This window comes from Lycium ferocissimum, chromosome 3 (genome assembly GCF_029784015.1).
Source record: "Lycium ferocissimum isolate CSIRO_LF1 chromosome 3, AGI_CSIRO_Lferr_CH_V1, whole genome shotgun sequence".
Classification (NCBI taxonomy): Eukaryota; Viridiplantae; Streptophyta; class Magnoliopsida; order Solanales; family Solanaceae; genus Lycium; species Lycium ferocissimum.
This window is the reverse complement of record NC_081344.1, coordinates 1,047,944-1,191,352: the sequence shown is the minus strand read 5'-3', so window position 1 is coordinate 1,191,352 and position 143,409 is coordinate 1,047,944. Positions and strand designations below refer to the sequence as shown.

General features: G+C 33.9%; 13 protein-coding genes, 1 long non-coding RNA gene and 1 pseudogene across 19 annotated transcripts; 11 read left to right on the top strand and 4 right to left on the bottom strand.

The window, feature by feature from the left end:
* Window positions 1-1,376: 1,376 nt before the first annotated feature.
* Window positions 1,377-1,980, top strand: LOC132050809 (putative germin-like protein 2-3). Its single transcript, XM_059442165.1, has one exon. The coding sequence runs from the start codon at window positions 1,389-1,391 to the stop codon at window positions 1,860-1,862; it is 474 nt and encodes a 157-aa protein (XP_059298148.1). The 5' UTR covers window positions 1,377-1,388; the 3' UTR covers window positions 1,863-1,980.
* Window positions 1,981-6,296: 4,316 nt separating this feature from the next.
* Window positions 6,297-10,953, top strand: LOC132049156 (probable protein phosphatase 2C 43). The gene is made up of 4 exons (XM_059439853.1): window positions 6,297-6,716; window positions 8,828-9,195; window positions 9,763-9,999; window positions 10,105-10,953. Exons 1-4 carry the CDS (start codon window positions 6,410-6,412, stop codon window positions 10,372-10,374), a joined length of 1,182 nt encoding a protein of 393 aa, XP_059295836.1. The 5' UTR covers window positions 6,297-6,409; the 3' UTR covers window positions 10,375-10,953.
* Window positions 10,954-17,256: 6,303 nt separating this feature from the next.
* Window positions 17,257-21,192, bottom strand: LOC132049155 (uncharacterized). Of its 2 annotated transcripts, XM_059439852.1 has the most exons (3): window positions 21,166-21,192; window positions 20,033-20,269; window positions 17,257-19,178 (listed from the first exon to the last, which is right to left on the bottom strand). In XM_059439852.1, exons 2-3 carry the CDS (start codon window positions 20,263-20,265, stop codon window positions 17,504-17,506), a joined length of 1,908 nt encoding a protein of 635 aa, XP_059295835.1. In that variant the 5' UTR covers window positions 20,266-20,269; window positions 21,166-21,192; the 3' UTR covers window positions 17,257-17,503. The 2 variants fall into 2 exon arrangements, with proteins under 2 accessions (XP_059295835.1, XP_059295834.1); XM_059439851.1 differs by lacking the exon at window positions 21,166-21,192 and having other exon boundaries at window positions 20,033-20,360.
* A 5,990-nt stretch (window positions 21,193-27,182) lies between these two features.
* LOC132049154 (11 kDa late embryogenesis abundant protein-like) lies at window positions 27,183-28,998 on the top strand. The gene is made up of 2 exons (XM_059439850.1): window positions 27,183-27,363; window positions 28,241-28,998. The coding sequence occupies exons 1-2, from the start codon at window positions 27,277-27,279 to the stop codon at window positions 28,676-28,678; spliced, it is 525 nt and encodes a 174-aa protein (XP_059295833.1). The 5' UTR covers window positions 27,183-27,276; the 3' UTR covers window positions 28,679-28,998.
* Window positions 28,999-38,214: 9,216 nt separating this feature from the next.
* LOC132049153 (late embryogenesis abundant protein 46-like) lies at window positions 38,215-39,737 on the top strand. The gene is made up of 2 exons (XM_059439849.1): window positions 38,215-38,383; window positions 39,100-39,737. The coding sequence occupies exons 1-2, from the start codon at window positions 38,297-38,299 to the stop codon at window positions 39,481-39,483; spliced, it is 471 nt and encodes a 156-aa protein (XP_059295832.1). The 5' UTR covers window positions 38,215-38,296; the 3' UTR covers window positions 39,484-39,737.
* A 220-nt stretch (window positions 39,738-39,957) lies between these two features.
* On the bottom strand, window positions 39,958-44,827 carry LOC132049151 (zinc finger CCCH domain-containing protein 14-like). Its single transcript, XM_059439847.1, has 3 exons — window positions 44,556-44,827; window positions 42,680-42,740; window positions 39,958-40,972 (listed from the first exon to the last, which is right to left on the bottom strand). Exons 1-3 carry the CDS (start codon window positions 44,626-44,628, stop codon window positions 40,183-40,185), a joined length of 924 nt encoding a protein of 307 aa, XP_059295830.1. The 5' UTR covers window positions 44,629-44,827; the 3' UTR covers window positions 39,958-40,182.
* Window positions 41,524-42,113, bottom strand: LOC132049152 (uncharacterized). The gene is made up of 3 exons (XR_009413056.1): window positions 41,746-42,113; window positions 41,620-41,675; window positions 41,524-41,545 (listed from the first exon to the last, which is right to left on the bottom strand). It is a non-coding gene; the product is annotated as an uncharacterized LOC132049152 (long non-coding RNA).
* A 1,927-nt stretch (window positions 44,828-46,754) lies between the features above and the next one.
* LOC132049149 (enoyl-[acyl-carrier-protein] reductase [NADH] 2, chloroplastic-like) lies at window positions 46,755-53,655 on the top strand. Its single transcript, XM_059439845.1, has 13 exons — window positions 46,755-46,885; window positions 50,069-50,380; window positions 50,483-50,592; window positions 50,684-50,739; window positions 50,819-50,903; window positions 51,031-51,078; window positions 51,765-51,839; window positions 51,927-52,038; window positions 52,191-52,242; window positions 52,321-52,372; window positions 52,470-52,527; window positions 52,857-52,955; window positions 53,196-53,655. The coding sequence occupies exons 2-13, from the start codon at window positions 50,107-50,109 to the stop codon at window positions 53,351-53,353; spliced, it is 1,179 nt and encodes a 392-aa protein (XP_059295828.1). The 5' UTR covers window positions 46,755-46,885; window positions 50,069-50,106; the 3' UTR covers window positions 53,354-53,655.
* A 275-nt stretch (window positions 53,656-53,930) lies between these two features.
* Window positions 53,931-58,862, bottom strand: LOC132049150 (non-structural maintenance of chromosomes element 4 homolog A). Its single transcript, XM_059439846.1, has 7 exons — window positions 58,513-58,862; window positions 56,787-56,867; window positions 55,868-56,120; window positions 55,695-55,785; window positions 55,086-55,299; window positions 54,903-54,994; window positions 53,931-54,508 (listed from the first exon to the last, which is right to left on the bottom strand). Exons 1-7 carry the CDS (start codon window positions 58,652-58,654, stop codon window positions 54,251-54,253), a joined length of 1,131 nt encoding a protein of 376 aa, XP_059295829.1. The 5' UTR covers window positions 58,655-58,862; the 3' UTR covers window positions 53,931-54,250.
* Window positions 58,863-71,731: 12,869 nt separating this feature from the next.
* Window positions 71,732-75,643, top strand: LOC132049147 (myb family transcription factor PHL5-like; annotated as a pseudogene).
* Window positions 75,644-76,607: 964 nt separating this feature from the next.
* LOC132049148 (myb family transcription factor PHL5-like) lies at window positions 76,608-77,726 on the top strand. Its single transcript, XM_059439844.1, has 4 exons — window positions 76,608-76,945; window positions 77,185-77,239; window positions 77,321-77,393; window positions 77,547-77,726. Exons 1-4 carry the CDS (start codon window positions 76,936-76,938, stop codon window positions 77,640-77,642), a joined length of 234 nt encoding a protein of 77 aa, XP_059295827.1. The 5' UTR covers window positions 76,608-76,935; the 3' UTR covers window positions 77,643-77,726.
* A 2,531-nt stretch (window positions 77,727-80,257) lies between these two features.
* LOC132049146 (uncharacterized) lies at window positions 80,258-84,418 on the top strand. 5 transcript variants are annotated; one of them, XM_059439843.1, is made up of 3 exons: window positions 80,258-80,612; window positions 81,035-81,081; window positions 83,768-84,418. In XM_059439843.1, the coding sequence occupies exon 3, from the start codon at window positions 83,802-83,804 to the stop codon at window positions 84,189-84,191; it is 390 nt and encodes a 129-aa protein (XP_059295826.1). In that variant the 5' UTR covers window positions 80,258-80,612; window positions 81,035-81,081; window positions 83,768-83,801; the 3' UTR covers window positions 84,192-84,418. The 5 variants fall into 5 exon arrangements, with proteins under 5 accessions (XP_059295826.1, XP_059295823.1, XP_059295825.1 ...); XM_059439840.1 differs by having other exon boundaries at window positions 81,008-81,081; XM_059439842.1 differs by having other exon boundaries at window positions 81,008-81,081; window positions 83,758-84,418.
* A 23,326-nt stretch (window positions 84,419-107,744) lies between these two features.
* LOC132049145 (squamosa promoter-binding-like protein 9) lies at window positions 107,745-113,075 on the top strand. Its single transcript, XM_059439837.1, has 3 exons — window positions 107,745-108,645; window positions 111,781-111,920; window positions 112,363-113,075. The coding sequence occupies exons 1-3, from the start codon at window positions 108,284-108,286 to the stop codon at window positions 112,938-112,940; spliced, it is 1,080 nt and encodes a 359-aa protein (XP_059295820.1). The 5' UTR covers window positions 107,745-108,283; the 3' UTR covers window positions 112,941-113,075.
* Window positions 113,076-114,481: 1,406 nt separating this feature from the next.
* LOC132049144 (outer envelope pore protein 16-3, chloroplastic/mitochondrial) lies at window positions 114,482-118,102 on the top strand. Its single transcript, XM_059439836.1, has 3 exons — window positions 114,482-114,619; window positions 116,747-117,094; window positions 117,742-118,102. Exons 1-3 carry the CDS (start codon window positions 114,496-114,498, stop codon window positions 117,885-117,887), a joined length of 618 nt encoding a protein of 205 aa, XP_059295819.1. The 5' UTR covers window positions 114,482-114,495; the 3' UTR covers window positions 117,888-118,102.
* A 7,194-nt stretch (window positions 118,103-125,296) lies between these two features.
* On the top strand, window positions 125,297-128,906 carry LOC132049143 (FT-interacting protein 3). Its single transcript, XM_059439835.1, has 2 exons — window positions 125,297-125,626; window positions 126,076-128,906. The coding sequence occupies exon 2, from the start codon at window positions 126,381-126,383 to the stop codon at window positions 128,700-128,702; it is 2,322 nt and encodes a 773-aa protein (XP_059295818.1). The 5' UTR covers window positions 125,297-125,626; window positions 126,076-126,380; the 3' UTR covers window positions 128,703-128,906.
* The last annotated feature ends 14,503 nt before the right edge of the window (window positions 128,907-143,409 follow it).

Below are 143,409 nucleotides of genomic sequence, written 5' to 3'. Positions count from 1 at the left end.
GAAATGACCAAATGCATAATCTTGATGAGTTTGATTTTCACCTTATCATGGCAAGCAATTTCGAGACTTTGGTGTTGATACTACAAGCAATATGCTGAATCAACATATGTACCCAACCGACGCCTAACTTAATCCTTATCATTTTCACAATTTTCAAACAAACCTTATAAAATAAAGAAATGACCATTTAAATCTTACAATTCCTTAGTAGAATTATATTCACATTTATTAGGTAAGAGGTAGCACTTGTTATTAACCATATTTGTATGCTTCCTATAAGAATTATATGGTTCTTATATTTACAGAATCTTGAACAACATCACTGACAGTGACTAATTATATCTACATTTATTAGGTAAGAAAGGGGAAAAAATAGATACAGAGAGAAATCATATTTTATGGACTCTCCCATGTGAGTTCCTAGAAAATTCCTGTTTTAGATATATTCATCTATAGAAGTGTGTCATATGATGTACTCCAAGTGCAATTAAAAAGCTGGGAACATATTTTTTACTATATGATCTGTTTTCGTATTTCATGTCATTTTTAGATGGTTCTTATATTATAAGTTGCATCAACGTAATATTACTTTCCTTACTAGTCTTTTAAGTTTGTACCAGTTTCTTTTACTAGTTTTTCTTTACAAAATAAGTAATAATAACATTTCACCGGTAATAATATAACCAATATTATAGCAATCTATGATTAAAAAAAAAAAACAAATTAAACAATTATTTATATGCAAAAATCATAATGTAGAATGGAACTCTAGAAGTTAAGATTAAGCACTTTCATGGGTCAAGATTGGGCCTCATCATGGGTCAATTTGGGTTGATTTATGATGAATTGATTGAAATTTAAATCATTTCATCATCAAAATATATTGCTCAAACCCATTAAAACTGAGCCATTAAATATAGGTTTGAAATTTAGTTTTCACCTCTAGTTTTAACGGTGTATTTTAACTAATTATAGCAGGCTATTCACTGCATTTTCTGCTAAATTACAATTTACAGACAATTACAAGTTACTATAAGTCCTCTTAACTAAATTGCAATCTGCTACGCTACTTAACTATATAAATCTATTTGATTAGTACTATACATGAATAAAGAGATATATTCATCCATATATGCAAAGTTGAACTTTTTAAGAAAGAAATGCATGTGTTCTTACTCTAAAACCTTTGCATCTAACATATATAAAGGTACTGTTTAAATCGGTGCTTTCAGAATGAGTGACCGATATAACTATATGTACACATATTAAGTCTTTTTTATATAATTCGGGCTAAAAACAATGTGTTCATTGAACAAATAAAACCCGTTCTAGACTCGTCTCTAACTATTTGTTTCCCTGCTTAACTGTCAGCTTGGCTAAATGGTGTAATGTGCAAGAATCCTATGCTAGTAGAAGCCAATGATTTTTACTATGGTGGTTTGAATGTACCTAGCAACAAAACCACTCAATCTGGTATCAAGGTGACTCTTGTTAATGCAGCTCAAGTACCAGGACTCAACACTCTTGACATTTCAATGGCTCGCATCGACTACGCACCTAATGGAGTTAACCCTCCACACATTCACCCTAGAGCCTCCGAGATGCTCGTACTCCTTCAAGGCTCGTTACACGTTGGATTTGTCACTTCCAACCCTGAAAATCGGTTAATTTCGAGAGTCATACATATGGGGGATGTGTTTGTTTTTCCAGTAGGACTTGTTCACTTTCAGAGAAATGTGGGATATGGAAATGCTGTTGCACTTCTTTCAATGAGCAGCCAAAATCCGGGCTTAATAACCATTAAAGATGCAGAGCAGACTCTGCCAGAGCAAGTGAGGTTTATACCATGGCATTCTAAGTAGATGAAGATATATTGTTAACATGATTCAATATTCACTAATTATTGTAGTAACCTACTAGTATTATCATTATGTTACAAGTAAAAAATGTTGGTATTATCATTTGAAGAATTTAGAAGATCTTGTGATATTCATATATCAATTTTTTTTGTGTTTTTTTGCAAGATTTGTTTAATTCCTATGTTTTTCGTCTTCTAATCATGATAAGAAGCACAGACACCAGAACAATCCAAACATATAAGATTACAAATTTCTGACATTTGTCATATTCTTATCCAACTAATATATTAATCCACGTCAGATGTTGCTTTCATTTTCTTCTTTTCACTTTTCAACTAACATGAAAAAAGTCAACCTCAGAGTTTTGTTTGGATTTTTATTATATATTTTTTGTGAAAAATATGTTTCTGTCAGAGTCAGTAGGAGTCGTTTCTAGGCATGCAGCTCATAATTGTAGCACAAGCCTCTTCCCTTTTGTTTCTTTTTCTTGGATCAGATCAGGTAATGTAGGTGAAAATGCAAATTAAAAGCACTGTAGACTAAAGTTCTTCACGAGTCACTTGTGCTACCTTATTTGATGGGGAAAACAACATTGCCCTCCATCAACACTTAAAAGCACTCATCTAATGACACTAGTCAAATCCTTGTTTTTAGACTTTAATTTTGTACATACTCAGCTACTTTTTCTGTTGAACTCGTATATCCAAGCCTACATCTTCTCCTTGGCATGAAGGTACATTAACATGCTTAACTAGAATTTAAGTGTGAATCTATATATGTATTTACGAAAGTTTGGGAGATAGAAATTAAAGAAGAGGGGACTTGAATGCTGAAGTTAGGCGTTTAGACAATATTTAGTCGAAGTTGAATAATTGCAATTGAAAAGAAATGTTTGGAAAATATTGTACTTGTATTTAGACATGAATCTCATTTTGCACTTACATTTAAAAGTATCTTTTTAATATTTCATCAGTATTTTAAATATTAAAACTATTATTTGCAAATACTGATAGCCAAATCAATATTTGCAATATATCCTTCCCGATCTTTTCCCTTTTCGGATACCTCAATTACAAACCCTTAGCATTTTCTCGGGCGGAAGAAAAATTAATTTATGTACTCCCCCGTCTCAAATTATTTATCGATTTTTTTTGTTTTACACGCCCTTAAGAATATTAAGTAGGATGGATATTTGACTAACTTTATCCTTATTTATGTCTAAGTTATAATATCTCTCCATTAGATGTGTACTTTATCTATGTATTATCTCGATTAATAACAAACTTCTACTAAGGGTAAAATTGAAAAAATAATTAATTGGCTTGAACGTCAAGAACGACAAGTAATTTGAGATAACTATTTTTAGTAGGAACAACAAATAATTTGAGACGGAGGGAGTTCTCATTATTTAATTTATTGATCATTTTCCTGTAATTAAAGAAAGGCTCTACGTTGACCATATGCAACAAGTGACTTCTTGACTTCTTTGTGATAAACTTGAATTTACGTTTGGCATATGGCCTTAAAGCTGATTTCTGAATAAGTCAGTACTCAGTGCTCACTAAACAATTGTGTTGACTTAAACATGCAAACTCATACTCATGTTCATTGAATGGCACCAGCTACGCATCTTATGATTGTGATGTGCTTCTATTTAATGCAAAACTTTACTACATTTAAGTTTATTTAATCTTATCTTTGTTTAACAAATTGCATTTAAATGATCTTCTAATCAACGAATTTCTTAAGATGTACGGAAACGTTGACAGGCCATAATGAGCAAATTAAATTAGTCTTTTACACGTAACAACCCATAATTTTTATTATTTTATTTTAACTTTTTTGTAATTAAAAAAAAAAACATTTTTGTGATAAGGAAGAATTCATTAACCGTGGAGGAAGGAAGTAAAATGGTACTGACAGTATATTGAAGGAGATAATATCTCACATGGTCACTTAACTATGGTTAGTTCTCCCAGAGAGGCATTCAACTTTATTTTCTAACGAGATTGTACTTTCTCTGCGTTCTTGCTTATATGATTATTTGTAATTATTAGTTTTGGGTAATCATAATTGTGAGATTTAAAGATTTTCTCGAATTTTATTTGCTTTAAATTTACAAATTATTTACCCAATTATTTGATATTGGAATTTTGGAACTTTGATAGAAGTTGAAACAAATATGGGTGTTTGGTATAGGGTTTATTACTGGTTCGGGGGGATGATTCACCTGTAAAAATACATTTTTTCTTAGTATTTTGTGGTAATTGGTAGTTTAATTTTGAGTAAAAAAGGAGAATGTTATTGTATAAAGAAGAAATAAGTGTTAAATGTTTCAAGATTAGCTCAACTACCAAATGTCACTAAACAAGCAGCACCATTTAATAAAAGGAATGGTTAAAATGGGTACTTTTTATTTCTTATAATTTTGACTTTAAATTAAATTTTCATGTCAATAAAATTTAATTAAAAAATTACTTAATAGGTTGGGTGACATTATAGGTGAAACACAAATAGTTGAGTAATTTTCTGGTTAGAAAACAAAGTTGAGTGACTTTCTAAGTGAACTAGCCATAGTTGAGTGACTTTCTGGTTAGAAAACAAGGTTGAATGACTTTCTAAATAAACTAATCATAGTTGAGTGACCACTTGAGATATTATTTCTATATTGAAGCTTTCACGTTTAAATTTGTCATAGCATGCAATTTATCATTTATTAGAGATATCGACTATCGCCACTAAATGAAGTTATTTGTAAAACTTTTAAGTAACCTGATTGTGTAAATATTTTATTTTATGTTAGTATATAAAATTTAAACTCCTATTTATAATAGTGAGGTATCTTGATTCTTGTAACTATTGTAAAATCAATTATGCCCTTCGTTCTAGTTTATGCAATGCGCTTTCACCGACACAAAGTTTAAGAAAAAAAAACTTTTGTAATTTCTGGTTTAAAATAAAGCATAGATATATGTATGATTTTAAATCATCTCATTAAAAAAAAAATTAAAAAAAATCAGTTATATTGTTTATAAATCTATAAAGGATCATTTTTTTTTTTTTTTTTTGCAAACTAAAAAGAAAATGCATCATATAAATTGGATAGATGGAATATTGTGCTTATTTAATGTATTTCTTAAAACATACCAAATCTGAACCAAACCTAACTGTATATTCCCTTTTTCTTTAATTGTGGTGTCTATATCAGCATGCGCGCACATCGACTAACTCCACCAAGATTAAGACAGATGAAAACAAATCACATTCTATTATTTTACCTTTGTCGAAATTTGAATTTCAGACTTTATGATTCTCTACCTACTTCATTAGCCACTGATTCCGCCTTAATCCTATATTAACTATACAACAACAACATACCTAGTGTAATTCCATGTTGAGGTCTAAGGCGGATAGAGTGTATGCAATCGTTACAAAGTAGAGAGGCGATTTCCGATAGAGCCTCCGCTCAGGTCCTATGTTAACTATATTGTTTTTGTTATAAAAGAATATTAAAAAAGACCCCTTTAAGAATAAGATGTGTCATCAAAGACACTGCATGATGGATGCATTGGTTACTTAGGCAAGACATAACACAACTTTTGAGGTGTTAAATTCCTCTTTTCCTAATATTTAAGTAACAAAATTAATTACTATTTAACTTTATTCATTTTATAAAGTTAGGAAAAAAGGCCCTACAAAGAACAACTACCACCCCCTCTTGTCCGGGGAAGTGGAAGAACCTTTCCTCTCTACAAAAATCCCTTTTTTTCTGTTGCAATTCTCTCTTTTTTTTCCTCTCACAACAACAGTTACACACAACTCCAAGAAAACAAAAAACAAAAAAGATCTTTTATTCTTCTCCATTTTTCAATCTACATTTGATCAGTTCTTTAAAAAAGATACTTGTGTTGTGGTTTCTTTGAACCCTATATGGCATTGATGCAATAACAGAAGTGGGGTTATTGAATTTTCTGTTTTTGGGTATTTCTTGTTACTGGTCTTAGTGTTGATTTGATATTCTTTCTTGGGTTTATCTGATCAAGTTTAAATTTTTAGTGTTCTTTGTTAGAAATTCCAAGAAAACTGAATTTGGGTTTTTGTGGGTTTTTCCTGTACTGTTGAAATATTGGAGTTCTTGGGTGGCTATTTTGGAAAACTGAAATTTGGGTTTTTGTGGGGTTTTGTTATACTGTTGAAATATTGGAGTTGTTGTTGTGTAGTTTGTGACCTTACAATTTTACTTCAATAGTGGTGAAGTTTGAAATTCAAGAAAGCTCAATTTGGGTTTTTGTGGGGTTTTCTTGTACTGTTGAAATATTGGAGTTCTTGTGTAGTTTCTGACCTAACAATTTTGCTTCAATAGTGGTGAAGTTTGAAATTTAGGAAAACTGAAATTTGGGTTTTTGTGGGGTTTACCTATACTGTTGAAACGTTGGAGTTCTTGTGTATTGGTGAAGTTTTGGGTTCATTTTTACTTGTCTAGTTCAAATTCTTGATCAGCTGTTTAGCTGTACTTTTATAGTATTTTGAGTGTTAAAAGGAAATGAAGGATGTTTTCTTGGCTGGTAAGGAAAGTATCAGCATGTTGGAGACCATTGAGTCGATATGTACCTATGAGCAAGGATGAAGACGATGTTTATTTAGGAGGTGAGGATGATCCATTTCTATGGTGTAGAGACCTTGAGAAACATTCATGTGGGGAGTTTTCTTTTGCTGTAGTTCAAGCTAATCATGTACTTGAAGATCATAGTCAGGTTGATACCGGTCGTGAAGGTACTTTTGTTGGTGTTTATGATGGACATGGTGGCCCTGAGGCTTCAAGATTCGTCCGTGATCACCTTTTCCTGCATTTAATAAGTGAGATCACTTTCTTCATTTCTTTGCTTTGGTTTTTTTATGGTTATTGCACTCTTTGACAATGGAATTGATGGTTCTTTTTTTTTCATTGCAAAATTTACTGTTCTGTATCAGCTATTTATGAATTCAAGTTTTAGAAGAAGTGATATTCATGAGTATGTGAGAAATGATGAGTTGCATTTTTCTATTCTGTTTATGTATGCTCTTGCCCATGTTGTAGCAGTAATTAATGGTTATTGCAGTCTTTGACAATGGAATTTATGGTTTTTTTGCAATGCAAAATTTACTGCCCTATATCAGCTATTTATGAATTCGAGTTTTAGAAGAAGTGATATTCATGAGTATGTGAAAAATGATGAGTTGCATTTTTTTATTCTCTTTATGTATGCTCTTGCCCATGTTGTAGCAGTATTTAAGTGATTTTTGTTACAAGTTGGTATTTAAGTAAAATGTGAAGTAGAAGGCTTCAATTATTTTTCGAATAAGTGAGATCTTCCTTCATTTCTTTTTTCTTCAATGGTTGTTGCAATCTTTGGCAATGAGACTTTTTTTTTCTTGCATTAAAAAATTTACTGCCTTATAACAATTTATTATTTTGAATTTTGGAACAAGTGATATTCATAGTGATTTTCTTGAGTATGTGTCATACTGTCATGTGACAGAGTTGCAGCATTTTTCTATTCAGTTTATGTTTGCTTTAGTACTTGTTGTAGCAGTATTTAAGGGTGTGTTTGGTATGAAGGAAAATGGTTTCCATGGAAAAGGTTTTCTTGGAAAAGAAATGGATTTCTTACTTATTTTCTAGTGTTTAGTAAGTAAGCAAAAAAAAATATTATCTCAAAAGCATTTATATGTAAACTAGCAAAACACTATGGGGGTGGGATGGGGTGGGGAGTGGGGCGACGAGGGTGGGATGAACTTGGAATGTCACTTGAGGAACTTGTTTTGGCTACTTTCATTAGGGAAGTCATTTTCCTCAAATTTAAGGAACTTGTTTTCCTAGAGGAAATGTTTTCCCAAACATTTTGACCAACCAAACATGGGAAAATTGGGCAAAAATATTTTTTTTCCAAACCACACACACCCTTAGAAGAAATGATATTCATAGTGATTTTCTTGAGTATGTGAGAAATAATGAGTTGTGGCATTTTTCTATTCTGTTTATGTCTGCTCTAGTGCATGTTGTGGCAGTATTTAAGTGATTTTTGTATAAGTGGGTATATAAGTAAATGTAGTAGAAGGCTTCAATTGTTACTACTTGGAGGTTTTGCAAATCACTTGAGAAGTGTTTGTTTATCAAAAAAGAATAATCTGTGGACAAAAAAAAAACACTTCAATCTTCATACATTTTAAAGAATGTATTATCACAAATAATTGGTTGATGAAAATGCAATTACTCACTCTAAGTAAAATTAATCTTTTTAGTTAGTTATTTAACGAACTACTAACACACTGATTTTTTTAATTTTTTTTTTCATTGCTTTTCTTCTTCTTTTTTCTTAATTGTTGTTGCAGTCTTTATCAATGGAATTTGTGTTTTTTTTTTTCTTTGCATTGTAAATTTTACGGTCTTATAACAGCAATTTATGATTTAAAGTTTTGGAAAAAGTGACATTAATAGTGATTTTTCTCCTTTATGTGTTGCCTTTGACCAATTCCTTTTAGTTTATGGGAATTTTTCTTCAAAGCCACAAACAGTAACAATGAGAAACAGGATTCATCGTATTCTTGATGGTGGCAAGCAAACAAGTGTTTTAGTCTCTCGTGTTCTGAAATTCAAAGGAATGCCGTGTTTAGATGGAAAATATCGACTTTTTTTTAGTAGAATACAAAGCAAACACCTTTTAATCATCTCTGTTATCATTAATATCGGGGTATTCTCACTTCACGAAAGAGCTGGATGGTAACAATAATATCATCCGCTTACTTACCGTTCCATCTTTTCGGATTGGTTGTGTCGTGTTGACTAATTGTTTTTTTGATGAATGTATTGTTGACTTGTTCTTGTGGCTGAATAAGACCTCTTTTTTCCTATTTTCTTGTGTTGTTTCATATGCTACTTGAGAATTTTCGGGAGATGCAGCTAAACATGCACACTTTTTCTTTTACAGAGCTTGCTCGAGAAAATGGAACAATAGATGAAGAAGTCCTTAAAAGTGCCTTTGCTGCAACTGAAGACGGCTTTCTTTCTCTTGTGAGAAGGGCATTTGGTATTACACCATCAATTGCTTCAAAGGGGTGCTGCAGTCTGGTTGGTGTCATCTGGAAAGGGACATTATATGTTGCTAACCTGGGTGATTCTAGAGCAGTATTAGGTCATATAGTAGGGAGATCCAATAAGATTGTTGCTGAGCAGTTGACTAAGGATCATAATGCCAGTATCGAGGAGGTTAGGAAGGAACTGATGTCTTTGCACCCAGACGATTCAAACATTGTGCTTCATGTCAATGGAGCGTGGCGCGTTAAAGGCATTATACAGGTTTGCTTTTAGTGATATTGAACACAAACTTTTTATGTTGTGTGTCATTTTGAATTTTATATTCTGATATCTCATGACAGATGCTCATTCTTTTTTAATCAAAAGCAATCTATTTTTTCATCCTACTCCTTAATATTATCAAAAAGTTAGTGAGCTAAAACTAAATTTACGTAGGATTTATCTAGCTTATCTAGCTCTTTATTCAAGTTTCTTGTCCTATTCAGTGGCTTCTTCCAAGAACAAGACAGTTTTAACCTCATAATATGGTTTTGGACACCTCTGAAATTGACCCAAACAAAATTTGAACTGTGGACTTATTTGGGAAGTGAATCTACCATTATTTGAAGACCCTGATAAGCCTGTTAAGTACATCCAAATATACTGAACAGAACTATGCCTTTTAATATATATTTCTTTTGACTTTCATGATAGCTGCTGCATCAAGAGTCTCATTGACCTTTTGGCTTCTTAATTTCCTGTTTAATTTCATGTAATTCTGCAAATCCGTTGGACTTTTAGTTATTAGTTAGATTCATTTTCCTTTATGTTTGTGTCTGCATTTTTTAGGTGTCTAGATCAATTGGAGATGCATATCTGAAGAAGCCAGAGTTTGCTCTTGGTCCAGCTTACCCACGATTCCACCTTAAAGAACCACTTAGGCAGCCAGTGCTAAGAGCTGATCCATCTGTATGTTCTAGAAACTTACAACCAGGTGATAGATTTCTAATATTTGCTTCTGATGGGCTGTGGGAACTCTTAAGCAATCAAAAGGCTGTGGAAATTGTGCATAACAACCCTAGAGAGGTATCTCCTTTGTTTTCTCTTATTCCGCCACTGATGTACTCATTCACGTTTTTATATATGTCATGTTTGTATGGTTGAACTTATTTTGTTTTAATCCAATATCAGGGCATAGCTAGAAGACTTATTGTATCAGCCCTGGATGAGGCAGCGAGGAGACAAAAGTTGAAGTATGACGACGTTAAGAAGTATGAAAAGGGTGCCAGGAGGGTCTTTCATGATGATATAACAGTTGTTGTCATCTTTATAGATCATGAGATGCTGGAAGGAAAATTACCCGTGCCTGAACTGTCAGTTCGAGGATTTATAGACACTCATGGACCATCAGATTTCAATATCTTGCAAGAGGTTGCTGTGAAGACAAACTCTGTCAAGTGAAACATACCAAATAAGCTGTTGGCCCTTCTTCCTAGGGAAGCCCGGATATGGGAAGTTTCTGACCCCCCATTTTCACAATTGTTTTACCAATTTATGTTTGACATACAATCCAGATGAACAGCAAGACTATCAGGTTGCCTGAGGTCATCGGCAACCTGCTTACTTTCTCTAAAATTTTGATGTACACAAATTTTCTGTACAAAGACAAGTTGAGATAACTGCCTCCTATTGTTTACCACAATCTGTCAAAGGACATCAAAGTTGTAAGGCCAAAGAAGTTGGCGTTGAAATTGAAAATCTGGCAGTTGCAATACTCAAAAATGTGAACAAGTTGAAGCTCTAAACTCAATGTGTTTTTACCTTTGTTATACAAGTGCTTATTCGTTCCTGTTGCTTACCATCAAAGGGGTGTTTTGTTGTTTGGCATGCATGCAACCTTGACTTGTTGCACAGCATGCTTACGCTAGTTTTCATCTCAAATTGAATGTAATAAGAGTGAAAAATTAGGAAATTTTGTGCGAGGGATTCCCATTGTGATTGAAAAAGCAATACATGCTGTTTCAGATTCATCCACATCAACCTCAGATTTTTGTCATTCAACAATATCTTGTATAGATTTCCTGCTTGTTATAAAAATTGTTTGCAGCTAGACAGGAACTCGAGTTGCTGCTGCTGCATCACAACACCCCCACCCCCCACGCGCTCTCGCACACACGCACCCACCCCTTGGGAGTAATGGCGGAGCTAAGGGCCCACAAGTGAGTTCATCCGAACCTCATTTGCAGAAATTACATTGTAAATATAGTATGTTGAATACCTTTGACATCTTCATATATTTACTTCGGAGCTAATGAGGCCCACAAGTGATTTTTATCATTCTTCGACTCAACCTTTCATTTTGCTGTTTGGACTTGTGAGCTAAAATTACATTGTAAATATAGTATGTTGAATAGCACAAATTTTTGACATCTTCATATATTTACAAGCCATATATATTTATTATATCTAAGTGATTTTAATGAGGTGAGAATGCACGTTAATTTACTATGAGTAAGTGTTTAAAGTTTATGTGCATCCACGTCATGCATCGGCTTGGTGTAAATATTGCGTTTGGCTAAACTTTTATCCAACTACAACCAAGAGTTCCCACAAACCATAAATTCTCGTCCCCTTGTCTGTAACTCTGTAAAATTGAAATGAAATGCTTGCGATGGACACATCTCAACTCTTTCTATTATACACAAACATGCTGTTTGGACTTGTGAGCTAACAGCAATACAAGTTGCATACTAGAGGCCAACGATAGACAATATGAGCTATTCTACATATTTTCAATTTGATAAATATTCCATGATCATGAAACGATCTTTTCTTCTTAGATTAGTATTGCTTATAAGTAATATGATATTTATAATCCAACGGGATGGGTTTCATTTGATTCTCTTTGGGATGAAAAGAAGTGCACAAGCACAAATTTTAGGCGTTTACGACCCACCCTTAGTGATATTTATTTTTGGCCAGGTACTACGTTCATTTTGTTTTCATCACACAATTTCGATGAACAACAACAACAACAACAAAACAAAAAAAACAAACCATATATATTTATTATATCAATAAGTGATTTTAAAAATGAGGTGAGAATCAAACAACCTTTCTGATTAATGCCATTAAACTATTCTTGCATTTCAAAATGAACCAAAAGTGTTTAAAGTTGTATGTGCATCCACGTCATTGCTTTCAAGCTAATTGTATAAATATTACCCGTTTAAAGGATATAATCTTTAGAACAACAAAGAATCGCTTTATCCAACTATATAGAAGCACCACTTTGGTGCACAAAAAAAACCCACATATTATTAAACACAAATCAACTAATATTTAAAAAAAAAAAAAAAAGTCCCCATATTAAACACAAACCATAATATTAAAAAAATAAACAATGTCAAAAAAAAAAGTGTGATTTTGTATTCGTAGCAAACACACGTAATATAATAAAGTTTTAGATACAAAACATAAACTACAATTTAGTTGTGGGCCCAAACTTGAAATCAAATGCTTGCGATGGACACATCTCAAATTGAAGTACTATTGTCTAGCGTTGAGCGCTATCATAAATCTTTGTATCGGCTAATCACAATAAAGTTTTATATAAAAACTACAATGTTATATTAACATTAAAAAATGGAGATAAGCGGACTCGAATCTCCGACACGGGGAAAAAAAGTAGATCCTATATTAATAAAATCAAGCAATATAAAAAAAAAGTGAATCCCATATTAAAAAAAAACAATGTCAAAAAAACCATATGCAGACTTTGTCGGGTCGTAGAAACCCCCCGTTATACCGTGTTTTACCAGTGTGTGTGTATATATAGAGGCCAACGATAGACAATGGACCCCATATTAACAAAATCAAGCAATATCAAAAAAAAAAATAGAACCCCATATTAAAAAAAAAAATAATGTCAAAAAAAAAAAGGACTTTGTTTTCGTAGTAAACACTAATTTCCAAAGTATCTCCTTAGTGCTTGTGATACATATTTTACCATGTAGATAAATTCTTGTCAAGATAAATATTCCATGATCCAACATCAACAATCTTTGATTTATTTGATGTAAAATAAATATACTTTATTTATATTTTAAAATTATGTGAAAAGAGATTAATGTCGTAAAAAAAAAAATCAAATACATCAAATAATGAATGTAAATTAGTCAAATTATAATTCTAATCACGTTTTCTTAAAAAACCATGCAAAAGACAAAATGATAATAGAATATAATCAAAAATTAAAAAATAGTATTTCATCATTTAAATAGAAAATCAATTTCTATTTTGTTTCGTTTTAAACATGTAAAATTAATTTATTTGAATTATCCAAATCAAAATTTGATAAAAAATAATAAGTATTTTACACCTTTAAATTAATCGAATTAAAATTGAAAATATCAACCGATGCTTAAATATTGCTATTGTTTTATTTCAAAGAGGGGTATAAAACATTAATATAATAAAATTTTAGATACGGAGCACAAATTACAATGTTATATTAATTGTTTTGAACATAATATATAGTACTATATATATATAATCACTATTCAAAGACAATTTCAATAGATTTAAACTTGACAAGACGTCTAGTGTTATTAGATAATCACATATTACAACAGCATATAGCTTTCTGTTATGCCCTTTTGGCATTTGAAAGACTCTTTATGCTATCATTTAAGTAACACAAAACACAGTGAACAAAATTATGAAGTGTAAAAGAATGTCTTCTTTCTAGAGACGACTAGTCTGTTTTAATTGAAGTCAACTGACTCACATAATATTCACGTTGCCTCTCACTGAGCCAATTACTTGAACATCACTTTTCAAAGTCGACAAAGCAAAGGTTATTTCATCACATAAGTATACTGCCTCTCTAGGAACATTACACAAAAAATTTCCAAATCCATCAATTGCACCAAAATCTGTTACTTCAGCTTGACATCAGCTCTAGTTATCATTCAGCCAAATATGAGGTTGCTAGAGACAACAACAATTACATCTCAGTCTCAAACAAGTTGGGGTCGGGTTGCTTGACACCATACCTTTAATTTTTTTTAATAAGCAAAAAATAAAATTATTCAAAGTAGCACCAAGTGTGTACATGGGATTCAGGTCTTTTGAGAATTCAAGGGATCCATGATACAATCCAAATGCTGTCTGGCCTCTCTCCCCTACCAAATATACATCTTTTGTAAGCATTTAAACTTAACAAAAAAAAAGGATAAAGCCCTAAAACAGCTATGACTTGTACCAAAAGCACCTGTGATTTCTTTCTGACCAAACTGTCCAAAATATACATATAATGGTATGATCTTCCATATGTCCTGTTTTCCTCTCTTTTTTTTTTTTTCGTCTTCCTGCCAGCTGATAACTGCAGCTTCCAGATTTCCTGGCACCACCCACATACTCCAAACATATTAAGAAAACATGCACCAGATTGACTGATTCTGAGCTTTCTTCACAAAAATAGCACAAACTGGTTACTTCATGAACAGCTATCCATCCAAAGGCAGCCACTTTTGGGGAGGCTTTCATCTTCCATATCATTTTCCATGGCCACTGGGATGCCTCTCCATCTCTTTGATTTAGTAACCAGTCAAAACCTAAACTGAGAAAATTCCACATCTTTTGATGGTCCAGAGGAGAGTCTTGGTGTGCATCATTTAATCTCAAATCGACAAGTGTGCTGGTTAGTGCAAACACGTTTTCAAATTCCCGATCCTGAAAGTCTCTTCTTAAACTGTTGTCTCCATTAAAGCAGTCTGCCAAGATGCATTTTTTATCGTTCATCAGCTCATATAGATCAGGAGACGGCTCCTTAAGGGGTCTATTCTCTATCCGTTTATCCTGTCAGAGTCTTGCTTTCAACCCATTACCCACTTTACTTCAGACCATGACTGTAAAGTCTTCCCACAGGTTACTAAACTGTTTCCACACCACCAGACCACTTGAGGATACGATCTTCTTTGCGCACCAGTGATTTTTCATTCCGTACTTGGCTACTACTACTACTACAACTACAACAACAACTATGCCTCAGTCCCAAACAAGTTGGGCTCAGCTATATGAATCCTCACTATTCCGTTAAGCTATTCCATACCTAGCTCTCACTACCTTTTTCCGCAATTCCACTGTTCCTCCCTGTCATTATACCTATAACAATTTAAACATAAGACGCTTGTTATGTAGTCTTAAGTTCTTTAACCCTAATCCTCAATTCTTCCAAGACTTGGACACTTCTTCCCACTTGATCAAATGTATCCTCTTCTCTGCACAATTGACAGTTGACACCATCCCTTCTCTACTTAATTCCAAAAATAGCGATAAAGTATAAAACGATGTGGCATTTCAGCTCCAAAGAACAAACACATAACAATGATTTCTAGGGCAAGCAGTCCCTGTTCTGATTTATCGGTTGATATGGGTAGGAAGATGCAGTGATAGACAAGGAGGCAACAAAAATACCATTGCAGGACTTATTCGCCACACTATTTCCTTGATTAGAGATGCCCTAAAGATGGAGTTTCAGAACATTACGTAGCCTAATGACTGGAGTGGGATTATAAACTCCATTGACAAAGTACATCATAGCTACAAGATCGCTACAGTGAAATGGAAGAAGCCTGAACATCATTTTTTTGAAGATGAAAATGATGTAAGTAGCTATGGTAACCCTGGACAGTGTGGAGGTGGTTGCATAGTTATAGACTACAGTGGGAAGATGAAAATAGCTATGGACTTGTCTGGAATCAGAAACAGCAACTTTGCTGAATGTCATGACTCATGCCATTTGGAGCGGAATGTACATTTGTTTAGAAAAGCATTACATCAATATTATGGTGGAATCTGATTCTCAACAAAAAGTTTCATACATAAACAATGAAGTTCCCCCCCCCCCACCCCCCCCCCCCCCCCCCCACACACACACAGGGCAGAAGGAGCAACGCAGAGGGCCATCAAAGACTTTTCAACTAAATTCATGTGGATTAGATTTCTGTGAGAAGGATAAACTGCTAACTACCTAGCTAGACTTGCAGCACATGTGCATGATATGATCATTTTTACTAGTCAAGAGGAGCTAGCGATGGAACTTATATGCTTATAGCTTGTTTGGCCAAGCTTTTGAGAAGCCAAAAGTGCTTTCTTTTTTTTAAAAAAAAAATGTTTATTTTAGCGAGTTGAGGTGTTTGGCCAAGCTTTTAGGAAAAAATTAAGTGTTTTTGAGTAGTAGCAGAGGCTGAAAAAAGTAGCTTTTCCCAAAAACACAAATACTGCTCTATTATTGCACAAGTACTTTTTCAAAATTAATCAGCCAAACATAAACTGTACTCTCCAGAAGTACTTTTTCGAGAAACACTTCCGGTGAAAAACAATTTTCAAAATAACCAGATTTTGGATTTCGGAAGCTTGGCCAAACAAGCTATTAATCAGAATAAATACGTGGGGTTTTCTAGCGTTCAGAATTAAGACTAACAATATCTACATTTTGAATTCTTGAAAATATCTTATTATCACTTTTTTTTATGACTGAGAAATCCGTCTGGAGCTAACCCTTTGGGCCAGCTGCAGCCATCAGAACTGGGGGATGATGGGCCACCCTTTTACCCTTCTGCACTTAGTTCGCTTGGCACAGGATTCGAACTTGTGACCTAAGACACAAGTCCTAAAACCTTTGCCAATTGAGCTAACCCCATGGTACACACTCACTTAAAAAGGTAGGTACATGAGGAGTCCTTCCAAGTTTACTTTGTTTTATATGCCTTTGTACCTCGGAGGAGTCCTCCTAGCTAACCTAGATCTGACACTGTATACCACCATCCACGTTATAGTCTTTTGCTTATGATCAATTTAAAAAAGGTGAGCCTGTTCACCCTACAGTTAGGATCTGACTAAGATTTATGTCCTCTTCCTTGGGTACTTTATTGCTATATATAAAACATCCCACCCCCAAAAAAAAACAGATATAGCTGACTTTGTAGTCCAGATTCATATTTGGCACATCTGAGTTCATAGGATTTTAGTCTATACGAACTTGATGTTAGGAAAGAGCAACCCCAAAAGAAAAAAAGTAATATAAAATCTTCAAATTTATATTTATATCAAGACACTTCCATCTACAAAAAGGTAAAAAGGAAACAAAGGGAGGGAGAGATTGTGTACTGTGCATGTTTATATGTATGTGTTATGTGCTTATACACATGTATGCAAATTTAGAGATACATATTACTCTAAATGATGTTAGAGACAAGACTTGGGTCAAAGTAAATACAAAGACTAGCTTTTTAAGATAATATTACTCTAAATGATGTGTTAGATGTCAAGATCCAGTAAACAAAAAGACTTTTTTTAGACAAGATATATCAGATATCAAAATGTTTTGACCCATTACATAAAGAGAGAGACTCAGAAGATTTAAACAAAAGAATTCCTCAAAATTCAGATCATCGAGATTACATGCTAGTACATTCAAAGAAAGCTGCAAATACTTTGACATCTCACACCATGTTAAAAGATAGAACGCAGAAAGATACTCAATTTCAAACCACAAAAAAAAAAAAAAGAAAATCATTGATGCTTAATTGCATGTGTAAACTCCACTTGAATACCTGTGATCAACCTCATAGAAATCGGTCTTCCCCTCTAAAGCCGGCTGCAGAGAAATGCCAGACAAAGATCTAGTCCCTTGTGATGAAAACTTTACATAACCAACAAGCTCTAGCTCTACCGCATCATCATCATCATTAATATCTACAGGGAACCTCGCCTTCAATTTGCCAGGATGAGCCTTGGGTGGAATCTCATCAACATGCCATTTCAGTTCTTTCTCAGACCGGTTCAATACAGCTTTAGGTGAAACTTTCAATAATGTTGGGTCCACTGGTAATTTCAGGACAAAGGTCACATTGGTTAATGGAACCGGAATATCAGGATTTGCAACATACTGCAGCATTACAGAAAGTAATGTCCCACTAAGACGCTTAACAAGTCGAATCCTCAAAGGCAATGGAGTTAAACGTGGTAGCAAACTGTACTTAATAATCGGTATAGGCTCATTTGACGGTGATGTCTTCACATGAAATAGACCATTCCCAAGGCTGCTCACACGAGAATTTTGCATGACAAACCTCTTAACAGCAGCGGTGTCTTCAACCTTGAATGAAAACTCAGTTTCCTTATTATCATCAGAAGACTTTGGAGGCAGAGTTTTTAAGTAAACAATGCCCATCAAACCAACTCTAGCAAGCAACGATTCCCTGAACTCAGCACTGATCTCCTCAGTAATGAACATTTCTGGACCATTCATTTTCTTCATCAAAATATCCTCAAGATTCTTGCCAGCACCACCCTCAGCAGTAGCTCCAGCTGCAACTTTTGGTGGTTCACTGGTCTCGAGTAATTCAAGCCCACCGAGTCCCTGATCTTTCTTCACCTTTTTCGTTCCCACATACTCAGAAGCATCTAATCCACCACCCCAAGCATCATTAATCCCTTCAAAATCTTCTGGCAGTGTTGATCCTTCATGACTAAACTCTATCCCACCATAATCCCCTTCAAACCCTTCCACCCCGATGTGTGTTGACTGGCTAGCTGCAGCAGGCGGCAAAGTAGTCACGTCAAGCCCTGCCAATGCCTTTGTAACATCCGAACTATCCTTACCTTTATCCTTCTTAAAATCACCAACCAAAGACTCTGGCTGATTAATCTTATCGCTTGCTGCAAAGGGATCTTTCTCCACCTCAATCTCCTCGACTTTCTCCTCCTCTTTTTCTCCACCCGTAATAATCGCCAACGTGGCCGCCACCTCATCACCCGCCTCCAACGTCTCTTGAGGCAACTCAAACAAAAATTTCGAAAACGTCTCCAATCCGCCTTCTTGTTCCAACGAATGTGCCTCCACATTAACCCAACTATCACCTCCCCTAATCTTATTCTCCGTATGAATAGCCGAATGTACCATTTTCGCTATACTCTCCCCGTGCATAGACGCCAACATAGCCGCCAACCTAATATTACTAACCCCTCTCAACACAATATCCAACGCCATATAAATCTCCGCGTATTTCTTAGCTAACTTCTCCGGTGTCACATCTACACCACGACACGCAGTAACAACCACACTAACAGCTTGATTCACAATACTAATACACTCAAACACATTATTAACAACCATATCTTTATCATTATTATCATCAGCAGTGGTAATAGCAAGCACATAAATTGAGTTAACAAGGCGGTATACGACCCGATACCTGGATTCAACACCAAACAATAACTTATCATTATTATACTAATACACTCAAACAAATTATTAACAACCATATCTTTATCATTATTATCATCAGCAGTAGAACAGCAAGTACATAAACCAAATTAACAAGACGATACACGATCTGATACCTGGATTCAACACCAACAATAACTTATCATTATTCTACTAAGGACCCGTTTGGCCATGAGAATTATTCACTTTTTCCCGGAAATTTTTTCACTTTATTTTAAAATTAGCGTTTAGCCATTACAATTACAAATACAACTTGAATTTGGAATTTGAAAAACACCTAAAACCTTGTTTTCACTTTTTTCACTTATAGTACATTCAAACAACCAAATATTCTTTGCAAAAACTATAACCAAACACAACTCCAACTTCAAAAATTCCAAATAAAGTGAAAAATATTTAGTTTCTATGGCCAAACGCCTAATACATTGAAACACACTATTAACAACCATATTATCATTATTATCATCAGTAGTAATAGTAATAGCAAGGACATAAATCGAATTAACAAGACGATACACAACCCGGTACCTGGATTCAACATCAACAATAACTTATCATTATTATACTAACATTATTAACAACTACTCTCTCCATCTCAATTTATATGACACTCTTTCCTTTCTAGTCAGTCCCAAAAAAGAATGGTGTCTTTCTATTTTTAGAAACAATGTAACTTTAAAATATCCCATTTTACCCTTAACGAAATGATTTACACCCACACAAATATCTATTTCTCATTTTAGATCACACAAATATCTATTTCTCATTTATAATCGGAAGGACATAAATGGAATTAACAAGAAGATATACGACCCGATATACCTGGATTCAACACCAACAATAACTTGACCCGAACTAGCAGCAAGCGGGTCATCACCAAGTGACATAGAAGGATCCGAAGTTGAGTCAGATGTAGGTAATTTGGAAAATGAAAGGCGTGTTTGGCGAAAAGCTGAAAGTGCCATTAAGGCACGAGATGGTGGAAACCATTCACGGGTTTGGAGTAAAATGTCGGGTCCATTTGTGGGTTGAAGAGAAAGTGCCAAACAAGACATTTTTTAGGGGTTGATTTTGATCAGATCTTGGTGATTTTTTTATGTGTAAGTATTGTTTCAAACTAGATAATGCTTATAGGAGCTGTTTGGCTGAGAGATTTTTACTTACTTGAAAAGTGAAGAGAATTTTGGTAAGCTCCTTTCGATTGCAGAATCGGAAAGAGCAAAGGATGGTCGGTTTTGGAGAAATTGTTAATCGGCCGATCCAATGGGGTCATTTGAAATTTTGTCCCAATTTTGTGTTGGTTTTTAATTTAGTCCCTCCTGACGAATACTCGCTCTGTCTCATTTTATATGAATATGCCACAAAATACAAATTTTAAAAATACCCCTAAAATAAATTATTTTGTAGCTAAAAATCATATAAGTAAAAGATAAATTTAAAATTAAATTTTTACTAATTTAAAATTCTTTTTTTAAACCCATCAAGAAAGAAATGCGTATCTTAGATCAGTAACTTTTTCGGAGCATAAGTTTATATTTTTAAATTATAATATCTCACAAATTATGCCTAATCAAGTTATAATTATGAAGGACATAAATGGAATTAACAAGAAGATATACAATTTCTTCGATCCAATGTAGTAGGAAGAAATTACTCTCTCCATCCCAATTTGTACGACGCTCTTTTCTTTTTAGTCAGTCTAAAAAGAATGACATTTTTATACATCACCAAGTGACTCTAGAATTTTATCCTTAACAAATGATATGAGTCAAAGATGTAGGTAATTTGGAAAATCAAAAGGCGTGTTTCTTTCTTAATCTTCAAGCTGAAAGTGCTTATTAAGGCACGAGATGCAGATAGCTATTTTAAACCATTCATGTTTTGGAGTAAAATGTCGGGTCCATTTGTGGGTTGAAGAGAAAGTGCCAAACAAGACATTTTTAGGGGTTGATTTTGATCAGATCTTGGTGATTTTTTTATGTGTAAGTATTGTTTCAAACTAGATAATGCTTATAGGAGCTGTTTGGCTGAGAGATTTTTACTTACTTGAAAAGTGAAGAGAATTTTGGTAAGCTACTTTCGATTGCAGAGATCGGAAAGAGTATGACCAGAGCAAAGGATGGTCGGTTTTGGAGAAATTGTTAACGGGTCGGATTGTTGCGATCCAATGGGGGTCATTTGAAATTTTGTCCCAATTTTGTGTTGGTTTTTAATTTAGTCCCTCGTAACAAATACTCCCTCGTCCCATTTTATAAAATACTTGTTTAAACTCGATACAAATTTTATGAATGGGAAATAAAAGAATATACGACTCCTAAAATAAATTGCGTAACTTGTCTAGTCTATGAAACCTCTACCACGAGTTTGACTAAAAATTATTTCATTAGAAGTAAAAAGATAAATTTAAAATTAAATTTTTACTAATTATAAAAATGTGTCATTCTTTTTTAAACTGACTAAGAAGTAAAGAGTGTCATATAAATTGGGCAACCGAATGGATGGAGTAACTTTTTCGGAGCATAAGTTTATATTTTTAAATTATAATATGAATACATATATAATATAAAGCACGAGTAAATAATTTTTTTACAAAACTTATGTCACCACGTGGGTACGTCGAGTTCGATTACTAAAGGCAAAAATTAAAGAGGCGGTAACGTGCCTGATGGATCCATTTTGAAGGATAATTCATGCAATTTCTTCGATCCAATGTAGTAGGAAGAAATTACTCTCTCCATCCCAATTTGTACGACGCTTTTCATGATTTCACGAAATAACTTGTAAACATACGGTTTCATGAAAAGAATGACATTTTTATACATTTAGCAATAATTTAACTCTAAAATCCTCATTTTATCCTTAACAAATGATATCTAGCCACAAAAATTATTTTGGCTTGTTTTAAACTACAAAGATTCAAAAGTGTTATTTTCTTTCTTAATCTTCATGCCCAGCCAAATACCCTTATATAATTGGGACGAAGGGAGTAGCAGATAGCTATTTTATGAACCACTAATTATGTTTTAGCCCGCACTCCAAAGCTATGGATGGCATCCTTATATCTCCTCTCCTTATGACTTCCCTTCTTGTACCTACAGAACGAGCAAACAAAATTAGTAGTAAAGTTTCTCACATCACTCGTATTTGCACTCAAGCTTACCACTCAACCTAAAGCTTCTTCCAAAGTTGGTCAAGAACACCTTATCCAAATCAATTCACAAGGTTGTTAATCTTTATGGAAGAGTAGATTTTTGTTAATTGAAAGATGGACGACTCGATTAAACTAAAGGACTTGAGCCAAAGAAGTTTCAACGAGGTTAAAAGGAGAAAAGCTTGAAAATAAACTAGCACAAAAAGCACAAAAAGAAATGGTACTCAAGAACTAATCAACAACTAAGTAAGGTCAATTAATTATAGTGTTAAGTTATACGGCGTATAGAACCATATTTTATCATCAACGTCGAAGTGTATAAAATGAACAAATACCTAACGAAAACTTAGAATGTATGTCCCCTTGACCCCCATAATATGAAGGTAAAAGGGTTGAAGTTTTCCCAAAAAACTTGCAATGCTGGAAGTAAGATTTAAACTCACTTGCATACGCACCCACATTTAGGGTTGTGGCTTTGCTTGATAGTTTTCAAAACACTTCCTTTAATGGCATGTAATATGATCAAACCTTCGCAAGGTGTTACAAATACCGTTGCGGGCCTAAGTTGGAAGCATAAAATGCATTTGAGGAGTGCACTTTACGGTCCGTATTTTTTTTATCGTAAATTAGCAACAGTAGATAAGTTTTTGGGGTCAATTTGACGGCCCGTCTTTGATCTACAGTCCGTAAAATGGGACTCTAGAAGCAGAAGCATAAAATGCATTTGAGGAATGTATTTTAATGGTTTATATTTAGTGACCGCAAAACCGTAACAGTTGCTCAAATTTTGGGACCAATTCAAGCCTTAATTTACGGTCTGTAAAAATCCTTCAGTGATAACGTATTGTATTTCGTACCTCGATCTTTGGGCTAGATTTTTCTGAATATTTCTTGTATTTGAGGTGCCTTGTGCCTACGATATCATATGTTTTGCTAAATTTAGCCCAACAAACACTTTTTCACTTGTTGTCCTTGAAATTTTAGATCAAAAGGCTTCTTTGGGTATCTTCTTCCTTATGAATTTATGAAGATGCTCAAGAACACTAAGAACACCCAAAATTCAATGTACTCTAATTTCAACTCGAATTGGCTTCAAATTTCAGATCTAACCTCCTCTCGACTAGAAGAACAAAGCCCACTCCAAATTGAACTCGATTAAGCCTCCAATCAACCAACCCACTTTGTTTTCTTCAATGTTTGAAGGTTATTTAATGGTGATTTCTTCAAAATACCTTTTAACACTCTCAAATTCGAAATCTAGCTAGATTTGATATCAAGGAACTCAAATCTAACCTCAAAACCACACAAAACACAACACAACAACATTTTTTTTGAATTTCAAAAATTTCATTTTTTTTTTCAAATAAGAACCTAGGATTGAGGATTGTAGAAGCAACACTCTAACCTGGCTCTGATACCAAATGATATGGAATCGATTTGGGAGAAAGACTCAATACCTATAATGCGGAGTTAAAGGATAACAAAAAATTGAGATGAGAATTGAAGAATGTATTTAAGGTGCCTTGTGCTTACTATATCATATGTTTTGCTAAATTTAGCCCAACAAACACTTTTTCACTTGTTATACTTGAAATTTTGGATCAAAAGGCTTCTTTGGGTGTCTTCTTCCTTATGAATTTATGAAGATGCTCAAGAACACTAAGAACACCCAAATTTCAATGTACTCTAATTTCAACTCGAATTGGCTTCAAATTTCAAATCTAACCTCCTCTCGACTAGGAGAACAAAGCCCACTCCAAATTGAACTCGATTAAGCCTCCAATCAACTAACTCACTTGGTTTTCTTCAATGTTTGAAGGTTATTTAATGGTGATTTCTTCAAAATACCTCCAAACACTCTCAAATTCGAAATCTAGCTAGATTTGATATCGAGGAACTCAAATCTAACATCAAAACCACACAAAACACAACACAACAACAATTTTTTTGAATTTCAAAAATTTCATTTTTTTTTTCAAATAAGAAGAACCTAGGATTGAGGATTGTACCAAATGATATGGAATCGATTTTGGGGGAAAGACTCAATACCTAAAATGCGAAAGTAAAGGAAAACAAGAAATTGAGATGAGAATTGAAGAAAAGGGGATGAGAAAAGAAGGATAAATGCTAGACCCTAATGATAATGAATCTATGGACAAACCTAAATATATCAAACCTACACCATTTCAATTGGAAGAGAACCTATACTACTTGAAATCAAGGCAAGAGAAATTCAATTAAATCCACAAATGAACAATTCTTCATGAAATCAATGAAAATGAGGTTCATAAGCCAACAATGGAATCTATCATTGTCTATCACTAAAACTATAGCTACCTAGATAAACAAATTAAACTATTACTCAAAAAGAGTATTCATCTTCTCATAATGCATAAGCTAAGGAAGAAATGAAAGACTAAGAGCCTGTTTGGATGGGCTTAAAAAAAGCAGCTTATAAGCTGAAAATAGTTTATAAGCCAAAAAAATAAGTTGGGATAGCTCGACTTATTTTTTTTTTGGCTTATAAGTTGTTTTAAACTTATAAGCTGCTTTAGATAAGCTAAGTCAAATGACCAATTATTTTTGGGCTTATTTTAAGACAAAAATGACTTTTTTAGCCACCAAACACTCAAAAAGTGAAAACGACCTTTATGTTCATTTTCGCAACTTATAAGCCAATCCAAATGGGCTCAAGTGTCTTATTTATAGTAAAAGCTCTTACAACAAAGGCCCTAAAGTGGCTCTTTGCAAAAATAGCCCAACATGGGATCTTCATTTTCCAAACACCAACTGTCTTGCAATTGTAGCCCAAATTGCATCCCTAGCCTTGAATTTGGGATCTTGGCCATGATTTGCATCTTATAGCCACAATTTGCCCTTTTTCCACTTGGTGTAGAAGCCTCCACAATCTCTTCCCATGCTATCATCCAAACGTCCCACGTCCTTCTAGGCATTCTTGTGCCATTAGTGCCATTTAGGATCATATCATATACACTCTAAGAAAATCGTTCTTGAAGTTTCATCGGTTGATAAATGTTTGAACTCCATAAGTTATTCCTAAAGTTTAAAACTCCAGCTAATTGTGTTGTAGTTTTACTTGTCAAACCTTTGAACTCCAACACTTCATGTTTGAGTTGTTCCATCTTTTAGCTAGGGGTATTAAATTTTATTTTCGATTAAAAATGGTTACTTTTCAATACATTTGAAATCGTGACTAAATTTTGATTGTCGGCTCAAAGCTATTTTTCCCCCATATCACGCTCCAAAATTGGATGAGTCTTGAAGGACACTGGTTTCTTTTTTTTTTTTTTTAGTAACCAATGCAAATTATCATTAACAAAACAAACAGCTTATACCTAGAACTCTTAATCTCCTAATCAGCTTCCAGGAAGGGTATTAAGAGAAGTAAGCCTCCAACAACAGAAATCTAGTTACATGAAAAAGTCTAGACGGATACTTGAAACATAAAACTTGCATTGGCTGAACTTCTATAATGTATTTAGAGAAAATTACACTATATGTTAATTGGGGAAACAATGCTATCAAAATTGACCTATTTTTTTAATTCTTATAAAAAATGACCCAAACTTTTCTCTCTCTCACTCTCTCTCGCTTTCTCTATCTCTCTCTACCTTTGTATATGTTTGTATATGTTGATATATATTGATATAAGTGTCTGTATATGTTTGTAAATGTTTATATATTTTGGGTTATTTTTTGTAATGTAAGTTTTAGGCTATTTTTTTGCAACGTAAGTGACCAACTTGTATATTTCTGTAATTTTCCCATGTATCTACTATCCGATTCAATGACTATATGCAACAAAGTCATGTACGATTCATCTAATTAGCATTGGTATTAAATGATCACAATGAGATAAGTACCATTGACTTAAAGTGCGTAATCAAGCCTTTGCCATATTCTGCACAAAAGAACAAAGCTTCTCAACATAAAGTTTTTATAGCCCTAGGCCGTGCGTTAATTGCTCGCCTAGTAGCAATCTAGTCTATCCTTCCCAGTGCGATATATGTGCACGGAGCATGCTATCGCATGTGTTCGTGCTCAAGCAATTTTGATTTGAAACATTGTTATGTATATGGCCACACACGGCATCACACATTACAATTGTCACAGCAACCTACCATAAACTCGAACACAATTAAAAATAACCACCCTCTACATCAAACGCAAGTGATCGACTTAGTCATTTTAAGCAACCTATAAATTTTAAAACAACACTATAACGAATCAAGTGCAAATCATAAGCAATATATACAAATTAAAGACTAACTCGCCCGTTTCACCGCATAAAACATGATATTTGCTATATTTACGTTTAATTTAGCAAATAAAGAATCAACTAGCTATTAGCTAGTGCTTCCATGGATCATGTGATCTAATGACCAATTGAGCCAGTTTTCCCTTTAAAGACCATCTATTGTCCAAATTTTAATAAAAACAAAAAATATCATGCGATAAAGTTGCCCTAATTCAAATCTCAATGAAGATAAAATAACACTACGTATGAAATTTTTTCAAACTTGAGCTAAAATTATCTTCACGTCAGGCCAAATATAATATAATCTATAAAAAAAGTCAAGCTGAAGTTCTCATCTGCTACATTTTGACAATCAAATCTTCACAAATTTAATATCAAGGTTCAGTTCTTATCATTTTGACAAACCTTAACAAACGTACGTGTTGAAGTCTCATGCAGCCAACTCTTATATCATGCCACTCATAACTTTTTTATCCACGTGGCACCACCCCACGTCCTCATCCTCACTCTTCTTTTATTACCCCAAAGATCAATGAATATTTTATTTTGTTCTCTATATTCATAATCAAGAAACTAAGAAAAATTATAAACGTGGTAAAGTAAAGAGGGAAAAAAAAAAAAAAAAGAAATTTGAAGATGGAGGCAGCAAAGGAAACAGCAGCTAATGTTGCCGCCTCGGCCAACTCTGGCATGGAAAAGACCAAGGCAATTGTGGCAGAGAAGGTTTTTATTTTTCTCCATTTTTCGTTATATTTTTATTTTTTTCTTTCTCAAGATTATAATTTAGAGTTTAAAGTTCTGTGCAGTGCATGTATCAATCTTTTACTGCTTTATTGGATTAAGTTGATTTATACAGTAATAAATATTTCTTAATGGAAAGCACAATCAGATATATAGAGGCGGCTTCATAATTTAAGTTCTCTAGCTTTAACTTTTAAGATTCTTAAGATTAAATTTATCCTAAAGTTAATCAAGCTCCCTATAAAGACTTCGTTTGTCCTGCTTTTTGCCTATTATAGCGAAAATATTATAAATAACATCTAATATAACATTAACATTGACATAAAATATCATTTTAAAAGGAACTTGATCGTTTAGTGGAATATTGCTATAGAGGTTTATTTCATAGAGAGATTTACAGTATTTTAAAATTATGAGTTGTTATTTCAGTAGGTATTTGGCAGTTATACTGAAACATTATGTTGTTTCTGTATTATAAAATTATGAGTTTTTGTTTGTTATTTTAGTTGGTAAATTTGATCGTGCTAGTGAAATACTGTTGTTAACGAGGTTTGACTGTATTTTAATATTATGATATTCAATTGCAATTTTAGTACTAGGTTTTAATATATAATTTATGTTCCGCATAAAATATATTGAATTAGTACTGTAGGGGAGGGAATTTTTGGTGGAGCGGTGAAATGCGTAGAGGTCAGAAAGAACACCAACGGCGAAAGCACTCTGCTGGGCCGACAGACGAAAGCTAGGGAGCGGATGGGATTAGATACTCCATTAGTCCTAGTTTTAGATGAATTCGCTATTGCAACACTGCATACTTCTAGCTTGTTGTAGCCAATTAACTTGAAATTTTGTCGAATAGGCGGAGAAATTGACGACAAGTGATCCGGTGCAAAGACAAATGGCTACGGAGAAAAAGGAGGAGAGGATCCATCAAGCGGAGATGGATAAGCTGGCCGCGCAGGAGCAGAACGCTGCCTCGAGACAAGCCGCTGCCACCGGAGGAACTACTGCTTACACTGCTAGAGTTGGCGTGGGTCCTGGACACACCATGGGGACCCACGCCACACACGGCACCACTACCGGGCATACTACAGGGGTGTTGCCGGGAGGCCGAGTGGCAGCGGAGCACCCGATTGGGACCACAGCGGGAACGGCCACTGGGCCGCAATATCCCTCGGGGACCACCACGGGTACGCAGTATCCCCCCGGGACCACCACGGGAAGCGGAGGAGCTACGGTTCAAGGCCCTAATACTACTGGTGGGCGTTATGGATCTACCACCAGTTCTGCCTTTTAATTAGGGATTGGAGATTAAAAAAAAAATAGGGATCGGTGATATGTCTGAGTAGTAATTGCATTTAGTAGCTACTATAAGAGAAGTTAAGCTGTTAAGGAGTGTTCTTTTTCTTTTCCTTTTCCTTTTTCTTTTGTAAGTTGTTATGTAATGTTACGGTATGAGCGATGGGGAGCTAGGCTAGTCGATATTTTGGAATATATTACACTTCATAAGGTCTATCTTTCAGAGTGAACGTTTATTTTTTCATAATATTTGTATACCATACATAAGGTCTTTACTTTTAGAGTGAGGAGAATTTATGCAAATAAGCCGTTCATATATCTATGATCTAGTGAAGTGTATTGATCAAATACTGCGCTTCTCAATGAGCATATTATTAATTATAGCTAGCAAATTAAGGATAGAGTTAATATTAAGAGTTTATAAGTTTTGTGCACACGGGTAGTTTGTGGAGGCTGAAAGTTGTAATTCGCGGAGGTTTTAGCCCAATAAAACAAAAGGACAACCCTCTCTATATCTCGGTCTCGATTTGGCATTATATATTGTTTTTGGGTTGTAGTGGGGAAGCTTTTCAAAGGGTGCTTCACTTTCAGCTCTTCTTGTTCGATACCGCTTCCCGTCCTTGTAAATATCATCTCTTACCGCTATCTTTGAATAGGAAAAGATGGTCCGGAAGCTTCCTCTCTCCCAGCAAGCAAGACGAGATTACCACTTTTGTTTTAGCCTTCACTAGTTACTAGAAGAGGCTAAAACCTCCGCAAATTATTTTTTTTAGTCAAATCTACACTGTTAAGTAATTTTGAAGGTAAATACATCGTTTTGAAGGTAAATACATCGTTGCGATCATATCAAATCGGCGCGACATAATTCATAAGTGAGATTTTTTTTCGTAAGGATAAATTTGATAATATAAAATAAGTAGTATTAGATTCAAAGTAACAATACAATATAATGCAATAGATACGAACCATTCAAATTAGTTTACAAACTGTATAAGTATTCAAATAAGTTTAGCATGTGTTTACCATGGCACTATTTATTTTAGGTACAACTTCAATGTATACATCTATTCACATAAGTTTACAAACCATTCAAATAAGTTAACATGGCCCTATTTATTTCAGGAACAATTTCAAAATTTCTTTGTTGTGCTTTCATTATTACAAAATTATGATAATCATGGCAAGTTTTTGAAAAAAGAAGTTCTTAAAGATTTCACCACCGAAATTTCCGAAGTTTTCACGAGTTGAACAAGAGGGTCTGTTATGTTGGGGCTTCTATATTTTCTACAGTCTAATGGAGGGGTTGATTTGAACTCAATATAGGTAATTTGTGCTTATTCATGCAGCCATATGCATGCTAGCTACTGAGGGTTATCATATGGATATCTCTTCCGGATGAGAGTATATCAATTTAATGTGATATATATAGTAATAGTAAAATATTTTGTTATCTTATCTCGATAGTTAAGCAAATTTTTCGTTACGAATTATAAAAAGATTCTACAAAACATAATTTTAATTTATTAAATGACAAGCATTTTCAACTTTTGAATGACTTTATAATCAACCAATCCTTTTACTATTTCATTTCGTATGACGCTCTTTCATTTTACCTTCTAAACACCTTTAGGGTACAAATCCTTCAAATATCAATTTTTATATGATTGATAAAGCAAAATAATACGTGGGATAAAAATTTAGTACCATATGTTATGATTTTCCTAAAACGTTTGGGAAGAGATAAAATGTTGGATCAAACTAATTGGGATAAATTATTCGAGATTGTTTGTGTTGCTATTTTTTATCATATGTTCATTGAGGGTTGAAATAATAATCATATTGGAGATAACTAATCCAACAAGTGTTTCAACATGATGATTGTTATCAATCACAATAATTTCTTCCCGACCAAACGACCCCTTCTAGTTAATAGATACTCCATATTAGTATAATTTTAACATCATAATTCAAAGTCATCCCATATTGACTAGATTCGTCTAGGGGACAAGCATCATTCCCCATAAACATGAAATGATACAAATCCAAAAGGAATTAAGATGTCTATCTATTCAACTACTGCAAACGTGTCCAAACCTCATATACACCCAAATACTTCTCACGACTCTGTTGACAAAAGTTATAATATTGTCCGATGGATCATCAATCTATTCTTTTCGTTTTCTATCCAACTCCTATATAAACCTAATACAAACGCGTATTTATCCCACTCATCTTGCAACAAAAAGAAAGTGTAAGTACACTAAAAGAAGAAAAAGAGTTGATCGTTCAGAGGAAAAAGAAGGAGAGAAAATGCAGACAGCAAAGGATGCAGCAGCTTCAGCAAAGGCTGGCATGGAGAAGACCAAAGCCGCTGCTCAAGAAAAGGTTTCCTATATTTTTTTCGATTCTTCCATTTTTTCAGATTCTTTTACGTTAAATAAATACATAAATTGTGTGTGTGTGTGTGTGTGTGTGTATTTGAGTCTCACATTGGCATGGGGTGGAGTAATTTTCTTCCTTATGTGATTTTGGATAATTATCACGTTCGAGGTAAGATTGTTAAATTCATAATATATTTTCTTATTAATAGTAGTATTATAGGGATCCTAATATATGATTCCAATATTTTTGACACGTACAATATAAAAATACTCTATGATATATATTAAGTTGAACTCCTCTTTTCTACTTACTATAAGGTTTATAGTCACACAAATACACAAATTTGTGACATATTAGATCGAAAAAGTTTCGGAAGTGTTGTAGCTAGGCTTGTCAGTATTTAAGAAAATAAAATTTGAAAGTGTTCTTCCTTTTAAATTTTATAACCAATTTCGTGCTCGGTCAAGTTTTTGAAGTGTGTTCTTTTTCAAAAAAAAAAAAAAAAAAAAAAAAACTTCGTAAACGTCGAACGTTTGAAATAATATCAAATACTCCCTCTCTAATTTCGGGGGTCTACCGTGATTTTCTTTGACAAGAATAATTTCTTTATATGACTTTTAAATATTTTATTTCAAAATACTTAAAAGCTTCATAGTTTAAAAGTTTGAACAGATTAGTGTAAATTAGTTGAAGAGGGAATATTAAACTATAAACTTATAATTTCAAATTTTCAGTGCACTCTAAGTAATGTAACTGATCAACTTAGTATTTCATCTATCCGAATTTATGTGATACAATTTTTTTAGTCCTAAAAATGATGTATTTTTTATTTGACAATAATTTAATTTTAAAATTTTCTTGAGATGATTGATAATCCGCAGAAACTAATCCCAAAAGTTATTATAGCTTTTAGATCACTAAATTCAAAAAAAATCTTATTTTATTTTTTAATTCAAAGTCATCTCCATATAGATTCGTCTAGGACAAGCATCAGTCTCTATAACTATATACAAATCAAAAGGAATTAAGATGTCTATCTATTTTAACTGTCCAAACCTCATTACCCCTACATCTCACGAATAGTTATAAAATGCTTTAATTGAAGCTTATTTTATTGGTTTCTTAAAATTAACAGGCGGAGAGAATGACGACTAGAAAAGAAGGAGAGAAGAGAGAGAGAGAGAGAGGAGAGAGAGAGAGAGAAAGGTTTCCTATATTTTTTTCGTTTCTTCCATTTTTCAGATTCTTTTATGTTAAATAAATACATAAATTGTGTGTGTGTGTGTGTGTATTTGAGTCTCACAATGGCATGATGGAGTAAATGTGATTTTGGAATGAACAAGTTAAATTCATAATATATTTTCTTATTAATAGTAGTATTATAGGGGTCCTAATATATGATTCCAATATTTTGGTACTACTAAAAATACTCTGGAGGAACTACTTTTCTACTTACTATAAGGTTTATAGACACAACCACACAAATTTGTGACATATTAGATCGAAAAAGTTTATGGCACTGGCACTGAAAATAAAATTTGCAAGGCACCACTGGTTTTTAGTGTGCACTTAAACGTCACGAGTGTTTAAACCACATATTAGAACAATATAGCTATGAGTGTTTTCAAATTTTCATTGTATGTATCTGGCGTTTTGTTTTGTGTATGAAGAAGAGGGTTGTAGTCATGATCCCACTTGTATGTGGATAGTGGTGTTGGCTTTTATGATGATGACACCATAATAAATAAAGTAAACTCTCTTTGGTTTATATTTTGTCTAGTTATGTTCCAGTGGATGTTGAAATTAAGACTTAACTAGTTTTACTTTTTAGTTAATTAGTTATGTTCCAGTGGATGTTGAAACTAACTTGTTATATTTTGTCTAGTTAGTTTCTTTGGAGAAAGCACACAATGCAGCTGCAAAACATGTTGGTGGCACGGGAGGAACTACCACTGGCACAACTACAGGTTGTGGTGGTGGCACTGGCATTAATACCACCGATTAGAACAACGAATTAAGCTGGGTGTTTTCAAATTTGCATTTTATATTTGATTTTTTTGTTCCCTTGTATGCAAGGGTTGCGATCACACTTTTGTGTGGATGAGTTTTGCATCCAAGAATATTTTGACATTCTCTAAGAGCACATCACTATTACTGCTCAGCTTGATTGACCTCTTTATGGAAGTCCCTCATGCGATAGGTTGCCAGTTTTCTAAGCTACCTGCCCATGCTTCAAAGAGTTCTTCCATACCTTAATTAATTAAGCTCCTATATCGTGATGAAATGGTTGTTCACGTAGCAGCTGTTTAAGAAGGAACTATTTACGGCTATTATTCTTATTGTGCATTTATGTAAGAGGGTCCCTTCATAGAATAGAAAGAAGAAGAACTGTTGACAGGGAACTTGCCATATTTATGGTCACTCAACTATCTCTTAAATGAGAGTTACTCAATTATTGACATTTTACCTGCTAAAATTAAGTGATTTTTTGATTGGATTTTGCTTATTTTAACTCAAAATTTAAAGATAAAAAGTTACTCATTTTAACTATATTATTTTATTGACTTTCCTACTTGGTCCAACCCCCTAAAATTATATGATCAATATATATAAAGCGTGACTTTTTTATTGTACACTCATCCCTAATTGCGAATGAGCAAGTTATAGGGCAGCAATTAAAGAAGTCTCTCAATTGCGAATGAGCAAGTAGGGGCATAAAAGGCCGCGAATCAGTTGACTTTCTTTCATTTTGGTTATGAAAAGTGAAAGCGTTTCGTTTAGCACAAGATCGCCCACACCTGTGAATTTAGGGCTATTTTCGCTTTCAAGCACAAGATATGATATCTCACATTTCAGTAGTTGTTTGGTTAATTTTGGTGATTAGGGCAGATGACACCTGATCTTGCCTATAGAAATATAACTTTTTGCAAATAAATGATCAAAGGAGACACAGTTTAATTAAAAATAAAAAATAAAAAAAATTGGTGATTTGGGGTGATAGTATAAACTTGTATTAAGAAAATGATTTTCCACGAGACCAACGCAAACAGTTCTTTCATATATAGATTCAAAACAAGCCAAAACTATGATGAATAAGTCTGAATGCCATCTCTTTAATGCTAGAAAACTCTCTTTGAGGTTTGTTATATCTTCCCCCCCCCCCCAAAGTTATAAATCTTTTTAAATTATAGATTTTCTTTCACACAAACATAAACTCTTCCTAAGCCAGTAATGATAATTTAGGGCTATTTTCAAGCTTTCAAGACATTCCAGTATTTTTTGTGCCCTAATATGATATCTCAGTATTTTCAGTAGTTGTTTGGTTAATTTTGGTGATTAGGGCAGATGACGACTCTGATACTAAAAACAAAACAAAAAAACAAAAAAAAAATCTTTGGCTTTAGCCCAAATGAACCCATGATAACTCTATAACTTTTTGCAAATAAATGATCAAAGGAGACACAGTTTAATCAAAAACAAAAAAAAAAAAAAATTGGTGATTTGGGGTAATAAGAGTGTAAATTTTTCTAATTAATTTGTGAAAAGAATCCCACTATAATCAGGAATCGGAGTCCAACGCAATACAAGTAACCTACCCGGCCCATTTTATATCCTAATCAATTTGTGAAAACCATTTAATTTTGTCCTAATTAATTTGTGAAAAGAATCCCACTATTTAGGACTTGGAGTCCAACAACGAAAGTAACTAAACCCAAGTAGTCCTATAAATTAGGTGAGCCTTTGTTACATCTGTGTTGTGCAGATTCATAAGCAAATCCATCACCATCTGAAGTAAAATTAACAACCATCTCTTTCTTTGAGGTTTGTTTATATCTTCTTGGACTAATTTCCCTTTTTTTGTTTAAATTTGTTCCCCAACGTTGGAAAAAACAATTCAAAGTTATAAGAAATCTTTTAATTCGTGTCTAGTTAGAATTTATATTCAAACTATTATAAATAAGGGTGCTGCTAGTTATACAAGAATCATAGAATTTACCAATAAAATATTTTTTTTCACCCACGTACCCATCCATATATACTAGTTGCTTGTTGGTGCTTTACTTTAACCTCTTCAATATTTATACTCTGCGGAGAAGATAAAAAGTTAGAAGGCTTAGTTAATCTTGATCAAAAGGGATTAGGTTAATTATGGATAGTGATGTGCACATGTTGATGATGATAACACACGATTATTTCCAATTGAAATAATTTTTAACATCTTGCCGCTTCGGCCTTTGAACAAGTGGGTGTGTTAAAAGCTGAAGAACACGACGGAAGCCCCAGTCTGAAAATTTAGATTGGTTGTTGGGGATTTGGTCAAAGGTAGATTCAAATGTGTTTGCAAGCTGTGGAACACCCTATTTCTGCACCCATTGTTCTTGTATCTTCATGGCTAACACTCCCCGTTCAGTTGCTTCCTCGACGATGATGTGGATATCGTTAGTCACTGTCGTAAGATATCGGGCTTTAGACCAATCTGTCAGAGCAGTCACGGCTTGCAATTAAGGAAGAAGGAGTATTCTGAAATTCAGCGTTATTTAATGAAGAATGATGATTATTCTCAAACTCCGCTTTATCACATAGAATCCTGCCAATTCCGCCAAGTGCTGCCAATCCCCAATCCACAAAATCCTAGTTTGTGCATGACCCTCGAGTTTGTTCCTCCGTTTAACTCTAACCTCGTTGATGGTTCTGTCAAGTTGCTTTCTGTTCATGATCAAGAAGATGGTAAAAAACTTGGTTACGAACTTCTCACTCTCGAGGTTGGGCACCTAAATAATTGTCCTCGCTGGCAAGCCATTCCTTCAAATTTATCAAAATACAGTGATGATGGACGTCATAGCATTCAACTCTTCTTTAGGATGGGGGTTGCTTGTTGCATTTGGTTTGTTCAAACGGAGGAGGATGATGATGATCTCGTCGATGATATAGAAGTTGATGTTCTGGATATGGTTAATGAGACCTACTGGATATGGTTAATGAGACCTACATTGGTCACACTACTTTCCCTAAAGCAAATTTTGACTTGTCAAAGTTGAGCATGATCAGCAGCACTCATCTCTTGGATTGGAACGGACGCCTCTCGTTCTCTCAATTACTAAAAGATGAGCTCCATGTCTTGGTATTACACGATCACACAAAGTTGAAATGGGATGAATAAAAGCGCATCATCAAGCTGCAATTCTTGAAGCAACCCACTATGGATGATCACAAGCAGCTAATAACATTTCACGCTTGCATTTTGAAAAGTCTTTTTTGCTCTTTCTGTGGCAGGACGACAAGGACAGGGACAAGCTATCCCTCTGCAAGTATGACATTTGTACGGGGGAGTTGTGGACTGGTGGACCTCAGCATAGCAAAAGCAACTTCGACATGAATGAGGTTGAATTCGTCGCACTTAGGGTCGCTAGAGTTCCCTTCTTCAATGCGTTATTTCGAGTTTGAGATCTATGCTTATCATTGTGATAGTGTTATGTAGTATTATATATGCACTCAACATATTTATGTACTCTTTGAACGATAGACTCGGCTGTTGATTTTATTTGATGATACTCTCACAGTCTCACACTAGTGGAGTGATTAATCATCCAAACCATACTTAAATTGGCCACTGTCTATAAGTTCACACTTAATGCTGTATCTCTACTTAATCCTTTTGTTTTATGCCTGTTGATTTATCATACTCATCTCTTGTGCTTTCACCAATTTGTGTTGCTCACTGGGGCAATCTTAGCTGATATTTTGAGTTTGTGTTGCTGCTTTGCTGGTATAGAGGATCCATCTTGTTTGACACACTAGTTTAGGCATAATGGTAATCTTTTGGTCGTATTTTTCTTAATGCGTCTTTGAACCTTTTAATTTGTGTATCAATTTGCATGTTTAAATTTGTCCAACTCCGATTTTCAACTAAAGGGAAAAAGCGTGTTTCCTCCATGCGGTCTTGATTTCCCGGTTTCTGCTCGTTCATTTCGGATGTAATTCAGATACATGCTTATATCAATTGCAATTTATCTTATATCAATATAATAAAGAAATGTAGTTGTCTGAAAATAGTGATCAAAATTTATACTGATAATTTTTAAATCTCGAAAAATAAATAGTACGGATCACACAAAGTTAAAACTGACAGAAGTCTTCTTGCATTGTTAAGATGCATTTTGGAGAAAGGGAAAAAAAAAAAAAAGGAGAGAGAGAAGGACAGGAGAACCATCGTTAAAAATAGTGAATTTTTTTATTTCAAATTAAATGACCCTAGCTATCTTCTTGAAATTGTTGATCGTCAGTATTTTATAAGTTGCTAAAGGAGGAAAAATCCAAATTTTCATAAAGAAAAAGAATTTCCTACCTTTTTTTTCCCCCCTGTTCTGGATGCTAAAAAGTTTACTTTAGACATGTTGCTAAATGGCGAGGTTGTCGGCTACACACCTAAATTATGCAGGGGTGTTGTGACTCCCTTGAACTTAGTTTTTTAATATTATTTACCTCTTAAGCTTATTTCTTTGAATTATTTACCCTATTTCAGTAATTATCTAATAAAGAAAATAAGTTAAATTGAAGCATGTGCAAACATGCGCTTATTTTAAACTAAATAAAAGGGTCTAAATATCTTTGTTCATTTGATTCTTTCAAACTTAAATGACCAGACCCTCGATTTAGAAAAGAAAAATTAAAAGAAGAGATGGAGATCGTAACAACAAAAGAAGGGGGACGAAGGGTTTGATAGAGGCTTAGGATCCGATCATTTGGTTTGAAAGAATCAAATGAAAAAAAGCAGTAAGACCTTTTGTCAGTATAGAATATATAAGCATGTGTTTGCACATGCTGCATTTTTACTTATTTTTTTTTACTATGTTATTAGTTAAGAGGGTAAATAATATGAAAAAGTAAGTTAAAGGGGGTAAATAATGCAAAAAAATAAGTTTAGGTGATTATAGTAATCATCGCATAGTTTAGCGGTGTAGTCATCAATTTCGCTATAATTTAGGAGTGTTTTATGCCTTATTACTTCTGCTAATGTTACGAAACCTGTCTAGACAGATGTTCAAAGGAGAATGAAGGGCGATGATGTAAGATGCAGAGTTAAGACACGTGTCTTACAGTTACCTTTAGGCCAACATATTTAAACAATCTCTACATAAATTCTTTTACAGAACTCAAACAAAAAAGGAAAAGAACATCTGCAGAAATTTTATAGAATTGCAAGAAGGGAAATAGAAGTAAAAAGAGAGTGAAAATGCAGAACATGAAAGAAAAAGCCTCTAATGTGGCAGCTTCGGCTAAATCTGGCATGGACAAGACCAAAGCCGTTGTACAAGAAAAGGTTTTTATTTATTTATTGTTATTACAAACATTGTTTTTCGCTTGTAAAATGTATTCATGACCTAAAGTAAGCATACTAACGTCATTGAAATATATTTTTTGTAATCAATTGGTATTTGACTGAACTGATCTTTTTCGTTAATCGTGTCTAGATCCACAATGATTTGAAGAAATGATAAGTTAGATAACTAATACAGGGAACTTTTGTAAGCAGATATATTGGCTTGAGATTAGCTTAAATGAAACGATATCATCGGTAAGATTCATATAGCAGACCTAAGTTGCTTAGAATATTGAGGCACAGTTGAAGATTTTTATATATATTGTATTAGATTTGTCCATTATTCCTAAAGAGCAGTATCTTCAGTAATATCATAAATTCATAACCGACCTAGGTTGCTAAGAATATTGAGGGACAGTTGTAGGTTTTTGTATATTCTAGTAATAAATTTGTCCATCATTCCTAAAGAGCAGTATCTTTAGTAGCATCATAACGATTAATGAAGTTGGTGTAAAGTTATAAGAGAGATGGATCAAATTTCAAATGAGACAATATAACAATAGTTAATTTCTTCTTATCTGATAAGCCACCTTGGTGATGGAGTTACTCGATATCTAAAAGAGAGCACGTACCATTGTCAAAACAGAAAAATGTTGAATATTCTACTTTATACCAAGTAAAACCATGTTTGCCATAACGTTGTTGTATTCAAACAGGTGGAAAGGATGACAGCACATGATCCAACACAGAAAGAGATGGCAACAGAGAAGAAACAAGAAAGGATCTATGAAGCAGAGATGAAGAAACAGGTAACTCAGGACCGCAATGCAGCACTTAACCATGGTTCAGGCACGGGCACGGGTAGGCCACATTATTCGAACACCACCACAGGGTCCACCGGACACTCAACGGGGCTACATCAGATGTCAGCATTGCCGGGACACGGCACTGGTGAGCCAACAGGTCAGGTGACTGAGGGGGTGGTTCAATCTCACCCTATTGGAACAGCCACTGGGACTCAAAGGGCTTCTGCTGCTCATAACACCCATGTAGGTGGTGGAGTTAACCAGGGCTACGGCACTGGTGGTAACTATAGTTAGGTAAGGGTGGAGCCACAATAAAAATTATGGGTTCGACAAGATTCAGTAGCTTTGACACACATCATTTGCAATGAATAAAAAAAGATTTGTTATTCAGAATCCAGAAATATAAAATCCTGAATTCGACTCTATAGTTAGGATATTAGATTGAGCTAGAATTTATTGGCTTTTGATGCCTTTGTTATTATCTTTAAGACGGTGCATTTAGGTGCTTCATGTCTGTTTTTGGGAGGGTTTAATCTCCCCCCGTTCTTCGTGTCGTTTCCCTTCTAAAATGTTGACGGTGTAAAGCTATGATTCAACTTTGCTCTGTGACATTATAAGGTGAAAAAAAATCATGGTTTTTCATGTTGGATACAAAAACTATTGTCCTTTTTTACCATGTGAAAATGATAAACAGGACCATCGTAATCAGACACATCTTTCAGCAGACCAATCGAAAACCACAAATATTGAAGGGATTAAAAAATAGCATTAAGTGGAAACAGAGCGCTAAAATAAGCAACTAGCACAACTCAACAAAACTAGAACGATTAGTACTGTTAATAAGATGTCCACCAAATCATGCCTAGATAAAATACTCCACTTGTCTCATGAAGTTCCATTTCATAACTAGAGCCCAAAATTGAGATATACAAATGTATCAGCTTTACCAAGCATGACCACAAGCAACACAGGAACAAGCTGCCTTTCTTAAAATCAAACTCCTGTTTTGCGCAATTCAGCAGCCCCATGGGCAAAGTGGCACCTGTCCCCAAAAGTGCAAGAACCTTTGGCAAAATTCTCACAAAGCTTCGTCTTGAAATTGCTCATAGGAGGAGCAGGGCCACCAGGACCTGCTGGAGCTCTTCCGGGGCCACCAGGACCTGCCGGAGCTCTTCCAGGGCCACCTACTGGACCAAGGCTGTTGATCAACTCTCTTACCATAGCACTAGCCTGAGAAATTTGTTCGAAGGTACCCTCTAGTTCAATGTTTCTGAGATTTGCATCTGTTTCATGGTCCCGAATGGCCAGCTTGGCTCCAGTCTGTCGACAAATCTGCTTAGAGTTCACACCGCCCTTCCCGATGATCGCTCCAGCGAGAGAAGCATCCACACTGATCTTTGCAGTAGCCGTGGTACCAAAGCTAGCAGCAGGTCCAGAAGCATGAGGAGGCTCCATTCGCCCACCAAAACGACTAGGAGGAATAGGTCCTGGTCCAACACCCATGGCTCGTGGATCCTCCTGTGATGGCATAATAGGCTTGCCAATTTGCCACTCCCCGTGGGCAAAATTGCATTTGTCTCCAAATTTGCATCCCTCAGCTGTGTTGAATTTGTTGCAAAGTTTGGTTTTCACAGCAGGAGCATTTCCATTGGACATGGGTGGTGCAGCCACATTTCTTGAGCCTGGAGCTGGTCCTAAATTCATCATCTGGGCCACAGCATTATAGCCACCAGGGACGTAATGAAGGAAATGGCAGCTCTCACCGAATGGGCAGCCAGCAGTGCTGTATAGAACAAAACGAACAAGATCAATTCCAAACCAAGCTAAGAACATATATCTCATCTCAATAAGCAAAGGGGTATAACCCAGGAAGCAGATATTTTCACTTCCCCGTAACAGGACTAGTGCACTAAGGCAAATGAGGAATCTTTACCCGGACCATATTCTAAAAACAAGGGAAAGATGTTCATCCCACCCTAACCACAAAAAGTGAGGACTCAAGTTGCACTCAAGTATTTTAACAGCCGTGCATATACACATACAACAGAGCTGCATGAAATGGGGATTGTTGACTCCCTAAGTTCCAATCACCAAAAAGACCCATGAGAACTACTTCCCTTTTACCCACTCCAATCTCCAACAGAAATACACAAAGGAAACTATTCATTTGGAACGACACAAAACAACATTTGAAACAACTGATATTTTTTATGAAGAGCCATTGAAACAAATAAGGTTCAAAAAAGTCTAAAAGTGAGAAGAAAACTATTAATTCTCCCTGTTACTCATCCAAAGCATGAAAAAACGGAAAAGGACATGCCAAAAAAAATATGTCTCAAACATTGACCAACACAGACTCATCCATGCCATTTTTTAGGACCCAATTTTAAATACCAAATTAATAAAATATGATCCATACACCTTACCCACCCACAACCATAATAAATACAATATGATGTAATCAAAACAGGTGAAATTGACTGAACCTTCGGGTTCTTCGCTTTATTTTGGCCTATTTCATTACATTTTAATAGAGTAATTTTTTAAGACAAGTACCTTCGGGTTCTTCGCTTTATTTTGGCCTATTTCATTACATTCTAATAGAGTAATTTTTTAAGACAAGTATGGATTATCTAAAGTTGAGTTCCTTTGAATCCCACACAAATCCCTAACCAAAATAAAAGAATCCTTATGAACACCAAACCTAATGTACGCGTACCAACAGCAACTGTGCCTCTCGATTACTTGATACGCCATCTTGGATCATTTGCTAGCACTATGTTATTCTTAGCTAAGAATGCATTGATTTAAAGAGTTTATAAGACTTTCAAAACAACTTCGTTTCATGTAATTCAAGGGCATCACAAGGACGAAATCTCAGCACTCGTTGGCCCTTCTGAACTGAAGAAAAAGAACATCACCTAAATCTAGTAATTTGAAGCATCAAATGGCAAAGGGAAGAAACCCACTGGTATCTTGAGTACCATTTGGCAACTCAAAACTTTAAAGCAGTTCACTAACCGGTACACACAGAAAACTGAGATTCGGCTATAGAGACATTAAATAAATACCTTTTTACTTAGATTATACCACTCTGAAGTTTTACAGTACATCTTAGTAAGGATTGAGTTACATACCTGTTTGAAACATATTATTAAAAGGCTCGAAAAAAGTCATTGCAGTACATAGTAAGCAGAAACTTTGGAGGACTGTTGCAATATTATATGTCATAGAGCTCCCCTCTCATCCAAGTGTATTACAGCTGGTAAATATTTATCTCTGTGGATATCGTTAACTGACAGATGTCTCATCATTAGATTATTAGAGCATTTTTTGAGAATTCATCAGCCTCGAGGGCAGATATATATGTTTTTCAAGCTTCTGACAACAGGAGAAAAGTGAACGTTTCGGATCTTGCACTTGATATCAATTAAAAGTTCCCAATAAATTTAAAATTCAAGAAGTTACATTAGGTGAGAAAGATTTGAACCTGAAAAACTTCGTGCATGGCTTCGTTTTGCTTCCTATACCACCTGATAAGGAGTCCATTTCTGTTGCACCAAATTAATTAATTTTTCCGAGTTAGAATTTTTGTTAGTTATTAAATTGATGCTGGACAAAAATTCGACAAATATCATATAGTACCTTATTAACATCGAAACAAACTACATTCAATTATTACTTAGAAATATAGAAACCAAATATTAGAGGAGAGAGTTCACCATATATTCTCTTAATATATTCCTTCATCGTCAAAGTAAATAAAGCTACACCACACTACAAATACAGAGTCTTTATGTTTTGTATACCACTTTTCCCTAAAGCTTTGAGCTTTCTATGCATTTTCTTGAGAGAATTTGTTTTTGTTTTTTAACATTTAGAAGCTCATTTCTTCAAGCTACATTTGCTAAACATTAAAGCTCCCCTATTAAATAGTTAGACACAGTGTGGTCAAAGGCGCTCGCCTTACGCCTTTTGGCGTGAGGCGTGGCAAGGCAAGCCTGCCTCGCCGTGGACAGCCAAGGCGTGGCATTTCCTAAAAGGCAAGGCTATGGTGTATGGCAACTAAGGCGTCGCCTTTTGATTTTCTTTAAAAAAGCTGGCTGACTTTTTTAAAACAGAACAGAATAAAGAGACAATATAATGCTAACACTCTTGTGGTTGAAGAATTTGGAGATCTTGAAGAAGAATAGATGTTGCTTCGTATAATTTGGTTAATGCTAACACTCAGGGACCTTATGACTTATTAACTATCTAGTTGGAGACTTTTAGACTTTAGTATCAACTATCAACTATCTACTTTTAGTTTTTCAATTGAAATATTTGCTAGTATTTTGTTGAGTATTTGAGTTTTTGGGTATTTATATATGCATATTTAATATTTTAATTTTTTGTGTTAATTCTCGCCTCGCTTATAAAAGGCGCTCGCCATGCCACGCCTCGCCATGAGGCGTGAGGCGAGTCCTTATCGCCGCGCCTCGCCTTTCGCCATCCTAAACACTTAGACAACAAAGGGTCTCTCTTTAAGTTTTTATTTCCCCCTTTTTTTATTTATGTGAGCCTCTGTTTATCCTCCTAAACATAAACTGTTTACTTCCTTTTATTACCGAAAGTACTTTCCCCAATTTAGGGTAACAAATGGTCATTCGGCCACGGTTCAAAAGTATTTCAACCAATATGCGCCGTTCATGTTCTACCGTCTCCCGTCATAACAAGAAAAAGTACGAAAAGCTTCCAATATACTCTGTCAATTCACTTTTACTTGCCAAGCTTCGCTTCTAGAGAGTTAATTTGACGAATCTTCAGAGCTAAATTGAATTAGATTAATTCAACATTTTAAAATTTAAATATTCAAAAACTATATTAAAAATACTATAAGTTGCAATTCTTCTCGTATTAATATATGATAAAAATACACATTAGAATGTTGGTCAAAGTCCACGTAGTTTGACTCTCGAGAAGCAAAACATGACAAGTAAAAGTGAATGGAGGGAGTATGAAACATAGACATTACCAAATCTAAACACAATAAAACAAGGGGAGTTATTCAAAAATATACAGCCCAACTAGGATATTACACCAAGTAGCCCAACATTATAGCTGAGGGAAAGCATTATACATAATCTATCAACATTGCTACTAGCGTATAAAAGGTGTTTATACACAAAAATGGGCTAAACTGGGTAACAAACTCAAAATATGGGCTACGTGGCGTAAATATTTTCTCCCAGTAGACATAAAGCGTAATTTTCCCTTCCTCCAAAACATACAAAACAAGGCTAATGAGAGAAAATAACAGTACAAAATCCCAAAAAAAAACATAAAATTAAGTATAAAAGTAGATCTGAAAAATAAAATGTATAAACCTGTCTTTGATTTCTTGAAACCTCCATTGAAGTTAGGACCAGCTTCATTTCTGCTTCGTTTACGGAAATCCATAGCTAATAAAACTCTCAGATTCGAACAAAAAAATTACAAGAAAAATAAAACTAAGAACTATAAAAGCCTAAGTAAAGAGGTAATAATAGTATTAGTAGTAGTAGAAAGAGTGAATTTAGTAGGCAAAAACCCTAACCCTAGAACTAGGGTTTTTCGGTGAAGAGAAAAAAAAAAAGGAGAGGGTGTGAAGATGAGGAAATGAGATATATGAATAGTTAGGATAATAAAGGAATATCTTTGATATTTTTATGAATTTATTATTTGGAGGATGAAAATTGTGACGCGTAAATATTTGGAGGAAGTCACGTGCTATACCAGTAGTGTGAGTTGGTAAAGTTACGTGCACTTGTGGATCTGTTATTTTTTGGGCTTTAGTTCTTTCTGGGCCTTTGAAAATTGGGATAATTTCATAGACATTCTCACGTTTGACTTCGTAACACTAACCTCCTTATTTAAATTTTGGTGTAACAATTCTTATAACCTATTTATTTTTAATATAAGAAATTATGAACTGACTAACTTGCCCTTTCTAATTTACTTCTTTGTTTAATTAATATTGTAAACACTGTAGGCACTAGGCAGTATTAGAGAATTAACTCCTGTGGTTTTTTCATATTCTGTTTTCTAGTTAAAATACAAGTTCAAAAATGAGGCTCCAATTTGTTCTGAAATTTGAAGGCTCGATGAAGCTGACTAACACAGAACGTAGATGAATCCTTCTTAAGCAAAATCAGTGACCTATGTTAGCTGGAAATACTCGACCGATTCTCTTATAACGTTCATTCGAAAATTGTGTCATTTTCCCCATTACATTTTTTCCAATCATTCCCAACATAAGTACATAATTTCACAGCAAAGTTTTAAATCATTATAAAGTCTATATGTATAATTGGTGAAAATAAAATTGTATCTTCTTCCGTAATTCTTATGCCAATCTAATGACATCTTAAAGAGTTTACAGATATGTGAAAATAGAGAACATATAAAAAGAAGAACTAAATCTCCTTATCTCATCTAAGCATGTGGATCTAAGTTTCTAGTAATTATACATGATTGAGAAATATGAAAACGCCAATCTAATTTGATTAGAAACCAAATGTGGGGTTTGCAGCATCCCTACACAGCGGCCGGTGAAGCAATCAAAAGTGGTGCAATCTTATTTGACCTTCTTCATGGTTTTCCATCTGTAATTTGTTCTTAATTATTTCGTGTAGTTTATTTCCTATGCTAAGATATTTACAAAATTAAATTAAGCATAAAAAGGGTAAATTAGTCAGTTCACAATTTTTTATATAAAAAATAAATAGGTCATAAGAATTGTTACAAAAAAATTAAAATAAGGGATGTAAGCGTAATATTGTAAACCACAAGGGAGGTTAGTGTTACGAAGTCAAACGTGAGGGAGGTCTCTGAAATTATCCCTTGAAAATTTTATAAGTTAACAAGCTTTTGAAGATGAAGAAGATATACACATGACTTTTTTAAGCAAATATTTTTTTATATCGAAGTGAAAGAAGTAAAGGTTTTTATAAGCATAGCACAATTTCACACAATATGCGCGTTTTTAGACTCAATAATAGTATAATTCAAGAGATAAATTCGTAAAATCTGTTGGGAGCGAAAAATATACATCATGGGTTATCTGAGTCATATACTATTTCAATACGATGATGGGACAAACCTTAATGAGGATGTTGTGGACATCATTGGGACTATCATTGGGACTAGTATTAGAATATTGGTTACAAAATTTGGAGTAATTTGAAGCTTATTTGGATCAATTTTGAAGCAAAAACGTGATGGGATATCCACACAACAAATTATGTTGATCATCAGGATTTCAGCCACAGATGATGAGAAGATCCTGCGATTTTTCAGGATTTGGCTATTAAATGTTTAATTTCCTGGATTGTTTGTTCCAGGTTCTGGAGAAAAGGCTATATCTGCACAAGTTCTTTTAACGAGTCAAAATTTAAAGATCCTATTTGTGCAAATCACCCTTAGACCATTGTGTTCGGTCCCATATTCAACCTTTACTGACAGGCCATTTAATGGAAATCACCCAAAACTACCACTTGTTCACACTTTCCATTACTGCACTTTCAAAGCTCCCCCAACTGCCATAGCTTCGATTTCATCGACATAGCTAATATTAAATATACCTTTATCACTAATATTATTAATTCTTATAGAACTCTAAACCAATTTTATTTTCTCCTTCAAGCATTATTCCTTCTTAGTGTTCATCAATTCTGAGGTAAGTTTTTTTAGTTACATCTGTGATCCTAATGAGGTTTAGATTTCCTACATTGATCAAATGTTATCTCAACTTCGCTATTTTGAGTTTTTTGTCGGAAATTTGATTTGTAGTTTGTATTTTGTGTTTTGATTAAATCTATCAAGTAAAATTAGAATACATTTGAGTCATTCAGTGTATGCATCTGGAATATCATTTAGCATTTTTGGCACGGTATAATTTAGAGTTTGCTTGGCAAAGTTTACATAACATTTCATAAATTATGTCGGATAAGACAAAACTTAATCTGGAAAATGGCAGTATAAACTTAGATTTCGCTCGACGAAATTTATATTTAGCTTCGGCATATATATCATAACATGCCGAAAAAGGCGAACCCTTCAACACTCAACATAATCTGAAAAAAATACTACACGACTTATGCCGCTTAAACCCACTGAATTTGTGCTCAGTGAGACAAAAGTTTAATTTTTGAAAATAAAAATGTTACAGAACTTATGCCGAGCAAATCAGGTTTGAATATTTTCACTAAATGAGCAGTTGGGGAAAAATTAAAGACCGGCGAAGGATAATCCGTGCAATCATTTTTTGTGCGGAGTGCCCTTCAAATGCACTGGTCTTTAATTTTTGCCCCTTAAATTACAGGTCTTTAATTTTTGCCCTTCGCCTAAAATTTCCAGGTTTCTGATTCGAACTCTTGCTCAGTCAAAAATTTTTAAAAAATTCGCGGAGAATTTTCACTTCATTTTCGCCTCAAGGCAGAATTCTGCCTGAAGGTAAAATTCCGCCTGAAGGCAAAGTTTTGGCCAAAACTCTGCCTTAAGGTAGAGTTTGCTAAGGTATAGTTTACCCGCAAAACTTTACCTTCCTGCAAACTCTGTCCCAACGGGCATAATTTGTCTGCAAACTCTGCCTTAAGGTAGAGTTTTGCAGAGGCGTTTGTCGATAACCTCTGTCTAGCGAGATGGTTAAAAATTAAAGACCATCCCAGAATATGGCCATTACTGCGAATTACCCGATTTTTGAATACAATCTACTGTAGCAAATTACTATAGCGTGCCTTTGTAGCTACGAAATGTAATTAGCTAAAATGTAATTATACCCAATTTAAAACCCCTAAACGTTAGTCATTTATGTAAAATTCCCTACTATTAATGGACTATTAATTAAGCCCAAGCCTGAAAAGGGTAAAATTGTCATTTAACAAAACAGCCAAAAAGTCCCACTTGTTCACACTCTCCATTACTGCACTTTCAAAGCTTCCCAACAGCCATAACTTCGGTTTCATCGACACAGCCAATATATATATATATATATATAACTCTCAATCAATTTATTTTCTTCCTTCAAACATTGTTCCTTCTTCCTGTTCATCGATTCTCAGGTAAGTTATTTTCAGAAACACTTATGATCCAAATTTGATTTATATTTTTTTTTCCTCATCATTTCGCTATTTTGAGGTTTTTTGTTTGTCATTTCAATATTTTATACGATTGAATCTATCAAGTAAAATTACAATGCATTTGAATGTATACATCTGTGATGTGTACTACTTGAGCTATGCTATGTTTTTTTTTTTTTTTTTTTTTTTTTTTATTTATTTATTTTAGGTTGTTCTGTTATGTATGTCTGTTAAATATACTTTAATCACTAGTATATTAATACTTATATAACTTTAAATCAATTTATTTATTTTGTTCCTTCAAACATTGTTACTTCTTCGTGTTCGTTAATTCTGAGGTGAGTTTTTTCAGGAAACATTTATGATCCAAATGCAGTTTAGATCTCTTCATTTCGCTATTTTGAGTTTTTTTTTTTTTTTCGCATTTCAATATCGTATTTGATTGAATATATTAACTAAAATTAGAATGCATTTGAGTTGTATGTATCTGTAATATTACTACTTGAGCTATGCTTTTTTTTTTCTGCATTTCTTTTTTTAATTTTAATTAGGTTGTGTTTGGTATGTATGACGGAGAATATTCATGAACAAAACATTTTTACGGAAGAATGAAAGAAAATTACTCATGATTCCTTTATTTATGCGTGGAATTAATTTTCTTTACAAATATTTCAACTTTTAATTTTATATTGCCTACTCCAACGACACTCAAGACATTGTTATCAATTTTTAATACTAAAAATTTAATCAAAACGCTATCCGATTTACTAGAATATTCTTTTTTTTTTTTATAACTGTAATGTCCGAGTCAGCAGATTGATAAATACTACTCCCTCCGACACAAAAAGATTGTCAAAGTTACTATTTGGAAAGTTAAAAGATACTCCCTCCGTCCCATAATAAGTGTCACCTTAGCCAAAAACACGCATATTAAGAAACCAATAATGTAATGTGAAGTTTACCAAATTACCCCTATATAATAAAAATAAATTACTTTTACCTTTTGATTAGAGCATGCACAAGAAGTAAACCTTTTGACATTGGGAATCCAACAATACCAAGTGACTATGTGGCTTTTTCTAATCGTCATTTAGATGTTACTCTATTGTTTAAGGATAGAATTAAAAAAAACTAGTCAATGTATGTCTTCGTTTCCTAAAGTGACACTTATTATGAGACAAAATGTTTTGGCTAAGGTGACACTTATTATGGGACGGATCCACGGAGGGAGTATTTTCTTTGACCATAATTTTTTCAAATATTTTGAATTGTTAACTATTGACTTAGAAGTAATTTTTATATAGTTTCTAAATATGTAATTTCTATTTCAAATAAAATAAAAGATCCTATCCGAATTCACACCAAACATTAGTTAGTTTGACCCTCGTAATCCGGAACATGACAATCTTTTGGCACGGAGGGAGTATCTTTTAAAAAAATATTCACTCACCAAGGAAATACTGGAATTTTTTTTGGAGGAAATGGAAAATATTTTCTGTCAAGCACACATTTTTAAGCTTCTTATTTTTGAGCTGGATGGAGGTTGTTCAGGCTAATGTTTTTCATCTCCAGGGATATACGTTGAATTTAAACTTGTACATGAATCAATATCTAAGAAGTGTGCAAAGTGACAACTAGAAAATCTAAGCTTGACATGTACTTACTTACACATTTGGATTTGAGTGATTTAATTTCTCATGTTGTTGAGATCATTTATGTCATTTATATATTTTGTTGGTTCAAAGATATTTAGTTGCACTGACCATCTATGATTCTTTCAGATTCTCCTTTGTTATTGTGTTCAACGGACTTGCTGCAAATGGCTGCAAATGCAACTCCTGGCTTCCAAATTCAAGCAACCAAACAATGCATTCCCGCATCTCACGATATTTCAAAATTGAGCAATATAAGTTTCAGTTTTGGAAGTAAAAGAAAATCATTTACTGATTTTAGAGGTTCATCTTTTATCTCGCTCACAAAGCCAATCCATAGCTTCAAATTGGCTCCTAGAAAATTTGAAAGGATGGTTACAAAAGCAATGTCTGGTGCAAATGAACAGGTGCCAGTTCCTGGGTTGCCTATTGATTTGAGAGGTTGTTCTGAAGTGTCTTTAAATTCTCCTTTAACTTGAGGTTTAGTGCAGAAGTTTAGAGTTCATACTTGCAATATGTGATTGTTATTTCTTATTACTGCAGGTAAGAGGGCATTTATTGCTGGCATAGCAGATGATAATGGGTATGGATGGGCAATAGCAAAGTCTCTTGCAGCTGCAGGAGCTGAAATTCTTGTTGGGACATGGGTGCCTGTATGTATATCTTTGACTTGTTTATAAAGTTACTATTATTATTTAATAGTGTGGCAAAGTGGTAGTCTTTTCTAATAATTTCATATTTTAGGCATTGAACATTTTCGAAACCAGTCTGCGGCGTGGGAAATTTGACGAATCGCGAGTGTAAGAATCGAGATGTTCTATATCTCCATTTATTCTTTTTTCCCACTCTTTTTCAGATGGATGTATTTTGATGTTTTAGGTTGCCCGATGGTTCGTTGATGGAAATTGCAAAAGTCTACCCACTGGATGCAGTCTTTGACACTCCAGAAGATGTTCCTGAGGATGTAAGATAAACTATTCTCAGTATCCTCCTCAAGTAGTTATAGATAAACTATTCTCAGTATCCTTCTCAAGTAGTTATACAGCAACTATATAAGTTTAATCATTCTTGGTGAAATTTGTATGATGCAGGTGAAAACAAACAAACGTTATGCCGGATCCTCAAAGTGGACTGTCAAGGTATTATGCTTTACCTACTTCTTGTTGTTTCTCATATTTTTCAGCTGGATATGCCTGCATGCAATCATATGTAATTGTTAGTGCTCATGTTAAATGAAACTTGGTTCATGCATGTTAAGGAGCATTCAAACATATATCGGATATTTCTGGTTGTCTCAGACTCTCAGCATTCTCCACCATGTCTTTGTACTTTGACATGCATATATTGTTAGTCTTCTATGAAGGGTCTTCCGGAAACAGCCTCTTACATTCATATATTATATATATTGTCGTGGTGCTACAGAGAATATAACATAGTACCAAGACACTAGAAGTTTTACGTCAAATCTTCTTGAACCTTGGCTTCCTACAATTATTGGGCCAAGTAGATATGGTTAGGAAAGACTTCATTATATATGCATATTGCATAATTGCTGGTGAGTGCTGGTATTTTTGTGGTTATCAGTAAAGACTTAACTATATGCTATAGGCATCATAGATGCTGAAACTTGTGTTTGGTTATCATTACTTGAAGTACCATATTCTGCTACTCTGGCATGTAACATCTCCAGTATTTTCTCCATTTTTGTGGTTGAACTATATATGTTGCGCATAAAGTAGTAAAGCAGTAATGTATGTTAGGGAATGCATTATGTCAACAGAGCTGATAAACTTGGTAAATAACCTTGCAATTTCTAATATTATAGGAAGTTGCTGAATCTGTAAAACAAGATTTCGGCACTATTGACATCCTCGTACATTCACTTGCAAATGGTCCAGAGGTACACTTCTCCTTCTTCCTTTCATTGTTTACTGTAATGCCGTTTCCAATCATCACGAGGCCAATAACTTTTAAGTATTTATTGTAGGTTAGCAAACCTCTATCAGAGACATCAAGAAAAGGATACCTTGCAGCTATATCTGCCTCCAGTTACTCCTTTATATCTCTACTAAGGCATTTTCTTCCCATAATAAATCCAGGTAAACTCTTGTTAGCCTTCTATTGTTTTCTGTTATTTTAGTAAAACAAAATTAGTGCATCCCGTGCTCTTCCATCAGGCAACAACTTTTCTGAAACTGTTTTGAAAAACAATAAAAAACTGAAACTTTCAAACTATGTCCTTACCTTGCAGGCGGTGCCACCATCTCTCTAACGTACATTGCTTCTGAAAGGATTATCCCTGGGTATGACTGTCCTTAATTATGTAGGTTGAAGTTTCTTAATTTCTCTATGTAGGATAAATATTCTTCTTGAATTTACAGATATGGAGGCGGTATGAGTTCGGCAAAAGCTGCTTTGGAGAGTGACACAAAAGTAAGTTTGTTGTTAATTTTATTTTTGATAATCCATATCTCATTTCCTTTAGCTTCAACATGAGCATCGCTTAAGAGTAATTTATGCTTTGGTGAAGGTCCTGGCGTTTGAAGCTGGAAGAAAGCACAAAGTCAGAGTCAACACGATATCTGCAGGTATGCATCACAACCCTCAGTTTTTACATAACTTGCTGGTCTTTGAGCTCTGGAATTTTGCTGCACAAACCAATTCAAAGACAAGCTGCATTTTCAAAGCTTGTAGTTTATTATCATTTCAGGGGGAACATGTTATCCATATTTATGTCTTCAGTTCCATTACAAACTAAAACTATTTAAAAATATATTTGTTGGAGAACTACTTCAATCATTTATTGCTTGTTCGACTCACATAAAACATTCCAACTTTGTGGCTTCCTTCTAATGTGCTCGGTTATCCTAAATCTTAAATTCCATTGCCAAAAGCTAAATAAGTAATTGCTTTCCAGGTCCACTGGGAAGTCGTGCAGCAAAAGCTATTGGCTTTATTGACATGATGATAAATTACTCATTGGAGAATGCTCCTTTGCAAAAGGAGTTATATGCTGGTAAGTCAGATGCTTAATATTTATTTTCCATTAAGAATGCTCAAAACAACCACAATGCAATTAGCGCTGTCAAGTGGTTTCTCTTCATCTTTGTCAAATGAATTGTCTTTCAAAGTCATCCCGGCGTATGTATGGGGTGGTTGGGAGGATTGGAACAGAATGTAAATATAGCCTCTCATCTTACTTTGTATTTTTGTTTCTATTGCTTCCAAGTATCTAACCTGAAAATGGATCTAACAGAGGAGGTTGGCAATGCTGCTGCTTTTCTGGCATCTCCTTTGGCTTCAGCAATCACTGGTGCCACTGTGTATGTCGACAATGGTCTGAATGCGATGGGAGTTGGAGTTGACAGCCCAGCTTTTTCGGGTCTTGACATCCCAAAAGATAATAAGAGCTAGTGTTGGAGGCAATACTAACAATACTAGTATGCCTTATGGTGATTTTAGGGAATTTTCTTATTTGCTAAGCGGAAACAGAAGTCAGCTTTTGTATCTGTCATAGATTCCTGATATATGTCATTTCAATTCGGTGAGTGGATAGCAAGTGCTGGTGACATTTTATCTTTTTCCAAAGGGAACTTCATTTGTATGAGGTCAATGTCAACATTAGCTGTGGTCCTCGTTATCTAGTCTTTTGCTAGCGTTTTAAAGAAAAGAAAAATAATCTTCTTTTATGGATTTGATGAGTTTAAACCTTCTCACTCTCCGCATCCAAAACACCTGCTGGGGTTAAGTTTTTTAACACACGTAAAGCCTCCAATTTGCCACGAGCATCACCATAATGCACTCAATCGCCTATTCGTAACAACACATTCAAGATCGTTTTGTGAGTAGTCAATTCTGTCAGCTATTGAATTTTCAAATCTCATCACTGTTGTGTACGCCTTTTGGTAACGTTGTTCAACATCTGCACAAACCATCGTCATCCAGACGTACCATAAAAACATATAACAGGGCCAAAGTTCAAACGGAGTCATTTGGAAACAAACACTAAATTATTACTACCAGCCCCGTGTCACCATTACTACAAAGAGAACATTTTACAGTAAGCATAAAGCTCACTTGTGGGGTTTCCCAACATTCGAATTCCCAAGTCCCCTTCCCCACTATGTTACAAGAAAGGAAAACAATTCAAATGACAACAATGTCCGTTTGGTACCTCTACGTCTATTAACCAAAGAGATATTGGCCAAAAGGGCGAGGGGAAATAAAATCTGATGGCAGTAAACAATCTCCTAAATAGTTAACAAATAACTATGGAACACCCTGCATCATCTCAAAGTGGACAAGCTGCAGCTAGTCCTGTGTGAGCTTTCGCTTTCCTTTCCTAATGGCAGCAGCTCTTGCAGAATTGTCAGTTTCTGGGGAGTCTTCAACTACAGTCTGCTCTTGCAAAACCAGACCACGATTCCTAGATAACTTCCTTATCGGTGTTGTTGAGACAGCTTGTTCATTATCTACATCGTTTGATGCCGGTTGAGAATTGGCTGGTATATCCACTTCATTTCGGTGTGGCATTAATTCATCACCAACATGAACAGAAGCCAACATAAGCTGCATACGAAAGGGCGAAAATTAGATCATTATCGGATTTAAAACAATCATGTAAAAGGTTCACGAATGAGGGGCAAAATGGCAGAAAACCAGCTTAGTACACTAGACAGCTGCTAAGAGAAAACAGCGAACTTGTTATGCATCACAGATGAAAATGAGTAGATGGCAAAACTGATCAAACACCTATTATGCAAAATCTATAAATTTGAGCGTTGATGTCATCAACAAACTCCAAATCCCTGGCCATTAGGTTTGTGTGAGAAACAAAGTTTTAATAGAAGATAGAAAGTCATTTTGGAGTGCTAATAGGTCAATATAAACAGAAACAAAATATAAACCACACCAAACATCCACAGTCCTGTATAATTTGAGAGAGAGAGATGGTTTGAAATACCTTCCAATCCTGGAAGTCAAATCTAAAGACAAAGTGGTTATAAGAAACCTGCCCAGAAAGGACTGCATTAGATGCAGGAGCATTCCTTGGTGCTGCATAAACATTTGTTACTCAAGTCATGAAACAAGAAGAGGCAAAAGAAGAAATTGAAACTCAAAACAATTATGGATGTAAGAAACTTACAAACCCTATGACAGCGTTTGTCATCAACAGTTATGTCAGCCCGACCATCTTTAATTAGAAATGATAGGGCAAACAAATTTTCAACTGTTTGTGCAAAGGATCTTCTGTTCAAGATCAAGTTTTCAAGCTTGACACACTTATGCCTTCTTAGAATTTGGAACATTGTAGCCATATTCTTGTCGGTCTCTGTCTTGTCTTCAACAGTTTCATCTAGCTGAAAATATATCAAGATATCTTTAGGATACAATGAGTATCACTGAAGTAAGAAAAAGTTAGCTTGTGGTTTATGCGGTTCAGAGAAACTAAAGATGAAAAATGTCTGCCGTCAGCATGTAAAACAGAATGAGGAAACACGATTGCAAACAGAAAAATAATTTAGCTATGGAGATCTACAAGATAATATTCAGGTAAAATGGCTAAACAATTTTAGTGATAGACCCAATTCTCCTAGAGACTTTAGCTTTTAGATAGTAAACATAAGAGTAAATTACTTTAAATGTCTTCAAAATATATTCTAGCTTCTGGTAAGGGGGGAGGGGTAATTTCATAGTCCAAATTCTCCACAAAATCAGCAAGGATGTGTAAAGGCTTGTAAATCAGAGTTTATACCTCCTCGGGGCGTTCACTTTCTGTTGGTATCACACGCTTTTTACGAACCACAGGATTGCGTTGCTTAATTTCAGTGTTCATAGGTCCAATCCTGTGAAAAATATAGATTAACATCTGTTTCAATACACAAAGAAGTAGCTAACAAGAAAGAAGATGGATGATTTAACAATTACATAGTGCAGCATCCAGGAGCAACCCTGAAAACATGAGAGACTGCACGACCAACATCTTTCCAGTGTATAGAGCTTCCATCCTCTTCTGTCCTGCTACTAGATCCACCTTCTTGGCCAAAGTCCCTAAGTAAGCAACTAACAAAATCTGAAGGGGTCACTCCTCCATTACTATGTGCTTTTACAGTTGTCACCAACGTGTTTGTGATGTCCAGCAAGGCCTCAGCATCAGCAACCTGTTCCCTAGGTTTTTGTACTGTATATAAAAGAAATAAACTTCTAAACTGAATCCTGAATATTCAAACATGATAGTACTAATGAATCATCAGGGTTGTGAACCCAGAAAAGCTTAAAGAAAAAGTTTTTGTTTCATTTCTCAAAAATTAAATAAAAGCTGAAGAGGAAACAACCAAATGTACATTTCTCAGACTCCAAGTTTGGAAGAAATTATCAGACATTCCATCAGCTTTCCGAAGAAAAGAGACATATTTCCGCTTACACTTAGCTTTGTTTATTTTATTTTTGTTTGCGTAAAGTTTTAACTCAGCATATAGAATAAGATTTGAGAAACAGGTTAATCCAGCGAATCAATCATACTTATGCCAGCAGGTAACGAAAGGCAATCGATCCAATTACTAAAGAAAGAACCTATTTTCAAATGCACTAATTCTTTGGCCAAATAACCATGAGAATTAGCAACTGAACACTGCAAAATTTTTATCTTCTGCAGTAGTACTTCAAAAAAATACTGCCAAACAAAAACAAGTTGAACTCTAAAAAACGAGAGTGTAACTTAATTATAGATGGAGAGAGAATTCAGTGCACAAATAGCACAGGCATAGATAAGCTGCATTTAGAAGAAAAATTATTACATAAAGTATCAAATATCAGTGCACCAGAAAAATAAAACTCGAGCCAATACCTTGCTGATGTAGCCTTTCAACTTCCTCAATTATTGATTTAAATCTATCTGAATCAGCTGTTGATATATTATCCCTCTCATCTGCAACAAACACACAAATATTAACGCCTAATCATGCAACAATGACATCAGCACCCAAGGCATTTCATGGAATTAACTTATTAATGTGAAATAGTCACCACTAAATCAAATTTGGAGTGTTTTAGCTCCGATGGGAAACAAGTTTTATAACTCCTCAAAAAAGAATAAAAATTGGCTGCAAACAAGTGACATCATTCTAATAGAGGCAAAACATAAAAGCAGATGAAAAGGAAGTTTTCTCTACGAATAACATGAATTGTGTGAGAAACAAACTACTAAATTTGTTCACAAATTCTTTGGAACTATTATTATTCGAAGAGACACACTATTTTTCTTTGATTACATTTGTTCAAATGAATAATAACTATTCCAAACTATAAATAATTGTGAGTTCTAGTATTGTTAGTAGTTTCTACCTAAACTTATCTCATAAGAAAAGAAATCCATCTCTGAATTCAAATTAGATGAGTTGACTGCTTACTTCGAACCAAACTATTCTTTTTATGCTTAATACATCGAGAGTCCCTTAATCTTGTCACTAAATTTCATTTACTCGAACTATTGCTTGTTCCAATTGAGCACCTGAACACATGATAAAGTGTTCCTCTTAGACACTTTCAATTTAAATTATGAAAAAAAATTGCGTGTGTTCTCAAGCGTCTATTACGTAATTAGGTTAACCACATAAAATGGTCATCTCATTTTATTATCCACATAAACTTGAATTGGGAAAGGCCTGAGGTTTCAAAGCTTATTGAGGCTAATGCCTATCATTAAAGGAGGTGTCATATTTTAAGTGGTCAACTTATTTACGTAACGGAGTTTAGAACACTCGCAAAAGTTTTTCATAAATTTGAACTGAAAGAATATAATAGGAACAATTTATCTAGGGTATAAATCAGCAAGTTTGTCATATTTTAAGTGGTTAAATTATTTACGTAATGGACACTTGAGAACACTCACAAAAGTTTTTCAAAAATTTGAATCGAAAGTATCTAATAGAAACAAGTGTTCTAAATGGAACAAAACCATAAAGTGTCTAAATAAAATTTACCACGAAGCTAAAGGAGTTGTCAATGTATCAAGCCTTCTTTTTACAAAGACAGAGTATTACATTACACATAAAAGGTTCTAAACTTAAACAAACAGCAATTCGAGTGTCTAAATGAAATTCACTAGCAAGTTTAAGCGGTTGTCAGTGTATTAAGCCATCTTTTTACACGGACGGAGTATTACATTACACATAAAAGGTTCTAAACTCAAACAAACAGTAATTCGAGTGTCTAAATGAAATTTCCCGGCAAGTTTAAGGAGTTGTCAGTGTATTAAGCCTTCTTTTTACACAATCGGAGTATTACATTACGCATATGTATAAGCGCACATTGTATCGGCTGAAATCGCACGAAAGAGTTGTATAAGCGCATAAAATTACGCGTGTGCATTGTGTATTTGCTACAAAACACAAAATGTAGCTTCATATCGTAATTTTTTGAAACTATAGCTATGTATCGTAAAAACCGTCAAAATATTTGCCACGTCTCATAATTTTTCCTTCTTTTTACACAGACGGAGTACCACACTACACATAATAATCAAAACAAATTCTAAATTCTAGCACAAAAAGGAGCGAATCTAATGAATTTACCAGAAATCCGAGACTTAAAATTGAGATAATGAGAGCGAAGAACTCTTCGCCCTATTATAGTTTCTTCATCCACTGAACCGTTGTTGTTGTTGTTGCTACTGCTAGCGCCATTCACTGGTTCGCGTTTTGCAATTCTAACCATAGCTTATTCTCGAAGCTTCTGAATTAGGGTAAAAATTGGTGATAGAAGATTCTAGAATATACGAAGAAATTGAGAAGAAGAGTTGTTGAAATTGAAATTCAGTGAAGAAAAATGGTTAAATTTGAAACCCTATTGAATGAATTTTCAAAAAGAGTTGAAAACTCCATTGAGGCGGGCTGTTAGGAATTTCCCCCTTTCCCATGTCTATATGCCTGTATAAGTTTTGGGTTTTGTTCTCTACTTGGTCCTTAATGTATAAAAATGGTGAAAATGGTCCTTAAAGTATGTGAAAGTACCAGATACGCCCTTTATGCATGTGTGTAGGTCCAAATGTGACCTTATAAGTTTTCTAATTATGTTCAGTTTGTGTAAAATAGAGGCATTTATGGCCCAGTTAAGTAATGATAGGGGCATTTTTTCAGCCAAATTGTAAACAGAGGGCAAATTTTGTGAATTCACATAATATATTTTATGAGTGATCAATTTGGGCCTAAGTTACATAAGTAAGACAGTTACTATTTTTGTTTTGTTAAAATAAATTGAGGCCCTAATCTTCTTCGTCCATACACAATCTACTTAACTTAATTGAAGATATTATAGGCTTCCTTTCGTACTCCATTGAATATATTCACCATAAAAAAGTAATTTTTCTGCAAAGCCTTCTCGATGTATCGAAAGCTTTCTCGTAGCTCATTCAGGTGAGGTGAGGAACTTTGACGGGGTATTGAAATCGGATTGAACGAAATATGAAGGTACCTTTGTTTGTAGTTTGATAGCTCACATGAGGTGCACAATCAAAGTAGTGATTATATTTACGGAAAAGGGCCAAAATTACCCCTGAACTTTGAAAAATAGTTCATCCATACCCTTCGTTATACTTTAGGGTCAATTATACCACTGAGTTATACTATGGGGTCAATTATACCTTACGTGTAACTATTGCCACGTGGCATCATCGTATACTTCAAATTATTTTACCCTCAAATAATTTTTTACCCACTATACGAAATTATTTTTTTTCAAATTTAAAACTAATACGAAATTTTTATTTTTTTTTTTTGAAAAATTATCCATATTATTTTTCTTGAAAAAAAAAAAATTTGGGTCCGATTGAGTTATTTTAGTGGGTAAAAAAATTATTTGAGGGTAAAATAATTTTGAAGAATTTTACGATGATGCCACGTGACAATAGTTATACATTGAATGATAATTGATCTCATAAAAGATAACCCAGTAAGCAAGATAATTGGCCCAAAGATAAGCGAAGTGGTATGAATGAACTATTTTTCAAAGTTCAAGGGTAATTTTGGCCCTTTTCCGTTATATTTATTTATGTGGCTCGAGACCAAACTAATCAATTTATGAAATACATTTAAGGACTATTTTAATCATATTTATACATTATGGACTAAATGGAACCAAGGCACGTACATTAAGGTTCATTTTCATTTTTCTCTAAGTTGTAGTATGAAATGCAATTTATGAGTTGTGGTCAACGCGGTTTACAAGTCACTGTTAACGAATCTGATTCATAAGTTGCAATTGTCAAAAGAGATGAGGGCTCGCGTCGTAAAGTCCGATTTACAAATCACATATAATTAATAAAATATATAGGTCTTATCACAACTATTTATTAGACAATTATAAGTCGCAAACATCGTCCGCAAACTATATAGGAGAGATAATCTCCACTAGATAAATTCTCTGTTGTCGTAAGCAGGGGGTTTCGAACCCGAAACCTCCATCATGTAAGCCTCATGCTCAACCAACTAAGCCAACCCTGCAGGTTTTACAAGTACTAAAATTTGGACCTTATGATGAATTATTCAAGAAAACTAAAGTGACAGATAATCAGAAAAACTACACATATAAGGTTATGATTTTTCAAAATATTTTGATTATACAAATTAAAAGAATACATCACAAACATTTTTTATAAGATAATGCATAACAATAGATTACTACTAAGAGCCTGTTTGGATGGGCTTAAAATAAGCAGCTTATAAGTTGTGCTTATAAGCTGGAAACAGCTTATAAGCCCAAAAAAAAAAAAAAAATTGGGGTAGGCTAACTTATTTTTTTAGCTTATAAGTTGTTTTCAGCTTATAAGCTGCTTTAGATAAGCTAAGCCAAATGGACCCAATTATTTTTTTGGGCTTATTTCATGCGCAAAATGGCTTTTAAATGATTTGACTGCCAAACACTCAAAAGTTTAAAAACGAATTTTATAAAGAACTTATAAGCCAATCCAAACGGGCTCTAAATTCATAGGGCAATGACGCTTGTCCTGATGACTGGTGGCATATTGTAAACCTCTAGAATACGTTTGACGACCTCGATCTATTCCGTTTATCAACATTAATCAAAGTCATCAACCATATGCTAAAACTTGTAAAATATGCCACCAGCAGTAACGGCGGATTCAGGATTTTTAGTGAGGGGGTTCGAAAAATAAAAATGTAGTGTTTGGTTTTGATCTTGGAACTTTAAAGTGAATTTTGAATCCCCTAAACCATTAAAATAACCTTTATTTCTGTTTTCAGGATATTCAAAATACATATATGTACATAAAAAAATTATTTTTATACATACAATGTAATTTTTTACCGAAGGTATTCGCCGCCCCTGCCAGATAGGCTCGACATGCTTCGTTGCAATACCCTTTGGAATAAAGCGTTACACAATAATATTAGCAAGAAAAATACCTTATTACTCACTTCCATTTGCTTAACATCAAGATTTCAAATTTAATTCCCATTCACAACTTGTGTTCTTATCCTATTGCAGTTGAATGGAAGAATAGCATCAAATTGTACGGTACTCGAAACAGCAACTTGATTGAGGTGGCTATATTTATTTGAAGCCATGTCGTAAGTGTCTGCCTTGTCACATGTATAATGCTCTCCCCCAATCCATAGATTAATATTCCATTGGAATGTTTGTGCCACTATATTCCATTGCACTAGATTCTCTAATTCTAGGGCAATCACAAAATTGCTACTTCCCCTACTCAAAATAAAATAAAATAATTAGGCCTTCGAGCTAAAGTTAAGCTTCTATAGTGATTCAGACCTTCAGGTTTGAAGTTACATTTTGACAGTTCAAGCTTTAAACTCAAATAACTGAAGGAAGAGGTAGAAGGAACGTGAGCGGTTTGAAGTTTTTCAAATCTAGCTAAATTAAAATATTATTTAAAAATTGATTAAAGTTTAAATAACATATATCTAAAAGTAGCCAATTGGTACTATTTCAACCAACACAACCCTTATAGAATGACTGATTTACGTAAATGTTCCTTTTTAGACAATCATTTAGATTTTGTCCCTATTTTCACAAAATGGTTCAAATATAGCCTTTGGGACTGTCAAATGTTAGAGTGTCGTTTAATGTCTATAAAATTTTAGATCTTAGTATAATGTTTTCTCATAAGACTTTAATTTGCTCAAACGGAATCTTTAGATTGTGATCTAAAATGTTAATAAAATGTAAGAGAACTAAAAAGGTCATTTACTAAACAATTATATGAGAAAAGGCCCAACAGGCAAATATTCTAGTTGAAAATCTACTTTTAAGTCGCACCATGGGCTTCTCAACTCGAGTCATAATTCGAGCTGTTAAAGATTATTCAAAATTAAAGCCACATTAACACTTACAATAGTGGCTAGTAAAGTAAAAATCAAAAACAAGAGTGGTAATGAAGATTGTCTAAGTGTTGTGTAAGTGATGTAACCGTAGTTAAACTGTTTAATTCAAGCAAGTTAAGTTGTCACACCGCATATTCCATGAAATGATATTCAATCTCAAGATGTGATATTAGAGGCTGGGTCAGAATCTTAATATCACGGGCTAAAGTTTTAGTTCTATAATAGAATCTATTACACTTCTGAAATTATGGTTCAAAATCTAATATTCAATTAAATTTTAGTATTTTTTTCATGATATATCTATATTTTGTATCGAAAATATTGAATTCAATTAAACCTGGTACTTATGTTCTACATTTGCCATCATAGAGAGAGTTTTCAAAGAGATTTCTATCATCCATAAACTAAGGAAATCCCACTCCAAAAACATCCTATAAGAATATCTTTCAATTTTTGTTCACTTTATTTCCCATTTTATGTAAGTATCTCTTATTGGGTTAGGCAGGTTATGATTTGATCTTAAAACTTGATGAAATTAATGCTTAAAATAGTGGCCATCAATTGAAGTTCTTTTCAACGAATACAACTACGGTTTTAGTGAAGGGCGATTCTTTAATCAGTCAATACTAAATAGACGTGGCTTACACTAAAGGTGTGAAATGAATTTTATGATAGTGACCAAATTTTCTTGCGCTAATAAATTAGTTATAGTTTCATAGTGGAAGAATTAAAAATTCTTTTAGAAATAAGGCAGTGTTTAGACAGTTTTGAGAATCCAAAGAGAATCTAAGGCTGCTTTATTTCCTTCTTGTCGTATTGTCTATGTTTGATGCCATGCCAATAAAGAAATCAAAGAAACTAAGTAGGCGTTTGGCTATAGAAATCAAAAACTTTTTCACTTTTTTTTTGGAATTTTTGAAGTTGGAGTTGTGTTTGGCCATAATTTTTGCAAATAGTATTTTTTTTTTTTTGTTGAAATGTACTTGTTTTGGTAGTGAAAAAAGTGAAAAACTTTTTAAAATTTTTTTTTCTTGTTTTTTAAATTACAAATACAACTTCAAGTTGTAATTGGAATTTTCATGGCCAAACACTAATTTTTGAAAAAAGTGAAACAAAAAATCCGGAAAAAAGTGAATAATTCTTATGGCCAAAAGGGTCCTAAGAAAGTGAGTTTTTGTTTTTGGTTTTTTTTTTTTTTTTTTTTAAGTTGAATCTCCTTTTATGGTTTGTGTATTTTGTTAGATAATTTATAGTAATATATATGAAATGAGATTATACCACAACTGAAGACGAAATGAGTTTGAAGGCTTGGTATTTTCAAGTTTTATTTAAAACTTGAATTTGAATGAACATATTCGTTCACAAAATAAGATGGATATTCAAAATAGTTAATTTTCTGACTCTATAAATTAGGTCTTCCTTCATGAAATAGCTATAAAAGATTGGCAAATATTAACAAATAGCTTTATTATATTCCGGAGAGAATTACGTGTCCCCAATCTGTATACATTTGATGCCGAAATGTTAATTTTTTTCACTCAAAAGTTATTTTTCTTCAAGTATACTTTCCTATTTTTCTAACATGTTTGTCTGATTTTGCTAATTCTTTCAAGATTTTGACTCTTTTTTTTTTGGGTACCTTCTTCTTTCTGCGAGTCACAGAGAAAATGCTTGAGCTTTTAGATTAAGAAAAAATAGTCTTTTAAAGATTGCTTTGAGCTAAAATAGAGAACACTACGTGGAGATGGAATCTCTATTAGCAATTATAAATAGTATAAATGTATATTTTCAGGCATCATTATTTTATAACATGTGGAAACAGAAAAAAATAGATTGATGGAATCTGAATTTTAAAGTAAATCATTTTCATGCATGACTATCTCTATCTCTTTATAAACATATAACAGAAGTATACGTTCGGGCATCATTATTTTTGTAACTAGGAAAAACATAATGATTATTCAGTATCTAATCTCCACTTGCTTAGTTGCTTACTACAATCTCTATTAATGTAATGGTTGAAAAGAAGAAGTCTATGTGTATTAAATATCAATTTCCATTATTGGTTATTAAGGTCAATATATGTTTCCCATTCCAATAAAGTTTTTTATTTTGAGAATTGATAAAAGGCCTTTTTCACCAAGTAATTGGCTACAAAAATTTCATTTTTTTTTTACCTTTTCTGTTTAGCTCGGCCGTATAACCATCTTTTTTTTTTCTTAGTGTCCTACACACTTTTTGGGGTCTGATTAATTCGGATTTCCACAAAAAAAAAATTGAAGATAAAACTCTCACTATCAAAAACGATTCTAACTGTTTATCACGTTCAAACCTGAGACCTTTAGGGCCTGTTTGGAAAGATTGGTGTAATTACTTGGGTAGTAATTACACAGCCTAGTAATTACACAGTAGTGTAATTACAACGACCTGTTTATTTGTCATAACGTAATTACAGTGTAATTACAAGTGTCTTTGTTTGGTTGCACAAGTGTAATTACACAGTTAGTTAATTTAAAAATAAAATTTAAATTGATATATATTTTTCAAATTAATAATATTTAATTTTAGTTAATTATAAAACTTAAAAGAAGACTTTTTTTGTGAGAACGTCATGGATTAGATGTCTGACAAAAAAATAATATTTATAAATATAATGCCATAACATTATTCAAATGTTTGTCACAAAAAATCCATCAAATATAAGTGAAAAATAAACAAAATGCAATGTGAAAGCAAATAACTTAAAATTGAAAATATAACCTCAATTCAAAATCCAAAAGAAAATGTTTAACATAATACTCTTATGTCAAATTCCAAGATTACATAAGTTCGTTCCAACGTAATTTAAGTACATAATTCAAAAGAAAAGGGAAACTATAAGTCTATAACCTCATTCACAACGAAATTCTACTTTAATAATGTCACTCGTTATATGCCAAGTTTGTTAATGACTCATTCTTTCCAATATTAAGAGGTGTAGTAGTTTCAAAAATTAGAATAATAACACGGTTATGCTAAATGAAAAAAATTAAAAAATACGGGCAATTACATGGAACCACAAGAAGTAAAGGTTGAGAATAAGAAGAAAGGAAATTAAAAATAAATAATATAAAAATAAAAATAATTAAAAAGTAAAAATAAAAAAAATAAAAAATCAAAAGAAATTAAAATAATAGAAATAAAAAATAAAATAAAAATAAATTAAAATAAACAAACTAAAAAGTAACCCTACAAAAAAAATCAAAAGAAATTAAAATAATAGAAATAAAAAATAAATTAAAAATAAAAATTAAATTAAAATAAACAAAAAAAACACACTAAAAAGTAACTCTATAATTACATGGTGTAATTATACCCAATTCTTACTCCCCCCCCCCCCCCCCAAACAATTGGGAGTGTAATTACACCCTATCAATTACACTTAATTCCCACTTAACTGTGTAATTACTTGGTCAAACAAACATGTGTAATTACACCCAATTCCAATTACCTGGGTGGCTTTCCAAACAAGCCCTTAATGAAAATACACACTTTTTATCACTTACCACCCCACCATCACCTTTGGTGGTAACCGTCTACTTAATGAAGATGAGATTATCTACAACTCTAATTAAGACAACTATGAACATTGATTATTCAAATATGACATTCGACATTCTTACCCAAAAACCATTTGACCTCCGGTTCATAATAAATACTCTATTAGTTACTCCCTCCATTCCATAATAACTGGCGTTTTAGGCTTTTCATTTTGTTTCAGAATAAGTGGTGTTTTAGGATTTGAAGAAGAAATTGATCTTATTCTTCCAAACTTACCCTTATTTATAATCAAGAATCATTAATAACTTTTCTTTTTCTAGGCATTAATTAGGGGTAAGTTAGTAAAAGTACTCATAATTTTCTAGGAGTAAGCAATTTCTTAAGGGGTGTGCATAATATAAAAACACCACTTATTATGGAATGGATGGAGTAGCATTTTTGTTTTGGTTCAAAATAAGTATAATCAAGAAGGATTTAATTGCTTCTTTTTTTCTCTCTTCAAATTTACCCTTATTTAGACAAGTGAGTTTTTATGTAATCAAGAAAGTATATTAATTAGGTAGTATTTAATTTAGGGTATTTTAATCAAAATATCTATTTCTTTTCTAGGAATTAGTGTTTTTTAAAGGAATGTGTAAAAGGCTAAATGAACATTTATTATGAATCGTAGGGAGTAATAAAGTTGAGATTCGATAACATTTAGTTTTTACAATAAGGTATTTCTACCACACTAAGTTGGCCACAATGACCCAAACTGTGTTAGCATGGTCACTTATGCTATGTTAATAGCATTGCTACCCTTCCCTTCAAATTTCGTCTTAAGTCAAAAGTTTATCTCTCATCATTCAATTTTACTTTTTCCCAATACATGGAGATTTCTCATAAATAATTAATGTTGATATTTTCCCTCCTTTTTGTTGAAATTCTTTTTTTTGCCATCAAAAAACCAAATACCATGTTGAGAAAATTAAGTATTTTTCCAACAATAATTTTTTTTTTTTAACAACAATAAAATTGATAAATTTTCTATATTAGATAGATGTAACAAAATTTTAATTCTCAAAATTATTACCTTGAACATAACACACCTATTATGATGAAATAAAAAAAATCATGTGCTTAATTTTGTTGTTACCCACCGTTAGACTGGTGTATGAAAAAATCATATTTTATAAAAATATGTTACTATTATAATTGAATTTTTCTTGGAATCAATGTTTCATATTAAATTTTCCTTTTATAACAACATTTTATTTATAACTTACTATTGTGGTAAACTTTTTCGTAAAATTACCTCGATCACTAAAGCAGCCAAAAAGTATCCGAACAAGTAATGTCATTTATAAAGAGATTTGACTGTATATTTTTTAAAATTTAAATTATATCAAATAAAATGACAAAATTTAAGTGTACACAATTATAAAACTTAAAACTATATATATATTGAAACTGTCGCCCCCTAGAGTATCATTAGCTCCACATAGGCCTAGGATCGAGCTGAGCCCAAATGAGTTAAGTTCAATCTAGCTTCTTACAATTAGAGCTGTCAAAACGGTCTGGCGCAGCGCATGCAGGCTAAGCTCATGCGGGCTTTGAAATTTGACGGGCCAAATAGGGCTGGCCCACCATTTTAATGGGCCTTAAAACAACAAGCGCAACTAGTAACTACGTGGGCTGCGGGCCTGACCGGGCCAGCCCACATTTTTTTATTTTTTATTTTTTATAATTCTTTTAGTAAAATAACAATCACAAGAAATAAAGTTGATGTTAATGAATTCAAAATAAAATCTACAAGAAGATGATACAAAATTATTAAATTATAGGTGAAACACATAAATACAAAAATAAAATATTATATATAATATAGAAATGTATTAAATGGAGGAGAATTGAAAAGGAGTAAAATACACATTGCAAGGGATAGGAGGGGGAAAATATAATACCTCTCTATAATAACATCATCATGTAACAACACTTCTCTATAATAGTTAAGTTTTATAAGAATCGATTTTTTATATTACATTTTACTCTACTTATCTATAACAACATTTTACCTATAACAACAACAATCGTCTTGTTAAAAGTACGCTCTTTGTAAAATTAACCCACCCCCCCTCTCGATAACAACTATCTTCTTTTTTGGTAATATAACAATTAATTATCTTTATAAAAATAGAATATCTATGATTACCAATATCAATTCAAGCGTTGTATCACCACTAAGAGATTGAAATCTACGAAACAATTTACAATTATAAATTTCTTCCATCAATGTTGAATAATTTTCAAGTAGTTTTAAAATGTGTCCCTTAGAACTTGAAAATTTATACATTTAGCTATGAATTTACTGAAATTATATTAACTTTCTTAAACATTTAGTTAGTGAATATATGGAAAATAGTATAAATATATAAAGTGGCACTCGGTAGAACAAATAGTTGTTTGGTGCCACTGGCGCAGGCCTCAATGTTTCGCCTGCGTTGCCTGAGATTGAATCCCATGGGGGCCACATTTTTATAATTGCTTTGTTTTCTACATTTAATTTGAGAATTACAGGATATTGGTCTTCCTTTCTTACTTTTCCTTATTTCTTCTCTCGTTTTCTATTTTGTTTCTTCTTTTCTTTCCTTTTCTTTATTTGCTGCTAATTGTTTTTTCCTCATGAGCTCTCCCTTAATTCTTGCTTCTGTTTTATAGATTATACTTTTTCTCTTATGTGATATTTTTCGCTTTTCGAAATTCAAAATTTTAATTTTGACTGTGTGTTTGAATATAGAATTTTTGAAATAAATTTACATATTTGATAATTACGTAAAACATACTATAAGTCACAATAAATAATAATTGTTAAATATTTAAAAGGCATATGATAAAATTACGGTCAAAGAATAACTCGTTCGACTCTTGAAATCACAACATCGTCTACAATGAGTACAGTTTCTTCGTTTGTATTAATTTTTTCATGCACCGCCAAAGTTTCTTCGGTTGCATTAAGGTTTTCTTCGTTTGGGTTTATGTTTTTTTGCTGTTGATGTGATCGGTTGTTGATGTGTTTGTTTGAATTCATGTTGGAATAAACGTATAGTAAAGTTTATAGGTGACATGTAAAGACTTTTCATCTTCATTTGTGTGAAAACATGGATCATATTTAGTTGCTCAATGTATTTTGGGAATAGAAATGAATCATTGTATTTATTAGTGTTCTTTTGGAGGAAAATATTGCAAAATCAGATTAAGGGTTTTGATAGTATTTTCACTAAGTATGGCCAAATTTGTGTGGCCATTTAGCAGCGTTCTAGTTTTATTCTCCTTAACCATCGGCAAATGATATATACTCTCATTTAAATTGTTAACTGTCAAAGTTAAATTACTTAGTTTGAATTAGATATTGGGTACAAATAAGTATTTATCAACTTGACTATGTAATTAGAATGATTTAATTTGTAATAATTTACTGTCGTGTACTCTATAGTAGGGGATTGCACTCTCATTGAGCTCAAGTAACTACGCATATTAATTTTTTATGCAAATAGCTCTCTCTATATATATGAGATTTCAAAAACGATTCTTTAAAAAAAAAAAAAAAAAACATATCCAAAAGACGACAAGAATTAAAGAATCATCTGTCTGCAAATTCAGCAGCACAAATATTTTGGCTAAGATCAAATGCTATACTTATCATAAAAGCATCATTTAATTCATTGAAGAATACAAATTGTCCAAAGTGTTGAAGGTTTCTGTGTTTAAGTAGCCCTTTGAACAATTTAAGAGGCAAAATAGATGGTAAGGTCCATCCAAAAATTGCATTTCCTTTTCACATGTAACACCCTTTTGTTTACTCATTAGCTGTGTTCTCCAAAAATAGTAAATAATAAATTATAAGGTCCTTTTCATAATTCTGTAAGTAAATAAAAATTATTAATAAAATTAAAGGTCCTTTTCATAATCCACCAAGTGGACGAGTAGTAAGTCGTTGATTTTGAGGTATTAATCATTGTTGGTGCTTACTAATTGTAACATGCTCTTTGTGCCCCGAATTGGAAATATAATACTCATAAGTCATACCAATAGAATATAAAAGTCAACAACGTTTTTTTTTTCTTGCATATTTGTGGCTATATAGGATTTCGTTTTCATTCTTCGTCCTTTTTTTTTTAAAAAAAAAAAAAAAAAAATTAGATTGAATACGTAAAAGATAAATATATATAGATAAATATTAGCCACTATATCGAGAATGTTAAAACCTGCAAATATTATTCAAAGTAGAATCAAACAAAAGTTAACTTTAGTATATGGCTATAAGCACAAACACAAAAAATAAAACAAAATTGAGGGTCGATTAGAGAAACAAATAAGAGAATTTGATAAAATACAATGATTATTTTAGAAGAAAAAAGGTTTTTTTTTATTCAGATAAGCGGCTTAGATTAAAGGGGGAGCTGTATGTGATATTCCTCTCTAGGTGGAGGTAATTGTGTACCTAAATTTGATTAACGATCAAAAAATTGATTGTAATCCTCTTTAGATTGTTTAAGCTATAATTTAGAAGTTGAAATGAATACTTAATTTAGGAGGATTATTCCTGTGCTATATCAACTAATTGTTGTTGAGTACTCCATTAATCATTCTCTTAATCAAAATGATAATCATAAAAGTTCCACCTAACACGATAATTGCTCATCAAAAAGAACAAAAGTTCCACAATTTTACCAATCCTTAAAAAATAAACCAAGACTTTCTCACGCTACATAATTCTTTTTATTTGTCTAACAGTGTAATTTTTGGACAAAAATAGTTCCGCCACCTAGCAATATAGCCTGTAAAGATTTCGGAGATTACTAAAATGTAGGCTACTAGTTAATCAAGATTGGAACAATTATGAAAAATTAAGTAATTAACTAAGGTGCTTTTCTTGTTTTTTAGCTTTTGTTTGATGCTACGTGGAGAATCAATAGGGTTCACTTCTTGTCTACTTTTTTCTGGTACAATAATAACAGCTAATAAGAAGCAGGCACTCGAAGAACAAAGCTTCACAACTTAATTAAGGAACTAGCTGGTGGTCTCTTGGTATTTATGCATATAACTTGTTTTGGATTTAAATTATATATATCGATAGTATAAAAGTTCTTTAAACCGTCAATACAGTTTTACTTGCTATAAAAAGTCATGTACCACCTATTGCAGTGGTAAGTCACGAGTTCATTGCTTAAATTGTCACTAAGCTATTGGAAATAGGTGAACAGAGTCATTTTTTCTGCGTCAGAAATATCACTTTACTTTTTTTAATTCAGTCAAACAGATCACAATTTTAATTAGCATGTTGGTCGTTGGGGTGTAATTAGTCATGGCTTTTCTTAATGGTTATGTTGCTCGAACACTCCAAAAATATTGTTGTTCTCTTGTCATATCCTATTTTGAGAGGATTTAATATGCTTCCATCGACGTTTTTCAATTGACTGTTAAAGAGAAAGTTTTGAACATAATGAATTTTGGGATAGAATCAATCAAGATTATTATTAATGAACATTGATAAAAGAAACGAACCAAAATAAAAGGAGTGTGTGTGCGTGTGAAACTTGGAAATTTCTAGAGATGAACCACTACAGGCTATTCAATCCCCACCGGCCACCATTATTCAGAATATAATTAAACTTGATAGAGTATTAGTGGATATATGCCATTCCTGATGAAATTTTTATGTTGACAGATCCACCCATAAACTATATTCTTCTTTCATCTAAGTGGTGCTAAAATGAATTGTTTAACCATATATTCCTCCTTTTGAGAAAATTCTGTATCCTTTTCTCTTTTCATTTAATATTTTGAGAACAAAACTGAAGAATTGGAAGGGACAAAATCCAGTTATATAGTAATAGTTCACCTTGAAAAATGTTTTGGCCTTGGTCTTATCATTTGTTCATTCCTTATCTGCATTAAAGAATATTAAAATAGTTGGCATTTGGCATTTACATGTTGACATATTCATATTCTTATATCATGTGTATGGTGCCATTCAGCATATTAAAAAGAAAGAAATCAGGAGCAGATTCATTTTAATTTTCAAGAATCTTCCTCCTTCCTTTAGTTTCTTGATTTCGCGCTTAATTAAGACATTCATCGATCGATACCACACCAACAAATGCAGTTTGTTTGTCGAATCATTTAAACAGAATCCCCCCTGCCTTTGGTATTTTCTGTTCTTTGCTAGATATTGCAGTTTCCTGACTAGTCATTTTGGTAAAAATGAGTATTCAGAATTATGAATTTGCAAATGATTACTGCTTAGAATTCCCACAAATTGATCAACAGAAAACTTCATCATACTTGGAATTTTGTGAAACTTCTGCAGAAAATGGCTGTCAACAGGAACAGCAGCAACAAAAATTTTGGCCCAATACTGACTCATCATCATCAAGAACAATCATAAGTCGAATCGGGTCAGCCCCTTCAGCCTTTTTTGCTACAGAGAGGTACCTTGGATTAACACAATACGATTACCAAGACAATAATTCTCAACTGTTCAAGAATCTTGATCCTCAAACACCGTCGTTTACTCAGCAATATGCAAATGGATTCGTGGCAGATTCATCAGCACGTGTTGACCGCGATTTTCCCAAAATTTCAATGCCATCAGTCATCACATCACAATTCTCAAGTAGTCAACCACTTGGTTCTGAAGGACTTTATGGAAATCCTTTTAGCAATCTATCAGAGAAAGAGAGAATTTTGCTTCTTAAGACTAAGTTGTTTAAAGAAATTGACTCTTCAAACAGGCAGCCTGCTTCAGTGCCAGTTTTTCATGGAAATCAAGACTATGGTGTAAGTACTTTCAACTGATTCTTGTCTCCATAATACAGTCAAACCTTTTTACAACGGCACGTTTGTCCTTATATGTTTTAGCTGCTATAGCGAGATGTTGTTATAGAAAACAATTAAACTAGCATAATATGAAAGTCGGCTCCAAAGAAAACTTGGTTGTTGTAGTGAACTGTTGTTAAAAGGATGGTTTTTATAGAGAGGTCTAGGATGGTTGTTATAGAGAGGTCTAACTTTAATATTGTTTTTCGATTACAGTAAAATCTCTCTATAACAACGTCGTTTGTCCTGATATGTTTTGGCTACTTTAGCGAGATGTTGTGATCGAGAACATCTAATAGAACATAATATGAAAGTTGGTTCTGAAGAAAACTTTTCTGTCATAGTGAATTGTTGTTATAGAAGATGACTGTTATAGAGAGGTCTAAATGTCTACAATCAAATCTCTCCATAATAGCATTCTTTGTCCTGGTATTTTTGGCTGCTACAGCGAGATGATGTTCCCAAGAACATCTAAGATAAGACAATACGAAAGTCAGTTCCAAAGAAAACTTGGTTGTTATACCGAAAATTTGTTCTAGAGAATGACTGTCACAGAGAGGTTTAACTGCAGTTTTTTTTCTCCAAGTATTTGAATAAAAGCACAATTATTCTGACTCTTGTTTATGTTCCCACAGATCTCACATAATACATGTGGTTTTAACTTGGTACATATGAGGCAACAATCTGAAAGACCCTCTGGAAGTCAATCAGCAACTAGTTTTAATAACTCTGGATGTTCTGGAGGATCTTCATCTAGTAAGACGCGAATCAGGTGGACTCAGGATCTCCACGATCGGTTTGTTGAGTGTGTAACTCGTCTTGGAGGGGCTGACAGTAAGTAAATTTACATGTGTCTTATCGTTCTTTTTAGCTTTTGTTTCTAGCAAGTGATCATTTTGGCTGTGGATTTATTATTCTCAGGGGCAACGCCAAAGGCAATACTAAAGCTGATGGATTCAGAAGGCTTAACCATCTTTCATGTAAAAAGCCATTTACAGGTACTTGTTAATATGAAAGAAATACTCTCTTGGAATACCTTTTGGTACTTAGACAGAATTCTGAGGCAATTATTTTTTCCTTCTTGTTTTGATTATGTTTTTGTAGAAATATCGAAATGCAAAGTGCATCCCTGAATCAACAGAAGGTATGTATTATCCAAAATAAACTTCATGCTTATATTAAGAAGAAACATTTCTCTTCCAAAACACTATGGTTATTTGAAATTTTCTGATGTTTAGAACTTACTATATACTAGTAATCAGGGCCTTATAGGATCATGGTAAAAGTAGACAAATTCAGAACTGAATTGGTAAAATATGTCTGTGTCCTTGTTTTATAAAAGAAAGGAAACCAAGTGCTTTATACTCAATAGAATAGACACAAATGTGAGAGAGAGAAAAAATGTGAATAAAATGCAGTAGCAAAAAGTTCCATAAGAGCCCTTCTATTCCAAGTAGTAATATATAATGCCTTACAGTTTTCTATAATTATGTTACTTGTTTTATGATTTTGTGCTAATTTCTAAACAAAAAGTGAAATAAGTTTCTCTAAATAGGAGCTCCTTAGCATGGCCCTTCAACCACATAAAAGTATCCAACATCATGAAAAACACAAGAAGAGACTATTTACTTACACAATTATGCTAATGATAAAATCTATCGAGGTCTTTGGAACCTCAGAAGGTTGAAACAGCAATGTCATCTGAAACAACAATGTCATCTTACTTCTTAGGCATTTCACTTTTATTTTATTTAGTATAATGATGATACGAAATGATCTTAAATGAAGAGTGGGGATTCATATAGACGAAACCAACTTGGTTGTGACTGAGGTATGGTTATTGTTGTTTAAATTTGATATTTACAGCAAAATACAAACTTAAAATCTTCTTAAAATCCCCCTCATTGTTATTTGACTTTGCTTGTGGAATGCTGTCTAAGATGTTCTCAATTTTGCCATAACATAATTAAATATTTAAATTTAAAGTTTCTAATACTTTATAGAAATGAGAATTTCCTCCTTCGTATGATGCAGGGAAATCTGAAAAAATGAACAGCCCCGATAATGGGACACAGATCGACAACAAAACGTATGTTATCTTTGCAACTATCTTAACCAATTTTCACGATTATTTTAGTTGGAAAATTACCTCAATCCAGATTTTTTTTTTTTCCAGTGGATTGCAAATCGTGTTAAGCACTGCATATGCAGCTAGAAGTCCAGAGGCGTCTTCACGAGCAACTAGAGGTACATTTAGTACCCACAAGAATGTAAATTTAGCCTATGTTGCTCGGACTCTCCAAAAATCTTGCCGCACCCGTGTCAGATACTCCAAGAATGCACTACTTTTGGAGTATCCAACATGCACCCGTTGACATTTTTGAAGAGTCTAAACAACATAGAATTTAGCCACTTCAGCTGAAAATGCTACTAGTATACCACTTAGAAACAATATCAAGACAATCTTTCTTTATTCTATTGTCATTTTTTTGGTTAGATTCAGCGAAAGCTACAATTGAGAATCGAAGAACAAGGAGAGCAATTAAAGAAGATATTTGAACAACAACAAGAGACAACCAGGAGCCTCTTGGAGACGCGAAATTCAAGCATTTCGTCTCCTGCTGATCCGTTCACCCCACACGAAGATGAAGTTTTCACTGCAGAAAGTGTCAATAATAATTCCCATTTCCCATCTAAAAGAAGTTACAATGACATGTAAACAATATCAATTTGACATTTTTTCAGCTAGTTTTTTAAAAGAGTGGATGTTAGCATTTCTGTAGAGAGCTAATTAGCTTAAAAAAATGTATAGTACAAAGGGCAGACACAAATATCATACAAAGCTTAAGTACTTCATTCAGACTATATGTTCAATGGTTCTCTGGTGTGCATAAGAAGAAATTTGACTGATGATAGTTATCAAATAAGGTGATCTTGTAAGTTGCTATATGCTTGTATATACTGCTCAATTTTTTTGTCTTTGCTTCTCTGTAGTTTGCCCAATGAACCTACACTTATTGTGTGGGAGACGAGACTCCTTCCAGCACCACTAATCTATAAGCCTTGGTAATCAAGTTTCAAGTTGTGTGACAACAAACATTTTCTTTCAGTCATAAGTAGTTGCCAAATAAATATTCAAGTTTCAAATTGTCTCGAAGGCTTGAACTTGTGACCTCTGGTTAAAATTTGAAGGATCCCAACCATCGCGACACACCCTTTGGGTGGTGGAAATGATTCACTTGCTGCACATTTCCACGTAAATTTACTCTAGGCCTTCTGGCGCGGACCGGGAAATTGTAATGTTGGGCCTAATGTCAAGCCTACCTCAAATATTTTGGATCTTCGAAGCATCAGTGTACTGAGCTCATTGAATGGGCTGTTGTTAGAAATGAGATTGGCATTCCATCAACTTTCCTTTTCATCATGAAAAGTTTAAGTCTAATAGTCGATGTTTAGTAAGTTTTATTACGAGGGGTCTTTTAGGAAAGTAATTTACTGTTAGGCTGTGAAGTTATGAGTTGGACAAGCTTAACTTTAGACCCAAACGTTTGAAGTTGAATTTTAAAGTTCCAAATTTGAACTTCAGATACAAAGATATGAAATTAGGAATCGTCGGCTTCAAACTTCATACCTGCGTGATGAGATTTAAAGCATCCAACCCAAAAGGCTAAAAATTGGAAACTAGTTAAGCCTCACTTCAGACCAAAATATCTAAAGTTCAGACCTTCGAGTCTGAAGTTCAAATTTCATCTTTGCCCTTCTTCTTCGAATTTTTTAATTTTAGCTATAACATTTTGTGAGAGCATTGTATGCAACAAGTACTTCCTAAAGCTAGAATTGCTAATAGTGAGCAATTTTCCATCCTTTGGTCTGCATTGGTTCCTTATGTAGTCCATATGCATTAAAAAAAAAAAAAAAAAAAAAAAGGAAGCAACAACATGACGAATAACACAAGGAGAGACTATTTCCTTAGACAATTCTAATTATAAAATCTTTTGAGGTGAGGTCTTTGGAACCTCAGAAGATTGAAACAACATTCTCATCTTACTTCTTAGGCATTTCCAACTTGAAAAGGAACCATATATTGTTTTCCTTTTTTTTTTTCCCTCTCCCCCCACCCAAACTATAAATTTGCCTTGTGATGGCAGGATTCTAGCATCCACCCTATCGTATCAAATAAGATTTAGAAGGGAATTACCACTGCTCAAGATTCGCAAGAACGTTTACCTGCTTTTGGTAATGAGTCAAGGTTGATATAAAGTGCATGACTATAGTTGAAAATCGTCGTTGTTTAAATTTGATATTTAGAGCAAAATACAAATTTGAAACCTTCTTAAGATCCCCCTTATTGTTAATTTTGACTTTGCTTGTGGAAAATTCTCGCAGAGATGTACTAAATTTTGCAATATCATTACATGCTAAATATTACTTAATTTCAAAGTTTCCAGCTCTTTTAGAAATGAAGGTTTCATCCTTTCCATGATGCAGGGAAATTTGAAGAAACGGACAGCCTGAATAATTTGACACAAATCGACAGGAAAACGTATGTTTATTTGCAACTACCTTAACCAATTTTCTTGATCATTTTAGCTGAAGAATAACCTTAATCCATATTTCTTTCTAGTCATGAAATGCAAATCAAAGAAGCACTATACATGCAGCTAGAAGTCCAGAGGCGTCTTCACGAGCAACTAGAGGTACAGTTAGTACGCATAAGGATGTAAATTTAGCTATTTCTAGCATGTTTAGAGCTGAAAATGTTTATATTATATACCACTTTGGCTTCTGATCCTTCCTTAGAAACAATATCAAGGCAATATTTCTTTATCCCATTGTCTTTTTGTTGTCAGATTCAACGAAAGTTACAACTGAGGATCGAAGAACAAGGAGAGCGATTGAAGAAGATATTAGAACAACAACAAGAGATAAACAGGAGCCTCTTGTAGTAGAAAGGGCAAACACAAAAATATCATGCAAAATTTTTAAGTACTTCATTTATGCTAGATGTTTAATGGTTCTCTGGTGTGCATAAGGAGAAATGTGATTAATGATATAGTTACCAAATAATGTGATCTGGTAATTTGTGATATACTTGTATATACTACTCAACTTTTGTCTTTGCTTCTCTGTAGTATTCTCTCAAGTGTGAGATAATATATATGAGAGCTTTGTGCTTTCGAGCTTTGATATGGGGTGGGTGCAAGACCGACGATTTTAAACCGCACTCTCAATTAAATAATTCGAAAAGATCAGCACAATCGTGAACGTTGCTGAATTTCATTCGATTTATTTCGCTGATCGAATCCGTATATTAGTACAACAGTACCAATTCGGTCGATCCGAGCTCTCTTATTAAAGAATGCTCATTGTGAATCATCATTCTCAATATTATGCCTTCAATAGGACCCGAACCTCCGAGGATGGTTAGGGGGATCCTCGTACGTGGCGAATGACCGAATTCCAAATAAAATAAAATCTTTAGGATAAGTCAATGCAATTTAACAATTCAAATTCTGAATTTTTGAATTAAGAGAGATCAAGAACTCTTCCCAATTTTTGGATTCATGGACCCAATTTAATTTAGTGAGTGACATGGCTTCAAGATTCAAATTGTGTAACATCAGAATTTTTGTCTTTTTTAAGTTTTCACTTCTATATGCTCACAGTAAAAGTGTATTTACAAGTCAGTCTAATAACCCTTACGTGTTATTGCTGACAACCAAACCTAATCTTCATTAAATATTATGCACTTACAGTATACAGATAACTTAAACTCATCATTTATGAAGGTCATAAGTAGCTAATAATTAAGTTTTGTCAAGCATCATATCTTCATCTCCTAATCCAGAGAGGGGGAAGTTAGGCTGTCCTAGAACTTTGGGTCATGTAATAAATGGATTGGGCTTAAGCCCAATCTATAATTTTGACTGGTAACTTATGTAGGCCCATGTTTCACTTGATAGTGTCCAGTCATCAGTTTTCTAGTAACCAACCAACACAACATGTGGGGCCTGAGCCCAAAAGCAAGAGAGCATTTCAATCAGTTCACTTCAGATTTATTTAGTTGACCCTACTTTAACTCAATTGTACTCTTGGGATTCAGTTTACGTAAGGAATATTTACTGCTAATCATCGTAGTTTAACCTTTTGCATAAAGTAGTGACAACTGATTCATCACAAAAAGACAAAAATACCCTTCTATATTTCTTTAAATTCTATTAATCATTTTGTGACTCTATAAGAACTAGTCAAATGTGAGTGGATACCAGCAGTCTTACTCTACACAAAAATTCACGCGTTTTTTTGGGAAAAGCAATGTCAATTATAAATGAGTTTCTGGTTTGCACTTATTATAATAATTAAAAAAAAGATAATTAACGTGTAAAAATAGAGTGATAATTTTAATTTTTTTCTGGTAACAGAGTGATAACCTGTTAAATTTGATTTAATCACACCAATACGTAACATAACGAATTTCACATCATCGTTTTATGTAAATTTTATTCATTGTAGAAACATGAACCATATAGTATGAAATAATCATACTGTATAACTAAAAACTCAATGAGTTTGAAAGCATAAATTAAATTTCTGTCTAGATCATGTCAATAGTTCGTTTAAATTATTATCTACAAAGATAAAATCTTGCTTAGAGTGAGTTAATTGTATGTTCATTAAACAATTATTTGTGATAATATAATTCTTTATAATGTATGAAGATTGAAGTGTTTGTTTGTCCATAGATATATTTTCATGAACAAACACTTCTCATTAAGTATGTTACATGTGCACTTCCTCAAAGACAAAAATTTAACAAAGAAGTTTGAATTTTGGCTTGTTGATCATGCTTGCATGCCATTTCACAAGTCTTCATATAAAACATAATTTAATTAATTGTTCATCCTCATTTAAGTTAAGTAGGTTTACCACTTTATCAAACATTAATTAAAGCCACGAGATATTCATTAACAGGTTTCCTCAAACTAAATACACATATTAATTCAATCAGTCTTTTCCTTGTCTTAAATACATTCTCGTCCTTCTAATTAGCCATTGACCACCTGTTCCCTTACTCTTTTTTTTTTTTTTTTGATTAAAAATTTATTTGTATAGAAAGTTTAGGTTAAATTAACATATGTATAATATGTGACTGATTATAGTACGTAATTATTCTCTCTAATTTATAATCAGTGTACACTTAATCTTTTTATTTTGACTCAAAATAAGTGTTTACTTACATAATCAAAGAAGAAATTAACTTTATTTTTTTCAGATTTACCTTACTAAGTGCTAAGTGACCAGATATCAACGTTTCAAGTTAATACGAATATGCAAATCTTAATTAAGGATAATTTAGTCAAAATATTTTTTTTATAGGGATTAATATTTTCTTAAGCGGTATGCTAAAGACTTAATAGACATTTATTTTGAATGGCGGAGCATATTACTTAATCATGGTTAAATTAATTTAATATGAACACTAATAAGTATTCCTTCATTTATACTTTACCCTAAAAAGCCCATTTGGATAATAAAAACATTTTTATTTTTCAACAGTACTGCTATTCTATTACTATCCCATTTTTTGTTCTTTCTCTGCACTTCTGTAGTCTTCTTTAGCTTTGCCTCCTTTGCCTCAGCTTATTTTACCACTGCTCTCTAATGGCAGATATGTTAAACTTTTCACTTCTTTCATTTATTTTCTGATCTGAGGTTCCAATATTTTCTCTTAGATCAATATTTTTTTCTTTCAAATAATCTTTTAGGTTCCCAAGTTTCCACAACTTTAGTACAAAGAGACCATTCTGAATATTGGGTTTTTGTTGTATTGGTTTTGGTTAGATTTTAAAGGATGTGTTTTTGGTTAAGAATGGAAATGGTGGCTGTTTCTTGAAAAGTCATCTTCATTGATTTTGGTATGTTTCTATTCCAAAAGCTTCAGAAAAAAATAGTTTTATAGTTTCTTGTTTGTAGGTTTATTGAAAGATTCAATCTTCTTAATGATTTAGTGTCTTTTTTTGCTCAACAAAAATATATGTGAAAGATATCTATCTGTTACTCTTCTTGTGTTGTTAGTAGTATAGATTTGTTTTCCATTTAATGAATATGGACTCAAACATGTTTGGTTTTGTTTGTTTACTCAATGTTTGATATGGTGAAGTTTTGTATGTTTTTGTGATCCTTTTATTTATTTTGTTTGTTACAAGTATTTCTTTCAAACTTTAGGTTCCCACTTTCCAGAACTATTCTATCTTTAATATAAAAAGACCCTTCTGAATATTGGGTTTTTTGTTGTATTGCTTTTGGTTAGATTTTAAAGGATGTGTTTTTGGTTAAGGATGGAAATGGCGGCTGTTTATTGAAAAATCATCTTCATTGATTTTGGTATGTTTCTATTCTTAAAGCATTAGAATAGATAGCTTTATAGTTTCTTGTTTGTGGGGTTATATAAAGATTCAATCTTTTTAATGATTTAGTGTCTTTGTCTTGTTAAAAAATATAAGCTACCATGGGTTACTCTTCTTATATGTGTTTTGGTTACTGATGTAAATGGTGGCTGTTTCTTGAAAAAATCATCTTCATTTTGGTATTTTCTATTCCAAAGCATTAGAATAAATAGCTTTTTAGTTTTCTTGTTTGTGGGTTTATTGAAAGATTCAATCTTTTTTATTAATTAGTGTCTTTTTTTGTTCAACAAATATATCTGTTTGTTGATGAGAGTGAAGCTAACATGGGTTACTCTTCTTATATGTGTTTTGGATAAGGATGGAAATGGTGGCTGTTTTTTGAATAATCATATTCATTTTTGGTATGTTTTTATTCCCAAAGCATCAGAATAAATAGCGATCATAGTTTCTTGTTTGCGGGTTTATAGAAAGATTCAATCTTTTTAATGATTTAGTGTCTTTTTTTTTCCAAAAATATATATCTATCTGTTTGTTGATGATAGTGAAGCTACCATGGGTTGCTCTCCTTATATGTGTTTTGGTTATGGATGGAAATGGTGGCTGTTTCTTGAAAAATAATCTTCCTTTTGGTATGTTTCAATTCATAAAGCATTAGAATAAATAGTTTTGTAGTATCTTGTTTGTGGGTTTATATAAAGATTCAATCTTTTTATGATTTAGTGTCTTTTTTTGTTCAACAAATATATGTGGGGAGATATCTATCTGTTTTTTTGTTTTTTTTTTTGTTTTAATGAGAGTGAAGCTACCATGGGTTACTCTTCTTATATGTGTTTTGGTTAAGGATAGAAATTGTGGTTGTTTCTTGAAAAATCATCTTCATTTTTGGTATTTTCTATTTCCAAAGCATCAGAATAAATAGCTTTTATAGTTTCTTGTTTGTGGGTTTATATAAAGATTCAATCTTTTTAATGATTTAGTGTCTTTTTTTGTTTAAAAATATATATATATCTATCTGTTTGTTGATGATAGTGAAGCTACCATGGGTTACTCTTCTTATATGTGTTTTGGTTATGGATGGAAATGGTGGCTGTTTTTTGAAAATTCATCTTCATTTTGGTATGTTTCTATATCAAAAGCTTTAGAATAAATAGTTTTATAGTTTCTTGTTTGTGGGTTTATATAAAGATTCAGTCTTTTTAATGATTTAGTGTCTTTTTTTGGTTCAACAAATATATATTTATCTGTTTGTTGATGTGAGTGAAGCTACCATGGGTTACTCTTCTTGCATGTGTTTTGGTTGTGGATGGAAATGGTGGCTGTTTTTGGAAAAATCATCTTCATTTTGGTATGTTTCTATTCCAAAAGCATCAGAATAAATAGCTTTATAGTTTCTTGTCTGTGGGTTTATTGAAAGATTCAATCTTTTTAATGATTTAATGTCTTTTTTTTTTGGTTCAAAAATATGTATCTATCTGTTTGTTGATGAGACTGAAGCTACCATGGGTTACTCTTCTTACATGTGTTTTGGTTATGGATGGAAATGGTGGCTGTTTTTTGAAAAATCATCTTCATTTTGGTATGTTTCTATTCCAAAAGCATCAGAATAAATAGCTTTATAGTTTCTTGTCTGTGGGTTTATTATTTTTATGATTCAGTGTCTTCTTTTTGGTTCAATGAATGTATATGTGGGGAGATATCTATCTGTTTATTGATGAGAGTGAAGCTACCATGGGTTACTCTTCTTATATGTGTTTTGGTTAAGGATGGAAATGGTGGCTGTTTCTTGAAAAATCATCTTCATTTGGTATGTTTCTATTCCCAAAGCATCAGAATAAATAGGTTTTTAGTATGCTGCTTGTTGGTTTATCGAAAGATCCAATCTTTTTATGATTTAGTGCCTTTCTTTGTTCAACAAACATATCTGTGTGGAGATATCTATCTGTTTGTTCAAGCATGTTTTGTTTTGGGAGTTCACTGAATGTCTGATATGATGAAGTTTTAATTTTCTTTTTTCTGTAATGATTTTATTTATTTTGTTTATTGGTACAAGTTTTCCTGCAATACAGACCAGTTCTTTTCTGCTCTAGTGGCTTTAGCTTGTTTGTGTTATTTTATTTGAATATATTATGAAGGATTCTTGTTTGTAATCATCCTCAGTATTTTTGTCCTGTTTTCACTTGAGGTGAGTGTGAGTGTGAATACATAATTTTGTTTGTTTTGGACAAATTTCGGTTCTCATATTTGTTTGTATTCGTTTCAGTTTCAGTTTTGTTTTGAGGATGACCTTGTTATCTTTATTGTTTGTATCGGTATGATTTCATCTGGGATCCTTTTCAGCAGAACTTGTTTAATGAACCAAGTAATGAGTGGGAAGACATGATTTTGTTGTTTGGGACAAATATCATTGTTCATGTTTATCTGGATTTCGTTTCGGTTTGAGTTTAGTTTAAGAGGATAGGATACTGTAGAAGATGAAGTTGTTGTCTTTATTGTTCTTATTGGTGAATGATTTCATTTGGAATCCTCTTCACCAGAACTTGTTTAATGAGCTGAACTAATTCTCCCATATGTAAAATTGTGTTGGTTCTTTCTAATTCATAGGTGTTCCTTTCATTTTGTTGGGGTGTTTGAATTTAATGCCTCTGAAACTCAGTTTATTGCAGGAATCTTTGCCAGCAAAAATTTCTTATTTGGAAAATGGGTAGAGGAAAAGGAAAGACAAAGAAGCAATCCGTTCGTGAGGATCTTGTGAGTGGCGAAGAAGAGAAGATACCGGTGAGGAGAAGGGGAAGACCATCACAGAAACCAAAGGATGAAATAGAGGAGGAAGAAGAAGTTGAGAAGGCAGTGGAGGAAAAAGATGCCATCTTGAACAAAGATATCAAGAACGAAGTAGCAGAAGATGGAAAGAAGAGGAAGAGACCTTCACAAGACGGAGAAAATAAGGATCCCGTGAAAGAGGAAAATGGAGTTGGAACTATAACTAACTCTAATGACTTAATAAAGTCAGTTGGATTCAGACCGAATGGGAGCAGAAGGAAAAACAAGCCTAGACGGGCTGCCGAAGTTGGTGTTGAGTGCAGATGAACGCACTTTACTATTATTTACATGTGCTTATTTTATTTTAGTCTTTTTATAATTGCTTCTTTTTGGAAATTTCAACTTAAATTTTGCGAAGATTTATGCAGCAAGCTTTAGTTTTGCTGAATGTATTGCTCCTATATCCCTTCACCAATTCTCTTTTTGCACGTCTCATCAGTATCCAGAATGATGTTTCTCCATAACATGTAATTTTTGCTAGTTCCAGTTTGAAATGTTTGAGTTAGCAGTTCTTTATCTATTATTTGAATGCAAATGACCAGAAAGAACTCCTGCTGCATGACTGAGCTGGTGGGTGAAGCTGGAAGGTCACATTTTGGTGTGCAGAATCGAGGGGACGGGCTTATTGAAAGTTTAGTTAGTATCATAATACCTTTTGCTTATTCTCACTTTTATTTAATCCGTTGACGTTATCGTACTTGAAAACTGGAAGGTATTTTGCCTGAAACAATTGTGAATGCCATCTTGTCAATCTCTAAGATGCTACTATTGTTTTGCTTCATGCACTTCCTATTGCCTAATATATGTAATGTCTAACAACAGTTCCTCCACCAGTGAAAACAAACTTTTGTTTGTAAGATATGATTCATGAGGAGCTTATTTTTCGGTTGTACCTTATGTCAAAGCTATTGTGCTGAAGCACTTCAACTTGCGGGGTCAAGGTTCTGCTTGAAATATGTAAACTTCAATCTGTTTGAGGAACATTTCATATTCTGTTGATCCCTAGCTTGTCTTTTTGACCATTGATGGATTCAAATCTTAAAACATCACATATTGTCTCCAAAATCTTTCATCTACGTTGTATTTTTTTCTCCTTTTATGACCCTTGCATCAGAAATGACTTGAAGTTATTGCTGCTTTACATGAAAACTAAGTTGTTACTATCATTGAGGGCGACACACCTGCTTCTTGTGCTGAAATTAACCCACTTTGTATTTGTTTCTTCCTTTTCTGACCCTTGCATCCGTGATGAAGTGAAGTCTGTTTCTCCTTTACTTGAAAACTAAGGTGATGATACTCTTTATCTTTATGTATTTGCTTTTCTGATTTTGTATTAGTGGAAGAAACTAATAGGAGGGCAAAAGCTCTAGAGAATGCTTCTTGAGCTGCTTTTTAATGCATGGATCAACGCAAGGATCAGAGACGATGTGAAGTGTTGCTGCTTTACATGAGACTAACATGGTACTGTTGATTTTTTGGTGATTTTGTATGAGTGGAAGAGAGCAATCTATGGGTGGAACCTCTAGAGAATGCTTCATGAGCTGAATCTTAATGCTAGTGTCGCATGTTCTATGAGGGGTCCTAGTTAGCGGACTCATTGTGATTTATTGCAGCAATCAGGTGTCTCTATGCGATATGCTTTTTAAGTAGAAATACTAGGATATATTGACTACTTTGGCCTGTTTGTGTTGCCTCAACTTGCTAATTTCGTTGGAAAAAGGTCTCGGTTGTGATGTTATCCTCGTTCTGCATCCGAAAGAGACAGGAACTAATTTTATTGGCAAAAAAGGTTTGCCAGATGATTGTGATGTTCTTATATGGCTGGTCTCCTTGTTCTGCATTGGAAAGATATAGGAGTTGCATGATCAAGAACTTGGACTAACATTTTTGCAACTGCTTGCTTCAGTTTGATCATCGTGTTAGATTTCTGAAACTTGATTTATTAGTTAATTCTTTTTATTTTGGTAATCGGGAAATCTGTTGTTTCTAGCCTCAGAAAATCGACAGATTATGGAAGAGGAGACAGAAAATGAAACAATAAGATTGAAGTCTATTGATGATTTTACACACTTGTTATGTTATTAACTTCTCCTTATGTAGAATTATAGATTTCCTGATTTCTGCATTTGGTCCTCCCTTGGCTTTTCCCATTTCTGTAGTAATTTTATTAGATGCATAACTCAGATTACAAGTATCATTTCTCAATGCGTGGTTGGTTCTTAAAAATGGTAAGTGGCTCAATAATTTAACCAAAGTTATACTCGTTTAGTCTCAATTTCTTTGTTCTACTTTTCTTTTTAGTCAGTTTAAAAAAAGGATGTCAACAACTTTTTAGTTAAAAATTTTCACATAGCATGTTTAAGACTATAAAATTAAAGGATATTTTGATATATTTTACATATTTTTTAATTTAAGACCATAAAATTTAAAAATCTTTTTTTTTAAAACTCCATGTCAATGCAGATCAGACAAACAAAACAAAATGGAGGCAGTATTTCTTTTCGGCTGCTACAGTTATCATATGTGATGCACCAATTCCCTAAATACGCATGTACCAAGAAAAATATATAAATTAAAGAAGCACCAAAAAGGCTTATATCTAGAAATTGGGAATACCATCTAAGTGTGGGGAATAATTGAGATTTCTTCACCATTAAATCGGGATCACGTGTTTGAGCCATGATAATAGAGATTTTTTTAGCAGTTATGCAAATTTAATTTAGTTGGGTAAATGAACTTAGGACATCGGTTAAACAGAAATTAGGAATCATACGATAGAGAGTGTTTAATCACGAGGATGTGGTGGGATAATTGTGATCCTTTATTAACTTTTTTTTTGGTAGAGAGGTTTAGAGGTGGAGCTTTATGGATTTTGAACTTATCATCGAGAAATGTCCTGAGGCTGAGCTTTGTGAATTCTGAACTTATTACCAAATTTGAACCTGTACTTAACACTAATAGTACTCCTTTCATCTCAAATTATTTATTGTGGTTACTAAAAATATTTATCTCAAATTATTTATCGTTTTAGAAGTTCAAGGCATAATTTTTTTTCCTATTTTACCCTAGTAGAATTTTGTTATTAATGGAGACAACGTACAAATAGAGATTATAACTTAGACATAAATAAGAATAATGTTGGTCAAATACCCCTACTAATTAATACTCGCCCGTTCACTTTTACTTGTCCACTTTGGACTTTTCACGCTGTGTAATAAATAATAAATGGAGTACATAATTTATTAATATACCCATATTAATTGAATCATATTTTTATTGAATTTGAAAAATGATTTGAAGTGAGTAATTAATGTTATGGGTAAATCAGGAAAAAATAAATTATCTTCTCTTAATATGCTAAAAGTGACAAGTAAAAGTGAAAATCTAGTTTTAGAATACTGGACAAATAAAAGTGAACGGAGGTAGTATTTTTTAAGGAAAAGGGTCAAATATACCCCTGTACTATTGGTAAAGGGTCAGATATACCCCTCCTTAAGCTTTGGGTTCAAATATACCCCTGCCGTTATACTTTGGGTTCAAATGTACCCCTCCTCCGTTAAAATTGTTCAAGGTGGACATTAGATCGAATGTGGGATGACAACTCAGTGAGGTGGACACCACGTAGCATGCCACCTCACCACCCCATTCTCGCCCCACTACCGTCTCCTCTCCCTTCCCAACCACTGCCGTCATTAGTATTATTACAATTTCCAGTTCCGAACTAGCCTGCAATCTGACTTCCTTGTTGCCACATTTGGAGCATTTTCATTCTCCAATTACAGCGTCATAATGCATAAGAGGTCTGAATAAGAATATGGAGTTCATTTCTTTCACGTGCAAAAGAACTTTTCAACGTGTTACAAGTAATTTTAATTTAAATAATTATGTCTTTGATTAGATGTGAATATAAAACAGTTGATTTATTAAGCAACAAACAGCAATTTATATGTTTTGGCGAATAAGCATGACTGGAATGTTTTTAACACTCCTACAAATAAGTCTAAATAAAAAAGTGTCTTAGAGACACAAATAGTATGAAGAGGGAGTTCGGAAGGGGAAGAAATGGTGTGTTAGTGCTAATGCCGGCAGTGGTGGGGAAGGGAGAGGAGATTGTAGTGGTGGGAGAAGAAGGGGAAAAGAGGGGTATATGAGTTGAGGTGGTGAAAGCGTAGCCAATTGCTGTTCATCTCACAAAGGTTATTAAATGCCAGGCCATATCTAGTGTCTACCTTGAACAATTTTAACGGAGGAGGGATATATTTGAACGCAAAATATAACGTACATGGATATATTTGAACCCAAAGTATAACGAGGGTATATCTAACCCTTTTTCAATAGTACAAGGGTATATTTGGCCCTTTAACGTATTTTTTAAGGGGCGTGTCAGGTTAAAAAAACACAAATAACAAGGGAGTAGTAAAATAATTATTGAATAGAGCATTATTGCTTTGGAGGCGGGCACACAGACCCACACGTCCACATGGTTTTCGTCATCAATTTTCCAAAAAAGCACTTAAAACCATGAAATCAGTCCACAGTTAGTATGAATGTTTTAGTACTATGAACACATGCTTCTTTCGGCATTCAGTTTCTTTTCCACTTTGGGTTTTAGGAATTTTCTTTTTGTAGACTATTTCTTTTTGTTACAATCTGAAAGGTCTTTAAAGTTTTTTACACTAAAAATAAGTAACTATTGCAAAAGTTCTAATTCTAAATTGGTTCAAACTCATAATTATCTATGTTTCAGTTTACCTTAAGAGTCTTTTATAAGGCCAAAGCCATCGATAGACACATGTGGTGGTCTAGTTCTTTCACTTGAACACCTCAATCAAATTTTATTTTATTTAGACACCTTAGGTAAGGTCCGACGGTGTCATTTAGACACTTTTTGCTGACTTGACAACTTGCTTGATTTTCATACCAAACTGGCGCATGACAAGCCCAAAAAAACAGTTTTTGGTTTGTTTTTTAGTTCTTTTTATTTCCTTGTTCTTCTTTATTTTTTTTCTCTTTCTTCTTCGTTTAACAAACCTTCCCTCGTTGCTATGTTGTTCACCGGAAAAAATCACGATCGCCACCACCCTCTCTCTCCCTAAGCGTTTACAGGACAAGAAAAATAATTTTTCTTTGGATAAATCTACTTAATAAACAAAAGAAAAAGTTAATTCTCAAAAAGATTAAAAGAAAAACTTGCCATTAATGGAGTCTTTAGAAAGCCTGAAGGTTTAAAATGGGTTAATTGATTTGATAAAAATTTTGAGAAATTAATGATGAATTGTCTTTGGGTCTTCGTGGGAAATCTTTAGCTGAAGTTATAACAAATTTGGAGGAGTTTCACTTGAAAATTTGAATTAAAATCGTGGTTGTAACAAGAACAACATGAAGATGGTGAAGAACACCAAGAACAACTATTCATTTTAGAATTTTCAATGTGTCTTTTTCTTTTCTTTTTCTTTTTGTTAATAATGTATCTTTTTCTGATTAGGTGTAAATCAAATTTCTTTTTGACAGTATTACATTTAATAATTTATTAAATATTTTAAAATATTTTTTTTTAATTGAAAAAGACACTTGTCCTCACTTTATTGTCATGTCAACAACGAGTGTATTGCACACGCTTTGTAAATTTGGCTGATGCAGTGAAAAATGTCTAAATGACACATTCGGACCCTACCTCAGGTGTCTAAATGAAACAAGGTTTAGTTGAGATGTTCAAGTGAGAGAACCGGACTACCACAGGTGTATATCGATGGGTTTGGACCTTTTTTTAATAAAGGCCAACTTTTTTGGTTTCAATACATGTATAATTCTCCACCCTATCTCTCCAATTTACAACAAGTGAAGAATATGATAATTCAATATCCTAAAATTTACTTTTTAAAAAAAATTGTACGATACGTTTGTAAACATCAAGGACTTGGAATGCTTGAGAGTTGTGTGAGAAATTCCTTCACTAAGTACTCAGCAAACTTAATGTTTGTTGCTTCAGTTGGATGAATGCTAGCTATATATAAAAATAACTACGTATTTTGAAGTTTTTGAACACACTGGCGAGAACCACGTACATAATTATTCCTTTACTAAGTAGGCCCTTCGCAATAGAAGTCAAATATTTTTCATTTTATTCAGAATTTTAACGTCAGAATTGAAGATAAGAGTTGTGTTTGGTTATAGTTTTTGTAAAAGAATATTTGGTTGTTTAAATGTACTGAAAGTGAAAGCAGGATATTTTTCCAATTTAAAATACAACTTCAAATTATATTTGAAATTTTCATGGCCAAACACTGATTTTCAAATAAAGTGAATTTTTTTTTTTTTTTTTAAAAAAAAGTGAATAATTCTCACGTCAAACGGGTCCTAAGTATAGTGTTTAATTGCCATGAAAATGTGCATGTTATTAGTAATGATACAAGGCACCACTAAACACTGTTTTGTGACGACATTTCAGTTGCCATGTTTAAAACATCAAACGCATCTCTTGAATGCGATTATAATCTACTTCAACTACTCCACGTCCACAACACCCTCTTTATGTTTCAACAAATCCTGTCCCGATTAAGTACAAAAAAATGTAGATTAATAAGAGAAAAAGAAGTAAAGTCTACATATAAGGTGTGTTTGGTATGAAGAAAATATTTCTTTGAAAACATCAAGAAAATGACTTCACTACTGAGTTTAATAATAAAAGATTTTTTTTTTTAGATTGACCCATTTGACCTTGAGAATTTTTCACTTTTTTTTTCGATTTTTTTTAAATTTATTTGAAAATTAGCATTTAGCCATGAGAATTGTTGTATTTGGAATTTAGAAAACACCTAAAATCGTGATTTTTCACTTTTTCACTTTCAGTACATTCAAACAATTAAATATTCTTTCCAAAAACTATAATCAAAACACAACTCCAACTTCAAATTTCAAAAAAAGGCGACAAATATTTGGTTTTCATGGTCAAACGCCTACTTATGATCTAAAATTAGATATAAATTTTATATGACTATAAATTATTTCATAAGGATAAAATGAGAAGTTTAAGTTAAGTTAGTCAGTAAATATAAAAGATATTAGTACTATTTCTTTTTGGAATTGAATAAAATAATAGTGTCACATGAATTAAGACAAATGGCGTATATATTTCGTTTTTTACGTCTGCCTTGTGATTTTGTGCCCCAAAAGCCTTATTCCCTTCCCTTTTTCTTTTCTTCTTTTCTCTTTGTCTGCAACCATAAGAGAGTACGACAACTTACCAAAAGTGATATTAATGAAAGGAATAATACTTCATCCCATCCACTTTATTTGTCATCTTTATTAAAAATAGATGATAAAAAATAATTATAATTTTAGAAAATCAAGATATAATTACTTATTAGTTTTTCACGTTTATCCGTACTCAATAAATGTGGAGAGAGCTAGGTTAATGTGGTGTAAACAAGAATAGTATAAATTAATATAAAAAAATTAAATAAGAATAATTTAGTCATATTACCCTTTTAATTAATGTTTACTTAAGGGTGTATGAAAATATTAGTAAAAAAGACTGGATGGAATAGTATGAAAATATTAGTAAAAGGGACTCAAGACTTTTGAAATCAACACGCATTCTATTACTTCAACTGTTGTCACCTAAACAATAATGACACTTTAACTCTTGGGCTAAACTTACTTTTCGTCAAGGCTTTCACATACTGTATAAGGCAGAAGCAGATCCAATTTTTATATTCTATAGGTTTAATTTTTAAATTTTTTAGCATTGAACCATTGTGACTTAGTTAATTATCCAAAAAAAGCGATTAGAAACTAAAAAAACTATATCATATGTAATAAAAGATTAAAATGTACTGATAGCATAAAATTTGTTACGCCATCAGTTGATTTAGCTAAATCCATTTTTATATATTCACATATGAAACTTTATGGTTAAAAGGTGACCACCATCGGTAAAGGTTATGATGAAGTGGTAGGTACATCTTAATCCTTAATCGGAGGTTTTGGTTTTGAGTCGTGGGTATGAAGTCATTTTTGATAGGGAGACTTTACCTCCCAAAGTGCGACTTTCCGGGTGAATCCAAATTAGTTGACTCCGATACGGATATTGAACACCGGGTGAGAAATACAAACAAAAGAAACATTGAAAATTTAACTATAGGTGACTAACAAGTCTTTGTAATTACTATAGGTGACACATTTGACCAGCTCAAGCCAAAGTCCAATCAAAAATCTGACTAAGTTAATGAGGGTCTGAAATGTAATGTTTAAAACTTATTAAACTTTTACAAAATACAAAAAAATCCCAACTTAATCCCAAAAAATCCCACCAGCCACCCCTCTCCCCCCACAATTTTTTTTTCACACCTTTTTTCACTCGCCCTCCCCCCACCCCACTCCCACCCCCACCCAAAAAAAATTAAATTTTTTTCGCCCCACCCCCCCCCCCCTCTTCTCCTCCCAAACCTTACCCCCTTCCAAGATTTTTTTTTTTTTTTTTTTTTTTGGTTTTTTCACCAAACCCCCGCTTCCTCCCCACCCCTCACCCCCGTGACCCACCCCACCCTCCAAAAAAAAAAAAATTAATTTTGGTGTTAAAAAAAAGTTTTGAAAAGTTTAAGTTTTTGGTTTTTTGCCCCCAACCCTCACAAAAAAAAAATTGAAAAGAAGTTTTGATTTTTTTATTTTTTTTTGGGTGTCTTATTCCACCCACCCAAAAAAATTAATTTTGATTTTGATTTTTTGCACCACCCACCCGCGCCCCACCCCAAAAAAAATTCTTAAAAAGAAATTTTGAATTATGTTTTTTTTTGTTTCTTACTCCACCCACCCCACCCCGCCACCCCCTCCTCCTCCCTTTTTTTTTTTTTTTTTTTTTTTTTAAGTCTCCTCCTCTTTTGCTGCTGCTGCTTTCTTCTTTTATTTAGAAAAAAATTGCTCAAGAAAAAAAAAATCACCCAATTTACGTAATTTTCAGACCAGATTTCATTCGTGTAGCATTGAGCATCACTTCATGGGTTATTTCCGCTCTTTTGGTAAGTAAAAAAAAGGGAAAATGCATAAAAACACCCTCAAACTTGTCCCGAATTACCAGTAACACACCTATACTTTGCGGGGGACCTATAACCCCCCTGTACTATTTTGAATTGGAATTATAAACCCTTAAGTGATGATGTGGCACGGCAAGTGTGCTCACTCTTGTATAGTCGTGTGAGACAAAAAAATAAGTCAAAGTTTGACTAAGATATACAAGTGTCATTTTTTAATTAGATACCATACAATTAATTATAATAACTCTCTCTTTCTTTCCCTGTAACCCTTTCCCCTCTTTTTTTTACCTCTGTAAATAAGCCATGGCAGGCAAATTGTCACCCACACGCCTCTCCGTGCCCATCTCTTTCTTCTCTTCCTTTCATTTTCATCCACAATATTCTTTTCTCATGAATCTCTGTTATCTTCCCCCAAAATCATTCAACACCACCGAAAGAAACAAAAGATAATCCTTCAATTTCTTCACTTAGCCGGAAAAAGGCCCGCCACTTGCTCAATCATTTATCGCACCTAATATATCAACTTGATGTAATGTAAAGCACAATCAAATGGATAGTTTGCTTGTAGATTTCACTAGTCATGAAAGTTTATTCCAACGAGTCCCACCCAATTATCACCCAAACCGGACAATGACACGTGGAAAGGGAAAATCAAGATGAATAATATTTTTGCGTATTTATGAATCATAATCAATTGACATCTCGGTAGTAACTCTTTATTTTATAGTTTATTTTTTTTTTCTATGAAAAAACGGGTTTGTTGATAAAAAATAATAATCAAGAAATGCAATACCATAAAAGGAAGTGATTCAAGAAGGAAAGGAACTAATATAAAAACACAAAAATGAAGAAAAAGAATATTTTAGGGGAGGCATTCAAAGTCAAGAACGAAGCTTTGGAAACAAGAATATTGACATATATCAACGAAAAAAGCTTATGTAATTAGCAAAAGCATGTTTGAAGAGATCAATTTGTGATTATTTTTTCTTTTCCCGTCGTAAGAAAAATAAAATAGGGCCATGGCAGCATTGGGAGTTGTCTTATGGTGGGATTGGAAGAGATGGTGGAATAAGAGGAATGCAAATAAAGAAAGAAAAAAGGATAAAGAAGTACTGGAAAATAAGGCGCGTGTATACCTTTGCGACACAAAGATCTGGGTGTGACATTTTAATGATGTCAATATTCCAATTTAAAATGATCCAGGGGGGTCATAGGACCTTCGTAAAGTATAGGTGTGTTAATGATAATTCGGGACAAGTTTGAGGGGGGTTTTTATGCATTTTCCCTAAAAAAAAGTTGCTTTATTTCAATTATTCATCTGGGTATAGCAGCTGATTTTTCAACAATTTACAGTAGCAGTTACAATTGTTGCAACAAGTGCGAAAGATGTTGTATAAAAGCTTTTAAATTGATTGCAACAGCTGTTGTAGTTTTTGCAACACTTACAACAATTTATGCAGTTGTTGCAACTTCTGTACTAATCTTTTGCAACAATTGCTAAAATGTGTATAAATAATTTAGCCTATTTGTTGCAACAACTGTGAAAGCTGTTAGACAGCTTCTAGTCTTTCTAATAACTCATTGACCTGTCACAACAAGTAGACTTCTTGTTGCAACAACTACATTAGTTACAAAGCTGTTGCAACATATTTATTACTCGTTAGAAATTTTTCAGCAATTTATTAACAACAGAACATTATTATCAACAACAGAACATTCATTTGTGATTTGAACAAGATAAACATATCACTTAGGTGAGTTGTTGCAACTGATCACTTAGTTGTTGGTGACAACTTCTAAGGTTGTTTTTTCCAACAATCGTAAAATATGTCTAAAAACTAATGTAGTTTTTGCAACAAGAAGTCTACTTGTTGCGACAAGTCAGTGAGTTGTTGGAAAGAGTAGAAGCTGTCCAATAGCTTTCACAGTTATTGCAACAGATTAGTAAAGAAGTTGCAACAACTGCATAAATTATTGCAAGTATTGCAAAAACTACAACAGCTGTTGTAATAAATTCAGAAGCTCTTATACAACATCTTTAGCACTTGTTGCAACAATTGTAACTGCTACTGTAAATTGTTGGAAAATCAGCAGCTATACCTAGATGAATAATTGAAATAAAACAACATTGTTTTACTTACCAAATGAACGGAAATAATCCATGAAGTAATGCCCAATGCTATAAAAATGAAAGCCGGCCTGACAATTACATAAATGAAAGCCGGCCTGAGCAACTTTTTTCTAAATAAAAGAAGAAAGCAGCAGCAGCAAAAAATGAGGAGGAGGAGGGGGAGAGGGAGGGGGTGGCAGGGTGGGTAGGTCGAGTAAGAAACAAAAACAAAACAAAAAAAAAAAAACCTTCCTTTCAAGAATTTTTTTGGGGTGGGGTGGGGTGCAAAAACCAAACATAAATTTTTTTTTTAAAACAAAATGTGGGGGGTACAAAGGGTGGAGTAAGAAACCAAAAAAAAAAAACAATTCCTTTTAAAAAAAATTATTTTTATAGAAAAAAGTTGGGGGTGCAAAAAATCAAAAACAAAAACTTTTCAAATTTTTTTTTTAAAACCATTTTGTTTTTTTGGAAGGGTGGAGGTGGTGGGGTGTGTCACACCCCCTTAATCCGATAGGGTGTGATGGGCACCCGACCCTTACCTGGGTATTTAGAAGCGAACCCGCCGACACTCGTGACACTCATAATCATATGGGGCCCTCATAACATAACATAAATACATAATGAAAGATTTTGAAAAACAACTTGCTTTTCATCTTTTCTTTCAAATCAAGTAAGACTGGTAATCGTACAAACCCGTAAAATAATGCATCACAATACATCGGCTTATGGAGCCGCTTACAAAACTGACATACTACATACACGACATAATGTCTCTGCAAAGTCTCTAACATGGAACATGAAACCATATCATAAAGCTCTAACTCTACAAAGACTCCGGAGAGAAAATGGAGCTCGCCAATCCCGCTGGAACATCTTCTGCTAATATCTTCACTCATCTGGGTGTACCTGCTGTTATATCCGGCATTTTTGCGTATTCGAAAATTTGGAAGTAACCTTGACTTGCAAGGAATGGGGTCAAGTTTGGATTTTTCTTAGTATGTGTATGTTGGTTATGGAAGTTTGAATGCGAAACAATGGAGAAGGCCTAAGGGCAAAATTGAAATTTTGAAAATTTGTTTGAATGCAAAACATGATTCATGAAGAATTGGGCTAAAAAAAAAAGGAATGAAAAAATTCGAGGCCCAAGAGGTGGCGGCTTGCCATGCCACGGCTTGGCCCAACCCATTAAGTTGGCATGTGATGGCCATGTGCTTCAAATTATATATATGCAAGATATGTCTAGAAATTTCAAGAAAACAAAACAAAACAAAGGAGAGAAAAACAGAAGTGGCCGTCGGCCATAGAGAAGAAAGAAAGAGAAAAAAATTTCTAGCCCTTCAATCCTAGTCCAAAATTTGTAATTTTCATATATTCTTAGTGAGCTCAAGGTGCTTCTTCATGTGATATAAATATCTTGGCAAGAAAGTGGTTGTGGTGGCAAGGAGAAATCATTGAAGGAAGGTAAGAATTTCATGCTTTTACTATGTTATGGAGGGTTACATATATGTTATGGTATGTAGAATTGCATGAATATCATGAAATGTGGTGTGTGTGCATGGCCGTGTGGTTGTGCAAGCGTGTGCATGGCCGTGTATGTGTGTGTGTGGTGTACAGGCAAGGTTGAGCTAACTTTATGTTGTATTTTAGTTATGGTTGTTGTGAAATTTATATTGGAAATGAAAGTTGAATTGGAAAATATGGTGTTTGGCCGTGTGGTATGGGTTGATGAAATGGAAGTGGGTTAATGTTGTTTTGTATGTTAGTTATGTTGTTGTGATCCTTGCAATGTAAATGAAGGTAAAATGATGTAAGTTCGCCTTGAAATGGAATGTAGGAACTTATGTCGTTTTAGTATGATTTTATGAAATTATGAGAATGAAGTGGTTAAGGTGCAAATTATGATTAATGTTGATGAATTTGGAAGATGGAAATGCGTTATGAACTTGTATGTTAAAGATTAGAAGAATTGAATAAGTTATGGCTTTGGTGGAAAGTTGACATAATTTGTATATCTTGTGTATATATCGTAGAAATGTTATTATACGCTTCCGAATGGTATTGTAATGATCTCGATTAATAATGAATGTGGAAATATTGATATTGATTTGAAAATGTGAAGTTGGAATGGAAACCGCGCATTATGTCGAAAGTAGACTAATTGTGTTATATTGCGATTTGTAGCCGATTGTTGTGATTGTTGATGTTGTTGTTGGGCTGTTGTTGATTGTTGAGCCGAGTTGAATCTCGGGATGACATATGTAGGGAGATGCCGCCCAAATTTTATAGACAAGTATTGGTCAAGAATAGGACTTCCGAGTCTCATGAATAGAATCGGTAAAGGTGACCATTCGTGGATTATTAACGAAACAGGATTGGAGTTTTGGCAAGCGTAAAGGGCAAGGAAGGTATGTAAAGTCTTCCCTTTCATTCTTTGGCATGTTCTAAACGTATTAGGCTCGGATGCGAGCCTTAGATATGACCCTGTCTCTTGAAATCCGAGATTGAAATTGGCCCCATTTCTTTCAGCGCAATTGAATTAGTTTCTTTACAAAATGTCATCAAAGTGACTTATATGTATATAATCTTCACAAATGGACTCGGATTGTCCCAAAACTCTCATGAATGATTCCATAAGGCTTGTGATCCATAATTTGAGTTCACCACCTCGATTTATCCGAGGTGGGCCCACAGATTCCGAGACCTCTTACTATGGCCTTGTTTGACTTGTTCCTACTCGGTTCTCAAAGGAAATTTCTGATAAATGTGACGAGTTTATAGTATGTTTTGATATGCGTTATGATTCTTGAAGCATGATTTGATATAGACAATCGTGCCATCCCCAAAAAGGATATATATATATATATATATATATATATATATAAATTATGATCGTACGTCCAACTTCGGAAAATGATCCGTCATTTGAATCGGTTTCTCTATATGTTAAAATACGATCATCCCGAATATTCCGTTAGCCCCGTGATATATTTATTACGTACGAATAATCTAAAAAAAATTCGCTTTGACATAATCACGTCATCCGAAAGTGCATGTATTATGACGTATCGCTTGATTTGTCTATCGAGTCCGGACTTACATGCATATGTTTCTCGCGTTACTCGTTCGTGCAAGTCATGATATGTCTTTTTCACCGAGCCCGGCCAGGACATGTTCTCGTGCGTTACTTCTTTGCATTATTCACTCCAGTCCCCGTACTGCGGCCGGGACACGTTATCCGTATACGACTACGATGCCACGATACGGTACGGCGGTCGCATCGCACATGACTATCATTCACCGAGACCCCGGCAGAGAGGGCCGGGACACGTGCTGGAGTATATGATATATGATTGGACAGACATGATTCCATATTACCGGCCTCCTAATAAGGTCGGACACGCGCACCGCACACACGATATACGCATTTTTGTTACGCATGACTTCACTTACCGAGTCCCCACGTAGGCCGGACACGATACATGTTTGCATGACAATATATGATCTCGACATGCATTATGTTTTCTTCGAGGTCTCGGACAAGTATTACCTTTTGTATTTTTTGTGACTTCCAATCACGCCTCCGTCCGTTATGTTTCCGTACCCCCGTCTTTGATTATGATTATACTATACCTTTCCGCTTTACATACTCTCAAGACATTTTTTCGTATCGACCGTTTCTTCTGGGGCCGTGCCATACGCTCGCAGTATTGTGACGCATCACAGGATACGCCACCAACAGATATTCCAGTTCCGTCACTGGAGCTCAAGCCCTCGATCCCAGAGTTTATACTTTCGGTATATACTCATTGCCATACATTTTTTGTTCATATGCTTACTCAAAGGACGGCGTCCTCGTCCCGTCTTTCCGATCTCCGTTCAGACGTTAGAGGCCCGTAGACACGTACGTGGGTTATTGCCATGTCTGCATGTTCGTATGTATACGTAATATGTTCCGGGAGCAAACCAAGATTTCTATTTTTACTACTTATATACGCGTACGTATTGTTGGCTCGTAGTGTCTTTGTTGGTATTTTCTCGCGTGTAAATTTTGTTGTTATGCACCAGAGAGGGAAACTCGCCCAAATTTTTCTGGATACTGAGTTACTACTGCTGTACGTACGGTGCCTGTGTCGGCGCTTAGTCACGCCTTACGGGCCGGGTCGACACCGCGCGTACGGAACGCAGCCCCCCGAAGAAAGGGGGCCGCACGAAATATGTACCGAGTATGTAAAGCATGAAATACAATAAACGCCGGGATCATACCGAAATAATGAAAATAAAGAACAGACCATAACCGAAACAGAATTGCGTAAACAAGTATAACGACCAGGAATCACAAGACTTGCCCTTTTAAACATTTGTCAGCGCATATACATATATCGTAAGTAAAATCATATCATAACCGTGTCATCATATCATCGCATACATATATACCGGCCCGCCCTCTGTACCAGAGGACCTTGTAAGTAAAATCATATCATAATCATAATCATGTATGCACACATATACATATATATATACACACTGCACCCTACCTCTGAAATGGTGACTCCGTGAATACGCGTGTCCCGCCCGCAGTGGGGTGATTCGCATGCTATCCCGGCCGCCATCCCCATCTCATCACACATCATATCATCATACGTACATACATATATATATACTTTATCCATTTCCCTCTCTATGTTATGACTGTGAACAATGCAGAGGTCGCACGAATACGTACCTTACCGTGACTCATGGAAAGACATATCGAGTTTCGCACTGAGGCAGGGAGCGAGAAACCATGCATATAAAATCATAATCACGTACTCGATAAAGTAGTCCAAATCTAATGTCACTTAAAAATCGACCATAGTTATATTAAATATCTTTCAATGCTATTCTAAAACATAGCATATATCATAAACGTATTAACAAACCATAAGTGGTCATCGTCATATACCAAATCAATCCGAGTCCGCTTCGAAGCAAGTTACAAACTTTGTCCATTTTAGAACTTTCTACGAACAAATCTGTCGATCCCAGCCCTTATGTGAAAGTTACTGACGTTCGTAGTTTCCTAATCGTTTAGGAACCAAATCTCTTTTGAAACAAACTTTACGGCACCAAATCCATTCATACGAAAACCATAAAGACCATAATTTAACTACATTAAGAGTATGAATATCAAGAAACAAATAAGGATCATAAAACACGCTCTGGATCGGCAAAGAACAATTACCTCGAAATTCGGTCATAACTTACTTTCAACTAAGACATGCCAATCATGGAAGGCCGAGCTTTACATACCTTAGCCGCTTCCTAAGCTACTTCGAATTTACGTTTCGACTTCTCACGATCTACAATAACATCAATAGGCATCGAACATTAGCCATAAACATCGTTAATCCAATTCCAAGCTATTACTCTTTCTACGTAAATTTCGGGCAAAGATTTCCCGTAAATCGACATCCCCAGAATTTAATCCCTGGCCAAATATCCAACAACAATACCAACAACCACATCAATAATATCAATAAGCAATTCCAAACGCATTCTCAACATTAATAACTCCTCTCTATATAATTCGACGACATTCATTTATATTCAATTCAACTTCATATATTCAACTAATATCAACGATCGCATATTCAAATACCAATCCCAACTATTCATACAAGATTCAAGAGCGCTTTAAACAATCCGCAAAATATTCAAAATACTTCAAACAATGTACTACTCCGCCCAAACTATTCCAATTCAACCTAACATTACCAACACCTTTCTCTTTCTTTCCATATTCATAAATTATGTCAACAATATACGCATAACTTCATTTTCATAAATTCAAGAAACCATATCAAGATCACATTATCTTCCAATTCAAATTTCACACAATTATAACCTTAACTCGAATCATTAACATCTCATTTTACATCATAGAATTCACATCGACGACAACTAAAATACCACGTAAAATTAGTTCATTCCCTAACATCCAAAACAGCCCATTTTTCGGCCACAACAACAACATACACGGCTACAACTTCAACATCATACTTTCATGCATTTCATTCCATATTTCTACATCACATAATCCATAACAACAACAACCAAAATACTAAATAACATTAATTCATTATTCCTACAACTCATGGCACAATTCACGCCACAACAACATCACCCCAATTTTGTGATTTTCATTCTTTCCACATACTACGACATACACCAACCATTCATAACACATAAAAACAAGATTAAATCTTACCTTCTTATTCACTTCTTCACTTGGCTAGAAGTTGGTGAATTGCGACAACGAGCGATTTTCTTGTTCCAACAACTACTCCACGTCGACGAGGACCTTCCAATTAGTATGAGAGCTAGAAGAAAATATTTTTCGATCATCACCTACGGGCTTTCAAATTCGCCAACCTATGGTCGTTGTTTTTCTCCTTCCTTTTTTCTTTCTCCATTTCTCCTTAAGTTTTCTAGAATTCGAACAAAAGACGAATAAGTTTCGTCTCAATCATCTCTTGTCCATATATTTATATTTAATCTCCACAAATATAAAATGAACACTTGTGTCCCTCATAATTTGGACTAATTCAATTTGGCCAACCAAAGGAGGGCCCCACCCTACACGGCCATATGCCATTTTTCATGAAATTCCAAGTTTCCAAAACTTCACTTCGTCCCTAATTTTCTAAGTGTTCAACTTTTCATAATTCATTTTTGGTCCCATATTTCATGAAATATTAGTTTCCATAATTCCACTTTTAACCCCAAATTCTCCTTAGTATTTCCATCCCATAAAATCATAAGTGACTGATGCCTTAACACAAAGTCGAAAAAAATGGCCTTGTTCTTAACTCGTCGCACCCAACTTAAAAATATTCCGATGTACAAAATGCGGGATATAACAGGGTGTTGGGTCACAGGAGGTGGGGGGAGGGGGGCTAGTGTAAAAACAAAACAAAAAAAATATCAAAACTTTCTGGGGAGGGGGTTTGGTGAAAAAACAAAAAAAAATATCAAAACTTTTTAATATTTTTTTTGGGGGGTGGGGGAGGGGGGCAGTGAGGGGTGGGAGGAGGAGGGGGGGGGGGGCTGGTGTGTTTTTTGGGATTTTATCCCCACTAATTTTAGGTAATTAGGATTTTATTAAGTTGGGCCAAAGTGTAAAAATAAAATTTGGGGACAAAGTGTTAAAAATAAAGCTTAGGGCTAAAATGTTAAAAACAAAACTGTTGGCAAGTTGAAATATGGTCAAAAGTCCTTAATCACTAATCCAAATATTATCACCTCTACTCAATTTTTTTAAAAAAATAAAAAACTCGAGTTACCTTCACTTAATTTTGAAACTTTTTAGTCACCTATAATTAAATGCCCCAAGAAACATTGACTGCTAAACATTGAGTTGTAATTTTTAGGATAACAACAACAACAATAACATATCCAGGGTAGTACCATAAGTGGCGTATGGGAGGATGGGATGTACGTAGACTTTACCTAATCTTTGTGCGGTAGAGTGGCTGTTTCCTATAGACCCATTGTAATATATAGGATCCTCTTTTTAATCAAAAGCCTTATGTTTGACTCATGAGAATGAAAAAAAATCCCGGCAGGAAGCGATTACCTTTAATGAACCTTATATTTAAAATGGTCTAAATGACACGGTCGGATACTAACTCAAGTGTCTAAATGAAACAAGATTTAGTTGAGATGTTCAAGTGAAAGAACCGGATGACTACGCCGTATCTATCGATGGATTTGGCCTTTTTTTTAATAAAGGCCAGCTTTTTTAGTTTCAATACTAGTATAATTCTCCACCCTATCTCTCTAGTTTACAAGAAGTGAAGAATCTGATAATTTAATATCCTACAATTTTCTTTTAAAAGAATAAAAGTATACGATATATTTGTAAACATAAGGACTTGGAATGCTTGAGAGTTGTGTGAGAAATTCCTTCACTGAGTACTCAGTAAGCTTAATGTATTCTGCTTTAGTTGGATGAACGCTATAAAAAAATACGTATTTTGAAGTTTTTGAACACACTGGCGAGAGCCACGTACACAAGTATTCCTTCACTGAGTAGGTGCTTGGCCATAGAAATCAAATATTTGTCCCTTTATTTAGAATTTTTAACGTTGAGTTAATCATCGAGTTGTGTTTGACTATAGTTTTTGCAAAAAATATTTGGTTGTTCGGATGTACTAAAAGTAAAAACACGATGCTTTCCAAATTCTTAATACAACTTCTAGTTGCATTTGAAAATTTCGTGGCTAAACATTGATTTCAAATAAAATGAAGAAAAAAATTCGGGAAAAAGTGAACAATTTTCATGGTCGAATGGGGTCCTACGTCTAGTGTTTTTTTTTTCTTTTTCCCACACCTAAATATAGTGGTTAGTTGCCATGAAAATGTGCAGTGCTAATTCGCTTAGTAATGATACAAGGCGCCACTAAACTCAGTTTTTGTGCGACATTTTCGTTGCCATGTTTAAAACATAAAACGTATCACTCAATGCGATTTATAGGCTCCTTCAACTACTCCACTTCCACAACTCCCACTTTTTGTTCCCAGTTAATTACAAACAAAATTTAGATTAATTAGAAAAAGAAAAAAAAAGTTTACATATAAGGTGTGTGGTATGAAGAAAATATTTCGTTCGTAAAAAATATTTTGGAAAGCATTTTTTATACAAAACAAGTTTCTTAAACATCAAGAAAATGACTTCCCTAATGAAAGGAAGTTTTTTGAGATTTATGATCTAAAACAAATATAAATTTTTGTATGAATATGAATCTTTTTCACAAGAATAAAATGAAAAGTTTAGGTTAAGTTGCTAGTAAATATAAAAGATATTACTTCATTACTTTTTTCGGAATTGATTAAAAAAATAGTATGCATGAATTAAGACAAAGGGTGTATACATTTTCTTTTTTACTTTTGCCTTGTATTTTTGTGCCCAAAAAGCCTTATTCCCTTCCCTTTTTCTTTCCTCTTTGTCTGCAACTATAAGAGAGTACGACAAATTACCAAAAGTGATATTAACGCAAAGAATAATACTCCCTCCGATCCACTCTACTCGTCATTTTTACTAAAAATAGATGGTCGAAAATAGCTGTCATTTTAAAAAATCAAGATATAATTACTTTTAGTTTTCACCTTTATACTTACTCAATAAATGTGGAGAGAGCTAGATTAATGTTGTGCAAATGAGAGTAGTATAAGTTGAGATTAAAAAATTAAATAGGATAATTTAATCATATTAGCCTTTTAATTAATGTTTACTTAAAGGGTAATGCAAACAAAAACTTTTGAAATCAACTCTCAATCTATTACTTTAACTCTTGTTACCAAAACAAATAATAATGATACTTTAATTCTTGGGCTAAACTTACTATTCGTCAAGGTTTTCATATACTATACATGGCAGAAGCAAATTCAAAATTTAAATTCTATGGATTCAATGTTTAAGTTTCTTAGCATTGAACCATATATATCATTTGCTGCAATTTTAGTAACTCATAATATCGTAAAGTTATATTCACCCTAGGTACAAGGGAAGATATTTTTATGAAATCAATTTTGATGTGAGATTTCTAAAATTATTTTTAATATAATAGTAGGAATAACGATAACAAGGGGAACCTAGAAACTGAGATGAAGTGGGTATTGGACTCAGAAAAAAAAAAAAAAGGTTAAAGCTGTTCTTTTTCCTCTCCCAAAACTTTAGGGGCAAATGGGGATTACAAGAAGAAAAGGGGATCACAAATGCAAATAATTTGAGAGAGAGAAGTGTTTGGGCATCAGCAACATTCACATCAAGTCACCAAGGTACTAGTAGATGGAAATTAAATAAATGAAAGAAAAGGAAAAGGGTCCCAGTCTTTTCCTTTTTTGGGCTAAAGTGTTTTTTTTTTAAAAAAAATTTCCCATCACTGTTTGGTATTTGCATGGAGTGCGATTAGTTCGGATTCGCCGCCGGTAAGGCCTATTCTGAGGAGGCGATTCTACCAAGAATTTTTTCATATTCAAGACTCGATTTCGAGACCTCTAATTATAGGAAAAACAACCCTATCTGTTGCACCACATCCTTTTGGTGGTGCGTCTTTGAAAAGTCTTACTCCATTGTGTGTGATGAGCTTATTCAACTTTCTACAAAAATTATAGAGGATCTAAAATTACCCTATATATATACATTTGGATAACTTTATATATATGTTATGAGAAATTATGGAAAGAATCATGTATAGGATTTGTTTTGGAACAAGTGCAATAGTTCTATCTTTGATTAAAAGAGCGTGACTCATTTCCTTTTTTGAGATAAACAGTTTTTAGTTGATCAATATCTTTTCAAATAGTTAATATTTTTCTAGTCTAAGAAGTAGGGGTGTACATGGACCGGGTTGGTTCGGATTTTTTAAACACCAAACCAAACCAATTGCGTCGGGTTTTAAAATTTATACACCAAACCAAACCAATAAAATTCGGGTTTTTCAATCTCGGGTTGTTCGGGTTATTCGATTTTCTCAGATTTTTCGGGTTTTTTTTTTCGGAATAGTCTTGATACAAAACATATAACTTTTACTTTAAATATTTCTTTAGTCCTAGTAAGATACAATTATATAATTAAGGTGCTTCTTAAGAAAATAACACAAAATATGAGAAGAGTGATGACATTGTATTAAAATATTCAACAAAAGCTAATATAATCGGTTAAAATAAATATTGCTAATTAACAAGCCATAAAAGAAAATGACCATAATCTAAAAATACCAAGTCATGCTAAAATAAGTATTAAATATATGAAAAAGAAAAAAAAACTTAAGTTATGTATTTTTACTCTCTAAATCAATTATGCAAAACTAAATAATATATATCCAACATTATTGTCATTTTAGTGGTAAATTGAATTTCTTTTGTTAGAATTAGCGTTGAGTTAGTTTTGGTTTGGACTTTATTTGAGTTACTAACATCCATAGGATATAAAACTTATTGACATTCAAAATTCTAAGTTCAAGCTTGAATAATATGATAATAGATAAAAAATTACGAAAAAATTTAATAGAAAAAAAATTACGAAAAAATTTAAGAAATATTTATAAATTACTTTACAAATAAATATTTTTATGTATAAAATATTTTAAAAATTGAATACATGTAATGTCGGGTTGGTTTGGTTCGGTTTGACTTTTTTAGTTAAAACCAAACCAAACCAATTATGGTCGGTTTTTTTTTCCAACACCAAACCAAGTCAAACCAAACCACTAGTCGGGTTTTTTTCTCGGTTTGACTCGGTTTATCGGTTTGGTGCGGTTTGTCGGTTTACTTTGTACACCCCTACTAAGAAGTATGTCTACATATTATAGATTATATAGTGTTTTTTTTTTTTCCTTTTACTTGCACAAATTATTTTTCCGAAAGTACAATTTCCAGGTATTTATGTCAACTCTAGTTCAATAAAACTGTAGGTTTATATGAGTTCAACTTCAATATACCAATAACTAACACTATTTTGTTATTTAAAATATGACTTAGTTTATTGTACTTAGTTTATTGTCCAAAAAAAGCGACTAGAAACTTAAAAAATAAACCATATGTTATAAAAGATTAAAATGTACTGATAGTATGGTTAAAAGCTGACCACCATCACTAGGTTGCGATGAAGTGGTAGGTGCATCTTCATCCTTAACTAAAGGTCTTGATATGAGTCGTGGGTATGAAGTCATTTTTGGTAGGGAAACTTTATTCTCCAAAATGCGACTTTCCTTGTGAATCCAAATTAGTTGAGTCCGAAGCGGATATTGAACATCGGGTGAGAAACACAAACAAAAGAAATAGTAATGTAGATGACTACTAAAGATTGCACTGTAATATATAGGATCCCTCTTTTTAATCAAAAGCCTCAGGTTTGACTTACGAGAATGAAAAATATCCTGGCAGAAAGCGATTACCTTTAATGAACCTTATATTTAAATTATGAACCAAGCGACGTCTTAAATACTAGGTGAAAAAAGTACTCCCTCAAATTCAATTTGTTTGTCTTACATTTATCTTTAGTCTGTTTAAAAAAAAATATCACTTTTTATATTTAATACTAACTTTTTTACACCCAACATCCCATATGACATTTGAATCAGATTCAAAAGGACTCATTTGGTCATAAAAATTATTAACTATTTTCAGAATAATTTTTCACTTATATATGAAAATTAATGTTTGGCTATGAAAATTTCAAATTCATCCTAAAGTTAGATTCCAAATTTGAAAAATAGCTTATCACATGTTTTCCAACTCCATCTTAATAATTTCAAATAAAATGCTCTCTTTTTTCCTTTGCAAAAAGTATAACCAAATACAACTCCAACTTTAGAAATTCCTAATAAAGTAAGAAAAAGTATTTAGTTTTTATGACCAAACACCTACTTAGTTTAAGAATACAAAATTCCAATTTTTTACTATTTATTGTTCTTAACTTTCGTGTCGGATCAAATTAAAAATCAATAGATGTGGTGACTGGTGAAGTGGATGGGGATCTTTCCTCACTTAATTAGAAGTTTCGAGTTCGAACCTGAGTATGAAAAGTCCTTGATAGGTGGTCTTCCAAAAAATGAGTCATACGCGGCGCGAATTCAAATATAATTAAGTTTTGATATGAATACCGAGCGCCGAATTTAAAAAAAAAAAGAAGTGTTTTATAACATGGCAGTTGGGAGTTGGTGACCCCAAAAAAGCTAGCAACTGAGTTGTAAAGCTGCTGCTGTCAACTCCCCAAAAAGCACTCTCAAAAAGCCCCACAAAACCAAAGGCAAACAACAAAAAAAATCTCTCATTCTCTTTCTTTCTTTCTTTGTTCTGGTCTCACACCTCCATTATTTGACAGTCTCTTCAGAACAACAAATGGGGTACCTGCACATCCTCCCACGCTGGCATCATGGCCCATTGTCAGTTGTCTACTTTTCACATTACCCTAAATCAAGAATACAAAAAAAATCAACAAAACAAAAAAAAATCTCACCTTTACTACTACCCCTTCTTCTCTTTACCTCTATATACTCAAATGCACAAAATTTAACAATACCCATATCGAGATAACCCCAAAATAAACAAAACAAAGAAAAAAAATTGCTAAAAAAGTGATCTTTTTCGCAATATATTGTTTTTTTCCTTCATATATATGCATAAAAATGCCACCTTTTTATGTATAAAAGTGAACTCTCTTCATATATATGTATAAAAATGCCACCTTTTATAAAGATTTTGACATGAATGGGAACTGGGAGTCAGAAATGGATAATTCATCAGATTCTTTAAATGGTTTGAAGTTTGGCAAGAAAATCTATTTTGGGAATGTGGGGTCCACAAATGGAAGTAGTGGGTCATCATCATCGCCGGTGAAGAGGGGTAGGGGTGGTGGGGGTGGGGTTGTGGGGGGTGGTCAACCACCTAGGTGTCAAGTTGAAGGTTGTCAGGTAGATCTGAGTGATGCTAAAGCTTACTATTCTAGGCATAAAGTTTGTGGTATGCATTCCAAGTCACCTACTGTTATTGTTGCTGGTCTTGAACAGAGGTTTTGTCAACAGTGTAGCAGGTCAGCTTAATTTTCCATATTTGTTACAATAATAGTACTAAGTGTTATTAGAAAAGTATTTATGAACTAGTGTTATATTTATATATATATATAGCTGTGTGTGTAATCACTTTTAATAGTGTAAGTTATGCTGGTGGCATTCTTATTTTTGTGTGTTTGACTCATGGACTAGTGGTCCTTGTACTTATAGTAGTTGTTTATATACTGGTTTGGTGGAGAGAGTTGATTATTGTGGGTTTGTTACATTATTGTTGATTGTTTGCTGTAAGGATTGTTTTGATTATTAGAGTAGTAATAATTTAGTTGGCTTGGCTACTTAAAGTAAACGTGTTTTTGGCTGATTCTGGTGTCTTTTCTTATCCCCTAAATCCAAGAACGTTTTGAAGCTCATTAATTTGAGATACTGTGCTTAAATATGACATTGGTGTTTGGGGATGTTGTGTTGACAGCTTCTTGATTATAGTATTGTCTGAGTGTTGAGTTTTAGGCTTCCTTGGCACTTTTCTGCTTCTTCTAGATGACTTTGCAGAAGCGATGTGTGCTTGTTTTTTTTACATTTAAGGGAAAGGAAGAGGAAATGAATAAAAGCAGATAATTCGAGAACTTGGGAATAATGTATCTCTCTGTCAGTTAGTGTATTGTAGAAGAGAACTTCTGCAACAATCAATATGTTAATCTGCATTTCTCAACTCCAAAAGGTTTTGTGTTTGTGAGTATTGAAGAAGGGTGTTGTCACTCTTCTCTAGACATGGTAGGTATATTGAAGTGGTAGACAATTTGCTAAGGAAAGTATTTTCTTTCTTTCCCACCAACCTATATATGTCCTCCTTTTTCTCCTGATTTTTGGTTTTGGGGAAGGCTGGGGATGCTTGTAACTGGCATGAAGATTGAAACTTCCCTTTCTCTCTAGTGGAGGTAAGTAAGAGAAAAACTCCTCATTGTCTTTAAGCTTTTGCCTTTACTGAATCTAAAGGCATAGGTTGTCTTTGGTATGATTTCCTTGAAAATAAGTGTTTCTTACTTATTTTCTAGTGTTTGGTAAATAAGCAGCAAATATTGTCCCAAAAGCATGTATGTATAATCTAGGCAAATGCTGTTGAGGTTGGCATGTGGGCCTCGGGGTGTGGGGATGGTGAGGATGGAGCTATGGGGTTGGTAGTGGGGGGTGGGGTGTGTTGGAGGGTGGGTATTAGACAATTAGTGTGGAATGTTACTTATGAAATTTGTTTTCCCTACTTCCTCTAGGGAAGTCATTCTCCTCAATTTTAAGGAACTTATTTTTCTAGAGAAAATGTTTTCCAAAAATTTCGACCAACCAAACATGAGAAAATTAGAAGACATTTTGTGGAAAATGCTTTCCTCCATATCAAACACACCCGTAGTGTTTGCTCAATTTCTGATTTTTATAGGACTCTGCTTATCTTCTTGGCTTCAGCTTCCATTATTCACACAATAATACTTAGAAGAAGGAAAACTGTGATTCAAGGATCATTAATGAACGAATACCTCCTGAAGGCATGTTTCATTCATTTGAATCTTTTGTCCTTCTCTTTAGTTATTAATTTTTCTTACTTCCCAAGGACTCCTTCAACCACCATCACTATAAACCAATGTTTTGACACAACCCCTTTAGCATTTCGAGTCTATAATATGTTTCAAGTCATACCCAAGACATGCTCAGGCATTTCGGGGTATTTATCCTAATTAGTTGCTGTTATGTCATGCCTTGCTAGCTTTTCAGATAAGAATTTAATTTAGTGTTGCTTTGTTGATTAGTGGGATAGATCAATTGCCAAGATTAAGGTACTGGATAATACTTTTGCATTGGATGATGCTTCATTTCTTTTCAAATTCCTATGCCCTTATCACTTATGCAAGAATTTTTTGGATCATCTGCTTCCAGGGGAATCATCTTAGATGACCCACATTTTGCTAGAAAGTGATGGTTAGATGTAATAATTTTCAGCAATATGACATTGTACATTTACTAGCATTGTGGTACTTAATACTAAAAACTTCACTTTATCTTTTTTGTTCTGAGCTTCTAGCTGGTTTATTGGACATGTTTCCGAGCTTTGCACCTTTTTGATGTAAAAAGTTTAGTAGTTGATAAATCCCATCAACTCACATACGAGCAATATTTTGGTCTTGATAGCACGAAAGAAATTTATAATATCTGAAATTTGGGAAATTCTGAGTAAGAATGCGCAAATGCACAACCATTAGTGTTGCTCTGATAATAACTAAAATGCTTGTGCATGTACGTTGTGGGATTTCACTGGGTTGTTGTTGTTGTTGTTGCTTATGCATGTACATTAGTCTTATACAGATAGCGTATAGTTTTAGTTTTAGTTGAATACTCGAAGACGCTGTGTATGTTATGTATTTGTTCTTACCTAGGAAAAAACAATTCACGTGTATTGGTTAGACTCAAACTTAATTCAAGTGTACTTGCACTGGCAAGCTTAAACTCTTCTTGATAAAAACCTAGCAAACTTAAACTCTCATGTTGCTTATTCCAAAAGATTAACTGAGAGGACTATCAGCAAATGTATTTTTCTTTAAATTCAGAGACAATTCTGGGTGACTCGTATATCTTTTGTTGTGGAAGCTTCATAATCCTCTGTCATGCCTATGTGAAAAACGACTCTCTACTGTGATGGCAGAAAAACTTGTTTGTGTCGAGAGCCATGTTCCACAATTTCAGGATATCATGATTTTTGATTGATACCTATTTGAATGGATTTTGCGGGGGTGAATTTAGCCGCGCCAGATATTTACACCAAACCATTGAATGCAAGAAACGTGTCTTTCACACAGACATTTATTACTTAACCATGGTTAAAGTAATGTGTATTCTTAGTTTAATTTTTAACTGCTAAGGTTAAATTGCTTGGTTTGGTCTAAACACCGAGCGCCCGTAGGTCTTTACTGTGAATTGGGTGTTTCAGTAAATCTTTCTACTTTTTAGAATGGAATTTTTTAATGCTTGTCATGAGAAATTTGAGGATCAAGAAAAATGACTAGCCAAATTGTCTGACATTAGGCCACCAAGCTCATCTTCTCCGATAGCTTGTGGCTTTTTGATAGCTACATAATTCATGAAATTAATAGCTGTTCGTTACTTGGTTCCAGGTTCCATCAATTGCCTGAATTTGACCAAGGAAAAAGGAGTTGCCGCAGGCGATTGGCATGCCATAATGAGCGCCGTAGGAAGCCTCCATCTGGATCTCTTTTCTCTACACACTATGGGAATCTTTCTTCATCAATTTTTGGTTTGATAGCATTCCTCTCCATTTCTCTCTCCATCTGCATTAATACTTGAAAATTTAGGACCTGTTTAACCATAAAATTATTCACTTTTTTCCGGAATAATTTTTCACTTTATTTGAAAATCAATGTTTGGCCATGAAAATTCCAAATTCAACTTGAAGTTGTATTTCAGATTTGGAAAACAACTTATGACCTGTTTTCCAACTCACTTTTCACTTTTGAAGTTGTATTTAAGTACATTCAAACATGAAAATTATTCCAAATATTCTTTGCAAAAAGTATAGCCAAACACAACTCCAACTCCAACTCCATAAATTCCCAATAAAGTGAAAAATATTTGGAATCTGTGGCCAAACGCCTACTTGAGCTCTTTCCTTTACCTTTTTTTTTTTTTAAAAGAAAGAACTTTATGCGGACTTTGGTTATTCTGGTTTGGACTTGTAGAAAACAATAGCAGCAGATCCGGAAGCTTTCTGGTAGACTTCAGCTCACACCAAAATGCCAATGAGAGCTCATGGCCAAATACTAGAGCATCTGATCAAGGATGGGATCGTCAATCTACTGCATCAGGGAAGTTCCTTCAACGTCCTTGGCTGAATAATTCCGAAAATGCTGCAAATGAGCTTGTTCTGCAAGGTTCAGCTACTGGTGTTCCTTCAGGAGAATGTTTCCCTGGAGTCTCGGATTCCACTGGTGCTCTCTCTCTTCTGTCAAATCGGTCCTGGGGATCGAGGAACCGACCCACAAGTCTTGGGGTTAACAGCCAAGTTAACATTGATGGGGTCCACTCCATTCAACCGTCAGGTTCTCATGGTGCCCCCACCAATCACTTCTCAAGCCCTAGCAGCAGTTCGCATGAGATGCCCCCTGATCTCGGTTTAGGTCAAATGTTACAGGCTTCTGATAATCCGTACTGTGGTGAGCTTGGGATGGCTCAGCATGGTGATGGAAGACAATACATGGAGTTGGACAACTCTAAGGGTTATCATCCTTCTGTTCAGAATGTGCACTGGACTCTTTGAGTGTCCTCTCTTTCGTTTATGATCACGGTTGTAAGACATTTTGTTGATTAACTAGTTCGATGTCCGTGAGGCTGTTTGTTGATGAACGACCACAAATATTATGCAACTTCTGTTGGGCTAGACCCAAGATGACTATGTTTTCTTCTTGAACTGTTAAATGACTTGCTTCGGTTTTTAGCTCTTGGTATATGGGGGTATTCAGGGGGTAATTCAACCTTGCCAGCTCAAAATCACAGGAAGGGACAATATTTAACTTGTTAACAGCATAGACATTTGCCTTGTAATGATGTTGCAAAATGGTGTGTTTTGAGATGGTAGATGAAGTTTGAACTTTTATCAATATGCTTCATCCGGTATGTGAAGCTTATTGGCTTGACTAATTCGGATTTGTGTTGCACAGGACCCACTAAAGGGGGAAACACTCCCTATAAGGTGTCTATGGGCGGAGGGGTTTTGTCCATCCCATCACACTCCAAAAGAAGGGTGGATGTTGTTGAATCTTAGAAATAAGCCAATTCGTAATATGATCCCTTTATGCACACGAAAAACATTATTATCATGATAAGCACGAATTTATATAGGTGGTCTTTCTTTTCCATTTTCCTATTATCACTATAATGGATACAACCTACGTACTCAAAAAGGAAGGTTTTACATAAAACATCAATGCTGCTCTTTGTTTGTTGCTAGCGTGCATGATCATAATACCAATTCGTCTTTGGGACTGTTCATCAATAGGATTCAACTTATTTTTTCAGCTTCGTAATCTCACCTATAATAAAAAATTATGTGTAACCATCTTCTAGGTGATTAAAAATTCTTTTATAGTGTCACTGAATACAAGTTAAACTTAACACCGGTAATATGCTAAGCTGGGGAGAATACCGAAGTAGAGAAATTTAGACTAACAAAATGTTAAAAAGTGGCCTAAAAAGGGAAATATGGTGCAACCAATTAAAAAGGTAAAATTTATACATAACCACTTTTCATCCCCTAATTGAAAAATAGACATTATCACGAAGTCTCAAATTTCACAGTTAAAACTTCATGACGATGACTATCTCAAAGACTGGCCAAAAAGTGGCAAGTGGTTAGCGGACTCTATTTCACTAATCCAAATGGGTTAGAGTTGTAAAATAACAATGGGCCTATAAAGCCCACCAGAAAAACGTGGCATTTTTTTGCACGAATTGTCCTTCAAAGACACTGGTCTTTAATTTCTGTCCCTCAAATTGCTGGTCTTTAATTTGTCGCCTTCGCTTAAAAAGTGGCCAAAAATACCCCGAGGTTCTGAATTCGAACCCCCCGCTTAGTAAAAAAACAATTTCGCAAGGCAAGACTTCGTGAAAAGTCTGCCTTAAAGCAATTTTTTTTTTTTTACTCTACTAGAATTCTACAACCGAATAGGCCTAATTTTGAAACGAAACTCCACCTTATGATTTTTTTTTTTTAAACTAAGCCGGAATTCGAATCCAGAACTTTGGGTTATTTTAGAAGGACAAAAATTAAAGACCACCCCAGAATACATAGGACAGTTAGTTTATTGGGCCGGAGTATGAGCATTGATCTACTGGACCCCCAAGAATATCACCCAAATTGCACATTGCACAATCACCATCTTCTTCGCTCCCTTCTCTCTCTCTCACATCGCAAAACAGATCAGTTCCATTCACTGCTTGGTGAGCTTCACTCTCTCTATCTTTACTTGTAATTAATTGTATTCAATTCTATTTTTTCTCTCTTTTTATTTTTCTTAGAAAAAAAAAATGCAGAAATGTAATCCGATTCTAGGGTTCATAGAATTGTTAGACAATTTGTCAATTGAACGGAATACCAGCTTCATTTTTTTTTTATATGACTTTTGCATACGTCTATATAATGGATCGCAGTTTTCCAGTTCATTTGAATTTGCGATTGTTTTCCTTTTTGGCCATGTTTGAGGACCTAAATTTCAATGGGTATGGAATCTAGCATGTCAGAAATTTGTATATTGGTGTAGGTATAATTCATAAATGTGAGCTTTAGGGGCAGGGTACCCCTAATTTTCATAAAAAAACAAATTTTGTAGTTAAAAAGGGGCGGCTTGGTGTACTAAGCATCCTGCATTAGTAGGGTCCGGGCAAGGGCTGCACCCCAAGGGGTGTTATGTAGACGACCTGCCCTAAGGCAAGCATAGTGGCTGCTTTCACGGCTCGAACTCGTTACCTATATGTCACATGGAGATAACTTTATCGTTGCTCCAAGGCTCCCCCTTCGAGACAAATTATGTACTATTGGAATAAAATAAGCCCGATTAGAGCGAAATGAATACAATGGGAGTTTTAGAGAACCTCGAGCTTTAGAGGTAGGTTGCCCCTAATTTTCCTTAAAATATAAATGATCTAGTATTGGAATAAAATTAGCCCGATTGGAATGATATGAATACAAAGGATTCATATAGAGTATTCCAACTGGTTTGGGATTAATATAGCATCTAACAATGTGCTCCATTTGAAAGGACCTTGAATCTTGTCTATTTTTCTGTGCGGTGATTTGGATAAGATACATGTCTTTAAAGTTTCCTATGTAACAGACAGCCATTCTTTAGTTGAGATGATGTATTATAGAAGAAAAAATGTGCTAATTCATTTTCTCTGTTTAGATAAGTGTTTTTAAAACGGAATTTGAAGTAACTAGGTGCTTCAAATGATAACTCTCTTGTCATATCTGAAATGTGTTACAATTTGAGGATAAGAGAAGCATTGCCTTTGCTTGAGCATGTACTTATAGGTTGTCTTCATTTTCTTTTGCTTGTCTCTAACCTTCATACATTTCTTCATCACACTTGGTTAGTGGCATATTTCTTAACTTGGTAACCAATTGATAGCGCGTCTCTTAGAAAAATCAAATGTACAGTTGAGTTTCAAGCACACGGTGTGAAGATATGGGGGAGGGTCAAATTTCTAGCCTTAATCAAATGTACAGTTGAGTTTCAAGCACACGGTGTGAAGATATGGGGGAGGGTCAAATGTCTAGCCGTACTTAAACTTTTGACAATTTCTGAATGTAATGTTCATATTGTTTTTCACGAAGTTCTAATGCTTCTTCATCACATTTTTGTTGAACTTGAACCTACTTGATTTGGTTAGAGATTGTTAAAAGAAGGTTTGAATAGTATATTACATCAGATTTTTTCTTGACATACAATTAGTAGTTAAAATTAGTGCAAGCAGGTATCCTTATTGCAAAGATATCAGTGAATTGCAAGGGAAAAAAGATGTAAATTAGTTCCAAATACATTAAACTATGTTGCTCGGCCTTTCCAAAAATATTTGCGTGGGTGCCGCAGCCGTAGTAGATCCTCAAAAAAATGCACTACTTTTGGAGGATCCTACTCACACCAATACGGCATTGTTAAAGTGTCCGAGCAACATATATATTAAGTAGTAGTGTCTTGCATCTATCCGAATTGTTCAGATGTAGAACTTTGTAATTCAAGTAATAGGTTAGACAAATTGAGGCAGAATTAGAAGGGCAGAATGAGTAGAGTTATAGATCTACATGTGCAGACACAATCTTATGAATTTTTATGTCTGGGATTGAGTAAGCATATAGGGTCATGACCGAACTAAGTTTATGTGAACATTTATATTTCTCATCATTTACTTCTCATGGACTAAGATCTTTTCTTGCTTCACACATTTCTATTCGCAATGCAACTATTTCTCACCATCTCTTGCCTTGGGTGTCCGGTTATTTGTTCAAGGATAACTTGTTTCCACAAATTTGTATTTCTTTTTAAACATTTTTGCTGGTGTTTGGTAAAGGATCGAGTAAAATCATGGATGAAGCTGCAGAGCTAAGGTATTATGAAGAGGAGGATACACCAGGGATGAAAACATTTAAAGGTGCAACCACAGGTCTAGTTGCTGGTACTCTTTGGGGTGCCATTATTGCCACTTGGCATGATGTACCCCGTGTTGAGAGAAATGTTGCTCTTCCTGGTTTGATTCGGACATTGAAAATGATGGGAAGCCACGGAGTTACCTTTGCTGCTATTGGTGGAGTCTATATAGGTGTAGAACAGCTGGTGCAGAACTATAGGATGAAAAGAGATTTTTTTAATGGAGCAGTTGGTGGATTTGTTGCTGGTGCTTCTGTGCTGGGTTACAAAGGTAATCCCCTCCCCTCCACCCAACTACATCCTTTCAACTGAGATAAGTGTTTGTGGAATAATTTCTTTTTAAAAAGGCATTTGTTGCTGCATTCAATTGGCATTGTAACTGGTGCATTTGTATAATTCTAATCATTTCCGCGCCCTGGTGTTCTTGGTTGCCGTGAAGGCTTTTGGTTAATTCCTTTATCCTCTCTAATTAGATGCCTATTAAGATCTTTAACTCCACAAACAATAAAAACTTGGGTTTTTTCCATAAATCTGATTGGCATAAAATTTGTATGTGCTGTATGCATAAATACGTCTTAAACACAACCACAACCATTTTGCATGGCATTTCATTTAGTTCCTGAAAGAAACAAGGGTGAGTCTTTTTTAGGATCTGTCACAGAATAATTACTCGCTCTTGCTAACGGGGAGCAGTAACCCCTTGACTCAGCCGCTGCTATGCACATTTGAGAACAGATGAACAGAGATCCCTGTGCAGAATGAACATTACAATCTCATGAATTGCAAAAGGCAATTCAGCGGATTAAGTACATCATTCATTGACAGTGTTCTATAACCCTTGCTTCTGTAACAGGCAACCCAAATGTTACTGGGATACCGAGGGAATTTTTTTGGCTGATTTGACTTTTACTTTTGTAGGAAGGAGTATTCCAACTGCTCTCTCTGCTGGAGCTGCACTTGCAGTCACTTCTGCTATAATTGATGGACTAGGCGCGACCACGAGAACTGACAATGGCAAGGAGTACTACCCTTACACTACGAAGAAACGAGTTGCTGCTGAATGACTGTAATTGGACAGAACTAGTGTGACTCGGTGAAAGCTCACTAAGAATGATGTGACTGCACTCTCTTGTTTTATGCTGTTCTCTTTTTTCTTTAACCTGAAAGGATGATGCAAATAAGAATGCTATGTAGTCTATTTCTAGCATCTCAGGTGATTTTTGATTGAGCTTGAATACCTGACCATATATATTCAGGGGTTATGTGTTGTTCAAAAGTATGACGCTCTTTGGCTTCGCTATTTCTGATTAAAAATTGTGATGAATTGCTATAAGAGAATTCTGGTTTACAAGATGAAGTCTGACCTTTAACCTTATAAAGCACAGCATTTTGCTGTATGGAAAATAGTAGCTTTAACCAATGCTTAGATTTGCTTGCAAGTGAAGCTTGGTAGCTGAAGAACATCTTTATAGCATCGATTGATTGCTATTTCAGTAGCTGGAAACCGTAGCTGGAGGAACTTTCAGTTATGGCTTCAAGAAATTAATGTGGACTGTTATTCATAGAAGAGATTACTGGCATCTACCCGTGCTGCAGCATTTGACGCTGTTTATTTGGATCTATTTTGATCCAATCAAGGTGGTTTTCGTCCCCAGAAACTTAAAACTTGTGTTGCTCGGATACTCAAAAATGTTGTTGGGTATGTCAGTTCTGTCGAAAGTAATTCTACTTGTAGGATCCGACATGGGTGCAACAACAATTTTGAGAGTACACTGATACACTCATTGGAACATCATAACTTGACTTCTCGAATTACACTGAGCGTAATGATCATTCCTTTAGTCCTATACCTATATATTTATACATCAACCTTAACGAGTGGAGAATTATTTGGACAAACATTCAACCTAGGGACAATACTGAAACTTTTTCTTTCGTTTATTGTTTCCGTACTGTTTATTTATTGTCATTTCAAAGCATCGTTTTACCTCTTAGCAAATTACGTTCTTGTGAATTTATCAAAATACATACACTAGAAGGCTTTTAACTTTTTTGTTTCTTGCTCAACCAAACAAATAATTAAGGACCCTCGTGTACAGTGCTGTAAATACCTCCGTAAAAATCATCTTGATGATTTAGTATTCACATCAAAATGGAATTTCAATGCATCAGTGAAGCAACTAGGGTAAACATTGAAGTGTATGCGTAACTACTATGAAAAAAATATTTTTCACCTGATTGTATTTATTCTCCATAATTTTGACTACTTGTGAGTTGTGGTATGTTTTCGGGGAATAATAAGAAGGGTAGCATTTGGAGACTATCCTCTGCAGCTGTAGCTACGTGGAAGCCAGCTGTTTAAAGACATGCCCCTAGCCATTCCGCTATTCCTGCCCTAAAGCAAGGGAATCCGCTCTGACCCACCACCCTGGTAGGAATTGCCAGATTTACAGTTTCTGAATCCTTGTAATACAAGTTCTTTCCTCTAACGATGGCTACGAACTACGCGAACTGAACTGTCAAGGCTTTCAAACCAAGACTGAGAAAGCTCAATCAATAAAGACCTACTATTGCCGCTTTCTAGGCAGTGATTACACAATGAAAACTATTTGGAGTGGCTAAGAAAATAGTACATGTCAATATAACGTTCATTAGGACTTAGAAAAGAAGATTTGGCTGTGAATAAAATGGTTGTTACTGTTAATTATGGAGTATGAAGCTTTGGCTGGGAAGTTGCTCAAGGAGAGGTTCTTTTATTATAAGTAGGTTATTTAGAAGGGTGACCTTTCAGATCCTTTCTCTGTTAACTTGCAGTAATAATCTCAATTGCTAACATTTTGTCTAATTTGTATTTTACGTAATCTTTCAATTTATAATGGCATATGAAGAGTATTTTTTTTCATATAGATTGTGTTTAAATGTCGCAGAGGGATGAATCTATCTAAGTATTACTGCAAGTCGTATTGGGTAAAGATAAATTCACTTTTCTTTTTTCAAGATTGGTTAAAAAAAAGCGAAAATTAATAACCTAATTGCTCAAGAGATATATGTACAGGGATCCACGATTTTGAACATCACGGGTTCAAGTTCAGAATAATGCCACAAATCTATTCGATTTAGTGCGTTCAAAATCTGTTATCTATACTTATACAGTAATTATTATTTTTAATAAATATACATAATTTGAGCTAAATTTATTGGGTTCAAATGAAGCCATATATGACATATTAACTACCTTTGCCTCTGGCTATAGAATTGAGAATGTGGATGCAACCGCCGTTAAGGAACAGATAAATGAACGATAATACAAAGAGGACAAATGTAAACAGGGAAGATCAACGTCTTTATAACTAATAAACAAAATTAGACTCGAAAAAGATTAGTAGTCCTTCTTTACAATGAAATAGATTATGAGTTACTTCAATTTTAAATTTATATTTGTGACAAATAGTTGTCAAACGATGATCTACGTTAATTATTCACAAACACTTGTACATTCATTCATTTATAATTTTTTACTCAATCATTTATTTTGATAATACAAATACTATTTACTTGTAAAACTGAGTGCTGCATGACTCAACATACACGTGCAACGCTTGTGCAAAAAAACTAGCAATAAAAAGAAAAAGATACAAGTGACAAAATGATCTTTGAATTGATACTCCCTCATACTGTCTAATGTTATATCACTTAATAACATTAATTTAAAAGTTTTTCGACTAGATTACCCTTTATCTTTCGCCAAAATGAGTAATTTTCTTAAAAATTACATGGATTATTGATTGGAACTAGGTGTGGATTTTGTAAAATAATTATTACCCTTTTGATTTCTTGAATCGAATCTTACTTGGGACCAAATTTGTAAAGGGGGAGGAACAATTAAAATGGACAAGAGGTAGTGCAATAAATGTGACACTAGACTCTGTGTGAGGCATTACTGAATCTCATACTTGCATCATAACTAGTCTCTCGGCACGTGTGTTGCATGCTATTTTTGAGTCATATAGTCAAGATGATTGTATATCGCTTGACATTAGAGTGTACTCTGTTTTGTTAAATAATATCAATATTATTAAGTTACAAACTTGAGTTAATAACTATATATGAACGAATATAGTAAGCATTGTTGGAATTTTTGTTTACATATAAATTATAAACAGGGAGTTTTAAAAAGAAATGTGTCTTTTAATGAGAGGATATGTCATTTCAAAATTTCTTAACTGGTGTTATCTAACAAGTCAATTTGGTCTTTGCTTTTGAAAAGAATTTCATCGTTATTTTACAGCAAAAACCAACTTTGAAGTCTTACACAAATACTTGTCTTTCTTTAGTAGTCATTTTTTTTTATTATAATGAAATAGATTATGAGTTACTTCAATTTTTAAGTTGTATTTGTCGACTAATAAGTTGCCATACGATGATCCACATTAGTTATTCTCAAACACTTGTACATTCATTCATTCATAATTTTTCACTCAATCATTTATTTTGATATTATAAATACTATTATCTTTTAAAATTGAGTGTTGCATGATTCAACACACACGTGCACCGCATGTGCGAAAAAAAAATTAGCAGTAGAAAAAGAAGATACATTACAAGCGACAAAATGATGTTGAATTGGTACTCCCTCTATTGTCTTCGTCATTGCAGGTCGCTAATGCTGCAGTTGAGGCCCCCGATAATCAGGCGTTAACTTTCGACAAGGGAATGCACTATGCAGTAGCACATATGCTAGCTAAGGAAGCTCTTAATCTGTCTAATATAAATAAAAGTTATCTACCTAGCAAGGCCTCCACCTTTTGTTGAACCACTTCTTCATGCTGACTACCAAGGAAGATGTCTTTTTGTTAAACTTAGTCACATATTTCATTTAGACACATTAACTTACATTGTTTCCTATTAGACACCTAAACTATGTCCAATATATGCCTACTACTATTTAAACACCTCATTGCTGGCCTCCAGGAAAATTATGGCGCGTGATATTTACATGCTGCTCATGTGGCTAGACACCGAATCAAAGGAGGACACATAGCTATTATCAACAGACAAGATTCCAACTCCATCGTAAGGAAAAATTTAGAAAGAAGATATGTACTTTTGATGTGAATTGGTGATGGATAATGCATAATTTTGGTACGGTTCGTCCGAAATAATTATGATAGAATTTTCAATTTTCCGAGCGTATACAGAGTTGATTCAAATAGTTTTTTTTTTTTTAGGGATTATTTGGTTAATGATAGGCCCTTGTTTTGATTATAAACAATGCCTACTTCCTTAAATCTGAAAACAAAACAACAAAACTAAAAGAAAATGGTTATGACAAATTGGAGGAGTATATCTCACGTGCAGCTTCGAAATGGTGTTCTTTAAATTCTTGTTATTTAATTAGAATTTTCTTGTGTAAAAATGGAGGAGAAGAGGACTGCCAAAGAGTTTGTGAGTATGTATTATCAGGGGAGAAGCAAATGAAAGAAAAATTGGGTAGAGTGGACATAGGAAGAGGAGCTGCCATTGAGGGATGGTTTAGACGATAGTGAAGAAAAGCAGGAAAAAAGGAAGAAAAAAAAAAACTGAACTATTTTTTCAGTTAAAAAATGAAATACTAATTACTAAATTTCTCTCTTTTTTACTTATTAGAATCATACATGCCTTTATTTCTACCTCGCACCTGTCAAATAGTAAAAACATGGAAAGCTAAGTCATGCTACGCGGTGAAAAGAGGTGAAAAACACCCTCTTGTCCACGTCAGCAATGTGTATTCGATAGGTGCATATGAGACATAGTTCAAGTGTTTAATTGGAAACAATGTCAGATGAGGTGCCTAATTGGAAAATATGTGACAAGTTTAAGGGGGCTGTCTATGTATTTGGCCAAAATTTAATGTACAAACTATCAATGTGCTTGCTACTTTTGGAAACCAAAGTGTCCTGCGTCACATTCAGTCTGGTCATATTAGTACTACTACTACTACTTGTGGAACTAGGAATCCTACTACTGATTGCTTTGTCCCTAGAGACAATGACATGCTATGTGATATTTTGAATGCTTAACTAATCTATAAATATCGTTAGTTGCTAAAAAAAAGGTTATATCACTTTATAACCTTAATTATAAAAGTTTTTCGACTAGATTACCCTTTATCTTTTGACAAAATGAGTAATCACCATTAAGACAATTTTTGAAAAATTACATGAATAATTAATTGGAACATGGTGTAGATTTTGTAAAATAATTATTACCCTTTTGATTTGCTAAATCGAATCTTATTTAGGACCAAATTTGTAAGCGGAGACAACAATAAACATGAACCAGAGGTAGTGATAAATGTGAAATTAGACTATGTTTGAGGCACTACTGAATCTCATTCTTGCATGATAACTAGTCTCTCGACACGTGTGTTGCAAATGGTTGTCGAGCCATATAATAAAATGATCGTATATCGCTTACACTAGAATTTATTCTTTTTTGTTAAATAATATCAATATTATTAAGTAAAAAAATTGAGTTAATAATTATATACGAATGAATATAGTAATCATTGTTAGAATTTTTGTTTAAATAAATTATAAACAAAGAGTTTTAAAAAGAAAGGTGTCTTTTAACGAGAGGATGCGCTTTCAAAATTTCTTAACTGGTGTTGTCTATTTAAGTCAAGTTGATCTTTGCTTTTGAAATGAATTTCGTCATTATTTTACAGCAAAAACCAATTTTGAAGTTTTACACAAATACTTGTCGGAGGAACATGTAATAGGGTGTATGTGCGACTCGTTTATCATTTGCTGACACAAAATCAAGAAAACGACGGAATTCTCATATTAATCGAGTATTTCTCACTTTTAAATATTTGGAGAATATTTTTTTTGGCAACGTAAATAATAAAATAATTAAACTCGAAAAATATTATTAGTCATGAAATAAATTATGAGTTACTTCAAATTTTAAGTTATATTTATCTACTATAGTTGCCATACAATGATCAACATTAATTATTCACAAACACTAATATTTTTATTCATTCATTTATAATTTCTCACTCAAACATTTATGTTGATAATATAGATATTATTATCATGTAAAAGTCAATGTTGCGTGATTCAACATACACGTGCAATGTACGTGCGGAGAAGCTAGTGGTAGAATTAATTATAAAGGTTCTTTGACTAGATTACCCTCTATCTTTAGTCAAAATGAGAAATAATCGTTGAGAGAGTTTTTGAAAAATAACATGGATCATTAATTGGAGCCAAAACATCCTATCAGAGATCTCATGAAATCTCCACTCTTTGGGGGTACCCTCAACGTCGAGGAACCTGTACTAGGGTGTATGTGCGACTCGTTTAGATCATGAGCTGGCACAAAAGCAAGAAAACGACAGAATTTCAATATTAATCGAGTATTTTTTCTTTTAAATATTTGGAGAATATTTTTTTGCGATTCAAACTTTTTAACATTATTTATTTTATCAGGAGTACTGTCTATTTCTGGAGAGAATGTTGCCCAGTGTGGAAGGCTCTTACAAAAAATCTATGGGCAAGTAAAAAATTTATATGTCGGGCAGGAGCGCAAGACGAGCTCACACTCGAAAATTTAGTAGATGTTCTCAGGTAGTGTGTATTTAAAAAAAATTATTATTACCCTTTTGATTTCCTGAATTGAATATCATTTAGGACGAAATTTGAAAGGAAAAATTGATAATTAAAATGAACGAGAGATAGTGCGATAAATGTGACACTAGATATGTGTGAAGCACTATTGAATTTCATTCTTGCATCATAACTATAAATGTCTTGTATTTATCGCTAATGAACTTTTACGTCAGTACATTTTAGTAACATAAGATTTAGAGCAAATAACAAGGATGAAAGGTGAAAGTTTACTTAATTATTTGATAAATTAGAGAAAAGAAAAGAGACAACACAACAATTAGCGTTGATTAAGTGGGAATACCAGTGCAAACTTTGTGATCCAAATTAAAAGTGTAGCTATTTCATCAGAATGTACAATATTCTTATTTTAAATTTTGATTGTTAAGATCAAATTATTTAATTTAATATAAACACTCAATTCGATAATTATTTAACAGCTAATACGTTGGCACGTGTGAAGTCCTGACATATTCCTCGCACGTGCGACACGGTTTTCTTTGGTCAAGCAATACGGGACAGATAGTACACCAAATAAAGAGAACTCAACAAAAAAGTAATAACTAAAACGCAAAAAACACAGACAGAAACACAAATATTCACACACACACACACAGTGAGAATATATATATATATATTTTTTTTTTTTTTTGAAGAAAAAAGCAAAAACCACTCACAGAAACACAAATATTCACACACACACAGAGTGAGAAAATTTATTATTATTAGTTTTTTTTGTAAAAAAAAGCAAAAACCACAGACAGAAACACAAACATTTACACACACACACTGATAAACTTTGCATCACAATGTAATCTCAGCAGATTCACCCCACCCCCACTCTACCCCACCCCACACTCTTTAGAGTCAGACAAACAACACAGAGCATTACCACTCTTCTTTGTTTTCTTTCTTTCTTTTCAAAATATACACTCCTTCACTCCACTGTTTTCTTCTTTCTTTCTTTCTTTCTTGTATTGTGTACTTTGTTGCCTTTTCACTTTATTTTTTCCCTCTCTACACTATTCTACTTCACTTTGTTTCAAAAAAGAGGTAAAACCCTTTTTCTTTTTCCACCCCTTAACGCTCCCCTCTTCACCTTATCAGTAAAAAATCTAGTCTTTCCTCCTCAGCTTCAGTGAACCCTCAAGGTACATTCACTTTTTCATTATGGGTTTTTGTTCTTGATGTCTAAGTAATTGATTTTGTCAAAAAAAAAAAAAGATTTCTTTTTGCTACATTTTGAGTTCTGAGTGTTGAATGGTAGGCTGTGTTTACTTCTTGGTGTCTTTTAAGCATAATGTGGTTAGATTTTTAGCATTCAAAAGACTGGTTTTGTTTTGCTTTAGCTTTTGTTAACTTTCTCTTTATGTGGGTAAGAGATGTTTTTGTATGAGGTTTGTCATAGCATCAGTAAAGATCCATTTTTTTTGTTACTCTAGTGTTTTTGGTTCTCTCTTTTTGTGGGTTAGAGAAGTTTTTGTATATAGTCCGTGATAGCATTGATTAAAGATTGTATTTTTTTGTTGCTCTAGTATTTTTGGTTTTGTTTTGTGTGGAGAAAGAACTAATTTTTATTTTCTTTTTTGATGTTATGAAGGTTTGAAGCATTCAGATCTGGCCCTGTGAGTGGTTTTGGCATTATACTGATTGTCCTTCTAAAGGTTCTTTTACCCACATTCTCAAGATTTTGCCATCTCATTTGTTGTATACATTTGTTTAACACTCTGTTTGGGTTCAATACTTTGGAGTATTAACATAATTCTGTATTGTCTCTGCTGAGGTCTTCCTTCTGTTGATCATTGACTCACATTCTGGTGAAGAATTATAGGGTTTTGTGTTTAAGTTGTTCTTTTGACAAAGGTTGTGTGTTAAGTGTTGTTGCAAGAACAGGCACCGTCGAAAATGCAGCGGCCCCCACAAGAAGATTTCTCACTCAAGGAGACTAAACCCCACCTTGGTGGAGGGAAAGTCTCTGGTGATAAGCTAACTAGCACATATGACCTTGTTGAGCAAATGCAGTATCTTTATGTTCGGGTGGTAAAAGCTAGAGATTTACCCGGGAAGGATGTTACGGGTAGTCTTGATCCTTATGTTGAAGTTAGGCTTGGGAACTATAGGGGTACGACTCGTCATTTTGAAAAGAAGTCGAATCCTGAGTGGAATCAAGTGTTTGCTTTCTCAAAGGATAGGATTCAAGCTTCTGTACTTGAAGTGACTGTGAAAGATAAGGATGTTGTTAAGGATGACTTTGTAGGTCGTGTTCTGTTTGATTTGAATGAGATCCCGAAAAGGGTCCCACCAGATAGTCCGCTCGCTCCACAGTGGTATAGATTGGAGGAGAGGAATGGTAATAAAGTAAAAGGAGAGTTAATGTTGGCTGTTTGGATGGGAAATCAAGCTGATGAAGCCTTTCCTGAAGCTTGGCATTCAGATGCTGCGGCTGTTAGTGGGGCTGATGGTCTTGCAAATATAAGGTCCAAAGTGTACCTCTCGCCAAAACTGTGGTACCTAAGAGTTAACGTGATTGAGGCTCAAGACTTGATTCCAAGTGACAGAAGCAGGTTTCCGGAAGTTTTTGTCAAGGCCATCCTTGGAAATCAACCTTTGAGGACTAGAGTTTCCATGAGCAAGACCATTAATCCCATGTGGAATGAGGACCTGATGTTTGTAGCAGCGGAACCGTTTGAGGAGCCATTGATTTTGAGTGTTGAAGATAGAATTGCACCGAGCAAGGATGAGGTCATTGGAAGGTGTGCTATTCCTTTGCAGTATGTGGATAGGAGGTTGGACCATAGACCCGTGAACACGAGGTGGTTCAATCTTGAGAAGCATGTTATTGTTGAGGGACAAAAGAAGGAAATCAAGTTTGCTAGCCGGATTCACGTGAGAGTGTGTTTGGAAGGAGGCTACCATGTTCTTGACGAGTCAACACATTACAGTAGTGATCTTAGGCCAACTGCAAAACAGTTGTGGAAATCTAGCATCGGTGTTCTTGAAGTAGGTGTGTTAAGTGCTCAAGGCCTGTCACCAATGAAAACAAAGGACGGGCGGGCAACGACAGATGCCTATTGTGTAGCTAAATATGGGCAGAAGTGGGTCCGGACAAGGACAATTATAGATAGCTTTGCTCCCAAGTGGAACGAGCAATACACTTGGGAAGTATTTGATCCTTGCACTGTTATAACTATCGGTGTGTTCGATAATTGCCATCTACAAGGAGGAGATAAATCCGGAGGGGCACGGGACTCGAGGATCGGAAAGGTCAGGATCCGTCTTTCGACACTTGAAACTGATCGTGTCTACACACATTCTTATCCCCTATTGGTCTTGCATCCTACCGGGGTGAAAAAGATGGGTGAAATTCACTTAGCTGTGAGATTTACTTGCTCGTCATTGGTGAATATGATGCATATGTATTCTCAGCCGTTGTTACCCAAAATGCACTATCTTCATCCTTTAACGGTTAGCCAACTGGACAACTTGAGGCACCAAGCCACTCAAATCGTCTCCATAAGGCTGAGTCGTGCTGAGCCACCTTTGAGGAAAGAGATAGTAGAGTATATGTTGGATGTTGGTTCTCATATGTGGAGTATGAGGAGAAGCAAGGCTAATTTTTTTCGTATTATGGGTGTTTTAGGTGTGGTAATTTCAGTCGGAAAATGGTTCGATCAAATATGCAATTGGAAAAACCCTATTACGACTGTTCTTATACATATCCTTTTCTTGATACTGGTTTTATATCCGGAGCTTATTCTACCTACCATTTTCCTCTATCTCTTCCTAATCGGAATTTGGTACTATAGATGGAGGCCAAGGCATCCTCCTCACATGGATACTCGTCTTTCTTGTGCTGATGCTGCTCATCCCGATGAGTTAGATGAGGAATTTGATACTTTTCCCACTTCACGTTCACCTGATATTATTCGCATGAGGTATGACCGATTAAGAAGTATTGCTGGGAGGATTCAGACTGTTGTTGGTGACTTGGCTACTCAAGGAGAGAGGCTGCAGTCTTTGCTGAGCTGGCGGGACCCTAGAGCGACAGCATTGTTCGTGATTTTCTGCTTGGTTGCTGCTGTTGTGCTCTATGTTACTCCATTCCAAGCTCTGGCACTCTTGATCGGATTTTATACATTAAGGCATCCAAGGTTCCGATCCAAGCTTCCATCTGTGCCGCTTAATTTCTTCAGAAGGTTACCTGCTAGAACAGATTGCATGCTGTGAGCCACCTTTGGCAACCATTGTTTCTATCCTACCTTATGTTTTTTCCATTGAATCAACTAAAATGATGTAGAAATTTGTGGGGCTGTTCTTTTCAATATTAGGTCCTACTAGTAATTTGGATAAGATTCTGCTGAAACTGTCAGGTGTAGTGAGTTTGCTTTCTATTTGTTCCAAGTTTTCCAAAAGTTGGCTGTTTGATGCAAATCCATATATGGTAATCATGTAGCCTGTAAGTTCTTTTTGTTGTGACTAAGCTCCATGCTCAATTCACAGTACTTTCTATTCAATTTGGACTTGTTTTTTGGTTCTTTCATTGACATTATATGTGTGTATGATGCAATCAAAAATGAGAAATTTATAATCTACAAATCTAAAGCTGTGTTATTTATTTGAAGTGTGATAATGTGTCTAAATGAAAAATGTTATGTCAGGATGTGACTTAAACTGACAAACATTCCAAGGGCTCATTGGGGCATAACCTTTTTTTTTTTTTTTTGAAGAAAAACCTGTTTTGTGATATGTTGTGTCGTTTTTCACTCTAAAATTTGACATTTTTTCAAATAAAATGCATGTCCAAGCACAACTCTAACTTTCAAATATCCTTTTTCAACTTAACTTCAAATACTACTTCTTCTCAAATATCTCTCCACTCATGTCCAAACGCCTACAAAGGCATTTTGATTTGGTTGATAAGTCATTTGTTTACTTAAGGATGAAGCTTTCTTGTGTTGATATTAATAAACTATATTGTTTCTTTTTCTTAATTTGAAAGTATGGATTATACTATTTTGCAGTAACCGCTGCTAACAGCTAGAAGCTATATTCTTCTGGTTCACTATTGTTTAATTCTACTTGTATAATGCACCTTGAAGATATTTTTGTTGGTGACTTTTGTCAACCTATGAAGACAAAATCTGTACGTTTTATATGATTCTACTGGGTTATAAAAAAATAATTGGATCTGAAAAATTACATTGTTTGAGTATTATACTCTGACAATTTGGTTTGCATTTTCTTAGATTACTTGTAAGTTCAATGGTACAACCCTACTGCTTCAGTTCCAACAAATTCAAGTCGATTTTTATGAATTCGTAACCAGTGAGTATATTTTTTCTATTTAAATTTATGATTCTGATTGAATCACCTAAGAGTATGTTCAGCCACACAAAGTCATGAATTTATATACGGAAAAGGGTCAAATATACTCTTGTACTATCGGAAAAGGGTCAAAAATACCCCTCGTTATACTTTTGATTCAAATATATCCTACAAGTTATATTTTAAGACAAATATCTCCCCGTTAAAATTGACTAAGGTGGAACCCAATCCCACATGGCATTAATATTTTAATAAAATAAATGTCATATGACATGCCACATCGCTAATCAAATCCAATTACCTCCACCCCTCTCCTTCCCTATCATCTTTCACCATTTGCACCTCCCCCTCCAACACTGCTACCCAATTATGCCACCACCATTTTCACAAACTCGAAAGGTAGAAGAAATTATAATGCTTCAAATTTTCTTTTTTCTCTTAATAAACATAGTTATGAATGCTTCAAATTAACTAAGTAAGAAGGATTGGAGAAAAAACTGAAAGTCAATAGCCTGGTGATTAGGAAAAGTCAATGTTGGGAACACATGAATTAAACCTAGTTGGGTTACCGCCCATTCCTAATCAATCTATTTATATTTGGGATATGTCTTTCTTGTATTGATATCCGAAGCGAAACCCATATGACAAAATTAAGAGAACAACTGGAAGTTTTGAGTTTTTTTAGTTGGCGTGATAATACACCAGAGGAGGAAAAGAAGAGGAAACCAAAGACAATAGCTACACAAGTGACGAGAATTAGAGCTGTGAAAATAACTCATATATTTATCATCCAACATTAAAGAAAATGATTATTAAAAAGTCAATTGAAGCATCACAATTTCTTCTGCCTTTCGATTTGTGAAAATGATTGTGGCATAATGGTGTAGCAGTGGTGGAGAGGGAGGTGCTAATGATGAAAGATGATATGGAAGGAGAGGGGTGGAAGTAATTGGGTTTGATTAGTGATATGACATGCCGCATGGCATTTATTTTATTAAAATATTAATGCCATGTGGGATTGGGTTCCACCTTAGTCAATTTTAACGGTGGAAGGGTATATTTGTGCCTAAAATATAATCGAATGCAGATATTTTAATCAAAGATAACTAGTGATATTTGACCCTTTTCCGATAGTACAAGGGTATATTTAACCCTTTTCCAATTTATATAAGGGGATACGAAAATATTTTGAATATCACAATTGGAATTTGAACGTTTTGGAGCCCCGTTTACCATTACACTGGAATTCTACTTATGTCAAACAATTCAATAGTTTATACACAACAACAAAAAAATAAAATAAAAATCGCGGCTCTATTAAATTAGAAGAGTTAGAAAAAAATCTCAGGGACCACAATAGGGCAATTTGCACGATTGCACTTATTCAGGTGTGGTCGTTGCCCTTCGCTAAAAATTCTTTAGTTTCGGGTTGTCAATTCCCGCTCAGTTAAAAATTTAAAAAAAAAAAAAAAAAATCGCAAGGTAGAGTTTGGATTTGAAGGCAGAGTTTTGCTACCTTCAGGCAGATTCTGCCGTAAGGCAATTTTTTTTTATTTAGCTGGAATTTTGTAAACCTCTGCCTTAAGGCCTAACTTTTGCCAGAATAGGCCTAATTTTGGGCAAAAGTTAGAGGGCAATTCGCAGGAATGTCCTTATTTTGGGGTGGTCTTTAATTTTTGCCTATTAAATTGGTGGTCTTTAATTTTTTTTCCCCACGCTAGAACCCCTTAGTCTCGGGTTCAAACCCCCTCTCAGTCAAAAATTAAAAAAAAAAATAGCAAGGTAGAATTTTGCCTTCAGGCATGCCAAAACTCTTCCTTAAGGCAGAGTTTTGGTGCCTAATTTTACTACAAAATTCTGCCTTGCGAAATTGTCTTTCTTTTTTTACTGAACCGGCATTCGAACCCCGAATCTCATGGTACTAGGCGAAATGGGCAAAAATTAAAGACCACCAATTTGAGGGGCAAAAATTAAAGACCAGTGCATTTGAAGGCCACTCCGCACAAAAAATTGAAAGTTAGGCCTTAAGGCAGACAAACCTAAGGCCCAAATTTGGGTGAAAGTTTGCCTTAAGGCAAACCTCTGCCTTAAGTCTTAACTTTTGCTTCGCTCGAATAGGCTTTAATTTTCTTTCGACAAAACTCTCGCCTTGCAATTTTTTTTTTCGAACTCGTAACCTCGAGGGCATTGAGGCGAAGGGTAAAAATTAAAGACCACTAATTTGAGGGGCAAAAATTAAAGACCAGTGCCTTTGAAGCACAATCTGCGCAAAAAAAGACCACAATATACACCCCAAAAAACAAAAAGGAGTAAGTACTTTTTTTGTGGAATATTATCCATGTGAATTGTCCATGATAGTATGATACCCCTACATAACATATGGGAATTGTCTTAAATGTCCCATTTTACCCATTCTGGCCACAACCGCTCTGCCCAAAAAATAATTTTCCTCTTTAAAATTCTCTCTCTCACTTTCCCCCTAAAATTATTCTCTTTTTCTTCTTATTTAATGGATTCTATGAAAACTTTCGCGGAACAATGGCAATCTTTCATCGATTATTTAGAAATAAAGAGACAATTGGAAGAAGAACTCGTAGTACTTGTATAATCTGCACCAGAAAATAATCATCCGTTCTTTGTGGGAGCTGATTAGATATAGGTTAAAAAAGATGGAACTAAAAATCAAATTGAGGAGGCAAAACTTGAACTGCGCACCCAAATCTTGAAGCTGGCGTAATTTATAAACAAGATGAAGTGCTTTTTAGGTAATTTTTAATAAATCTTAGAATCACTTTGTCCTACAAATGTTTATGAAAAACACTCCCAACTGATAGAAAAGTTCCAAGCAAGTCTGTTTCAACTTTTCTAACATTTCTTTCAAAATATGATAAATCTTGTATGACCTTGTCAATAAGACCATATACATTATTCCATTTAGTAAACAGTGTTTTCAATGGCTCTCTTCTCGACGATCATGTTGTTTCCCATGAAAGAATTATCAATCAAATGTTTATTTTAATGTTCTGTATCAGTCTTTTAGTGGCAGCTGACTAGACACTAATTTTGTTTTGACATAACCAAAGCTGAACAAAAAATCATAGTCTTTTTAAAATTTTAAATCAACACTGACCAAGTAATCCAAAAAAAGAACTGGAAACAAGTTATGTCGGATACGACAAAACTTTCAAATTCCAAAAAAACAAGACTTATAGCGAGCGAACTTAATTCGTACAGAACTTATGTTGAGCGAAGCAAAAGTTCAGATTCCTAAGATAGTTGTTACGTAACTTATGCCGAGAGAAGCAGGTTTGGATACTTTCATTAAATGAGTAGCAGGAGCAAAAATTAAAGACCAGTGCATTTGAAGGGAAATCCATGCAAAAACTTCATTGTACAGACAACTCGATAGAACGAAAAATGAAATCACTCTGATAACATGGTGCAAAGTAAAATAACTTCCAGCACATTACTAATATTATAAATATATATCATTCATTTCATATTCTAAAAACACTCAATAATAGCATAATTACTTATATTTTAAAATATTTCACGCTTTATGTAGTAAATTAAACAATCATTTATTTGTTTAGGAATATCTTATTGGTGTGCTTACAAGAGTTATTAGTAACATTAAGCAAGAGTGTTAGACACTAATACACTATTAGTTTCCAAGTGTACTCACAGATGGTGTTACTTAAAAATAGGAAGCAAACCTCTCCCTAAGGAGAAGCTCCTACAAGTAACGTTTGATGCCAAAATGAAGTATTTTTTTTTTTTTAAAAAAAAACAAAGAAAATTTGTAAAAGAAATCGTTCAAACAACCAAGAAATAAAAGAGCTCTGGTAGCACTAGAACGAAGAAAATGAAAAAGAGATAAGAGAGAAACAAGTTTTTGTATACATAACCAAATATAGACTAGAGAGATAATGTTTTTCTGGAAAGAATAATTTATAAATAGTCAGACCCACGATAGAAAATAGGAGAGAGAAAAAATTGAAAGAAAAAGAAAAGATGAGAGGGGGTGAGACTGTGAAAGTGTTCGTGTGGGTCCTAAATAAATTCACACTATAAAAAAGCTTTAAAGAAGTGTATTAAATAGGAATCGAACTCGCATCTGTAAGGAGAAAAACTTGACTCTTGCCGCTAGCACTATGCGCTCCAATGTTAGTGGTGGTGGCATGCTTAATACTTATACTATTTCTTACACATACATACATGTACATACAAAATATCAACCGAGGGGTAGGGGTGTCATGGCATCCCCACCCTCCCACATAGATCCGCCCCTGCTTGGAATAGATTGTTTCAAGTTAATAAAATATTAGTCATTTGTTGCAATACAATACCTTGGTTCTTGTTGTCAAAAACTTATTAATAGATATGAAAATTCAAGTAGTTTAATTCAAAGTACTAAAATATTAGACAAGTTCATGACTATACTGAGAAATAATGAACTTTTCTAACTACTAGTTGCAACTTTGTGATACACATAGTAATTTTTTAGTGGTTATAAAAAAATATTTACTGAACTAATTAAAATTAATTGTAACTTGAATGATTGAAATAAATACTTGATAATGTGGAAAGAATTGATTTAATGCATTACTATGTCACTATACAAGAAAGTTATAAATTGTTATTAAAAAGACCTGGAAATGGTATTTCATTCTACACAATATATAATTTTTCTAATTATCACAAATAAAAAGTTTTATTTTTTTTAGATTTTAGTTTGAGTTGTTAAAATGAGTGGGCAAATTAGGTTATGTTTTTATTTCTCATTAGAAGGGGAGCTTGACGTAACTGGTAAAGTTGCTTTCACGTAACCAGGAGATCACGGGTTCGGCGGGGGAAACTCTTTGCAGAATAATGCAGGGTGGCAAGGCGCGTAAAAAGACACTTGTGGTCCATGCCTTTTCCGCGGACCCCGCACATACGGGTGCTTAGTGCGGCCGCTTTTTTTTTTTTTTTTTTTTTTTTTTATATATATATACTTTCTCATTAATTAGTACATTCCTACTTCGTTGCATCTGATATTTTCTTCATCCCGTGCATTTGTTATCCTTTTTTCTGTTTATGACGAATTTATATTACGTATTAGACTTAACTTTTCTGAATCAATCATTTTTATTTATCCATTAAAATAATGTTTGAATGAATTAATCCTTAAAAGAATAAATTTATAGCTTTGCATCTAAAAACTAAAGTTAAAAGAGTGAACTTGAAAAAAATACATGATTTTTAAAAAAATATCTATAATGCCTTATTAAGTTCTGGCTTTACGCCATTGATTGTATTGAGCCACTCCTGTGCGTTTGTTACACAACAACCTCTTTAAGGACAATTATGATTTAATGGGTGGAAAGATAATATTTTTATTCAATTTTAATATGTTAGGGACATTTTTTATCATTTTCGGATTTATAAATACTAAAATTCAATATTTACAATTTTACATATACTTGAAACGGTTTTTATCTCCAAATAGGTGAAACTAACCAAAATGGACTACATGTTGTCAGGACTGAACAGTCTGTCGATTCAAGTTAGTAGTACTTTATTGATGTCACATTGTGTTTGGTATGAGTAGAAAGATAAAACTGGCTTCAGGGAAGGGGTCAAAGGAGGCTTTAGAAAAAGAAAAGAAAAAGCTCTTGAATTGGCTTTGGCTACTGCATTATGAAAAGGGAAATTTTAAGTCAACCATCATATTGTAAGATTTGGACAAGGTCGTTTCATGATCATTAAGGCCTCCTAAAATCGATCCATTAAATTCATCAGATTAGTTCCAAAGGATTAAAACGGTCCATTATTTATTTATTAGTAGAATGGACGAAATAAATATTATTTCCCTTTTTTTTTTTTTTTTGGGTTGGGGGTTGAGAACTGAAATGACATGGAACAGGTCAATATAGCAATTTTGAATTACTTTAAAGTTTGCCAAAATAAAAAATAAAAATAAAAATAAAAATAGAAGTAATTAAATCACTCTGTTAAATTCCTTTCGAATACGTGAAGTGTATGAAATTTATCTATTCTCCTTTTATTTTTATTTTTAGTATTACTTTTTTGTATCTAAACGAGAATTCTTATGACCGAATCACATGATTGTTGTGACATAAACAAAAAGGAAAAGAAAAGAGGGAGAGATAATTGGAAGAGTAGGTTGAGTGTGAAAACTGAAACGTAACATGGACTTAGCACTAAAAATCTAGAACAAGTCGTCATTTGTCTTGAAGCCAGATTTAGACAGTGTGTGTATGTGTGTGTTTGTTCCAAATTGTCCACCACAGCCAACAAGACTTGATTCGTATTCCAGACGCAAGCTGCAGTCTAAAGTCAGGACTCTAAGAAATTCTTGAAAGATTGCTCGGTATTTAATTGTCAAACCATCATTATTTGCTCAAACTGATGGAGGGAATGCATTCAAATCGATTGGATCAATAAATTTCAAATACCGGATGATTATATCAAAGAAAGGGTTTGTGAAAAAGTGAATGAAGGAAAAATAAAAGCCTTTGCAAATTTTTTGATCTTTTATTTATTTAAGTAATAATTAATATAGTTAAACTTTTCTATAATAGTTATTCTCTATAATAACATTTTAATGTAACAGTTAAGTTTTCTTTGGAGCCGAGTTTACATGTTATGTTATACTCCCTCCGGATAAAAAAAGAGTCCACTTAGCCTATTTTTCTTGAATAAAAAAAAAGAGTCCACTGAGCAAATCAAGAAAGAATTAACCTTGCTTTTTCATATTTGTCCCTATTATGTGTTAAATAATCAAATCTCAATGCCTATTTAATTAGGGATAGTTTTAGTCAAATTACCTATTTTTGTCTAGGAATTAGTATTTTCTTAAGGGGTGTGCAAATGACTAAGTGGACTCTTTTTTTAATCCGGAGGGAGTATCATATATTCTTTATAATAATATTTCGCTATAACAATAAAAAAATATCCAGAGAAATGACGCTGCTATAGAAAGATTTGACTTAAAAATAAAATTGCAACATCAATCATAGGCTTTTGGCTTCTTTTTTTTTTAATTTTTTTTTTATAATCAGTGCCTCTTTTTTTCTTTTTTCTTTTTTATTTACTTATAGGGTTTTGCCTCCTTGCAGAGAATGGAGCTAGAGTTCTAGCTACGGTTTCGGCAAAACTCAGTAGCTTTGATCAAAATCATATATTTACATGTTAAGAAATTTACTGAATATGTATAAATAATTCATCAAGAACCCCATAAGCCCGCTTTTCTAAAATCCAAAACTCATAATCTAAAAATTCTGAATCTCAGTCTACTTCCTTGATATTCCATTTTTCTGCCCCACAAGCAAAAGAAATTTCCTCCTTTGAATAAGCAGAAGGAAAAAGTGAATATGAATTGAATGTAAATTTGGAAGACAGTGAGTGAGAATACTAAGTCAAGGCAAACAGAAACTATTTCCTTCTAGAGTGCAGCTGAAACAGACGCAAAAAGATTAAGAGAACCTACTTCAAAAAGTGATCAAAATTTTTCTATTTTTAGAAAACAGAAAAAGAGGGCTCATGTTCATTGACCCCATTGTAGATTTGGACTAAGACTAATGTTGCTGTTTGGGGAGAGCCGGAGGTAGTTTGGTGGAAAATTTATTAAGGCCTATGTTGGTTTCTTGGTCCATCCCCTAAAACCAAGGGCCCAAAATCCCATAAAAGATAAAGTTAGGGGATTTTATTCTAAATTTAGATTTAAAGGTTTTCTCCTCCCATCCTTAAACAGTTGAGCTTCAATATGTACTCCCTCTATTCCTGAAAATTAGTCATTTTGGTAAACTAAATATGTTACAATATATTTGACATTTTAGTAGAAATGGAAGTGTTTATTACTTCTTTTTTTTTTTAAATTCTGAATTCAGCCTTACTGTCTCAAATCTCAATTAGTAGGGTGTTAATTAATTGAGATATTTATAAAAGAGATAAATAATAATTTAAACAAAAACTCTTAGAATCAAAATGCCTTTCTTAATGAGTGTGTAAAGATTTTATAAAAACATACACACAAAAAAGCTGTAAATATTCTTTTGCAAGAAGGCCATTTCTTCTTTAGATTATATTCCTCACCTCAAAAACGTTGTTATCTTTTTGCACCTACTCCGTACAGTTCATAATATATAGATTGGTTTTTATTATTTTATTTGGCTTCATTTATTAAATTTGTTTCTGAAGGTTTCAAAATTCCAAGTTTCCCAACCCCCTTTTTTAAAGTCTCGAGTCGTTTAGCATAACAGATTCTTGCCTTTATAGAAAAATGGATAGAACCTAACATGGGAGCTAGGAAATGTTCTTTTCCATTAATGGAATTTGCTATTTAAACTTCCCCATTCCATGCTCAATTCTTTCTTCTTCATCACTACAACTTTAAATGATCCGGAGAACAATTATAAAAAATATGCTTAGTTCACACTTCCATGCTTGACCTATATATAAATTAAGAGACTATTTATTTAGCATATGTAACAATTTTGCTATTTCCATAATATATAATATATAGGTGCATTTCTTTCAAATATTTGGTTGTTATATCAGGTAATTAATTTCGATATCTTATACAAAGTTAGCAATTAATTTTTGATATACTCAGAGGAGCTTGTAACAATAAGTTACAACTATTCAATTTGATGGCTGATTTTTACATAAAGACTTATAGTTAGCACACATTAGTAGATTATAAATGATAAATATAAATAATTCAATTATTAGTAAACGAACATACGAATTTAAGTTGGCTGCATAAACTTGTAACATATATTGCTCAAGAATTCCTAGCTTCATGATCTCGCCCAACTCTAGTCCTAAAAAGGATAAGCGGTCGCTGCAAATATAATCCGATCTGAAAGTCCGGAGTTGAATCCCACAGAGATCTAACGGTAGCTAAAACTATTCAAAAATTACTAAGAAAATAAGTTTGAACAATATGATGAATTATAAAGATTAAGATTTTTATTTTAAACTACTTAGCAAATAAATAATAAAGCAGTAAAAATTATCAACAAAAGCGGCTGAAGTTGGAAACAAGATTAAGGAGGTTTAGGGTCATGATTTCCCCAATTACCGGAATCCTTCTCGCTCCGTTATCCATAATCTTGCCGATTTATTCCCTACGGATCGTGGGCACACAAATTATCGTAATTCTCTCTTGAGCAATCACAATAATTTACTAGACGTATTCTCTCAAACTACTCTAGCTAGCAATTTCTCACCATTCAATATGACCACGTCAAAGCTTCGTTATCTCTAATCCTCCTTTTAAACCCTTCGTATTGATCTCTCATATACCTAGGGAGTGACGTTATTCAACAACTACCTAAATATGCATTCTCTTTCGAGCAACACATAATAAATAGGAACAACTAATCGATGGCCATCTAATCAACTGAAATAAGCACGTAATTGAACAAGTAGAAAATCCAACGACTCAATTATATAAAAAAGTAATAAGAATTCATCTTACAAAAGGTTCCATCAAAACCCTTGATAAAAAATTACTCACAAAAATATGTGAAAACACAATAATAAAATTCATAACCAACAATGGAAGAAGAAGGAAAAACTCGTTGCCGAATCTTTTGCGTAATTGCTCCACGGAGGCTCCGAAAGTGTTGTTGCCGCGTGCTGCTATCGTCCAACGTTGCTGCCTCCAAAACAGCCTGTTCTCAACGTCCGCCTCAAAACAATAAATTTTGGCTTATATATTTCGCACAAACCACCCCAATGAACAAAACTGCCCTTAGCCAAGTTACATTAGGATTTCACAGCTGGTTGCTCTTTTCTTGACATAAGTACGTGTAATATCTCTCTTGTACTCTCCTTAGCAATTTTCTTAGCAGTGCAGCTTCAAGTTTCCTGACGCAAAGCCATACACCTTGTTCCTTTATCAATCTTTAATAACGTGTCCCACGCATTGCTTTTTGTTTGGTGTATAATCTCCATAATGGGCAAAAGGACAAATTAGCCATTTTGATTCCAAATCTAATTTTCATCACATTAGTGGTTGAGGCTCGCGATGGGTGCTCGCCTTTCCCTTACTTCGTTGTTTTTGTGGAAGACTGAAGCTTCCTGGCTCGTCTAAAGTGCTCTCAAGGCAAGGACGAGAGACGAGCTCGGTATTTTCTCGATCTTTGTTTTCTTCCTTGAACTTGCACCAAATTATCTGTTTTCGATCCGTTTTCATCCAACACACTTCCTACACATATGAAACACGTAATAAGCTCAAAACACTCAAGATAACGATGTAAACCATATAAATATGATCAAGATATGAGGCGATAATGTTCTAGAAATAGGGGTGTTCATGGTGCGGTTTAACTCGGTTTTTGGTAAGGGTGTCAAGTGGGCCGGGTCGGGCCAGGCCGGGCCGGGCCATTTAAACGTGGGCCACAAGGGGCCGGGCCGGGCCGTAAGTTAAGGGGCCGGGCTGGGGGCCGGGCTTGGAGGGGGAAAGGGTGTCCGGCCCAGCCCACCTCGGATAGGGGCTACACCTCGGGCTAACCGGGCCCGTTAGTGGGCCGGGCCGGGTTTTAGTGAGTGGGCCGGGTCGAGTTTTAATTATTTTAAAAAAAAATTCTAATACTAAAATTTATTAAGTTTGATACTTTAAAATCTAGTTGTTATCAACTTTATTTTAACCATCAAATTCCTTAAATTATACTTTGGCCCTATTTTCAATCTATAAATACCATTCATTCTTCTCCATATTATCTCACAATTCCCTACTCTCCTCTTTCTCTAAATTTCCTACTCATCTAAATGGGAACAATGCACATGAGTTTTGATACTAAACCAAAGTTCTTAATTAATTATCTCATCTGATCCTAAGTCCTAATGTCATGTGCAGATTGTCACCTCTCCACCATCGGCGGAGACATTTCAATAGGCTAAAAAATATTTAATTATTATTATATATAAAATATTTGAAACTAATAAGATTTTATTAATATATTATTATATATATAACTAATAGTTTATATTATTATATACTGTATAACCTATTGAAATATTTTGAACTTGTGTAAGCCAATAGTAACTTAAAAGGGGTATTTGATTTATTTCACGCATCAGCAATTTCAGAGGCTTGTCATTTCACTGATTTTGTCAGCCTATTATAATGTCTTGTTGCTTTTGGGCAATTCGATCAATGTTTGTCCCTCCTGCGTAAATTTATCTTGGAGTTGCGGCTTGTGTAGGATTAGTTTTACACAATTACATTTATAGTTCTATTTTGATCACGACAGGATTATTATTCTTGTAAATAAAATTATAAATAAAATTATAACACAAATTTGAAAAGAAATTCAAAGGCTCAGTGAGCCTTTAGTTTTATTAATCGATAATTGCAAAGTCGAATTTAAACTTTAAAGCTTACAAACTTTCCCCAAGTTCTTACTTGAATAAGAGACACATTACATGAGTTAAAATTAATGGTTAAGTTTTAATTAACTAAAGTAAGATTCTAACTATGGTTTGAATAATTAATAAATATTTCATATATTTGCTTCCAAAATTTTAAGAATCCCACAATTATAGCTACAACTATTTTATTGGGATACAATGTTTTTAAAATACTTATTATTAGTAATAAATGTAGTACTTATCTTTTTTTTTTTTTAATTTATTTGAAGTGGGGTCGGGCCGGGTTCTCGGTGGGCCATCACTCGGCCGCCGGTGGGTCGGGCCGATGGCCGTCCACCTTGTCCGGCCCCCCTAATAAAACCCACCTAGCCCAGCCCCTTACACCTCTTAGTGGGCTTGGGCCGGGCCGGTGGTGGGCCGGGTTTATCGGGCCGGGTTCGGGCTGGCCCGGCCAACTTGACACCCTTACTTTTTGGTTAAAACCAAACCAAACCAATTAAGTCGATTTTTTGTTAATATTCAAACCAAACAAAACCATTATAGTATAATTTCTATCTGTTTCAATTTTGTCGGTTTTATCGGTTTGGTTCGGTTTTTGCGGTTTTTCGGATTTTAAGAATGTATTAATACAATGAACCTTTGAATCAAATGGTAACTAAATACGGCTTTGACCATGATCCATTCAAACTAAGAATCTTCTTAATTAATTCATTAATTTTATTTAGGTATAGGCCTATGGCTATAGGTATAGGAATTATAGAAACATAACATCTACTTTTCATGATTCTAGTTACCTCCCTGCATATAGTCTTTTGATATTACATAGCCCCTTCGGAATTTTGTTATCTAGACTCATCGTGTTTATGAAGCATTGAGAAGAAAGCATAGAAGTTAAAATGAAAAATGATAAACAGAAAGACAAAGTCATTAATCAAATCTTTTTAAATTCCAATTGCCATTTTCTTCCCTTTAATTTGTTACGGATAAAATGCTAGCTTATTAGTAATAATTCAAATGGCATGTAAATAAGGGAATCGTAAAACTGAATAAGGGGGAAATTCTATTTTACCTTTAGCAAATTTCTTTTTATTTTACTTTAACTTAAATGGTTTACACTTTTCTTTCTAATTATTTGAATTTGGTTCGGGTTTTTTTGGTTTAACACCAAACCAAACCAAATGTTATCGGTTTTTTAAAATTTAAAACCAAATCAAGCCAATTTTCGGTTTATTAAGTCGGTTTGACTCGGTTTACCGATTCGGATCGATTTCAGTCTCATTTTAACAACTCTAACTAGAAATATAGAATTTTAGCCGAATATCACTTCACAACAAGGGGCATTCAACTATTTCATGATTTGAAAGGTGAAAAATTAGCAGTTGCGAAAAATATGTAATTGGTGCCAGCATATGAACTCTAGAATTGTATTTAAATATATCAGATATGCTTTTGATATTAAAATACATATACTGAAGGTCAACTAGGTTGGTAAATTGCACATTATGTGTTTTGTGAGCTGAAACTATCTTAAAGTGAAAGGGGGACTAAGAATCTAAGATGCCTCCTGGCTCATTTTTTTTCCACTCGATGTCCGATACTTGCATTGGAGCCCGATTATATCGGGTTTGTGCTAGGTAAGGCCCACTATTGGGGAAGCACTCCCTATCAAGGATTTTTCCATACGCAGTTCTCAAACCCGAGATATCTGGTTAAGGGAGGAACAAACCCATACACTCACATCCTTTGGTGGTGCATCCTGGGTCCAGGCTCCTGGTCATGCCATTCCCCTTAATAAAATAATTAATTAAACTTCAGACGTTAAGAATTGGATTTAGTATGGAAAGAAAGCAAAAAAAAAATCGGGAAAAAAGAGTGGAATAAGTACTGAAGAGAATGATTTTTTTCCCAATAATATAATTGATAAAGATCGGGGATTATATTAGGGGTCAGTTTCACAAATAAATTTATATAGAATCTTTGAAAAAAAAAAATTTCGTAACAAAGAAAATACTAACTATTTTTGGGAAAATAATATAATCCCCAACATCTCCAAGAAAGTTTCTAACCTTCAGACAGTCATATTTACTACTACTATTAGTCTTTGTTCTTCTATTGATTTTCATTACCAAGAAAGACTCAAAAAGTCTAACAAAGGGACAATGAATTAAGTAATTTCTTTTAATTATGTTATGGTTGACAAGAGGCTAGCTCAATGATGCAT

Bases quoted from the DNA above. Each gene is read 5' to 3' on its own strand.
- LOC132049149 (XM_059439845.1), top strand. From the start codon at position 50,107: ATGGCTGCAAATGCAACTCCTGGCTTCCAAATTCAAGCAACCAAACAA. The intron at 50,740-50,818 runs GTAAGAATCGAG...TTGATGTTTTAG, and splicing joins AAATTTGACGAATCGCGAGT to GTTGCCCGATGGTTCGTTGA. The intron at 52,039-52,190 runs GTAAACTCTTGT...CTTACCTTGCAG, and splicing joins TCTTCCCATAATAAATCCAG to GCGGTGCCACCATCTCTCTA.
- LOC132049150 (XM_059439846.1), bottom strand. From the start codon at position 58,654: ATGGTTAGAATTGCAAAACGCGAACCAGTGAATGGCGCTAGCAGTAGC. The intron at 54,995-55,085 runs GTAAGTTTCTTA...ATGTTTATGCAG, and splicing joins CAAACGCTGTCATAGGGTTT to CACCAAGGAATGCTCCTGCA. The intron at 54,509-54,902 runs GTATTTCAAACC...TTTCGTATGCAG, and splicing joins TTGACTTCCAGGATTGGAAG to CTTATGTTGGCTTCTGTTCA.
- LOC132050809 (XM_059442165.1), top strand. From the start codon at position 1,389: ATGTGCAAGAATCCTATGCTAGTAGAAGCCAATGATTTTTACTATGGT.
- LOC132049148 (XM_059439844.1), top strand. The intron at 77,240-77,320 runs GTATGTTTATTT...ATTTCTTTCTAG, and splicing joins ACACAAATCGACAGGAAAAC to TCATGAAATGCAAATCAAAG. The intron at 77,394-77,546 runs GTACAGTTAGTA...TTTTGTTGTCAG, and splicing joins GTCTTCACGAGCAACTAGAG to ATTCAACGAAAGTTACAACT.
- LOC132049156 (XM_059439853.1), top strand. From the start codon at position 6,410: ATGTTTTCTTGGCTGGTAAGGAAAGTATCAGCATGTTGGAGACCATTG. The intron at 9,196-9,762 runs GTTTGCTTTTAG...TGCATTTTTTAG, and splicing joins GCGTTAAAGGCATTATACAG to GTGTCTAGATCAATTGGAGA. The intron at 10,000-10,104 runs GTATCTCCTTTG...ATCCAATATCAG, and splicing joins TGCATAACAACCCTAGAGAG to GGCATAGCTAGAAGACTTAT.
- LOC132049154 (XM_059439850.1), top strand. From the start codon at position 27,277: ATGGAGGCAGCAAAGGAAACAGCAGCTAATGTTGCCGCCTCGGCCAAC. The intron at 27,364-28,240 runs GTTTTTATTTTT...TTTGTCGAATAG, and splicing joins AGGCAATTGTGGCAGAGAAG to GCGGAGAAATTGACGACAAG.
- LOC132049145 (XM_059439837.1), top strand. From the start codon at position 108,284: ATGTATAAAAATGCCACCTTTTATAAAGATTTTGACATGAATGGGAAC. The intron at 108,646-111,780 runs GTCAGCTTAATT...ACTTGGTTCCAG, and splicing joins TTTTGTCAACAGTGTAGCAG to GTTCCATCAATTGCCTGAAT. The intron at 111,921-112,362 runs GTTTGATAGCAT...TTGGACTTGTAG, and splicing joins TCTTTCTTCATCAATTTTTG to AAAACAATAGCAGCAGATCC.
- LOC132049151 (XM_059439847.1), bottom strand. From the start codon at position 44,628: ATGGATTTCCGTAAACGAAGCAGAAATGAAGCTGGTCCTAACTTCAAT. The intron at 42,741-44,555 runs GTTTATACATTT...TTGGTGCAACAG, and splicing joins TTTCAAGAAATCAAAGACAG to AAATGGACTCCTTATCAGGT. The intron at 40,973-42,679 runs GTTCAAATCTTT...TGTTCTATACAG, and splicing joins CCATGCACGAAGTTTTTCAG to CACTGCTGGCTGCCCATTCG.
- LOC132049155 (XM_059439852.1), bottom strand. From the start codon at position 20,265: ATGTCTTGTTTGGCACTTTCTCTTCAACCCACAAATGGACCCGACATT. The intron at 19,179-20,032 runs GTATATCGGGTC...TGTTGAATCCAG, and splicing joins ATTGTTGGTGTTGAATCCAG to GTATCGGGTCGTATACCGCC.
- LOC132049143 (XM_059439835.1), top strand. From the start codon at position 126,381: ATGCAGCGGCCCCCACAAGAAGATTTCTCACTCAAGGAGACTAAACCC.
- LOC132049144 (XM_059439836.1), top strand. From the start codon at position 114,496: ATGAGCATTGATCTACTGGACCCCCAAGAATATCACCCAAATTGCACA. The intron at 114,620-116,746 runs GTGAGCTTCACT...TGTTTGGTAAAG, and splicing joins TCAGTTCCATTCACTGCTTG to GATCGAGTAAAATCATGGAT. The intron at 117,095-117,741 runs GTAATCCCCTCC...TTACTTTTGTAG, and splicing joins TTCTGTGCTGGGTTACAAAG to GAAGGAGTATTCCAACTGCT.
- LOC132049146 (XM_059439843.1), top strand. From the start codon at position 83,802: ATGGGTAGAGGAAAAGGAAAGACAAAGAAGCAATCCGTTCGTGAGGAT.
- LOC132049153 (XM_059439849.1), top strand. From the start codon at position 38,297: ATGCAGAACATGAAAGAAAAAGCCTCTAATGTGGCAGCTTCGGCTAAA. The intron at 38,384-39,099 runs GTTTTTATTTAT...GTATTCAAACAG, and splicing joins AAGCCGTTGTACAAGAAAAG to GTGGAAAGGATGACAGCACA.